The 144,179-nt window shown below is 37.7% G+C and overlaps 1 protein-coding gene across 1 annotated transcript; it reads left to right on the top strand.

The window, feature by feature from the left end:
- Positions 1-32,042: 32,042 nt before the first annotated feature.
- Positions 32,043-108,015, top strand: KHDRBS3 (KH RNA binding domain containing, signal transduction associated 3; the record flags this gene model as incomplete). Its single annotated transcript, XM_079533106.1, has 9 exons — positions 32,043-32,130; positions 54,886-55,004; positions 67,309-67,425; positions 69,562-69,708; positions 73,467-73,606; positions 81,788-81,980; positions 93,382-93,464; positions 104,928-104,986; positions 107,771-108,015. The coding sequence occupies 9 exons, from the start codon at positions 32,043-32,045 to the stop codon at positions 107,860-107,862; spliced, it is 1,038 nt and encodes a 345-aa protein (XP_079389232.1). The 3' UTR covers positions 107,863-108,015.
- Positions 108,016-144,179: the final 36,164 nt, after the last annotated feature.

Here is a 144,179-nt window from a genome sequence, read left to right as displayed (position 1 = left end):
GGGTGGAAAAAGTGTTGGCAAGTGAAACAGAAATGGAAGGAGTAAACTCAACATGGGGCTTGGGTCTGCTGATACATAACACTGAAACAGTTCACACAAATCAGGCTTGTCTTCTTGGTCCTGAATTCATGTTAGATTTGCCCTGATTAATCAGATCCTGCCTCCTGCTTACTACTTGGGTCATGATGGGGTAAAAAAGTAGGGTAGGTCCAAAATACCTTTGACAGATTAACCTGTACAACCAGCTCCAGCAAACAGCTCTCTGGAAAGTGCAGGCTATGCATATATTATGTGTTTATTTCAGTGCTATCTGATGGGACTACCAGCTTCTCCTATTCTGTGTATCATTTAGCATACTCCTCCAAGAAAGTAGACCAAGGTGGTTTGGGAACAGGATTCCCTTCCCTCTTGGTGGCTAGAGTGATTGTCAAGTAGATAATGATGGCTTCTTTGAAACTGTTGTGGCTGAAAAAGGCACTGGAACTAAGGTCTCACTTCATAGGTAAGAGCTTCTAACCACTTGTCTTGGAAGCTGAGGAGTGACTTGACTACTGCTCCATCTTCCTCTTTTAGAAGAGTAAATAATCATTACATGAACTCCTTGGAAGAACCACTGTAGGGTCTTATCCTAAAGCTAGGACTTAGACTCTTGCTTCTAAATAAGTAAGCCTAAAACAACTTTGTTGAGATTTCTTATCTCTGGAAAAGTGTCAGAGTGGAAAGACATGCGCATGCTTAACAAATTCAATTGGATATATAGAGATATCAACCTGAGCTCTGAAATGTTGGAGTTGATCTAATACCTCTCACTAATCAGAGTGGTGCCCTACTTACGGTTACATTATCTCATTACATTTTACATTCATCAGGTACCTTGCAACTAACAAGTCCTGGGGAAAACTTCATTTTTTCTACCTGGGGTAGTTTTCTTTTAGTATAAAAGAGAGAACAGAGAGAGAGAAGAAGGGACAAACACTGACTCGGTTTAGCCTTTTCCACGAAAACTCACCCTCAGGCTACACACTATTAAATTGCTTTCTCTGCCTAAATCTTCCTGTACACCAGACAGAAAGTCAAACCTCAGAGACCTGGATGTGGCCCTGAGTATCATGGGAACTCCACCCGTAGGTATAAATTCAACATTCCATAGGCTACTGTTCAAAAAATCTCAAGGCCCAGTAACTACAGGTCAAATCCCAGACAGTAGATCTGAGTTCTCTTGCACCTTTTTAATGACCCTTTGGGTGAGTTAAATTTTCTTTTTCTCCATTAACCAGAGACAGTCAGTAATACAAAGATAATTATATTTCTTGGCATGCTCAAAACAATTCAGGAATCCCTTCAGAAATGGGCATTTTGCTTGAGAAGTGAAAACTATTAGCATCATTGATTTTTTATTTTTATTTTTTAAGAGGCTCTTCTGTAAATCTGGAATAAACAAAACAGTGCCTGACCTCATGAAAACAGATATTATAATGCATAATTTAACATTTTAGAAATTCATATATTTATTTAACATTTTTAGTTTTGCTGTATGCAACAATATTAATCCAGGATTTTATTTGCTCTCTGTGACCAAGATTAAGCCAGATTGGAATTGCTTGGTTTTTATGCTTCAATATGAATGAAATGGTAATTGTTGTTTGCTCTCATTATGGTAATGCCTGTAGCAGAAGCCAGAAGAGGTGAGAATCTCTGCCCCCATGAGTAGAAAAACTGATAGGAAATGTTGGAGAGCTGAATGAGAAAAAAAATGGTAAATAAAAATGGAGGAGGGGATTCTCAAAACAGAGTACTGTTTCAGTATCAATCACCAGTATGCATTATTTAGAATTAATCAATAATGGCAATTACAACACCTCACTGACTTAACTATTACCAAATGGTGATATTACATAAATACTCATGCTATTGCAGTGGATTCTTCTTATTCACAGCAGTATTAATTTTCATAATGACATAATTGTCAAAATCCTTTTCATCCATATTAACATTTTGGTTTGAGTAGAAGGTGATCTGCTCCATCCATCTTAGCACAGTTGAGCTGCTGATGAATTACTTACCTCTCACAAAATATTCCTGCTGAAATTGACATCTTCTCTCCTCTAATCATAATCTACATTTCAGAATAGTGGGACAAGCCCTGGAATAGCACATAGTCCTATAATTTGTGTCCAGCTTTCCCAGTAATTCCAATAAACTCTTATGGAAGGAATTGATTAACCTTCACTAAATTCAAAGCTACAGGTAATCAACGAGATATTTGTCTATCAATAGTATTGAAGAAAAAATTCTGGAAATAATTATTTCTGGAAATAATTATTTAATTTATCTATCCAATAACCATAAACATATTAGTGTTTACTTTTATCATTTAAATTTAGGTGATCTAATTTCAGCCACTAATGGCACACAAGTAACACGAAGATCTGCAAAAAGGTAAATAAATCTAGACATTACGTGCATGTTGACATATACCTTTGTATTTCTGTGCTTAGAGATTGGTGATTTTGTAGAGGGCCCCATGCAATTCAAATATTCATCTTTAAGGGCTATACTATTTTGATGAACATTTTCCAGGCAGATATAGAGTTGTGTTGCTGTTTGAGCATGGGTAAGACAGGCTGCACAGATACTGTTCAGATGATCTCTATTTGCACAACATTCTGAAATTTCTCAAGCAGGCTAGACATCCATGCAGTGGAGGTTGTGAGCACATTGCAGTTGTACAGAACCATGCAAAATCTTCTGACTCGATTCAAATTAAACTTTCAGACAAAAAAAAAATGTGATGGAGAGGCAGCCATAAACCTCTTGGCTCTGCAAAGCTGAATTGTGAAGCAGATAAAAGTAAATTAAATGGCTTAAAATATTGTAAATGAAAAGTAATTCCTTTAAAAGTTGAGCATTGAAGAAATCTCAGCAGTGGGGTGACAATGACAATGTACTACTGTCAAAATCTCTGCAAGTTCACATCTCTTCATTTATCGTATTTTTGAAGGGTTTTGATCTTGAGAGATCTTCATCACTTATAAATGAACCAGTCATTAGCAGTCTTTCATGTATCTCTGGAGAGCTATCACAACTCTCACTAATCACTATATCTTAACAGATGAAGCAAGTCTGTTGTTCCAAAGGCATGTATTTTCAAGCCTCAATCTTTACCCGTTACCATGTCTTGTCTTTCAGAAGCAGAGGGTTCACAAAGGGCAGGTCCTGCTTGACCAACATGATCTCCTTCTATGATCTAGTGACCCATCTGGTGGACAAGGGAAAGGCTGTTGATGTGGTCTACCTAGACTTCAGCAAGGCCTTTGACGCTGTCTCTCACAGTATTCTCCTGCAGAAGCTGGCAGCCCATGGCTTGGACAGGTACACTCTTGGCTGGATAAGGAACTGGCTAGGGGGCCGGACCCAGAGAGTGGTGGTGAACGGAGCTAAATCCAGCTGGCGACCGGTCATGAGTGGTGTGCCCTAGGGGTCGGTGCTGGGGCCTGTCCTCTTCAATATCTTTATTGATGACCTGGATGAGGGCATCGAGTGCACCCTCAGAAAGTTTGGGGATGACACCAAGTTGGCTAGAAGTGTCCATCTGCCCGGTGGTAGCGAGGCCGTACAGAGGAATCTGTGCAGGCTGGATCGCTGGGCAGAAGACAATGGATGAGTTTCAACAAAGCCAAATGCCGGGTCCTGCACTTTGGCCACAACAACCCCAGGCAACGCTACAGGCTTGGGGCGGAGTGGCAGGAAGACTGTGTAGAAGAAATGGACCTGCAGGTATTGATCGATGCTTGGCTGAACATGAGCCAGCAGTGTGCCCAGGTGGCCAAGAGGGCCAACGGCATCCTGGCCTGCATTGGAAACAGTGCAGCTAGCAGGAACAGGGCAGCGATTGCCCCCCTGTACTCAGCTCGGTGAAGTGCCATCTCGAGTGCTGTGCCCAGTTTTGGGTCCCTCACTGCAAGGAAGACGTTGAGGCCCTGGAGCAGGTTCAAAGAAGGGCACAAAACTGGTGAGGGGCCTGGAGCACAGGCCTGATGAGGAGCAACAGAGGGAGCTGCGATTGTTCAGTCTGGAGAAGAGGAGGCTCAGGGCAGACCTTATTGCTCTCTGTAACTACCTGAAGGGAGGTTGTAGTGAACTGGGGGTCGGCCTCTTCTCTCATGTAACTGGTGATTGGACTGGAGGGAATGGCTTCAAACTGCACCAGGGGAGATTCAGGCTGGACATTAGGAAATACTGCTTCTCTGAAAGAGTGGTCAGGCACTGGGATGGGCTGCCATGGAAGGTGGTAGAGTCACTGACCCTGGAAGTGTTCAAGGAACATTTGGATGTTGTGCTGAGGGACATGGTTTAGTGAGAACGATTGATGATATTTGGATGGTTGGAATGGCTGATCTCATAGGTCTTTTCCAACCTTGCTGATTCCATGATGGATTCAAAGTAAAGCCTATATAAATATGGGTAAACCACAAATATTTTGATATATAAATATATATGATTTTTCAAGGAAATGATTACTGCCTCAAAATATTTCTTCTGAACTAATGTAACAGTTTTGTTTCAATATTTTATTGTATTTATTTATTTTTGTGATCTAATCTGCATCATTCAATGAATGCAATCATTTAGGTCAGGAAAAAATTGTAATTGGCCTTGCTTTTTTGCAAAAAAATCCATGAATAAAGTCTCACTTAATTTTCATCTTCCACTCTGTACTTTTACAGTTCTTTGTTTAAGCGTGTAAAAACACGAGGAGTCAAATAATTTTGCTTCTCTCATTCTTACTACAATCTTTTATTTTAGCTAAAAAAGGACACAGTAAGATGGACTTGTTTCCAATCTCCAATACAGAAGAGTAGCTGCTGTTTACAGAAAGGCATAAAAATCAGACTAAGGTTCTGATGGTATTTTCCCCTATCCCTACCAGCTCACAGCAAAAAAATCATAGGTTGCTTTGTACCGGTCTCTTAGCCCAATTTCTTCCCTTCCTTTTAAACTTGAAAAATTTTATGAAGCACTATAACTGCACAATCACCATCCTCTTTTATGGGCACAGACAACATTTCCCCCCAACCCTCCTCTTTTATTACATTTATGGTCTTTGCCTGCCAAGATACTTTTACAGCACTGGGAATGATTGCCTCACTCTTGATAAAGTCTGGAGTTTCCCTTGGCGCTCCATATAACTTGTCACAATATTCTTAACAACAGTTCTTCACATACTCCTGTGTGACCAGCACTTGCTACCAACTCACCTGATGTAGTTTCTGACACTGTTTAAAAAAAAAAAAAAAAAAAAAAAAAAAAGAAAAACATTTGCAGCATCTCCCACACGTTCCTGTACACCAACACTTCCCAACTTCTGCTCTTGGTTTCTTCATTTGTCTTAACTACTGGGCTTTTGCCTTTGGAGACAATGAAAATTTATTATTCCACATTGCACATCAACTACACAAACAATTTGATGTAACACATTCCCTTCATCACAGAACGTTTTTGTTGAGACTATTGTGTGTTTTCTGTTGAGAGTATCGTAAGTGATACATCCTCAGTGTGTTTTTGTTTTGCTTTCTTTTGTTTTCCATATAACTGGAAGCCAGAAACGTTTCTCTTACAGTACCTGGAGAAGAGCAGATTGTATTGTCACAAAAATCTCAGCTTGCCATTCAGCTCACCCTTGCTGCCTGATTCATCTGCATTTCCAGCTCATAGAATACTGCTTGTATACTTTCTGTACCAAAATATGAGACCTAAAGGGAATAAGAAAACCAAGCAGTAGCATATATTTGGTTCTTCTAGAGAGACCTAGAGGGAAAAGAGTTACTGAAGATACTGTTTGGGCCCTTGCTGAATCAAAATATTTTTCAGTTATAATTGAGACAGCTTAAAAATGCTGCACAGATCTCTTCAGGCCCTCTTCATGGAATAGTTATATTCCATTAAAGTGCTTTACTTGTACAGGTTAATCTTTCAGAATAAAAGTGGAAAATACAGCAACAAAATACGGTGATTTTTTCACTACTCAATAAACCTCTCTTAAACTTTTCAGCAAATAAATAATTCCCAAAGGCATTCCCTTCAGGGCTTCTGAAGACTCAGAAGGGCAAGGCAAGGAATTCAGAAATACAGCAGCCTGCTCCCACACACTCATAATATTTATTAAAAACAAACAAACAAACAAACAGAACAGCAGGTCAAAGGTTGTTCTGTTTATACTGCATAAAGCCCTACTGATTTACACAGGATTCAAGTTAAATCAGATATGAGCTCCATTTGATTGGGGGAATACACTGCTGTTAATTCCCATTGATTAAGATAAAGGTGAAAACAGCCTCCTAGCTGACATGAAGGAGAAAGAGAGTTGGCTTTTTTTTTTTTTTTTTTTTTTTTTTTAAAATGAGAATGGCAAAACAACTATCCAGGGAGGTTGTGGAGTCTCCTTCTCTGGAGATATACAAAACCTACCTGGATGCTTTTCTGTGCAATCTACTGTAGGGAAGCTGCTTTGCAGGTGAGTTGGACTTGATCTCCAGAGATCCCTTCCAACCCCTTCGATTCTGTGAAAACAGATGTAACGATCAAAATAAATACAAGGCATGAAAGAAAGAACAGAGTAAGCTGCAGTATCACACTTGTAATTTCTTATACATCCATCACTTTTTGTCCTACTTTTTTTCCCCCCCCCCTCAGTACAAGCTCTATGCATACAGCAACTGAACAGTATCTGATATATTTTGGATACTACAACAGTGTAACCATCAGTGATAAAAATACATTTTCATTGCAGTTGCACACATAGGACAGTATTTCAGCACCAAGCTTAGTATTGATTTTGTATTACAGGCTAAAGAAAGTACAAATGTATCCCGTAAAGGAAGCGGAGCCCCTGTAGTATCATTCTAGATTCCAGTTTCAGCGTGCTTATATATATATATATATATGCACTTATTCATGATGTTGGGTTAAGTTCTGTCTGCTGTTCTGTTTTGACTCCACTTCCTGGTCCAAAGTCCTGTAGTATTACAGTATTGCATATTTTGTCAGACTACTTTTCTTTCCCAAACCTTTGGTCTCCTTTTTGTCATGAGCCCTGTGTTTCCTCTCAAAAACTGTTCTCCAAAGAATTCACAAAATTCTTTGGAGTATGAAAAGAGCTAAATAAATCTTAACTGTTACTACTGGAAGAAAAAGCGAGTTGTAGAGAGCCAACTCCAGTATGTGGTTTGGTTTGTCTGTTTATTGATAAATCATAGAAACCCACAGTACTCATTTGCTTTATTGTATATAAAAGCAGTGTTGGATGACACCTTGTGTATCACCAGCTGCTTTCCTGCAATTTCTCAAAGGAAGTAACATGATGTATGGCATACCTGCCGTGAGAAAATCTGAAATCTCACAAATAGTAGAAAGCCTTCGAGTAAAGTTCTTCCACAGTCTTCTCTTGATATGCTCTGTATCCTTTACTCAGTTTTTAGCCAACGCCTTTAGTTTTACATGGCAAAGAATTACTCTTACATCACCACATCATTTTTTTTAAAGCATAAGAGAATTTGATAAGATGTATAGTCAATGAATATAAAGATGTTATAATTATGAAATAAACAAGAGAATTTGGCAGAGCAGATTACAATAACAAGAAGAGAAAAGCTTACCCATGTGCTGGGTTTGCTACAAAACTCCAGAGAAGAGACCTCCAGAAGAGATCCTTTCCTAGTGGTAGTCACCTCTTAAATGGGTCTAGGAGAGGTGCAGCCAGGCTCCACTCCTTCCAGCAGCACAGGTGAATTGCCTTCACCTGTGCTCCCATGGCTGACTCATTGCTCACCTGAGGTGATCAATCAGAGGTTCAGGCCATGATTCAGCAGTTCCCATACATAAGAATATATATATATATATTTAGATATTCTTTTTCCTTTTGTTTTATGCTTCTTTCTTTAATATTTTCATTCAGGTCTGCATAAAGGTTCAATTAGCCCACTGACTGCCTCATCACAAATTTAGTTCCTGCAAGAGTCCTAACAGGGACTAATCTTGTGTCCTTCACCTAGGTAAGTAAATTGTCAGGTGTTAGTGGAAATAATTACAAGAGCAAAGCTTTCTGCTTTCATCAGGGCTTCAAGACAGAGGCATGGTCAATATAGACTTCCAATACCATCTTGATTCCAGATGTTGATTAGAAAGTAGTGGCCTCTTTGAAGAATGAGAAAGGTCTTCATAAACATTCATCCCTGCAGTGGTCTGGAATTGGGTCATGGCTGATCTGCACACGGTTAAAATGAGTCAGAGCAAAATTAGGTGGTTCATCTAACAGATAATCTCAGCAGCAATTGAGCCACATTCTCCATAACTCACACAAATCTCAGCATTATATTCCACTTGATTCCCAACAAGCTCTGTATTCCTTTGATTTATACTCAATTCCTCCAGACCCGCAAAGCAGCCACTAATTGTACTTACGTACAGAGTGGAAGGGGACCTTAAGGGATAGGCTTTTAGTAATTCTGATGACACCTTTCTAGTTAGTGCAGTATAGCGGTATCCTATTTAAGATTGCTTTGTTCAATTATTTAAGAGCCATTATGGTAACTGGATATACTCTAACTGTAATTTATTAACTCATACATTTGAATTATCCAAGTCTCTATATTCACTTCACAGAATTACAGAGGAACTAGACTAAGGTAATGATATCAAAATGCTTTGGAATATTCACTCTGTTGAGAAATACAGAAGCTCTCTGTTGTGGCTGCTCCCACACAGCTGCTCCCTAACCTCACCAGTGGAATGGGAGAGAGAATAGGAAAGGTGAAATTGTGAGAACTCCTGAGTTGAGATATGGAAAGTTTAATAAGAAAAATATAAAAACAAGCAAACAAAGAAAAGAATAAAAACCCAAGAGATGCACAGTGCAGTCACTCATTGCCAGCTGACCAATGGCCAGACAGAGCCTGAGCACTGGCTGTCCCCCAGCAACTCCTCCAGTGTTTATTGTGACACTCTGTGGTATAGGACGTCCCTTTGGCCAGTCTGGGTCAGCTGTCCTGGTTCTGCCCCCTCTTTGCTCCTCGTGCATCCCCAGCCCCTCACTGGCAGAGCAGTGTGAGGAGCTGAAACACGCTCAACTCAGAGTGCATTACTCTACAATGACTGAAACATAAGGGTGTTATCAACATTATTCTCATCCTACATCCAAAACACAGAGCTTTACATGCAGCTAGGAAGAAAATCAATCATATCCCAGGACACTCTCTTACTATTCAGAGCAAAGGGCTTCATAGGTTTTTACAAACTGTGCAGTGAAACCATAATAATCATTTTGTATTTTGGCAGAAGCAGCTCTTGCTCACATAGACAAGAAACGATATTTTATTTACGAGGACTTCTCTGAAAGTAATGCGTCCTATTTTATTATGTAGGTCCACAACGTCAGAGGCAGATGTTGATATTATGGTAGCAGAAGTTGAACCTTCCCACCAATATTCCATTACATTTTGTTGCGATGGGGCAGATGGCAGCAGAGGGGCAGTCTGGCAAAATGTTTTTTGTCGTGGAAATGCATATGAAGCTAAAGGAAGTCACTGAATTCCTCCATGTGGAAAAAAAAATTGCACGCATTGAAATTCATTAGTGCTTGCTGAACATTTATGGAGACCAAATAATGAATGTGAGTACAGCAAGGTGGTGGGTGGTCTGTTTCAGTGGAAACAGCAGTGATATGAAAGACAAGTCACACTCCGGACAGCCATAAATAGCTAATGGTGGTGACTATCTTGAAAAAAAGCATTTTGTAGCTGAGAATTTGCTCTATCCCACAATGTTATTGTGCTCTTTGTTGCTGTTGTAGTTTCCATGGAAATAAATAGGAAGTATTACTTTTGGAGCAACCTACATATATGTACATACATGTAATTATTTACACCTATATCTGCATTCACGAGAATTTTTGTCAATATAATCCTGCCCCTTCCTTTTATTATTTTTATGTAAGAAATGATCCTGAGCCCATCTGTTCATCTCTCTTTCTCTGCTCCTCTGATAATGCTTCTCCACACCCCTATCCTCGTCTCTTTTCATTCCTTTGCTTACTTTCATAATTTGTACTTATTTATTCTCGGTTAGGCTGCCAAGTTAGATGGTTCCTTTCCATGGGACATCCTACACATTTCCCTGTATCCCTCTTCACTATCACCTTCTGCGTTCACTGCCTGGCTGCCTCCAGACCGCCCACATGACACTTTATTCTTCCCTTTTCTCCAGAAAACAACAGTTCTGGAAGCAGCAGCTTGAGAGTGGCTCTTCCTTGCTTTAACGTTCTTGCCAGTGGCAGTGAGATTCTCTGCTTGCCATTCAGGGGCTTTAACGTGTCTCAATGCTGCCATTTGCAAAAAGAATGGAGACACGCAGAGAAGCCGATGAAGAAAAAAAAAAATCTAGACTAAATCATAGGAGCAGCCAGCTCCCTGAAAGCCATAGCAAGCACTCACAGACCAGCTTGGCCTCATAAATTAATTTAGAACTGCTTAGGAGGGAAAACTTTTGGCACCTGAGATTCTTACCTACAGCAATCTCTTCAACAGAATATTGCTTTTGTTGCTGCATGTGTATTTGTTAACCCAAGATGCTTACAAGAATTCTGCTGTGCTCCAGACAATATGTCATAAACATCACAAACATGCAGAGCTATTACAGGTGCAGGCTTCTGGGCTGCAGCATTCCCCGCTGTTCAAATGTACTAGCACAGGACAGAAAACTGATAACAGCAATTCTATAAAGCTTTTGAGCCAGGAGGAGAAGCATCCAAAATACCTGCATCCAAATACTGCCCTGGAGGCTCAGATGTTCGAAAGGAAAAGGAAGAAAAAGTCATAATTTACCTGGACTCCTAATAGATAATATAATGAAATTTTAATATATATATATATATACATATATATTGTTCTAAACTAAAACTTGCTAAAAACTAAAAGCTGTTTAGCTTGAGAAAATCAGCAGCACATAGAGTGCTTTCCGAAACAAAAAGAACTGTGCAGTGACTGTGTAGAGCATTCTTAATACACCTAACCTGTCTGTGCTACCAATGTGCAGTGTCACAACTGTCCTTCAAGTACCTGCCTGTAACCAAAAAGCATTTGCCTTTTGCCTCCCTTTGCCTCCCTCAGAGCTAGGTTATCTGGAACATGGAAAAATTTAACCACTTATTAAACACTTATTGTCAGACAGTAAGTTCTTTTCTGTAGGGCACTAGTGAATTGAATGTGCAAGGGAGACAAAGTCTGTAATAAAAATAATAATAAAAAAAACCAACAGTTGCTGCATGGCAGGAATTGCTTCTGCTCTCCCAAGGAACTTGGAGAGCACAGAAACTGTAGGCAGCAAATTATGTTTTAGAAAATCACGCAATACAAAGTAAGGATGTAGAAAGACACTGCTGGACATGACCATTTGTAATTTCTTTGGTAAATGCTTTTTCAGTAATCACATGAAAACTTGGAACCAAATAGATTTGGTTGCCTGGCCCCTGGTGAACCTGTCTCTCCTTTTTTTGCAAAGTGGAGTTGGAAAATCTAACTGGCTGTCGGGGTTGAGAGCAGCACTGCCCAAACACTGCATGCAGCAAGCTCAGTATGAAGCGGTTGAGAAGCTGCCTTATAGCAGCACTTCTACACTTATTTACCTGACACAAATATCATTATCCAGCTACGTGAATTAAGCACTATGGGAAAGCTGTCCTTGGAGATTGCTCCAAAATGCAAAAAGTCATTCTCACATGGCAGTATCAGAACATGTTTATTGCACAGTACAGACACATCTGTATACCTGCAGCATCTCTGGGAGCTGAACAGCACAAGCAGATAGGGATGCCTGCATTTCTATACCACCAACCTCCTTCTTCCATTGAGACAACTGCTAATGCAAATTCACAGTGGATCACAACTATTTTCTGTCTTTAGTGCTGTGTCTAAATCCATATTTCCCACTTGAGACGTATCATGAGTCACCTATACAAAAGTTACTAGCACTTCTGTGCTCTTCAGATTCTGATACCCAACATGAGAAGCACTGACCAACCTGCAACACCTCCACTTTTCTCTGAAAATCTCTGTTGGTTTAAGGACACGAGGGGCCAGCAAAGGAGGCACAGCCACTGCCATCTCCATGTAGCATTGGCTCCCACATCTGTGGTTTACACACGCATTCTCAGCAATTCAGGGTTTAACTGCATGTAGCATGAGCAGAAGGTGTAGTGAAGAATGTATAGATGAATGGTAGCCTTGAGAGTCTAAGCTTTAGGTTTTCCTACTTAAAATCACAGCTAGAAAACAGTTGTCTAACATTAGTAGTTGTTTTCAAAAAAGTAGGCTGTAACTTTGATGGAGTCTTGGCATCCGGAGCAGATGATCTGATGTCACTGGATGAAATCCTGAGTGTGACCAAAAAATAAGTGAGAAAAAATACAAACCAAGCCAAACAGCCAAATAACAAACAAAAAAAATACAAACACAGAAAGCAATCCCTCAAAATTACATCCCCAAACTACAAGACTTCAACAAGAAAACTAAAGTATTGAAATAAACATTCATAATTAACTTCACAGCCATAATGTTGCATTTAGACAGTTACTGCAGTTTTATTTTTTATTTCATCTTCAAGAAAAAAGGAATTGTTTCACAGTCAGTAAAGCAGATATTTAATGAGGTTTTCTAATTTGTGTATAATTGAATAAAATACATGTAAAAGAGCACAAACATCTCAACTCATCCTATACTATCATTTGACTTAATACAGCATCACTCCATAAACAATGGCTTTAGCTTGGCCAAGGTGAAGTGCATGACCTGAAACATTAAAAGGAGGACATTGTAAATAGTTGCATATTCACTCATCTAAGCTTCTTTCCTCTTCCTTCGCACATTTTGGGTAAAGAGATACGGCTAGTAGAGACTTCTCTAGCCCTCACGGTAAAGAATTAAGTTTCTCATCCGTCTTGTCCATAAACAGAGCTACATGCCTTATCTAATATATATATTACATGCCACATAATGCATCTTAATGTGATCACATTTCAGATTTTCAGCTTCTTAACATATGAAGGATTAAAAAGAAGCCTACTATAAATGTGACTGTGGGAGCTGCTGGAGTGAGTGCCCAAACCTTTTGAGAAGCTGACCATTCTTCTCACTGATTTTCAGCTTCGGAAAGCCTTGTCACACCTCTGCAGCCTGAATCTTTGTGCAGATGGGTCAGGTGGACCTGGGTGCTCTTGGAAAGCTTCAGGCAACACAAAGAAATTAATGCATATAATTAGGTTAAAGCACACAAACTCGTTAAATCATGAAAAAAGCTTACATTGTGCAAAAACGACAAGAAGTTGCTAGCAGTAGATTGCTCACTATGCTGTAGAAGAAATTCCTCTGAACTTATATGTGACTTAAGGAGTATAGTGCTTTGTGCATCTCCCTAAAAACTCCTGCCAAGTCAGAATGAAAGGAAAACAAGGCGTTGGGGCTTTCAGTCTGAGTCACAATTGGCACAAACGTAGTAATCAATCAAACCAAAAAGAGCCAGAAAAAAACACCCTGCCAGCGCACAAATGGGTGTAGAAATGTATTATTATATATATTATTAAAAAAAAAAAACAAACACGTGTACTCACTTGTGTGCATTTAGCATCAAAATAGGAAAGAAATAAAACAATGTATTTCAGCCAAAACGCTGCTTTAAATGTACAGGCATGAAGAAAGAGTGACAGAGGAAGCCACCGGGAGGCAGCATTGTCACTTTGCAAACTCAGTGTCAAAGACTACTCCGTTCTGCTTCGACCCCAACACTGCAAAGCACTTCCAAGCAGGAGCACCAACGTGCAGAAAACACATTGCTGACAGATATTTAGATGCATTTGTACCTGCCTTGAACAGTACTGAAAATATTTGAGGTAGAATTGCAAATGTTACCCGAGACTAAAGCTTGTTTTCTTTTTTTAATACTATTTTTGTTCATCTGGTATAGCATCATCTGCCCCATGTCCTTATTGTGAACAGACAACATGTAAAAATAATGGGGGTTATAATGAACAAAATAAAGCATAATATACTTGGCAAAAAGCTTCTTCCTATCCAAGAATTTAAGGAATATCTATACTGTGAGCACTTCTCTTTCGCAAGCTGCTATGCCAGAGAAAAAAAAACTAAAGTGATGAGTTAATACGAGTCTTCTCTCAACTGTCAAAAACCCTTACATTTGTGTTTTATTAATTTTCCACTGTATCAACCTCTTTGATTATAACTTCACAAGAATAAACAAAACCGTGTGTGGCAGAGTTGAAAATCTGCAGAAGCCTGAAACATGCTGCTGTTGTATTGTCTCTTGTCAGTATAAAAGTTCTGAAAATTCAGCATTCTTCTTCCACTATGCCAAAGTAAAATCTTTATTATTTATTATTATTATTATTTCACGTAATGAATAACTCTTGGGCAAGTTGTGGAATACTGTAGGTCTTTTCATCCCTACATTCAGTGATTCTAAAGAAACTTCATGAAAAATGTGACCCTCACTTATGCGGGACCACAATCTGAGCAGGCATAATTTAATACTCTTGCCTTAAGCAATTATTGTTTCTTTATAAGCTGACATAAACTTGGGAAAATGTGATGCTACTTAGCATTTAGCTGTATTTTATAATAAAAATAACATGAAAACTGCTATTTTCAATTATATTTAATGATCTCTATTGATCCATGTGTGTGAGAGTTTAATCCCTGAAGCTGATCGCATGTGTAACATTTCCCTTTTCCTCTGTTTTCCACAATATTTCTTGAGCAGATGTTTGTTCTTTTCCACCTGACGGTAGATACATACACTTCTAATTACTGATAAATGTGCTATAATCTCCATTGGCTGCCCAGCAACAATTAACTCAGGAAGATTTGCTGACAGTGTTAAGTATAGTAACATCTATAGCATAAAGAACTGAAAGTGGACAATTTCAAGGCACATTATACACTAAATTATTTAGCTCACCACACAGAATAAATTGAGAGAAAAACATAATACAACATCTCAACTGAAATTTGTCTTCATATAGAGGTTTTAATGTGAAGGGGAGACTACTAGGTTAATCCATAGGAATGTCTGTGCCACGAGTATGTGCTCAGGCATACAGAAACATCTGGCTTTAATTCTGCTTCCACTCAAAGCCAGCTAATTGCAAATCAGCTCCAGGTCTGGTGTCTGGGCTCATGTGACAGTGCATTACCTGAGATGATGGATACGAGCAGTTACCTGAGCCAGTGACATTAAACGGTTCTGCTTTTATACGTGTCTTGCACTCTGCCATCCTCCAAAGTGAGCAGTATGTGACGGCACATCAGGGCAGTAGAGGACAGTTTGTTCTACGGGGTTTCTAGCTGAAACCTAATTCACTCTGTGCTCTGTTACAGCTTGTCTCAGGAAATTTTCTGTGCTTTGGATCCTCACCTGCAAAAGATTCTCTAATTATCAAAGAATTTAAAAGACAAATCATCTACTGACTGTCATGAGCTTTCTATTCTGTTGTAGTGAGGCTCAGCTCAAACAGATATCTCAAATATTATTTAATGTATTTGTTTTTCCTCACATTTTCTCTTAAACAAAGTGAATAATACAAATGGTCTGTTTGCATGCTGTGGAATTTCTGTTGTAATAACCAGGGCTCTGAGGACTACTCTACAAATGCTTTTCCTGTTGATTTTTTTTTTCCTTAAAAATTTATCTAAATCCCAACACTTTATCCCCTTTCAAAACAAACAAACAAACAAACAAACAAACAAAAACAACAACAAAAAAAACTGCACCCAAAAGCAAAACTGTAACATTATTATAATTATTATTAATTTGGAAATACTGAGATATTCGGTGTGTTGCTGTTTCTGCCTCTTCCCATCTATAGAGCAAATGGAATAAGAATGTTTCCTTTCCTGCAGGGTTGATTGTGAGATTTGCTGCTCTTAAGACACAGATCCACTATTTAACCACTTAAGTTACTTTTACAGCTAAATTCACAGTAGAATTTAGCAATAATCATGTGCAATTAAATGCTAAGTACTTAAAAAAAACAACTTGAGGATATTTGTTTGGTAACTCATTTCCCCACACAAATATGGCATTTTTTTTCCAAGCAGGTGCAATTTCCGTGTTTCCTCAACAGCCTAAAGCAGGATCCAGAAAACAGGCATTGCAATGCCTAACTCCCAAAACACCCAGTCTGGAAGGTGTCTGCAGCAGCTAGTGGGGACACATCCTCAATAAGACAAACACTGCCAAAGTGCACTTGTAGTTTCTTTCTATACAAACAAAACCAAAACAACACCCCTCCCCCCAAAAAAGAACAAAAACAAAAGAAACCCACACAGAAAAACCCAACTGAACAGAAAAACCCAACCACCTGTAGCAATATCTGTCATGATAATCACAGAATCACAGAATCACAAGGTTGGAAACGACCTGCAAGATCATCTAGTCCAACCACCCTCCCATTCTTATTAGTACCACAAGCTACTAAATCATCTCTCGTAGCTCCTCATCCAGGCGCCTCTTGAACACTGCCAGGGACGGCGACTCCACCACCTCCCTGGGCAGCCATGCCAGTGCCTGACCACCCTTTGAGAGAAAAAGTTTCTCCTAATATCCAACCTAAACCTCCTCTGGTATAACTTCTGGCCGTTTCCTCAGGTCTTACTTATAATAATGGCCCAGTAGCCACAATATTTACACAGGTACTACTAAGAACTACCTTGCATGCTTTGGGAAGATTTGCTCCTCTCAGAAAGCTACTCTAGCCAGTTAGAAACTTGCACTTCCACAGTTTCTCCTGATGCCTTCATGAATCTTTCATTTTCCGCACAGGAGAACACACTGAATATGCCTACAGGCTACTAACTTTTTTGTTCAACAGTCCATGCATCAAAAAAGAATGAAGAATCTTGAGGGAAAGGGGAGACTTCAGAACTCCACACTCTGAAGTCAGTGCACTAGGCACTACTGTAAAAGCATTTCTGATTAAGTGTTAAAATTAGGCAATTATTTTGAAAAAGGAGGACATTACAATACTTGTAGCACAACATTTTTTCCGTTCTTTCGGATTAGGCATCTTCCCTCAAGAGTAGGTTTTGGCTCTGGATTTTGAGGAGGTTGTATAATATCTCCTGGCAGTGGTATGTACATAAACAGGACATAAAAATTATATTTCTACTGGTAAATGCTGAAAGTGCTAGCAGTTTCCTATTGAATCTGAGTATCTTTGAATTGCATATCTGAGGGAACTAGCAGTCCTCACTGCATTGCATAGAAAGCACACCGAGAGGTTTGGCTTCCATTTTTGTGATCAGACACCTAAAAAATCACTGTTTCAAAAAATCACTGAAGTTCTTTACCCATCTGTCTTTAGTGGTGATGTGAGATAATTTCACTCTAAGTTGCTAGAATGGAAAGAGTCCTACTTCTACGAAAAACTGGTATAGGAAAAAGGCTAAGCAGTGAAGCAGTTCTCAGAAAATTTTTGATTATAGAAGCAGAATCATGGAAAAGTTAGAAGATGCAGAAGGCTCATTTTGTCTAAAATTTCCAAAGCTCTCTGTCTCCATTATAAACATGCTCATTAGAGGCCATCATAGCAGATCTGTGTGTATGTTTGAAGTTAAACACTTGCATAACCTTTGGCACAATGTGATCATAGCAATTAGCAGTTATATTGGTAGATATTTTCATCTCTTCTCATGCTAGCCTGTTCTGAATTCTTTAAAGAAGTTACCAAAGCATCATAACATCATTAAATATTGTCAGAATATGAAAAACTTGGTGAAGAATTTTAATTTCCCTACTAACCCCAGTGAAAGTACAGAGGAACAAGCATTTACATTCTTATTTAAACATGTCTTTTTAATAGTCACTAACCATACCGAGCAGACTCGGTTGGTGAAAACAAATCAGCAAATGACAGATTTCATTGGGGTTAACATCAAAGAAACAGAATGTTGTCATTGGACACATCTCAGCCATTTACAGAAAAGTAAACACAGTCTGAAGCCAATATAACTGTTTTCTTAAATAGGATGAAAAATCCCAGTCATTCTAACCATAATTATCTGTCAAAGAAGATAGTGTCTTTTCATTGGTTTTTCATGAGCTAGAAATAAATTTTCCAAGAATGGGAAGCATTCAATTCAAGCGCCTAAGCATGAACATCTGGTGTTACCTTAGACTCCTTGAGATAGGAGAATAGAGAGATTCATTTATACAGAGAGAGGCAATGACATAAGATCTATAGGTGATCCACATACATCTGCAACAGTAGCTGGAGGTCAAATCTGCTAAACTAGACATGTCAAGTTGCATTAGAGAAGCTTTTGGTACCAGCTTTCCACCCAAATGAATTCTGTGTCACCTTCATGCTGAAAAGGAGCATAATCCTCAGTGAGCTTTCTATGTCGTATCACTGGTGGCAGCATCACTGCCATGTTTGTAATGAAAATAAAGAAGTCAGAAACTATAGTTATGGTTGTCAGCGCTTCTAACTCACCCTCAGTTCTCTCTCCTTCCACTCTAAAATTCATGCTAAAATCTCATTGAGAGTTAATTGTTTTTCATATACAGAACAAGCTCTACACTTTTATTGCTTGGATTTCATGCAAGATTAAATTTAGAAGTAAGTATTTTGTTTTAAATATCTATTGGATGATTGAGATTGAAAACAAGAAACATTTGCTAAGAATTTCTGAAAAATATTATTCATTCTGGTAAACCTCCTTTAAAAGTGCAAGAGGTTGTGTACCGTAAACTGGATAATCTAATTTTCCAATAAATTCTGTGACTTTCAGATATGAGGGACTAAAAGTATTCTCAGGCAGTACAGCATCACCTGTCTGCAGGAACACAACAGCATCAGCGTTGTAGGAAACTGAATTCTAGGGTGTGTAAAACCATTGATTTTATCATACAGGAAGCGGATAGCTGTAAGCAAAAGCTATCACCTCTTTGTCTGAATATTGAAGAAGTGTCATAAAATTCAAGATTTCAGATTTTACCACAAAAAAAAATTCTTAACAGCTTACAGCAGATGATTTATTGCATGTTGCTCACATAGTCTTTTGTTAAACAAGTGAGATAAAACCAAGTGCCCTACATTACGCTCACAGAAAGAATCTTACTACTTTAAAGAAAACCATCACAACACTGAATCTAGAATCTCAGATAATCTGTACAAAACACAGCACAAATAAGTTTATAGACTCTTATTACCCTCTGACACTGTGTTACTTACTGCCAAGTTGTCTTTAACTGTAACACAGTTCAATCAAGCACTCCAGCTCTTCATCCCTGTTTAGCAGTGTGCTTAGAGGTTAATTGCCAAAATAATCACTTTCAGTAGAACTACATTTCCCAGCCTATTTTGCAAAGCAGTTTTTTCTAATAGCTCTCAAGACCCACATAAAAGGAAACCTCATTGATGAACCTCTGTTAGGAACTGGATTTTAAAAGCCAGACAAGTCAACCACTACAACAATTGGCACTACGGTTTTTCTCAATTTGGGGTATGCAGTTATTTTTTAATAAAAAGAAAAGAATAATTTTTTATGCAGATCTTATCTTGCCTCAACTTACTATACTGTAGCATCCATACACTGTTGCTTATTAAAACTAATTTATTTATAACAAAGTTTGGAGTAGTAACAAAATTTTTAAAGACTCTCAGCAATACAGTGATGTAGTACAGGCAAAACCTATGGCTATATTGAGAACTTCCATTTGGGGGCCTTAAGCAGTCTTAAAAACATCATAGTGTTTGTTAATGAGAGATAATTTGATCTTTTATATTATTAGTCCATGCTGTTTTCTATTTCTTTCACACTTAACAACATCAGAGCCCATCCCCTCTGGTTGGTGGTTTGCTTCTAAGACCCTGGACTGTCAGAAATGGACTCAGATTTCCAGAGCTTTTCCTTTCTCCATTTGGATAAAGAAACATTTTACAAATATCAGCAGTGGTACAAAAACTTATGAGTTTTCTGATTTTTAAGAGTTTGATGGTTTTTATAAAATCAGGCCAGAAATCACTCTAGTAAGGACTCCTGCTGTATCAGTATATCTGAACAAAAGTGAACTGTGTAAAATGATGTATGGATTTTCTTTGCTGTAACAAAAACAAGACAAGTAAAAATTGAGAGCTCAATGTAAGTAAGAAAGAGGTACCTGTGATAAAGATTATATGAACACTTCTTAGCTTGTAGTTATTTTTTTTCTTCCAGTGTCTTGTATGCTAACTTGATATTTTAAGCTGAGAGAGGGGAGATTTAGGTTGAATGTCAGGGGGAAATTCTTTATCAAGAGAGTGGTGAGGTGCTGGAACAGGCTGCCCAGAGAGGTTGTGGATGCCCCGTTCCTGGAGGTAGAATCATAGAATCATAGAATCATAGAATCACTAAGGTTGGAAAAGACCTAGAAGATCACCCAGTCCAACCATTCACCTATTCCCAATAGCTCCTACTAAACTATGTCCCTCAACGCAACATCCAGTCTTTCCTTGAACACCCCCAGGGTCGGTGATTCCACCACCTCCCTGGGCAGTCCATTCCAGTGCCTGACCACCCTTTCTGAAAAGTAATACTTCCTCATGTCCAGCCTGAATTTCCCCTGGCGTAGCTTGAAACCATTCCCCTTGGTCCTATCACTAATGACACGAGAGAAGAGGCCGACCCCCAGCTCACTACAACCTCCCTTCAGGAAGTTATAGAGAGCAATAAGGTCTCCCCTGAGCCTCCTCTTCTCCAGGCTGAACATTCCCAGCTCAAGGCTGGTGTTCAAGGGCAGGGTGTTCAAGGCCAGGCTGCATGGGGCCCTGGGCAGCCTGGTCTAGTACTAAATGGTGAGGTTGGTGGCCCTGCCTGTGGCAGGGGGGTTGGAGATTCACGATCCTTGAGGTCCCTTCCAACCCTGGCCATTCTGTGATTGTGATTCTGTGATATTACACATTCAGTGTAATTTTATGTCTCTGAAATGTAGATATGGGCTAGTCTTTCTTATTTAACAATGTTTTCAATAGTTGATTTTTATTTTTTTTTTTTCTACAGAGGGATGCAAATATTCATACTGTTAATCACAGGACAGTCACAATCAGGAAATGCTATAAGTCTAGATTGTGCAAACTGCTGGATGAGGATGAACCATCCTGTAAGTTCAGTGGTCAGGCTGCTTTTCCCATGAAGAAGAAAATAGCTTCTTGTTCCTAAAATTTCAAGTTCAGATTTTTTTTTTTTTTCCCATCTGACATCTAGTTTCCTTTACAATAGAAAAAAAAAAGGTAGACAAACTTTGACTTCATTTCTTTCACTGAACCAATATAGTTTGTCTTACCCCATCTGTAGCAATAATTGTCTTGACTCATTTTAAAATTGATTTTCTGAGTCCTTTTGTTTTGGAGCAGATTTAAGATTAAATATTGTCTCTGAACTTCACCCATCCCATATTCTGGTGCATAGCAATTTAACATGGCTGAAGCATTAAAATTTTAATTACAAAATTTTTTTTTTCAGAATTTATTCTTCAAAAGCCTATAACTTTTTTGTTAACCTTTCAAAAGTCTGGCCTTTACATTTAATGGGACATTGAAGACCATTAGTCTGCAGCTATTTTATTGCAGTAGGTTTTAAAGTTAAACTATTCTAAGAAATAGAGAAACACTTTTTCCTAGAAAGGGGTTAACTGGCAAACAGCACTGCAAATTTTTTTTTCACAGTTAGACTTGTTGAAGACTGAAACACATGGAAGTTGATATAATAAGGGGTAAAGATATGCTTTTATCTTGTACGTTTCATATAAGGAAGGGTAGTAGGTAGTTGGGTACAATCTTATGTTCTAAAAGCAAAACGTAATCTTTCACATTCCTTGGATTAGGTGAATATTAATGAACGTGTCAGGGTGCACAAGAACAACCTCTATACATAAAGCAAGTGTGACAAATGTTACATACATTGCTTCATAATTTTAGAGTAAGAGCTCAAGTCCTACAGTGAGCTCTGTCCTGGCTTGCTCTACTTCAAAGGAGATTGTAAGTTTAAGGAAAGGCCTGTACTTGGAATCTTGCATCTAATTTTTATCAAGGTATTGGGCTGATACTCGTGTCTCCTGGATTCTTTCCTTCACTGAACAGATGGATTTCATATCTGTTCCACCCTGTTTTTCTACCATTCTGCATCACACAACTCGCTGTTAGAATGCTGTCAAAAAGAAAATACATGTGGATTCTTTTTCTGCATGTGGAATACAACTGCATCTGCCAAGACATTCTTTTGTAAAGCTATAATTGACTACTGGCCCATCTTAAAGAAATTTGACTGCTCATATATTCCTCTGTATGAAAAAAAAACACCAACAAAACAGCAGGACATTAGCACTGCCGTAGCTAAATACGACGAATCTTGGAATGGAAGCATATGTTTCTTTCACACATTCCCACTTTTATGCTTTAATTTGTTCCAGCCTACCTGAAGTGTTTTTACTCAAATTAGATCTGTTCCTAGAATAAAATTTCAGCTGTTCTATTTATGTGCTATAAAAAATGAGATAGAAATTTATCTGGATATATTTAGATTGGATATTTTTAGGATTGTTTCTAATCTGCTGTGGAAATCTAATGCAATGTAGAGCTGAAGAAATCATTTTATTATCCTTATAGCTATAATATAGGACACTATAAAGTTTAAAAAAATTAGGAATATTAAAAGTCAAATCATCTTTGTCATTTAGAACACTGCATTACAGCTAAGAACATGGCATATTTGTGTAACTTATTCTGTTTATTGAAAAACAGACAGAAAATGAGGTAATTTTAACTGCATGTTATGTCATGTGAACAAAAGATCTGTGGCAAAACACCAGAAAAACATCACAGTAATAAATGAAAATATCAGTAGCCAAGAAACTTACAGCAAGGGACTAATTTGTTCTTTAGAATTGCTATGCTAATTTTTGTGACTTGCTGCAGCAGCAAAGTTGAGATTTAGGATAAATGCATCAATTACTAAATACTGATGCTATAAAGATATCCTTAGCTTCTCAAGGTAATTTAAAAGACCCATTTATACCCCATTTTTCACACACTGCACTTTTACTTGAACTGTTTAAGAGGAACTCTCCAAAAGTCAATAAAATTACGCAGTTTCATTAAGCAAACAGAGGTTATTTCCTTGGGAAGTATTATGTTCTAATTCTCTACCAATTAAAAAAAAAAACAATACCTAGAAACCTGTGACTAAAACCAAAATTCAGCATGAGCCCAGATATATGTAACTTTTAAAGAAATTTGTGCTTGGATAAATTTTAAGCCTTACTTAGCAATTTCTTTTTCTTTCTTTCTTTTTTTTTTTTTTTAAAAAAAAACCAAAGCTAAATTCATTGCTAAAATAATAAGACAAACTATTGATTTCTAGTAACTTGTTTTTCTTCTGACAAAAATATATTTCTCAATTTAAGTCACAGAATTTCATTAAGTCAGTATTCCAAATAATTAAGGAAAATGATTGGGTGAGTAAGATACGCTACACCTAATTAAAGCCTTCAAGCAGGGAAGCACAGGCATATTTTTTTCTTAATATTTCACTTTACACATTGAACTGCAATGAAATAGTAGGAGACAGTAAGATAACTATCAAGATAACACCTCATACTTGTAAAGCTAATATAATGGTCGCAACAACAGTCTGAACAGCTCCCTCTCCCTTTCATCCCATCTCCATGTAATGCTACCTAACTTTGTCACAATTCAGACTTTAAACAATGCATGATAAAAACACTGTTTTTCTCCAGCAGTGAGACAACTAATGGAAACATAAACTCTGATAAACAATTTATGTTGATTTTTCCTCCCAGATTAATTTACCTTAAGTATAGAAATATAATTCTATATATTTGATGTAATTATTACAAAATGTAACTCAAGATTTCTGTTCTAATGTACTACTATGCTGCAGAGCATTAAATGTCAGTACATGTCTGATACAAAAGAAAATCTACACGTGAAATCAGACTGTTACTGAAATGGAACTTTGCTAATCTATTTACTTTCTAAACTTTAGACTATAAAGCAAGAAATTATTATACAGAGATAACATTCAATTTGCTTAATTCAAAAACTTTGGGAAAAGAAGTACGGATACTTGTTATTTCAAAGTGTAAGACCAAAACACAATGAGCAGAAGATGCATTAGTCCAGAAATTAAGCTTGTCATGTATTAGATTTAAAAAGTGATTTTACCCTGAGAAAAAAAAATAATCACAAATACATTATTTGCATAACTCTGCCTTTCCACCTACACTGTTTCTGTCAATACACAATCATGCTCTGAAAGTAATGCCTCATATTTTATTACGTTGGTCCACGACATCAGAGGCAGATGTTGGTGGTATGGCAGCAGAGGTTGAACCTTCCCACCAGTATTCCATTACATTTTTTTGCTGTGTGACAGATGGCAGCAGAGGGGCAGACTGATAAAATGTCTTCTGTTATAAAAGTGCATATGAAACAAAGATGTGGAATTGAATTTCTCCTCGTGGAAAAAATGGCACACACTGACCCTCATCAACACCTGCTGAACATTAATGTAGACCAAAGAATAGATGCAAGGGCAGAGAGACAGTGGGTGGTACATTTCAGAAGTGGTGACAGTGACAGCTGGGCATCTGCACTGGCACAGGTGTTTACAAGCTTGGCATGCAGGCTGTTATTCATTGCTGGTGAAAACACACGGCTAATGGTGGCGATTATGTTGAAAAATAGCATTCTGTAGCTGAGAATTTGCTATATCAAATAGTGCTACTGTGTTCTTTGTATCTGTTGTCGTTTCCATGGAAATAAATAGGAGGTATTACTTTCAAGAGCAACCTACATAAACACTATCGATAGAAACTTAAAACTTTTTCAAAACAGCTTTTCTGTATATATTGATTGCCTATTCCATGATATTACAAAATGAGCCACTGAGATACTTACATCCATGTTTCCTGAAGGAGCTGGTATCAATAGTTCACTTGAAAATGTTGGGCCTTAGAAAACACAGCTACGTTGTCTTAAGAGAACAAAAGACTTGGAAGTCATGCTAGCCTGTTCAGCAATTGCTAGTAAATTGAGCAAATCTTTGACTACAAATGCTTTGATGGCTGTTTTCCTCCTTTTCCCCTCTGAATCACAAAAGATACCAGGAACATATGACTGTGAGAACATTTTCCACTGCTTCATACTTTCATTGTAGCACACATGCCTGACAGACTGAGAGGCCTTATAAAATCAATGTTTCACATACTGATTTGCCTCAATACTTTGAGCAGGAGCTAAAATATTGCTGTCTTTCACGGTGAGTTCATTTCCTTTCATCTTGTTGCCTGTACAGAGTCTAGAAAGAGCCATGTTTCCCATCCACAAACAGAAAATGAAGTGTTTAAAGTGTGTTGCATATAAATTTGATTTCTTTTTCAGTGACTCAACTGGGGCTCTCCTAACACTGCTACTTTTCTTCAAGATTTTACTTTAGATATGTTGACTTTCATTAGTGCATTTTGGTCTCACCATAACCTGCAAAGTCTTCACAAAGCATTCTCTGGTTCATTCTAGCATTAGCTGGTGCAACTGAGTACCTGAACAAAAAAAAAAAAAACCCAAACAAACAAACCTACAAAAAACAGTATTTGGTGCAAATTTGGATTTTTTTTCCAAAAGAAAAATGGACATTTTACTGTTGTCCATCCCCCCCTTTACAGAAGTTTGAGAATAGCTATTTATAAATCGTTCATGATTACTGTATCTAAGTTAACTCTGTTTAAAGGCAAATTCAATAAACTAATATCACCAAATGGTCTCTATTATATAACTTTAGATTTCCCTGACTCTCTGAGGAGTTGAAACTTGTGGAACATAATGAGGATGATAATTTAGACCAGCAGAAATGTAGAGTACTAAGAAGAGAAGAAAATAGTACTGGGATCGCAGTCAGGATGAATTCAAAGATGTTGCACAGATATTCTCCACCATATAAAGAAAAACATTTACTTTATTATTATTATTATTATTATTACTATTATTTTATTTTAACTGTAACAGATATGCGTACACCCAAAAAGAGAAATTAAACAAAATCGATTCTAATTCAAGAAAAATACTGAAAAATCCCTATGTTCTCATGCTGACTCTACAACAACAAAAAAAGACGTACAATGTAAAAAAGGCATATAATTCTCTGTTAAAATGTGTGTAATAGAATTACACACATTCTTAAAAAAGGATTCTATATTGCCTTTTTTCCAATCACCATGGACTTCATCTGACTGCCATGAGTTTTCAAGTATAATCAGGAATGGTTTGGTGACTACGCCAGACAATTGCCTCAGGACTCTGCAGTGCATCTCATCGGGACCCATAGGCTTATGGATGTTCAGGTTCCTCAGGCGGATGCAAACTTGATCTTTGCTTCACTCCCCCCGTTCCCAACTTCCACTCAAGGGCTTTCTACAGAGAAGTCGCTAGAGAAGACTGAAGCAAAAGAAGTTGTTTGACCATCAGTTCCTGGTTCAGCCAGGCCAGTCTCTTGCCTTCCTTTTGCTGACTTCCTGAGAATGGAGACCTCTTGCGTACTAAGGAAAGCTTCTTTAAAGATCTGTGAACCTAATGAAGTTCAACAAAGCCCAGTGCAAGGTGTTGCACTTGGGCTGGGGGTAATCCCAGGTGTTTATACAGAACTGTTGGCTGAACCCCTTGAGAGCAGCCCTGCAAAAAAAGGGGGTCCTGGTGGACGAGAAGCTGGACATGAGCCAGCAGTGTGCACTTGCACCCCAGAAGGCCAACTGTGTTCTGGGCTATATTAAAAAAGGGGTGGCCAGCAGGGAGAGGGAGGTGACTGTCCCCCTCTATTCTTGTGAGGCCCCATCTGGAGTACTGCAACCAGTCCTGGGGCACCCAGTAGAGGAAGGACGTGAAACTCTTGGAGCGGGTCCAGAGGAGGACACTAAGATGATCAGAGGACTGGAGCACCTCTCCTGTGAAGAAAGGTTGAGGGAACTGGGCTTGTTTAGCTTGGAGAAGTTTCTGGTGAGACCTCATTGTGGCCTTCCAATACTTGAAGGAAGCGTATAAACAGAAAGGGGAAGGACTGTTTATGAGGGTGGGTAGTGATAGGACAAGGGGGAACGGTCTTAAAATGAGATGGGAGGTTTAGGTTAGATATTAGGAGGAGGTTTTTTAACACAGAGGGTGGTGATGCACTGAAACAGGTTGCCCAAGGAGGTTGTGGATGCTCCATTCCTGGAGGAATTCAAGGAGTGGATGTGGCTCTAGGCAGCCTGGTCTGGTGGTTGGTGATTCTGCCTGTGGCAGGGAGTTTGAAACTAGATGACCGTTATGATCCTTTTCAACCTAGGTCATTCTATGATTTTATAATCCTATGATCTGCCAGCTCTGCTATGCTCCTTTGTTCTTGAGGATAGATTCCCGGCTTTGTTGACTAACTTCCTGAAGAGCTGTAAGTTGGCTTTCCTAAAAATTAAGCTTCCTGATTTTATTCTTTGCCTATTTGATATCCTTCAGGAGTGTGAAATCCATCATTTTACCACTCAACACAGTGATAAAATGCTCACTACAACACAGGCAGACTTCAATCCTGATGTCACCAATCAGCTCCCTCTCATTGGTGAGTAACAGGTCCAGCATTACATCCCCCCTGTGGGGCTGTTTATTACCTGGCTCAGGAAGTTATCCTCAGTACATTCCAGGAGCCTCCTGGATTGCCTACAGTTTGCTGTTCTATTTTTCTAACAGATGTCAGGGTAGGTAAAGTCTCTTGTCCCTGGACAAGAGCCTGTTATCACAATGTCTCCTGTAGCTGGAGGAAGAAGGCTTTATCAACTGGCTCCGCTAGATCAGGCAGCCTGTCGTAGACCCCACATGACTTTTCTTTTCACAGAATCATATAATAGTTTGGATTGGAAAGGACCTTTAAAGATCATCTGCCGGGAGCAGGGACATCTACTCCTTGTGGAACTCCATAAGGTTCCTGTCAGTCTGTTTCTGACATTTAATACCATAAAACAAGGTACAAAAGAAAAAAAGAAAATTTGTATGAATAAGTGCCCACACATGCTGCAGTAGCTGTCAACATGGTACCAAACAGCTTGTGCGATTGAAAATTTCTATTTCTAATGCAATGTTTTTTTTTCCTGCAAATCTTGTTTCTCTTAAAAGTAAATGTAATAAAGTGAATAACACACATAACAAATCTTTTAAAAGAAACAGCTCTAGCAGTAAGTTTCATTGGGGATGAAAGTAGTCTTCACTTTTAAATGTGGAACAAATGAGGTAAAAGAGAAACCTACAATTTTTTAGAAGAAAGATTCCAAGGCTTTTGAAAACATTTCACAGTATGAGTACAGCTTCCTGAAAGGAGGTTGTAGCAAGGTGGAGGTCGGTTTTTTTCTTACAGGTAACCAGCAACAGGACAAGAGGAAATGGCCTTAAGTTGCACCAGGGGAAATAGAGGTAGAATATTAGGAAAAAATTATTCCCAGAAAGAGTAGTGAGAGATTGGAATAGGCTGCCCAGGGAGATGGTGGAATCCCTGGAGGTTTTCAAGAAAAGGATAGACGTGGCACTGACAGACATGGGTTTGTAGGTGTGGCGGTGATGGGCTGATGGTTGGACTAAGTGATCTTAGCGGCCTTTTCCAACCCTAATAATTCTATGGTTCTGTGATTAATGGTATACTCTTGTCTGTTCCTTCATACTTTAGCCCAAGTGCAAGTAAAAGAAAAAAGAAAAGAAAAGAAATCAGCCATAGCAATACTAGGGAAAAAAAAAGTTTACTGATAATTTCAATATGCCTAATAGAAATTGACAACTGATACATTGGATTACTAAGGAAGCCAGCACCTACTTAACAACATGCTAATCAGAACGATGGTGAGTCATATCAAGGACATATTCACTAGATATTTGTGACAAACTATTCCTAAAATAAACCCTGCTTCTATAGGTCTTTAGCTACATGCATTTCAGCAAGCCGAAGGCTCAAATAATAATTTCTTAGCAGTCTTCTAAGGTTTGAGCTTTAAATCAGTAAATCAGACATAAGAGCTATATTAAAGTCATGTAAAATCTACAGCAGCAGATTGAATTAACGAAACAACATCAGCCATGAAATAAAAATGAATGGACAGCAATTTGGGCAGGATCATGAATATTTAGGTGTACTTAGAAACAAAGATGTAATCCTCAGAATACTGCTTGTTTTGCTGACCCAACAAATACAGAAAAAGGACTTGCAACAAGTTATACTGAAACTCTTAGGCACCAGAGGTAGGATGCAACACAGTTAGAGCCTTTTCACACACATCACAGTTCTTACCTGTCCTTTTGTGCATGTCAAAAAGTACAAGAAGTAAGGAAGTGAATTGCATCGCAGATAGCAAGGGTACTAAAATGCCCAAATGCTTCTACTACATGTGGATATTAATTCTGGCTTCTACCATTTTTGCATGCGAAGATAGACATACTGCCAAGTCAGATAACTGGTGCTTTAAGAAATGTTACTCTGATGCCTGTTCCTGACCAATATACACCTACTGAACTAACTTCCTGACACTACCATGTACATATATACACAGCAAAGTGAACAAGCATAAAAATGTCATTTATTTTACTGTTGGAGAGTAGTTGCAAAAACAGTTGAAGTGTTAATTTTGAAAATTCAGACTCATGTCTTAAGCAGATTTGTGCAACTGGAACTTGGTTGTAGCCAGATGATCTTCCAGGTCCCTTCCAACCCAAGCCATTCTATGATTCTCTGAAAAGTAAGGCTAACATTTACTGGGAAGTTCCTTAATCCAGTTGGTTTTCATGTCAGTAGCAGGAATCAAGGATTTGGTGCTTCCTGGTTTTGTTTTGTTTTGTTTTGTTTTGGACAGCAAGAGCTTTGCTGAGGAGGCTTTCCAGCTAACCTTATCCTAAACTGCCTTCTATAGCTTGCATTTCCCATCTTTTCTGTCATCTTCAATTTTTATTACATCCTAGTGAATTTCACTTGAGAAAACAACATACAATACTTCTTACGTGCAAGATTTGATTTTCAACAGTAGGATTAAATGTGGTAATTTTACACTTTGTACATTGCTATAGACCTGATGAAAAACAAGTCTACAGACATCCAGTAAGTCTTTTTGTATTTTAAGTCAGGGAGAATTGTTATACTTTGGGAAGAAATACTGTGGTTTTCTGAAACATCAAATGTTTATTTAATCAGTTACCAGGAGGAATATGACTTTTTCCAAGAAAAGCACATTCTGTTTTATGCCATTTCTATAATATATCTACTTTTCTTTCTGAGGTTCTGTTTGCTATAGAGGGCTGTAAATACGCTTTTAGTTTTACTAGCAGAGGTAGGGATTATTTTGCTCCAGGTCATTCAATAAAGATCACACTCCTACATACTGTCCTGTGTCACCTTCTGCCTGTTTCACAACAGATGGCTGCCTTTCAGGAGGTTTTTTTTTAATAGAAGATGTAGATGTAAGATTGAAATAAAACACTCATTGCAACCCAACTTTCTGCAGTTGGTTGCATGCTTGTTGTATGCTTGTATGTCTGTCAAGTTTGATGTCATGCAGGAGAATTTTCAAGAATATATTTCTGTAAATCTATTTCTGGTTCTTGTTACTGCTGGGTCAGATTTATTTTGGAAGGATCGGAAAGAGAATGTAAATCAAGCAGATGTTATACTGTAGCACAGCAAACATTGTTTTATGAGGTACTCCAGTACATAAAGTATAACAAGCAAGGTATTTTCTGTTTTAAGGGTGAAAGAGCACACGTAGCTCTCAGGAAGCAGCCTTAACCTCTGCTTCTAACTCAGAGTGATTTCTCTCACGTTTTTTCAGTGCTTTCTCTCTCCATCTTGCAGAATATGACTAAAGTGCACCGCAAATCTATTTTGCATGAAATACAAAAGCCAGCGTGAGACGATTGTCATCACAGAGACAAAACGCTTTCAGTGGTCTATTCACTGCAGCTAATCGGGTGAAACCGATTTCAAGATTCAGCATCGTGATTTTGCCTTCAGTGATTTGGTACTTTTATGCTATGTTACGGAGGATGCATGTCCTCGCTTCCCATGGGCTTTGTCACTGCATGAACCGAATGGCCACTATCTGGGGGGAGAAAAAAGTTAAAATCGTGGTTTTGGTTCTCATTTGAAAAGCAAAATTCTCGCTATTTTTTCGGAATGACCCCACCCCGCCCCGAGAGAAACCGCCTCCACAGCCCCCCTGGCGCGCTGAGGGAGAGAAAGGTAGAGGCGGGGCTTCGGAGTATCCACCAATCGCAATCTGTGGCCGCCCCCTGACTGACAAACCGATGTATCCAATGGGAGTCGTCATAGAAATAGGCGGGGCGACACGGAAGGGGGCTGGCGCAGCACCGCCCATAGGGAGGAGGCGGGGGCGGAGCATCACCTCGGGGAGTGGCTCTGCGCGTTCGGGGCGTGGCTTAGGGCGATGTGGGGGAGTGGCTTAGGGCGGTGTGGGGGCGTGGCCTGCCCGGGAGTATTTAAACCTGGAGCAGTGGGATTTGTCGCTCAGTCGGTGCGGCGTCGTGGAGGTCGTGCGTTTGTTGTTTGCGTTCGGTGTCTCTTTTTCTTTTTTAACACGCTTTTCTTCGGCGCGGGTGTGTACGCGGAAGGAGCGCGTCCCGGCTGGGCTCGGCGGCTCTCGGAGCCCGTTTTTATCTCTCTCCTCCGCCCCGTGCGTGTCCGCTGAGGGATTTCTTCGCGTCCCGCGCCCAGGGGGCCGTCCCCTTCCCTCTCGCTCTCGGCCGGGGGCTCGCGGCGCTTCCCTCTGGATGCGTCCCCGCAGCCCCAGGCGGGAGGCGGCCGGGGGGAAGCGCTGCCTCCGAGGATTTACCGCCGCCCGGCACCCAGCTCCGCACTTTCTCCTTCCCCGCGGGCGCTCCGTTGCCGCCCCGGAGCGCTACCACCGTTATGGACGAGAGATATCTGCCCGAGCTGATGGCGGAGAAGGACTCCCTGGACCCGTCCTTCACGCACACCCTGCGGCTGGTCAACCAAGGTGAGGGGTGCGGCGGCGGCCCTTTCCTTCCATCCTTCCGCGCTGCTGGAAGTTTCCGCGGAGACGCGGGGCGCGGAGGGGCGCGGAGGCCGCACGGCGTGGATTTGTTCTCTATCCTGTGGCTGTTGCTGAGGTGCTGCCCGGCTCCTGAGCCCCGTCCTGCTCGAAGGAGGCTGAGGGTGGTGTCCCCCAGCCCTGCTCTGGTTTGGGGTGGCTTAAGATAATCTTCCGTTGTTTAATTTATAGAGTACTTCAAGTTGAGTTGTTGTGTAGCTTGGTTGAAGTTTTGGGGCGGTTAAATCCTTAAGTGTTCCCTCTTTTACCCCGAGGTGTTCCGGTGTAATAGCTTGCTGGTTGTAGATGCGTGACTATTGGCCGGAGCCTGCATCTTTGTCTCGGATCTGGTGCCTCTTCAAACTCCAGTATTAGGGAGCAAACAACGCCTTTGGTTGCTTTTTCCCAAAACAGCGGGCATGCTCCTTTTCAAATATGCAGCTCCAGGCAGTCAGGATGATCCCTCTGCCTTTGACATGTCCGATCGTGCTGGCTCTTTGTTTCGATGGTGCTGAGTAGAAAAGCCATGTGACTTAGGCTGCGTGGCTTCGTGTGAATCACCTGCCTGTTACACATCTCCACATTTACAAGTCCCGCTCAGTAAATAAGCCCTCCGAGTATTTGGAATGGTGGGGTGAAGCAAGTTAGGAACCTGTCTTCCAGTGTAACTCAATAGCAGCTAAGTGTTTTTTGCTTCAGTTGAAGTGACTCCAAGCTGTACGGCATGCTACACGGATAGGGCTAAATCAGTGTGTCGTCTTCAGTGTATTGACTTGCTGCTTGATGTGTAATGGACTGCAAATGCCAATCTCTAAATTGGATGGAGACTTAACTACTGTCCAAAATGTTCTGGAGTTACTGTTAGTTTCAGCTGTGGAATGCGTGTACTGTGTGACTTGCAGCTGCCTGCCCTTGGGCTGTTGACATTCTGCTTATTTATTCCAATTTTGAATTTGTAGGAGCGCCACTGATAGTGAGAGAGAGCTCTTTGTTAACGCAACTCTCTATTTTCATGCTTTCTATTAAAGAAATGCTAAACGCTAAGCTCAGTGGCTCAGAACTTAAGGCTGCAAATTAGTGAAGTTACTTTAAATTAGTGTTGGCAGAACCTTTATACAAATCATACAATCAGATGCACGTTGTGGAAGTGTGTAAATTATTTCAAATACTATTTATGGAAATACATACAGTTCTCCAGTTATTACTGTAGAATCATCACTTTTGTAGACCAGTAGGTTTTGTAGTTCTCATTCAAATGGGCAGTTAAGAGGCAGAAACATCTACCTGCTTTCATTGTATAATACTTGGTACCTACTTGCATACTTGTAGCTCCAAAACCAAGTAATGTATTCCATAGGAAAAAAGTGATGGTTGTGGTTTGAACCTCTTTATTCTAGTCTCATTGGAATTTTTGCTTACACTGTAAGTCTTGCATTAAATCTGATTGAAGTGTTCACGTGTCAGGCAAAAAATGAAACAAGACAACTATCAACCAGTTAACTGTAGCTTAAAATATGTATTTCTGTAGCTGCTATCTAAAACCCTTTAAAACAGTTGTACAGTTGAGGACCCAGGTGAGGTGAGTTGGATGTCTAATAGAATTGAGAAACTCACTGTTTTGAGAAAAGACGTTTAACAAAACTTTATCAGTGGCTGGTTCACTTAATTCAGTTGATATTCACATTGAAGTAAATGCAATTATTAGTGGCGAAGTGTTATTTTTGCTTGTTTGTCATATGCCAGGTCCAGTGAGTTCTTTCTGTGATAGAACACTAAGGCAAATGAAGTGGCTTGTCTATTTTTTTTGAAGCTGAAGTTGCTTAGTTCCTCAGTTTAGAATGAAGCGTGTTTCAGAGTTTAGCTTAGCCGAGGTGTGTGAGAACATCTTTAAGTGCTTAAAATAACTAGCTTAATTACGTAATGGTGTTTTGATGTCTTAAGAGCATTACATTTAACATTTGCGTTTACTTTAACTGAAATACATAAACTTAGGATTGATGTGTAAGAATTCTATGGTAGAACTTGTGAATCTTCCTGAGATGTTGCTCCCTCATTTCAGTTGCTTCAGCACTGACAAAAGAGCAAAATAGCTGAAATAACTGCCCATGCTGAAACTCTGCTTCTAGGCTAGGGAAAAGTGGTCTGTGTATAGACTTCCAAAAATCATTTAATTACAGCTTTTGCACAGAAGTGAACACATTTGCATGTTACGCTTGTAATTACGAACTATAATTTGGATACATACAAATTACGTAATTGCAAATGATACAGAAAGAGCTTGACATGCTTTGTTTCAGAGGAGTCACTTGAAAAACAATGCAGAGATAACTAGGATGCTGCCAGAATACTTCGATAGGCAGTGTTGTTGGTCTCTCAGAATTAAGGTGTCTGTCTCCTCTTGCCCTAATAAAAATTTTCAGCATTTTGAAAGTATTCAACTTGGAGGTAGTATTTTTCATTTATCCTTCGTAATATATTGCAGTGCTGTTGCAATACTGATTTCTTTCATTGGCACTGAACACTGCTCAGGAATTTGGTGACTGTCTTTTTTGGGATGCAAAATCTATTAGTGATTTTTTTCTTATTGGTATCTTTAACTGCTGCTTAAATTTTAGTGTAGTAGGAATCTTTTCTATTTTTTCTGCTTTGAATAATATTTACTTGTATGTTTGAACAGTAAGTCTCTTTAAAAATGATTTTTGTTAACCTTTAAACACGCTGTATGTTGGAAGCAGGCATGTTGCTCATAATTGTGTCCATCCTAATAAGATTAATTTGTAGCTGATACCAGTCAATGGGAACTGGAATATTGCTTGGTTACTATCTTACAAGTAAGGACAAAAGGGAAGGATACAGTTCTGTGAAAGAGCAAAAATCTGGTACAGGTATTGTGTCTTTGTATTTTTCCAAGTTACTGTCAGCTGCTCTATTTTATATGCAAAAACTGGGAAATATGTTTTGAATGTAAAAGTGATACTTCTGAAGTGAAATCAGTTCTTTATCATTGTGTAGATCGCAGTGTTTTTGAAAGCTATTAACACTGCAAGTGTTTGTACATATTACAACCAACACTACACTGGAAAAAAATTCCCTAATGGTACTGTAAGAATGTAGAAGAGAAGAAAAGAGTTGCCTTATTTGTCATCCTATAGATCTGTGCTGATCTGGCAAGTATTCTGTGAATGTTGGGTAAGGGATCTGAGACTGCATGCTACCAGAAGCTCACTGAAAACATGTTGATACAGGGTGTGTTTTTTAATAAGATGACATTAAAACTGATGTTTGGTGCTTGTTTTATATAATGTTAAATATGTAGGTGGAGGGAAACAGTGATTAAAGTCAGGGCAGCTGTAATCCTTACATTAAGAGGTAATGAGTCCGTGTCTTATCTGAAATACAGCTTTTACTTCTACGTAGGCTGGTCTTAAGGAATTTTGCCTTAAGATCTTATTTTAGCTATATTGAGACTTAAGCTATTGCTTCAGTTGGCAAGACTACCTTTAAACTCCTGTCAAGAGTAAGATATACAGGAATAACAAGCCTTCTGATCAGTAGATGGCTGTGTGTGCTAGCTGGATGCTGGATCACTGTGCTGAGCCACGTGACTGTCTGTGATCAGCACAGGTTTGCTGACTTCTGTCCAAAGCTTCATGAGTTAGTGATCAAATTGCCATCTCTTCAAACTAGTGCTTTCCTAAAAGCCAAGGAGGATAGATGGTGTGAGAAGCGTACTGGCTTCCTGCATTGTAGAGAATATTAACCTGCCTTATGTTTGTAGCTATTCTGTGCCTGCGAAGTAAAAATTGTTAAAGCAGGAACTCAATTTATTACACTAACATAGATGTTAATGATTTTGAATAAATCTATTCAGGGATGTGGGTTTCTGGGTGCTTACTAAGGATTTCCTTTTTTTTTTTTTTTTTTTTTTTTTTACGAATAGATGTGTGAAGAATTAAAATTTTGTCATCAAGCACACTTTTTAGTGAACTGATGCACTAACTTTGTGATATAAATCATCTGTTTGCTGCTGAATCATCCTCCTGCTTTGAGGACAAACGTGGCATGGGGCAGACATGCATGGTAACTTCAGTTCCCAGTCCCTCAGTGGTGTGGCACATCCTCCATTTGTTTCTCATTGCAGCTTCTGCAAGCGAAGTAGTAATTCCCCTTTTCAGTATTCAGCTCTTGAAGGCTGGCAAAATGCTCTGTAGAGGCTATAGGCATTTTGTAAAGCAAATGAAAAAAAAAAACTGATTGGATTCTGTATGTTCTGAGTAATCCTGAGTATGAGTAAATTTTGTAGTGCACACTTCAGACTGAAAGATTTTTGAAGTTGTCATTCCTGGAGGTTAACTAGAAAGCAGAAACTGTTATTATCTTCTAAGAATCAAACTTCAAAACAATAATATGTGAAAGCTTACAAGGGTTAACTGGCAGGTGTAATGCAGGAAAAATTTCCTTCAGAAATATGGATGGGTATGGCTTGAAGGCAACCCCATAAAACCAAGCAAAGCTGGCTTAGGTTCTGGTTCTTTTAAGATAGCTTAAAAAGTAGTAAGAACTTGAAGAAGCCATCAGATTGTCTCTTGTTTCATCTGGTCTATACCTTCTCCACTCTATAACACTTCAGAAGCAGACATTTGTTGTGGTTGGCTCATTGCTTTTCCTGCAGTGAAACTGCCCTGGGAAAGTTGTAGCTTGTTAACAATTAGGTTTGAGTCTTAGTCTCCTAAAAGGCAGGGGAATTGATTTATCAGGTATTCCAGTCATGTTAACAGTGAAGCTGGGAAATGCAGCTAAAGATAAGCATACATACTTCACCCTGGGCTCATCTGCTATGAAGCGTGACTCTACCCTGCAGCTGCTCACCCATGATCACATTGAGACCAAAGCTGACTTCTAATTCACTTGCACACTTACTTTGGCAGTCAATGAGAGAGATCAAATTTAAAGGTTTCAAATTTAAGCTGACATGGTTTGTCACTTTCAATCCTTTTCGACACCATCCATGCAAATTAAAACTGTAACCTTCTGAGCACTTATTTACTGAAGAAATCAGAGGAGTCACAACACTGAATGGCTGCTCCTCTGGCCCGTAGCTTGCTCTACTCGCATGTACTTATAATCTATGTATGTGATATTTGTGGCTATCGAGTTCTCTCTGATTTCAAATTGAGGTATAATTAAGAAACAATGTGATCTCCTTCCTTCTTTGGGAGAGTGAGATATCAAAGTTCAGAGTTGAACAGTCTTTGTAAAGTGTGGTACTGTGTGTGACTTCTAATTAACACTAAGCAATTTCAGTAAAAAGCATGCTTAAATGGATTAGCTGGTAACTGATGTAACTAATAGCTTACAGTAAATGGGCTGACTGTTCTTAGCTGAGCTTAATATTTGTTATTAATAGTGATATGAAATTAAGGATAGATGCGTTAGCCAAATGGTGTACTTTGATAAAGTAGGCAACTGATCTGCTTGAGCAGGGCTGTATTTGCTTGATGGTGGGAAGGATTTGTGGAGGAATCTGGAATTTGTTGGATCACTGGACAGGGTTCAACTGTGTGATGTTCAATAAGGTTAGAGGTTGGGTTCTTCTCTCATGTCAGAGCCACCCCATGCAGTAATACAGGCTTGGGGAAGAGTGGCTGGAAGCTTGCCCAATAAAAAAAAAATCTAGAGGCATGAGCCAGTAGTGTGCCCAGGTGGTCAAGAAGGCAAAATGTGTCCTGGCCTCTATCAGAAATAGCATGGTCAGCACTAGGGAAGGGATTGTCTCATTGTATGTGGCACTAATAAGGAGAAACTTGAAATACTGTTTTCAGTTTTGAGCCCCTCACTCACAAAGAGAATGTGAACTTAATGAGTGTTTGCAGATAAGAGGAACAAAGCTGATGAAAGGGGCTGGAAAGCAAGATTTGAGGAGTGGCTGAGGGAAATAGGATTGTTTCCTCTGGAGGAGAAACCTCATCATTCTTTATAGCTTTAAATATATGAAGGGGAGCTACAGGAAAGGAGACGGACTCTCTAGTTTCAGTGTTAGAACAAGGGAAAACTGCATTAAACTTAAAGAAAGGAGATTTAGGTTGGACATAAAGGAAAGAGTCTTTACAGTGGTGGTCTACAGTGGTGGCTGATCTAGCTGTGGATGCCCCTGTTCATTGTAGGGGAGTTGGATTAGAGGACCTTTAAAGGTCCCTTCCAACTTTAAGGATTCTGATTCAGAGTATTCTGCAACTTGGGTGTTGAATAACAGTGATTGTAGTTCTGAGAATGACCTAGGTTAGATACTTTAGCTGAGCAGAAGTTACAAGTACATAATCATGTCTTTAAAATGAGGTCATACGAACTAGAATTTAATTGTCTTCTGACATGAATTCTAGGTACAAAATTGTCTTCATCTTCAAGAAGATCATGGAAAAATATTACAACCTTGGTAAAAGGTCTATAAGCTTCTTGTTAATCTGATATGTTTGTGAAAATAATCATTAACTTGTGGTTTGTGTGCATAGCTGCCTCCACAGAGGTAAAGCTGCAAAGAGGCCCTTCAGAGTTGTGAAACGTGAAGCAAAAAATAAAGTGAAAACTGAAGCACAATATTTTGATTGCCTAGATGTTAAACAAGATACTAAAATAAATGGTTCCTTAAAATCTTTGTCAAAATACTTGCATTTCTGGACATTCAATCTTGACTAGATTTTTTTAGTGTTAGTATTGGTAATTGTCAATATCAAGATGCACATGAAAGAACTAGAAATCATTTCAGTAAGCTTATTGCTCTTGCACTTAACAAATTTTCTTTTGTATTGGAAGTTCTGCTGTGCTGATCCTGGTATAGTGTAGTGATGGTGGAAACTAGAAATTCAAATCCTTTGAGGTTTTAGTAATTTTCTTCACTTTTGTCAATCCATTTTGGGTTGTACAATAGGAATAATCAGTAGGAGAAGATTCCTTTCCATGTACTAGACAGATCTAGAATGAAATCAGAATTGCTGTTGTTGCTCTGACACTGAACATTCAAGCTGCATTCATTGACTGCTTGGTGTAAATGCATTTGTAGTGAAGTGCTCCTGATCAGATGTGGTCCAGGAACAGTAACTGTATTCTTGAAAGCAAGTTCTTTTGAAAGCAGGTGCTTAATGCTTTCAGCTGTATTTTTCTCCTGTTTTGGGATAGTAGTAGTATTTTAAAAAAAGACAAAACAAAAAACAAACAAACGAAACAAACAAACAAAAAAAAAAAAAACAAAAACAGAAACCAAATGAATTTTTATTAATGGCTTTTTTATTACTTTCCTGCTAGAGTGACAGGAGGACTTGTCAGCCCTCTGCACTCTCAGGGCTTCTGACCTAAAGCTTCTGCAAGCACGTTTTGGTCTTTTCCCCTGATTTTGTCATTATAGATGAGACCAGTTTCTACACATAATGTAAGTCAAGCTTTCTTTACACCAGAAGTCTCTACTGGGATAGATACGTATGCACAGAAGTGGGGGGAAGTTTGACCCTTTTTGCTGAAGTGAACTGTCATGATCGTTTTGAAATCACTTCATATGAAACATAACAAAATTTATTATTATTGTCAACCCTGTCCATGTGATGGGGGGTTGGAACTAGATGATCTTTAAGGTCACTTCCAATCTCACTCTATTACAGTTTAAAAAGTTCAGAAAGCTAGAATAGTTTTTTGCTGTATTAATTGATAGTTTCATGCCCACTTCCAGCCTGCCTTGGCTTCAGGAGAAAATTATCAGAACTGAATTGTCTGTGTGTCTTACAAGGATTTCACAAACTTTCTGTGGGGGCTGGAGAGGTTTCACAAAGAAGTAGTTTATTATGAATCATTTGACTCAGTTCCTCTGTTTAGATCCTATTGTTGGAGAATCTAATTTGTTTCACTTTCAGTGGAGGATCTACAGCAGATAGACTGCAATTGCAGTGATACCTCTTGCTCTAGTCAGTATTTTTTTTTAGGGTTATCCTAATGACATCCTAGACAGAGATTAGAAGGTGAAATGTGGTTCTTAACACTTGGATTTAAAGTCTAAAGAGAATTACTGTGATCTGTCCACTTGTCCAACACAAAGTTCTTTTAAAGATTCTTTTTGCTTAGCGTACACTTATTACACTGTGGTTGGGGGAAAAAAAGGCTAAAGCTTCTATGAGCCTATTATATAAAAGTGTGCAAGAGTATTTATATCTTAAAACTTAATGTTTGTGTTTTTGAAATGTGTTTTTACTGCAGCCTGTCTGGAAGACTTCACAGAAACCTGTTTAGTCCATGTGAAGCATGTATCAGGAATTCCAGGAGTATGGCAAAATGCTTGAGGGAATGAATGTATGTCTGAAATTTCTTCCAGTCTTTTTTCTTTTGAATATGGGATTCTCAGGTAACTGAGATGTTAGTCTGACGTAAGGAAAGAAGTGTTCCCTGTAAGAATCTGCTGTAGGATAACTGAAAAGTATCTTAATAGTTTTGAAAATAGGTAACTTTTTTTGGTTGCTTTACCTCTATCAAGAAACAGTGTTGTTAGCAGTTGATCTCCAAGTATTAGAGCTGTCATGCAGTTGTTAATTTCAGTTTTTTTCCTGAATGTTTTGAGGTTCAGATGTGGTGCTTGGGGCCATGATTTAGCAGAGGGTTGTTAGAGTTACGGTAGTACAGTCAGGTTGTGGTTGGACTTGGTGATCTTTTCCAACCTGAGCTATTCTAGGATTTTCTGGTCTCTTGAAATGCAGCCTGTATCTTCAGCGTGACAGCTGTGCTGTGACTCGTACTGACAGTGTCAGCAGGGGGAGCCGGCATTTAGCCTAACGAGTGTCTGCTGCTGTGAGGGAACGTAACTGGGAAAGTGGTGTTGGTCCCATTGAAAGAATGCAGGGAAGTGAACCTGAGTGCTGTATGCCATCAGTGTTCATCTGTCACAGTGATTTTGTTGCTGAATATACTGTCTGCTCCTGGAAATGTGGGTCCCTCCTGAAGAAAGGCAGTGTACGGTTAACAGGCTTCAATAGTTAAATAATCATTTTGTTAAAATGACTCAATTTAAGTATGTAAGTGTGAAAACTTGTTGCTCAGGGTACAAAGGCTCTAACTGGCCTGCCTGCAGAAAGTGGTCCTTGCGTCTCACTGCTCCTCTGTCCCATACATTTTTTTTGTTGTTGTTTTTGTTGCTTTGTTGATCACTGTTTGATCACAAGCATAGGCTTACACACAGGCTGCTTGTTGTAGTTATAATAGAGGTACTTTACTTGGGACTTTCTAAATGCAATTAAGTTATGGATAGGAACTGAAATAGCTTTGACCTGTGCTGTTCTCTTGATGTATGTTTTAACTAGCAAGGCTCAGGCCAATTTGGTAAGTGTTAAATTGAGATTTAAGAGCAACACTTCACCAAACCTTTTAACTGTAAGCTCTTAGAATATCACATAATTATCACTGATTAAATGGAGAGTGCAGAGCAACTATCATTGTTATTTATAAATCATATGTTCACAGATGTGCTTGAAAATTTACGCATCTGAAATAACAGGCCTTGTTTGGAACACCAAGTAATAGTTCATAGTTCTGCATAAGGTTAATTAAAAATGCTGATGTGCATTTCATTATCGCGTAAGTGGCAAGTAGCTGGTTGAGATGAGTTACTTTCGTTATTACTGAAATAATGTCTGATAGAAATTGGTAAGATCTGCTCTCAACAAGTAAATCATAGTTTCTCTAAACTTCAGTGGATATGCTCAGCATTGTTGACAATTTATTTGCTGTACATAAGTAACTAGTAGGTCCTGAAGATGTTGTTTCCTTTTGCTTGTGTGCTCAAGGCAATGACCAGAACTTCCACTGGCTGTCTTGACTAGAAGGCTATTAATGATATCTAGATAGAGTGCAAACCTGTAGTTTACAGTGAGTAAATACTTTGGAAGCTTGTTCATTCTTCATAAATCCATGCAAATATTGCTAATCATGTGGCAGTAGCTTGTCAGCATTTTCATGAAGTGGTTTTGGCACATCATTTGGAAGTTTTTGGTGCTGTTACCAAAGCGGGTTTGAAATCTTTGAGCAATCATCTGATAAGAAGCTGTCAGAGAAACTGTGATCCTTCTCTGTTCAAGTTCAGCACCTTATAACTTGGCTATATGCACTTGTCGGTATTGGATGTCAGGCTGTGTTGTAATAAAACAAATGCTAGAGAGGGTTATTTTCCCTTCACTCCAATGATAACTAATTAGCTATTTGAACTGTATAAATTACAGTCAATCAGCTTTTGCTAATAACCTCTTTTCCCCTTTTTTACCTTAGAGCATTTCATCCTCAAGACAGCCATCCTGACATGGTAGAAACTTTTACATGCAACTAATTGAAATACTAACAGAATAGTGAATGCAATTTCAAGCTAGAACATGAAATGAAGAAATAAGAGCAGATGGCCCCTTCAGAAAAATAGATTAAAGAGAATAGATGCTTCTGGCCAGCTACATAGTTAATCCCTTGCTTCTTGTCAAGGGCTACTGCCAATAGAGTTATTATACCAGGGCTAAAATAGAAGCTATATGAAATTAATGGGGGAAAAAAAACCTAACTTTTTCTGTCTCTGCTCTTACTAAGAATTTAGTGTTCATATTTTTGAGTTATAGTAAATAGGAATAATAACCCGTTTAGAATTTCAGCTTCAGAAATGGATGCTATAATAAAAATAATTCTGGGAATGTACTTAGACTCTGGATATAGATATAAACAAAACATTTATTTTTCTCTGAAATGCTGACTGTTAAGTCTTTAAAGCCTCATGTCAGGGATCTGGTGGAAATGTTTGTGATTACTTCTGCTCATGGCTTGATGAGAATTTAGTCTTTCCTTGGTTAAGTGTTCTTTCTAGGTTTTTTTTTTTTTGTTAATGGGCAGTCAGATCTTATTCAGTTCATTTAAAAACCTTTATTTCCTAACTTTATATTAAGCAGCACATTCAAGCATTTAGCTATTTTTACCAGCTGTTCCTGCACTTGCTCTAAAATACTCAGTGAATTAAGGTAAGTGAGGTGTGAAACTTAGCATGATCGATACGTTAATGTGTGTATCTCAATACAAGATCCATGATTTACAAATGCATTTGTAGGACAAGTGCACATTATGATTGCTTTGATATTTTCTTTTCACATGCACCCTTAAACTCTTTTGTTTCCCTTCTTAGCAGTGAAACATAGCATACTGACTTTCTTCTCCAGCTAATGTTCATCCTCTGAGAGGCCAGACCCTCCATTTTCTGAATAGAAGCACTTGTTTTTTATAGCTTTTCTCTTCTCACATCTAGAAATAACTTTTGAAATAAGAGCATCAGTGTTTTCTGTTCTAATTCTGGAGAAATGTAAATGTAATTGAATCACCAAGTAATGATGTGTCAGGTTCTTGGTGTTTGTGCTTTTCATATTTTTCCTTGGCAGACAGAATTGATGGAGCAGAAGCTTGAATCGGTGGGCTTGTGTAGGCAGAGCAAGTGTCTGTGGTCAGTGGTAACTTTGGCATTTTCTGGCATTACTCACTTGATATCTTAAGCCAATATAACCATTTCAGCTTGGGTTTTATTTCACCTTGAATGTAGGTGTACTTGATACATGAATTATTCCACTAAATGTTAATGTGTTGCTTACCATAGAATCATAGAATGGCCTGGGTTGAAAAGAACCACAATGTAGTTGTGTTCTAGTTTCAATCTCCTGCTATGTGCAGGGTTGCCAACCACCAGACCAGGCTGCCCAGAGCCACATCCAGCCTGGCCTTGAATGCCTCCAGGGATGGGGCATCCACAGCCTCCTTGGGCAACCTGTTCCAGTGTGTCACCACCCTCTGAGTGGAAAAACTTCCTCCTAATATCAAACTTAAACCTCCGCTGTCTCAGTTTAAAACTGTTCCCCCTTGTTCTATCACTATACACCCATGTACACAGCTGTTCCTCCTCCTGTTTGTATGTTCCCTTTAGGTACTGGAAGGCCACTGATCTCCCCAGAGCCTTCTCTTCTCCAAGCTGAACAAGCCTTGTTCCCTCAACCTTTATTCACAGGAGAGGTGTGCCAGTCCTCTGATCATCTTAGTGGCCCTCCTCTGGATCCATTCCAGGAGCTCTGCGTCTTCATGTGAAAGTGTCCTGAAGTTGTCTGTAAAGTCAACCTTGCTGCCTTGTGTTTATCTACTACATTTAACTGTATAACAAACTACAATTCCCTCAGCAAATACATACATATATGCGTTTATGCTTTCATATGATAGCACAAGTTGTCCATGAGTAACTACTGGCAAAAGGAAAACCTCTGGAAGCCCTTCGAACTGTCTGGACAGCATAGTAAAAACAAAATGGGAGGTATTAAGTGATTTTTATGTTTAGAAGATTTGCATGATGTAAACAATCATCTCAGTCTAATTCCTTCCAAAAGCAGAGTGTGCGAACATTACAATTGGCAGTAGGTGTAAAGCTACTTCACATGTGGACTTCAAATGTAAATTCATATTTATTTTAATTCATAAAGGGATCAGACATACAAACTTAGGGCATTGTGTTTTGACATAATGAAGTTATTTTATATTAAGAGACCTTACAAAAAGCTTTTCCTACTCTGCCATTTCTTTGCAAAAACATGATCAGGTAACCCTTGGACAAGATTTTACTTGCCATCTTGGTGAGTCATCAAGGACCCATATTCTTTCTTCCTCATAATGTGTATTGCACTTCAATTGAATGAATTTTTTTTTTTTTTTTTTTTACTGACTCCTTTGACACCATTCACAAATAGGGAAACCCTAAAATAAACCTCATCTGAAAAAATGGATACAGTGTGCAGCTCCTAACATGCATAAATCACAAATCAAAATATTGGTAAGTTGAAATAGTTCTCATTTAGCCACAGAACACTTGTTTACTGAAGACTGAAGCAGACAGAAGGCACTATTAGAGGTTTCGCATTGTCAGCTTTTTAGGGCACTGGCAAAGACCTCTGAAGCCTTCTGACAGTTTTAAACAAACTACATTTAATACCTGGAAGATACCTGTACAGCCATTAGTCCAGCATTAGGCAAGATTTATGCAACAATGAACATGAAGTGTCATCTTCCCTTCTTTAAAAAACACTTTGAGAAATGCTAGAGCTTTGCCAGCAACCTCCATCTCAAATAACAGAAGGCTATGGTACAACCTCAAGCTGGTAATTCTTAACTCAGTGATATGTCAGATACCCTCCTGATAAATTCTAATTGCTAATGATGGGTTGTAGAAGTCAGTAGTTTAACATTTGTTAATACTTTGGATGGTGGAGCAAAGCAGAACTTCAGCAAGTTAGCAAAAAGAAATAATATGGTGACAATAAGAAACTGGGGAATGTGATTCAAGTACCAGAGCACTGATGCCATCAAGATGTACCCTTCCAGGCAGACAAGAACTTAATTAAATTCAAATGGAAATACAAGCCCCGTACTCATGGAAAAAGAACTCCATGCACTGTGACAAAATGGTAATCAATCATACAGGAAGTAGGTTTGCAGAACTACTGACATTAGAATGTATTGAATGAGCTGAATGTGTATTTGCAAAGTCTGTACCACGTTTAAGGTAGTGTTCTATACTGGGCTACTGATTACTGAAGTGACAGAGACCACATCAGTTCTGTTTGGTATTACACAATTAGTACATCAAAATTATCTGATACAGCTTCTTTTTCAGATATATTTAAAACCCAACTGGACTTCATGCTGAGAAACCTGCAGTAGTTGCGGATACTGTGGGAATCAAAAGGATTGGGCCAGGCTCTTTTCAGTGGTGTGCAGTGATAGAACAAGGGGTTCACAACACAGCCAGTTCCGTACAAACACAGGGAAGAACTTATTTACCCTGAGGGTTACAAAGCACTGGAACAAGCTACCCTGAGTTCATGGAGTCTCCTTCCCTGGAAGTTTGCAAGACCAGTCTGGATACCTACTGGAGAGACATTCTGCTGAGAACCTGCTTTGGCAGGGCAGTTGGACCAGACAATCCCTGGAGGTCCATTCTATCCCCTAAGATTAATTGGATGGTTACAATCCAATAGTTGTGAGCACTGTCCGAATGGAGATCAGCGAGAAGTGGCATTCTTGTGAGGTCTGTACTGGAAGTGGCATTCCTTAATGTATTTTTCAGAAGCTTAGCAGTGGGATTGAGTGCTCCCTCAGCAAGTTTGCCAGCAATACCAGTGTGGCATGGCTGATGAACTGGAGGGAAGAGATGCCACTGGAGGGAAGAGGGGCCTGGAAAGGCTTGAGAGTTGGGCTTGCAGAGAGACCTCATGAAGTTACAAATGATCTTTAGCATGATCCCCAGGGGTCAGTAGTGGAGGCCATCCTGTTTAATGTCTTTATTGACAATTTGGATGAGTGAATTGAGGGGCACCTTCAGTAAGTCTGCATATGACACCAAGCTGGGGAGAAAAGTGTTGATCTTCATGAGGGCAGATAGGCCCTACAAAGGGATGTGGACAAGCTGGAAAGATGGACTGAAGCCAACTGTATGAGCTTCAACAAAACCAAACAAGACCAGCATTTTGATTGTAACAAGATGTATAATGACAGACTTGGCGCAGAGTGGCTAAAAAGCCATGTGAACAAGAACTACTAGGGGTATTGGTTAAAGTTCAGCTGAACACAAGCTAGCAGAGTGCTCAGGTAGCCAAGGCACAGGGCACACAGGCTTGTATCAGAAACAGTGTAGCCAGGAGGAGCAAGAAGGTTATAGTTTCCCTGTATTCAGATCTGGTGAGAATACAACTCGATTGCTGGTCACAGCCAAAGGGTAACGATCAACGTTATTGTTAGTCTGTGTCTATATGGAGGCTGGTCAGAAGTGGTGTCTCCCAAGGGTTGGTGTTGGGACTGGTACTCTTCAGCATCGTTATCAGTGACAGACGATGGAATTGAGTGCACCCTCAGCAAGTTAGCAGATGACACCAAACTGAGCGGTCAATACATTGGAAGGAAAGGAAGCCATCCAGAAAGACTTGGACAGGCTGGAGAAGTGGGCACATGAAAACTTAATGAGGTTCAATAAGACCAAGTGCATGGTCTCAAACTGAGACAGAGGAGGTTTAGGTTAGATATTAACACCACCCTTTCACTCAGAGGGTGGTGACGTACTGGAACAGGATGCCCAAGGTGGTTATGGATGCCCCATCCCTGGAGGCTTCAAGGGAAGGCTGGATGTGGCTCTGGGAAGCCTGGTCTAGTGGCTGGCAATCCTGTCTGTGGCAGGGAGTTTGGAACTAGATGATCATTGTGGTTCTTTTCAACCCAGGCCATTCTATGATTAAGTGAATTTCTTCTCAGAAAGAGTGGGGAGTCATTGGAACAGGCTGCCTGAGGAGGTGGTAGAGTCACCATCCCTAAACGTGTTCAGGAGAAGGGTAGATGTTGTACTGAGTGATGTGGTCCAGAGCAGTCATAGGCATGGGTTAATGTTTGGACTAGACAATCTTAGAGGTCTTTTCCAACTGCAATGATTCTATGATGTTGTGAAGGACAGGATCACAAAGTACTTGAGCCATTAAGAAACTTCAGAAGTGTCCAATCCCTTTCCCAATGTTAGTTTGAATATTTAGGAAGCAATGTGAGGCATATTTGAAGGAGGGCGAGATGTGGAAATGAATTTTTTTTTTTTTTTTTTTTTTTTTTTGTGATGGGATAGTACATTTAACTTCTGTAGGGTATTAGGTATTGTTTATAGAATCATACAATTGCTCAGATTGGAAAAGACCTTAAAGATCATGTCCAACCATGACCTAACCATACTACCCTAACAACCTTCTGCTAAATCATATTCCTGAGCACCACATCCAAACAATTTCTAAACACATCCAGGGATGATGACTCAACCATTTCCCTGAGGAGCTTATTCCAGTGCTTAACAACCCTTTCTGTAAAGAAGCGTTTCCTGATATCAAACGTAAACCTCCCCTGGCACAACTTGGGGCTATTTGCCCTCATCCTGTCTCCAGTGAGAAGTGACCAACCCCATTGTCACTGTAAGCACCTTTCAGATATTGGAAGAGAACAGTAAGGTTTCCCCTCAGCCTACTTTTCCCCAGACAAAACAGCCCTAGTTCCTTCAGTCTCTCCTCACAGGCCACATTCTCCAAGACCTTCACAAGCCTTGTTGCCCTTCTCTGGACCTGCTCAGTGCTTCCATGTCCATTCTGTACTGAGGTGCCCAAAACTGAAAACATTACTCGAGGTGAGGCCTCACCAGTGCTGAGTACAGGGCAGGATGACTTCCCTAGTCCTGCTCACCACAGCATTCTTGATACAAGCCAGGATGCCATTGGCCTTTTTGCCCACCTGGGTACACTGTTACTCACATTCAGCTGGCTGTCCATCAGCACACCAAGGTCCCTTTCCATCAGGCAGCTTTCCAGCCGCTCTTCTCCAACCCTGTAGGGTTGCCTGAGGTTATTGTGACCAAAATGCAGGACCTGACACTTGGCCCTGTTGGAACTCATACAGTTAGCCACTGATCCAGTCTATCCAGGTTCCTCTGTAGTGCCTTTCTCTCTTCTGGCAGATGAACACTCCCTCCTAACTTGGTGTCATCTGTGAAATTACTGAGGGTGCACTCAATCCCCTCATCAAGATCATTAATAAAGATGTTAAATAGAAGCAGCTGCAGTACCCAGCCCTGGGGACACTGCTTGTGAAATGTATGAAGGCTGCTCTGAAAGTAATGCCTCCTGTTTTATCATGTTGGTCCACAACCTCAGAGACAAATGTTGATGGTATAACAGTAAAGATTGAACCTTCCCACCAATATTTGGTTACGTGTTGTTACTGTATGACAGATGGCAGCAGAGGGACAGTCTGACAAAATGCTGTCTAGCACAGAAATGCGTGTGAAGCAAAGTTGTGCCTTTGAATTCCTCCATGGGGAAAAAAAAATTGCACCCATTGCTATTCATTGATGCTTGCTAAACATTTATGGAGTCCAAGCAGTGGATGTTATCACAGTGAAAGGTGGACTGCTTGCGCAGATTTTCTTAGTGATGATTCTGCCATAGCAGCTGTGAAACAGTGAATCACTTCTACTGGTGCAGATTTTTGTGAGTGTGGTATGCAGGTGAAAATACTTAGCTAATGGTGGTGACTACATTTCAGCATTTCAGTGTAAAGTTTTGCAGCTGAGAATTGGCTGTTTAAATGGTGTTACAGTGCTCTTTGTTGTCATTTCCAAGGAATAGGAGGCATTACTTTCAAAGTGATCCACATAGGGTGTATATATCTACATATATTTGTTGCCTTTGGAATTTTTTATGAAATCATGGAACAAAGGAGATGATGTTTTTGTAGTTAGTGGATTCTTGAACTAGCTATGCATGAGCATTTTTCTCTGAAGAAAATTGTCAACATTAGGTGAATCGTTTGGGAATTCTTAGCACTTTTTTTTTTTTTTTTTATAGATAAGCTCCAAAGCTCTACTCACAATAAGACAAATAATTTTTAGTGAAGTGGTGTGTGAATCTGGGGCTGGAACCTGTTTATGTCTTATTTTCCTGAGCTGAGACTGAATGAACATCTGCTAATATCTTAGCTGCTACTTCTCCTGCAATAGTTTCAATGTTAGTAAGTCTGAATACGTTTTTGGTGTGAAGTAATAGGTGTTCATTAGCTTTAAATTGCTTAAATAAAAAGCCTACTCAAATTTGTCATATTGGTGACTGAAATGTATTTTCAGATTACTGCAGAAAGTAGTATTCAGGCTGGGTAAGAGAACTTAAAATGCTTGTGATCACAATTTATTATCAAGATTGGTTTAAGTCCTTCAACATGGATGTTATTAATTTGAGTATGTTGAATGCTGCAGACATCATTCTAGCATGAACCACTTATTTTATTGTACATTTAAATCAGATTCATTGTCAATTGCTTTTACAAAGGCAATGGCATATAAAAAAGACAGTTGTTCTGAATTCAACTATGGTAACAATGCGCATTTGTTAAAATAAATTCCAGTTTCTTATGTGTAGCTCATGATTGAAATATTTCATTTTATACCAATTACAAATTATGAACTACTGATGAAGCTAAATTTATGTGAAAAATCGCTTTTTTTCAAAGTACTAAAATGGTGACTAAAGAACATGGGTGGAATTTGTGAAATAATGAAGGTGGATGGTACAGTAGTAGAGCAGCTGCATTGAACATTTACAATTTTACAGTATTTTTCATTCAAGTCTTTTATAACCATTCAGAATGAATCTACATGTAATCGTAGCACAAATATTTGTCCATTATTTTCAAGTCTGTGAGGCTATTTTCATTTTCTTGATTACTCTAGTTCTCTAATTTTCCAGTATTTTCAGAATTGGTAAGCTTAAAATGTGAATCTCCTGAGATCCAAGTGTGATTTGTTACAGTGAAAATTTTCAAAAAAGAAACATAGTACGGAATGCAGGAGAACTTCACATATGGAATAAATGTAGTCCTTCAATCCCAAAGGCTGCTTCAGAAGTAGTTAATGATGCTCTGTGCTGGAAGAGTTGTAGAAAGTTTGAAACGGGGCAGATAATATTGTCCTCATTCTTTCTCCATTAAACTATTCTGAAATTCTGCTGCCACTGAGAATACTCTTTCTCCTTTGGAAGCTTGCTTTTCTGAAAACTAATATGTATTCTGTAATGTAGATCTGTATAAAAATGCAACCTACTGAGCCACAGTGTAGTACTATTGTTTTTACTGTTTTTTGTTTTTTTTTTTTTAATTTTATTTATTTTTTTCCCCAATAAGGTTTTTTTCCCCAAATTATTTTTTTTCCCAAAAAGATAGCTTAAGGAATGACTGTACTGTCAGGCCACATATCCATCTAGATCAGTATTTTATCTGGCCAGTAGCAGAGGTTGTTTTCTGTCTGTCCTTCTGTCTGTCCTTCTGTCTGTCCTTCTGTCTGTCCTTCTGTCTGTCCTTCTGTCTGTCCTTCTGTCTGTCCTTCTGTCTGTCCTTCTGTCTGTCCTTCTGTCTGTCCTTCTGTCTGTCTGTCTTTTTCTTTCACAAGATGATAGTGTCTGAATAATTGAGGTTGGAAGGGACCTTTGGGTCCATCTGGTCCAATCTCTGCTCAAGCAGAGACACTCAGAGCAGGTTACCAAGGACCACACCCCAGCAGTTTTTAGAGATTTCAGAGGAGACTTTGCAGCCCCTCTGGGCAATCTGTGCCAGTACTGCCATCCACACAGATCTGAAGATCAAGGGAAAGTTCTTGTGTTCCAATTGTGCTCATTGCCTTATGTCCTCATGCTAGACACTGCTGAGGAGTGCCTGGCTCCATCCTCTTTGTTGTTTTTGTTGTTTTAACACTGTATTAAGTATAAATGCAGTGCACACTTATTTTACTTTGAATTTGATATTTTGTCTTGCATTGATTTTTAAGTTGATTTACAAGAGACAAGAACGCACTATCACATCATTCTGCATTAAATGCAGGTACTTAGATTGGCTTAGCAGAGGGATCTGGAATACTAGCTTGTAGTTCTTTTATCGGAAGATTACTTCTACCATGAGATAAACAGGAAGCAGTCCTACTTTGTCATTATCTAATGTATCTAGCAGTGTTGTTTGGTGAATTAAGTGAGAAGTAATCATCGCTTAGATCTCTGCTATGATTAAATATAAAGAAAACAACAACAACAAAACATGCAGTTTTTTCTTCATCCAGCTAAATTCCTCTACTACTGTATTAGTCATATCCTTGATCTGAGAACATGGGATTTTAATATCTAGTATTAGGAAAAGCTTTAATCACATGTTTATTTACTATTTGTGATCTCAGAGATGTCATTACTTCATATAGCTAAGCAGCAGTGAATGTAATCTAAGGATTAAGAAAAAGTAAATCTTCCTGTCCATTTGACCTTGGAAATCTGATTGCATTTGCTATGTGATTGGGCATGATTTTTCCCTAATTATCTAGAGCTTCATGTATGTGGATGATAAATAACAAGTGACTTGTGCAAATCTGATTCGATGCTTAATTCTAATACTTAGTTTTATTTCATGTTCATCTTTGTTTTGAGTGTAATGAAATCAGAGGAAAAACAAATCTGTGATAAAAATTTTTTGCTCTTAGATAATTTTGTTGGTAGATCAGTGTAAACATTCAAGAAGTCTTAGGCTGTTTTTGGTTAATTTTTAAATAATATGAGTCAATTCTTGTTTTATAATGCTATGTCAGTGCACTTTATGGCTGCTCAGAAGAAAAAGAATTCAGTTGAATTTAAGTAAAATAGGGGAAAATGCAGTCCATTTTCCTAACTATTGTTTGTCAATCTCATGAGTTTCAGTAGCTTCTTCAATGAAATGGAAGTTTTTTAAGCCATGGGAATTAAAGTAAATATGGAAATGGCTGTTCTTAACATGGTCAGTAAAAGTACAAAGCTTATTAAAGGTGCAAAGGCAGCTCTTCAGTCAAATGAATGAATTTTTTTTTCAAAACTTACTGGCTGCTTCATATTGAGTAATTATCAGTGCGAGAAGATGACGCTGTTCCTATGACCTTTTGAATCTCACTGTCTTAAGTAGATCAAAATAATGAATAAATATTGCGTTGAGGTTGCCATCAAGAAGTTCTTCTAATACCAAACTCCAACGGTAACATGAGCTAAGATTTAGGAAATGCAAGTAACGTTGCACTGAGCTTCGAAGGAATTTATGCAGTTGGTCACCAGAGGAATGTTACTGAGACATTTTTAGGACCTGACTTGTACCACTTAAACTTTTGTAAGTCTGAGAGACCTTCCTGAAACATTCAGTTGTGTCACACTTATTAGCATTTTCCATGAATATCCTTTAACGAGGATTAATTTGCGAATTCACAGTTCTAATTTGGAATTTTTTAGATCTATAAATGCAGCTTCTATGAAAATTTTTCTGGGGGCAGGGTAGGATTGCACATGTACCATACTGTAATGTTGCGTTCTCAGCAGGAGAAAACAAATTTTTAGCTGTATCTACCCATTGATAAAAACACAATGAACATCTGAATTTGAATCTTAAAGGCACTTCTCTGTGAGCTTAAATTACTGTAGAAAGATAACTTGAATTTATCATTAATTACCGCTACTGAAAACGTCTGAAGATTCTGTATCTACCTAACTACTGGGAGTCTTATGTGCACTGATCTGTTTCAAAATGAAATTAATGCACTGTCTTGTAGTGTTTGGATCTTGAATGCAGTCCGATTATGTTATTCTGCTTTTCTAAACAACTTCTAGTCCTCCCATTAAACTTCAGTATGATTGTATTTGCTTCAGTCATAGGAATATAACTCTTTTTATTACGATTTTACTATGTGATAAATATTGGTATAAAATCTTGCTAAAGGTCTTCATCCTTCTGGTTGCATAGTTCTGAGTTTTGAGGATTCATACTTAGTGTATACAAACTGTAGTGCTAAAAATCAATGTCGTAGTTTGCTTTGCACTCTCAAAACATAAAACTTTGGATATCTGATCTTGTTATCTAAAAAAATGAGAGCCTTCTTGTTGTTATACGAGGAAGCAGAGGTGTTGGAAGAAGTTCATTTATATTTCAGAGTACTGCAGTAGTACTGCACTTCAGGTATGCACGGATTCAGAAATTCAGAATTCTTAACACATCATTCACCTGGCTTTCTGTGAGCTGGAACATCATGCTCTGCAAAATGTCAGCCTTGATTTCATCTGGGAGTGAATTTCAATTTAACTTTACATCTATCTTATTGCTCATAATTCTCCAGTCCATAAAGTGGCATCTGCAAAACCCATGTAAATTCCATTGTTGCTAAGATTCAGTGGTTGAAATATTTCTCTGTTGTCACCATTTTGCAGGGCAGTGCACTGAAATTCAGAGTTTTTCATTAGTGTGCTGCAGTATAAAGGGCACTGGAAGAAGGTTGCTTTACAGAATATTGATCCTCCCAAATGTTTACACTGTTAGAATTCGTATGATTAAATTTTCTAGGGTTTTGCCAAGTAGATTTGAAAGTACAGTTAGGGAGGCCTGTTCTTTCAGAAACATTCAGGGTAGATGAAGGAACTAGAGAACAAACTAAGGAGGAGCAGCTGTGAGGGAAATGGAGTTGTTCAGTCTGCAGAAGAGGAGGCCTGAGTTTCTTCTCATCTCATTACTTCTAAATCTCGTTCCTAATTGTCATCTTGGGTTGTGTCTAGAGATCTCAGATGAGTGTTATTCCAATGTGCTTTAATTGCAATTCTGAAAGTTTGAGAACTTGAATTCATACTTTTGCAGTAGACAACCACCATTACAACTGCATTCTTTATAGAGCTTTATATACAAATGTATATGTAATAACATATAATACTTAAACTATGTGATAAATTTTTGAAATAAAAAAGTGTCTAAGACAAAATAGTTTTTTCCTTGCTTGAGCCATGTGATACATAAGCGTATCCTAACTTTTAAGTAAAGAAATATATATTTAAAATACTTGCACTGATAATTTAAGATTATGATCTGAATGTAAGTATTAAAAATGCTGTAAATGAAAACATGGTTTACTCCATTTTTTTTACACAACGGGAATTATATATAATAGTGTCATGCTTTACAGTATTATTTCTGAAGTTATTATTTTTAATTTATATTGCCTTTGAAGATTCTTAGCTTTCAAATAGCAGTATTAAGCTAAGAAAATAACAAACATTTTTCTTTTAACAGAAATTGAAAAATACCAGAAAGGAGAAGGAAAGGAGGAAGAAAAATATATTGATGTGGTCATCAATAAAAATATGAAGTTGGGGCAAAAAGTTTTGATTCCAGTAAAGCAATTTCCTAAGGTAAGTGTAGTTTTCATACTATGTAACTAAATGCTCATAAAAAGATAGTAATGGTATATCTTAAGGAGATGACTTTTACATTTATGATAGTATTACCCATCTGTAGTAATGCTGTCCTCTAGTCTGTTGTATGGGAATTCTAAGGTAGAAATGTTTCTTGAAATAAATGCGCAGAAGAATGTTGCTCAGCACGCAAAAAACATGTTGAAAAAAATTATAAATCATATCATTTTCTATGATTCTATGATTCTATATCGTCAGAATAGTAGAATCTTTTTTGGATAGAAGAAATAATTACATTTAAATTAATGCTGATTTAGTGGTTACCAATCCTGTCCATACCAGGATGATTGGAACTAGATGATCTTTAGCTCCTTTCCAACCCAAGCCATTCTATCATATGATTCTGCCATTTCTTACTTCCTTGAGATAGCCTTCATTGGAAATTTCAAGGCTGCTTCTGTTTCTGCTTATATCTTCATTCCTTTTCTCCATTTTGCCTGGAAGACTTTCTAAATAGTTTTCTTTGGACTATCAGTGTTTTCTCTTAGACTATGCCAAGTAATTTGCACAAGTTTGAACTTTGAACAAACTTCAGTGAAATACTGTTTCAATGAATTTGTATGCTTGCATACCTTTTATGCTTGGGCACCTTTTTGGAATTCTGACATGGAATTCCATGTTTATCTAATGATCAGGAAGGACTATCCTATAAATACCACATTAGGAATTGCAAAAAAATGGAAGGTAACAAATAGGGGAAACTACACGGATGGTATTTCTAATCAAGATGTTTTTCTTTATTTAAATGGTGAGATGTGTAGGCAGTCAAGATTGAAAGGAGAGAAAGCATAGTGACAGGAAGTGGAGAAAAAGTGCCTTTTGAAAGATTCTCTTTCTTTAGTATAAAGATCCATAAAGATCTAAATACTGAAGTTCTTCTTTACAATAGCTATTGGGAAAGCCCATGCTGTCTTTTGAAATGACAGGGATGCTCTGCTGTATGCTGGTAGTAGTTGTGGCCCATGGACTTCTTTTTGACTGTCTGAGCTGGGAGTCAAGCCTTGTCCACGCTATGGAAAGGAGCCTGCATTTATATCCAAAAGATAGGGTTTTATAATCTTGTATGTTTAGAGGAGCAGGATCAAGGGACAGTAACAGCTGCTGTGCAGAACAAACTTCCCATGTGAGTTCATATGTCTCCACTTTTACTTTTTCTGTAGAATATTCTGGAGAATACTGGTAACTCCTCTCAAACAAATCTCTTCTACCAAAGGGAATAAAGCTATGAGTATTTTCTGGCTGAAGAGTGTTTTTGCTCCCTAATGGAAAGGAAGATGCTCAATATTTCTTTCAGAAAGTTCAGTTTGGTTAAATATAAGTGGATAATTGTGTAAAAGCTTGCTCGTTACAGATTAAATATTGTTGAAAGGAATTAAATCTCTCATTGTGTGGGAGTAGCCTGGGAGGTGGGCATGAATTCAGGTTTGTCGTAAGCACTCTTGGTCTTCTCTGAAAGAGACCCAAAATACAAGCAGTCACTGTAATTGTGTGCCACCATGTTTACTAGAATTGGGCTTGCTGCTTTATTTCAGAACTGTAATAAATTTAAATACTTTCGTACAAGGTAGCATAGTTTCAACATGACAAACTGAGAGCCTTATTCTGATGTACTGTAGTCTGCAGAGCTTAGAATGCCTTGAACATGAGGGGAGAAGGAGCAAACATTGCAACGCAGAAGGTCTAAGTACTAATTCTATTCCTGTTAGATATGTTCAGAGTAGGGTTGAATTAGTAATGCTTTATCAGGTCTGTCAGGGGAGATATGAAGGGATTCCAGACACTTTAACGAGCTGTTCTTTGAACACATTTATTATATATTCAGATGGTGCAGAATTTAAGCAGAAGACATAATGTGGTTCTTAAAAAGCCTGAAATGATGCTTTATGCCTCTAGGCCATGCTTTTCTGTGCTTGTATGTGGTTTGCCAGACCATTTTGCCTGCAAGAGGTGTTAGAGTTAATGCAAATATGTCATTTGAAGAGGGTGCCAAATTGATAGTACCTCACAAAAATGGTTGAAGGTTGATTCTGATTTTTGTGAGTAATTTTATCCTTTTTGCTGATCAGTATTAGTTACAAATGCTTCAGAAACATGGAATGTAAGGCAGATAAATATGGATGACAGCTGTGGAAAAAGCTCTTCTGTATGTAAATATTAAATCTAGAGCTGTTCTCATCACAATTTTTCTTCTCTCTCTCAGCCAACAGTCCATGCTAAAGCTGTCAGTTAGCATACAAATCCTGGACAAGGATGCTTCTAGTATTTCGGATGTAGTCTCTTTGTTAATTAAGTGAGAATCTAGTGTTTAGAGCTGACAAAGGCACTATGATAATTGATAAATCCATCAAGCATCAGGAGTACCAATTTGACTCTGACAAACTAAGGTATCCAAACAGTGACAAAAAAGAAGCTTATTTCTGAAATGGTGCAGCTTTTTCAACTTAAATGAGAACAGAAAAGTTGATTATTGGAGTTATTAAACCCTTAAGATGGTATAGTATCTAAAAATGTTACAAACTACAAATGATTTTACTAAAAATGAAAAACCATTCTGCTAATGTTTGCCAGTGACTCTCTGGTAAGTCGTGATGTCTCTTCTATTTAGATAAATAGATGGGATCAATGAAATACCAGTTAGTTTTTGAGATCTCTGCACCAAATCAGCCCACCCATGTGCTACTCACCATTCAGACACCTTACTAAAGCTGACACAGAGTTAACTTTAAGTATCTCATTGTGCTTTCCCTCTTTAAAACCTCTCCAACTCTGACTCCTTGAATAAATCATAATAGCCTCAACGTAGGTCAGACAGTTCTAGCTCTGATCTGATCAACGCATCATTGTAATGACTGCTCACATTACCTGTCCTGTCAGATGTATTCTTGCAGGATCGTGGCTGGGTCCTGTGCATACTCAGCCTCATTACCTCTGTCAAACCTTAAGGTGACAGGTTTAATGCAGAAGAAAGCTATTCAACTGAAGTTCAGAGCTGCTGATTATATCTCTGAAGGAAATCTGTTATATCTCAGGTTGAAAAGTAGTTTTCCTTTGTTTGGTTATTGTTGATCTCCCGAAAAAAAATCTCCTTGTTTTCTTGATCTTCTGCTTAGTAGTTCAACAGTTGAGTATTGATGTGGATGTGTTAAGTTTGCGTAACTGTAATCTCTCATATGAACGAGAGTTCACAGAATCACAGAATTGTAGGGGTTGGAAGGGACCTCTGGAGATCATTGAGTCCAACCTCTCCCTAAAGCAGATTCCCTACAGCAGGGTGCACAGGAAGGTGCTCAGATGGATCTTGAATATCTCTAGAGAAGAAGCCCAAGGAGCCCTCCCCCCTCCACTGAGCAGCCTGTTCCTAATTGTTTTTTTTTTCCTGTCTTCCATAATTGCCACTACTACAATAGCATTTAGTCTCACTCTAGAAATACCTGTACACTTGACAAAGAGAATGTTTCAGTTATTGCTAAATTATTTTCCTGTACGGAGGAAGATGCCTGTGATCAAGTAGACAATATATGGTAACAATGTCATATACTATTCATTTTACTCCTCTTCCTGCAGTTGAATTCAAGAAGAACTGAGGGGCAAAATTCATGTCATGTATGGTTTTACTGGGCCATTTTGGTGGTAGGTGCACAGTTGGACTAGATGATGTTGGTGGTCTTTTCCAGCCTTGATGACTCTGTAGTTCAATGACTTCTGTCTGAATCTTCACAGAAAGTGACAGAATAACCAGAACAGCCTGAATTTTGTCATTTCTATGAAATAATTTGTGATACTTGAAGGAATTACATTCCGGTTTCATCTCAAGGTTGGTTGTGCATTTGAATTATCTTTATTTGAGTTCCTTGGAAACACTTGTGCTGTTAAAAAATGCAGCGATTATATTTTAGTATGATGACAGCATTATTTGGTGAGACAGAACTGTGGGAACTCCACTGTAGGCTGCAGGTCCCAGCAAGTCTTTTCAAATTCTGATTGTACAGAGTCTTGTTGGGAGTAATTCAGGTTGGCCTAGCTTGATTGATTCCTCTGAAAGTTTTGTATTGCTGAAATGCAGGAATTACTGTAAAATATTCAGGTGACGCTTTCGTGTGTTCTCATAATGCTGTCTGCAGGCCTATTCTGAGACATACATGATGCACAAGGGTAAGTGGGAAACTTAGGATTTTATGTTGCCTCAGTGGAAAATTTTTTGAGGTAGGATTCCATCCCAGACTGTTACCTGTATTATGGAGTCCACATGAATGCTGGATGCCTAACTTGCTATTAGCTTAATGACGTTTTGCCAGTTAGGAATTGGAGTTTAGGGTGATTTAATATACTTTGCTATTTCATCAGCTGAATATCTTTATTGATTACAGGTCAAGCGTGAAAGTGTAACCCTATAACTTCTGCTGGATATCATGCTTGAAAAATGAATCTTTAAACTTGCACAGACATAGTGATTGCAATGAAGTGTGCTGGCAATGAAAGATCAGGATGTGGCAGTATGAGAGTGAAGGGGTTCTAAATCTTTCCTACTGCTTCTATGAAATGCCTGAACTTCTGAAAATTTTCATAGCTTACGTATGTACAGATGCGGCAGGAGGGTATTATCCTTCCCACCACATGCATCTGATAAATATGCATTGTGAAATAGTCTGTAATCTCAGACATCTGATTTTGTTCTGCCAGCTTAGTAAACTGAAGTGTTCAGACTTCAGAGAAATAGCTTTAATGGATGATAAATAGAATGATGATGATTTTTCGTGGAATCAATCAAAACTGCAGGAATAATCACTTCCACCTTTTGACAAGCTACCATTTTGAAAACTGCTTACAGAACTATATTTTAATACTGAGTAGATTTTGAAAGTTCATGAGAAATGATTTGCACTATTTCCCTGAAGTGGTACTCTATATTCTCAAAAGTTACTTTCTTGAAGTGTTTTAACTCAACATTTAAAATTAGAATACATATTTAAAACTGACTATCACGTATAAGGTATTTGAAGTATCTACATAGTTTTGGAGAGGTTCATATCTTACATAAGTTGCTCCAAAATTAATGCCTCCTATTTTTTTTTTTCCCCCTATGGAAACTACAACAGATACAAAGAGCACAATAAGACTATTTGATAGAGCAAATTCTCAGCTGCACCACTGGATGCGATCCACTGTTTCATCACTGTTGTGATGGAATCACTGCTAGGAAAACGTTGCTCATGCAGTCTATCTTTCATTGGCCTGGACAGATGGAAGTCAGATAACACCAAATCCAGACTATATGGTGGGCGTGGTAGGGCAGCCCAGCCAAGTCTGACAGTGTCTTCATGGTCTTCAACTGATATGGGGCCTGGCATTATTGTGTTGCAAGTGCAAAGTTGTTGTCTTTGTCCTTACTGGAAGTTGGAACCTTTGTCATGATGTGGTCAGAATTGATGGTTTGTCTGGGCTCCAGGAAATCCAGAAGGATCACAACTTTTTCTTTGATGGGGAATTCATGTGTCCACTTCATGGACTGTCATTTTGAGTCTGGCTCATAGTAGTGAAGTGACATCTCGTCACCGGTAGTGATGCAGTCACGAAACTGTCACTTTCAGCTTCTTAATGGTTCAGAAGATTGTGACATACTTAATGCGGTCTCCTTTCTTTTCCTGTGTGCACCCACTTGGTGCAAACTTCGATTTCCAGCATTGCCACCATTGTTTCCAATGTATTGATGCCGATACTCATATCCATACCCGGTTTCCTGGTTGTAATCTGCTGATTTGCACTTAAAGGGAGATGGTGTTCATTTCATGCTGTGTATGGCCATCCAATACATGGCTAATCTTTCACGTTGCTGTTATCACTGCTGAAATGCATGTACCAGCCACCACCTCACTGTGCCCAAATCCACTGTTAGGTCTCCATAAATGTTTGGCGAGTGTTGATGAGTGTCAATGGGTGCCATTTTTTTCACATGGAGGAATTCAGTTCTACACTTTCGCTTCCTGCTTGCTACTCACTTCTGTGTCAAGTGCCATTTAATCAGACTGTTCCTCTGCCATCTGTTGTACAGCAACCAAATGTAATATTATGTCACGGAATTGACTAGATCAATCTACGTCCGTGACAGAGGCAACAGGCCTCTGCCCTCCCCCCCCACCCCAGTCCCACAAAAATGGGAAGGAAGGAAGGGAGAAAAAGAGCAGCGGCAACAATCTATGGAGGAAAACTTATTTTACTACAATATTGGAATACAAGATAACACAATATATACAATTTAATTGAAATTGAGATTAATAAATCAGACAAGATGAGAGAGAAAGTTCCCGGGACCGATTCAAACCTGAAAAGCTTGGAACGGCTAGGAAAGCACCCTCCAGCACCCACTGCAAGGCAGCAAGAGAGCGCCCCCCCCCACCCGGAAGGGCCAGATCCCGTGACTGCTGTAATGTACAGGGATGGGTACCTGGGATTGGGGCATTAACACTTCAGTGCCCTGTACACTACATGATGTTTTGATGTGGAATACTGAAACCCCAAAACAAAAAAACCAGAACGATGACATATTAAAATATATCAACCTCTACTGTTATTTCACAAACCTCCACGTTTGAAATTCTGGTCTATTGTAAAGGAGTAGGAGGCATTACTTTCAGAGCAGCCCTTTTAATTATGTGACTATTTAGAATACACATTCTTACTAAAAAAAAAAAAAAGAAAAGAAAAAAAAGAACAAAACTCTCTCAGTAGGAATGAGAAATAGGAAGAATAAATGTATATAACCTGAAGTCATATGAAAGAATCACAGAATCACAGAATTGTAGGGGTTGGAAGGGACCTCCAGAGATCATCGAGTCCAACCCCCCTGCCAAAGCAGGTTCCCTACAGCAGGTCGCACAGGTAGGCATCCAGGCAGGTCTTGAACATCGCCAGAGAAGGAGACTCCACCACCTCCCTGGGCAGCCTGTTCCAGTGCTCCGTCACCTCACTGTAAAGAAGTTCTTGCGCACATTTGTGCGGAACTTCCTGTGCTGCAGTTTCCGGCCGTTTCCCCTTGTCCTGTCTCCATTCACCACTGAAAAGAGTCCGGCCTCGCCATTCTGCCCCCCACACCTTAGATATTTATAGACCTGGATCAGGTCCCCTCTCAGTCTTCTTTTCTCAAGGCTGAACAGACCCAGTTCACTCAGCCTTTCTTCATAGGAGAGATGCTCCAGGCCCCTCAAGCCTTAGATTTAGTACTAGAGAACTGTTGAATAACTTCAATCAACCAAGTTTCAAGTTGGATAGATGTTTAAAGATCTATTACTGCTCTGAGAGCTGTGTGGAGGAGAGAGCAGTTTGGTACAACATAAATGATGGAAGCACTTACCTTCCTATAGAAACCATATTCTCTTGGAATGAATAAGGAAAATCTTGAACTCTTCCTGATTTCAGGCCATTGGAAGGGAAGGTGCACTGAATCATAACTTAAATACTTCTTCTTCTAGTGAATCTATCACGTGTGAACCATTGCAGAAAACTAATATGCCAAGAAAACTTTCTACAGCTTTGGCACTGGATTGCCAGAGCTTTACAGCAAAGCATTTGGTCTGATATTTGTACTTTCACTAAGTATTTTAAGCTGGATGAACCAGTCTCAGCAGACTTGTCTTGATGGGGATAAACGAGGATTACTTTTTCTATTATATCCTACTTCCTGTAATATATACAATTAAACATGCTGCAGCATTGGCATTAATTCCTTTTTTCCTGAAATTCATAGAGAAGATTAAATGTTCACAAAGAAAGTACAGTACCTCATTTGTATTTGTAATTTTTGTAGAAGTTTGTGGTTTTTTTTTCTTTTTTTTTTTTTTTCTTCAACTGTTTTCAGGAAATAGCTTCAAGTATGGCCTTAATAAGGAAATACGTATCTAGGTAATTGTTAAAGACATTTTGATCTGAGGATTCTGGAGGGAGGAAGAGCTAAGCGATGATGTCCATAATCTCCAATGTACTTCATGTGCAAAAATACTTAAATACTTAAAATCACTTCAGAATATCTAGAAAGAATGCAATCTTTAAGCAAAACAAAACAAAACAAAAAAAAATACAACCAAAAACAAACAAAAAAAAACACACACCAAAAATCTTACTACTACTTATCAGTGTAAAATTATCTAACTATGTTAAAAAAACAAAACAATTTCCTGTATATATATATATATATATGTATATATATATATATATATATATATATAAGAGATTCTTTAGCAGCCTTGAAAGATAATCTGTGCAAGGGAAACTAATGCTTTCAGTATAGTTAACCTACATTTTTGTGCTGGTGGACATCATGGCCAATATGCAGAATCTCATACCTTAGGAATGAGTGGAGATTATGTTGAACTTAGTAGTACTGATGTGAGACTTAAGGGGTAACATTTATCCACTCACTACTGGAGTGTGTTTTTTGGCATCAACTTAGCAGTATCTAATGTCTTTTCCAATTTGGTCTACTCAAACTGTTACTCTCAGTCTTGATACTTTTTGCTAAAATGCCTCAACTTTTTTGTTATTATCTTGTTTCTTAAGGCTGTGTATCTGGCATAGTCTTCTGAATCTTTCTGACAGCAGTTAAGAGATGACTTCAGGTTTATTTACTGTAATCCATATTAAGATCCTAATTCTTACCTAAGATCCTGGAAGCTGTTTTAGTGTATAGATATCTCTTGTTTTAACATGGATTTATGCATACCACAGAATGACATTCATGGCTGACACTTGTTAGTAGTGGAAAGTAATGAGACTGTTTTAGCACAGTGTTAAGCTGAAACTAGCAAATTTGAGTACAGTTTTGACTAATAATGTGCAATTCAGTTATGATCATGCTATACTGAGAAGACAATGGAGAGAAGAATCTGACAGCTTGAATTTTGCAGAGATAACAAAGTGACTGGTTTGATCTTGCTTGTCTATACCTGCACAAATATCTTGTTTTTAATATTCATTTCATTGCCTAATGCAGTGAGTTTATAGACTTGAGTTCAGTACTAGATCAGAATTATTATTATTTATTTTTTTTTTGGTCTTGGTCAGAAGGACAAAAGAACTTCAGGAGTGTGTGGCATGGGAAGCAGCTGTGAACCTGTGTATGTGAGAAACTTCTGTAAGAGCTAGCTTGGATCTACCAGGCTTACTACCTTGTGTTCCACCAGCAACTGGGCTGGATTTGCTTTTTTTTTGTAATGAAAATATGTCTTACCATGTTGTGTTTTTTTACCTTAGGTTCAAGTCCCAGTTATTGATTACTGGGGATCATAATATACTCTGTAAACTGAAGGTGCTGGTGAAGGTGGTGGTGATCTCTTTGAGCATTTCAGTATCTCAGTGAGACATTTTATGCAAAGCTTTTTAACAGATACTTCCTATTTAATGTTCATCAGTTCAAGAAATCCAGTAAATGTTCAAAGTAACTCTTCTCTACTGAAAGATTTCATTTGATTTCAAATGGGCTTTATTTATGGAAAGTTAGTTATTTTCTTTCTGAAAATGACATCTGAAAGTAGAACTCGTATTGTTGGAAGCACACATTTGTATTTGTATGTTAGGATTTTTAGTCTTCAATGGTCAACTAGTTTGTTTCAATTAAATGTTCAGCACTATGCTCTGAATAGTTGAATACATAATTATCTGTCTAAATTATGATAATTTTTTAGTAAAATTCAATTTGAAAACATAGTAAAATAGATTAAAAGCTCTATATCAGAGCAGCTTATCTATATGCAGCTACTCAACATTCAGAAATATTTTTAGCATAGTCTACTGTAAATGGAAAATCTCTTTTAAAAATGTATGTAGTACTTGTTTTCCTAATTTACAAGGCTATTTTACTGAAAACATGAGTAACCTGAAATGCTTGAAAAGTTGATGTAGTATTCCATTACACGAAGGTTTCCATTTGGGGGGTTGGACTCGATGATCTCTGGAGGTCCCTTCCAACCCCTACAATTCTGTGATTCTGTGATTTACGTTTAACTATAAAGTCCCTGTTCATTAGTAGTGATTATTTATTTAAAAAAATGACAAGGCATTACTGACTTGGAAGTTCAATGTTTGGGTTCCCTTCCCTTCCCTTCCCTTCCCTTCCCTTCCCTTCCCTTCCCTTCCCTTCCCTTCCCTTCCCTTCCCTTCCCTTCCCTTCCCTTCCCTTCCCTTCCCTTCCCCTAGTTTGAGTGTTTTGATTGCAGTTACATGCTTGTAATCATAAAGTCAAAAGTCTGTATAGGAAGGGACTTCCAAGACATCTCTGGCCCAACCTCCTGATGACCTCATGAATGCTCTCAGCTTGACAGATTTCTATACTTTTGGGCAACCTGTTTCCAATCTGTTTTCCTTGACAGTATCTAAAGAAACTGTAAGGAATAAAATGAGGTACCACAGCAGTTAAAGGTGTCACCTTAGTATTTTTTGAGATTTGATCTCTTAGTCTCAGAAAAGGCTAGTTCATAAAAGGCCTTATTCAATAGCTTGTGTGGACCAGTCATCCATAGCCATTCATTCACTTGTATCCTGTTTCTAAGTCGGGAATTGAGCTTGCAAGTACTAAAGAGAGAAGAATTACGTTTTCATTTTTAATAGGCTTTTTTTATTGCTCGCATTTCTTTTTGTCTCAAATTGAAGTAGGTGAACTGGAACTGTAGACTTTCTTCATTGTAGGAGAACTAGAGCTGGACTACTTTTTCCATCAGCATTTCCATTGTAGCAACAATGGAGTTTGTAAGAACTGCTACTGCCCCACTGTCAACTGCTATTGGATTTGTCTAGAGAAACAGGGAGATCAAATGAGCCATCTAATTATGGAGGGCCCTAATGAGTCTTCCATTGTGGTTCTTTAATGATACAGTACTAAAGGAAGAGACAACTGGAAAACAGTTGCATAAATGAGTCCAGAAAAACAAGTAGTCTAAAGGTGTTTGTTTTATAGTGTCGCTGTATATTACTTATGCCTAAAGCTCTCTTACCGTAAGTGGGTCGCTTTAGATTGCAACTGTTTGTGAATATCGTGGTTTTATAAAGCTTTGCAGAGCATAGTAAATATACCTGAATAGTAATCTCCAAATTTGGGTATTATTTATAAGAGAATAAATTAGTGCTTGAAGTAAGTGCCGTTCCATACAAATTTCAAAATGTTTCTCATGTTTATTGGCACTTTTTAGTATGTGAAAAAAAATCAAAATAGTGACTGTTTACTTCAAATTAATCTTCTCTAACCATCCTTCAGATTTCATGTATCTTCCAAAGTGCATCACAGATGGACAAAAGCTACCTATTGAATTTACGTACCTTCTCTCTCTATGCATCTGGGAATAAATGTGTTGTGCAGATCTCTCGTGCCTCTTGGCTCCATTGAACCCAATTTTTTATCTTTAAATGGTAGCAGACAGATTCTTTTTTCTTATTTCTCTGCTCTGGGTGGGGTTTTGAATTTGTATTTTTGACTCATCTTCCCCTTGAATTACCTTCTGGGCTTAAGGAGCATCAGGTGTTCACAGTAGCCTGTTTTGATGTTTTGTGCAAAGGGAGATGTTTGGGTTTTCCCCAAGTAATATTGTTCCTTTATATTTGTGGTGCTCCATTACCTTCCCCTTAGTTAACTTAATAGTGTTTTGCCCTGGTTAGGAAGTGCAGCTGGTTTTGGTAAACTTCAACTGTCACTCAACCTCTATTATCACTGAAAATGCCTTAAAGAATGTTCATTTTGGTTTGAGACAGGAAATATAAGCATATAAATTCTGGATTTAATTCCTTGTTTGTTTCTGTGTTTTAGTGTAGGGTATATGAGTTGCTATATTACTTCATAAATCTTACAGGCAGCATAAGGCAATTCAGACTTTTTCATTTTCAAAACTTTTGTTGGGTGCTACTGCATCTGTGAGGGATTGCTGCCAGCTTTGTTTTTATGGTTATATACCTGATAACAACTGTTGAAAAACTGAATTGCCGTTTGAACACATCTGGCCTCAGCCTTGAATGTGTCATTTATCTGTGCTATTTGAAAGTTCTTTGAGTTCAGATACTTCTAGATTTCAGTTGGCATCTGGTAGTCCGTAACATGCTGTTAACTATCCTATACGTTTCTTCTTAATGACTGTCAGTTATGATTTAACACTTCTTGCTTTTCTTGCTTTTTGTTCTTGCTAGAACAAAAAATTCTTTCAGCAAATTTTGCTTTTTTCTGTGCTTAGAAATCCAATGGTCATAATGTCTTTTTGTTTTCTTACAGTTTAACTTTGTGGGAAAGCTTTTGGGTCCACGTGGCAATTCTTTAAAACGCTTGCAGGAAGAAACACTGACAAAAATGTCTATTTTGGGAAAAGGTTCAATGAGGGATAAGACGAAGGTAAGACTTGAATATTTCAGTAGAGAGTGCTTACGATACCTGAATTTCCTCCTAAATTTTTTGGAGAGGTCAACAAGTCCTGTGACAAAAAGTCAGGGAGCAAATAAAAACATAAAATATGCTTGTATTAACTAGATTTACATGGGGTCTGTTTTCTGTAAGGAGCCTGTTGTCGCAGTCCACATTGAGGCTACTACAGGTTGTATGTATAGTCCCCAAACTAGAGTTCCTGGGAAAGTAACTGTGGCATTAGCAGTAGCTCATTATAGATAGTCCTACTCTGCTTATAACCTATAGTGTTCACGTCACAGTGTTTCCACCTTAGAAGGACTTTTAGATGAATCAAACAAAGATATTTCATAGAAAAGAGCACTTAACATTTAATAACAAAGAACAGACAAAGAATAACAGGCAATTAAAGCAAATTAAGTACAAGTAGGAAAAAATAATCACAGCCCCGATTTAGGATGCTGTATACAACTTAAGTCAACATCTGATTGCAATTGTTTTAATGGAAGATATTTGGTTATGGTGACAGTATGCATTGCAAGAAGCCCTAGCAGACAGAAGAAATCTACAGCTTCACGTACGTGTGTGCAAATCAGCTTCATTCTTACTGTGGTGACATATCTGTGAGAATGGTGAGACACTGGAACGGGTTGCCCAGTGAGTTTGTGGATGCCCCCTCTCTGGAAGCACTCAAGACCAGGCTGGATGGGGCTTTGAGCAACCTGGCCTAGAGGGAGTTGTCCCTGCCTATAGCAGGGGGTTGGAACCAGATGATCTTAAGGGTCCCTTCCAACACAAACAATTCTATGATCATGTGATTCTATGATCCTACGATATGACTCAAGCTGTAAAAAACAAAGGCAGCGCAAATCAGTAACAAGACATCATCATCACCTGCCTAGTGAATTGCACTTTTTAACTGATACAAATTAAAATACTACTTTGCCTGTAGTATGTCATGATTTACTGGCCTCCTTTTCTGGCCAGTAATGTTTCTGGCCACTAATGTTATCTAAAATATGAAATCACTCCTTGCTGTTCCTTCTGTATGAAAAGGAATAGCAATCTACAGTGAAGTGGAGCTTAGAATGTAATTACTAATTAACAAGTTACTGGTCAGGCTGGCAAGTTCTGAGATGTGACTAATGCATGCATTTCTTAGAAAATCATGGAATCATAGAATTCTAATTGAAATTTCAATGTGATATTTAACAGAAAATCAAGTTACATCATTATGATATAATCCTTAAAATGTGGAGAGAAGCTTTGTTTGTTCCTGTAGATAAATAGACTACACATCTTTTTCTGTCTGACACTAATGCAGGTACTAAAACAAGCAATTTAATCATCGCTGCCTGAGCAGTGCTCAAAGCAGTAGTGATTTGGGTTGAAAGGGACCTTTAGAGATCTAGTTCCAGCCCTGCTGCCATGGACTGGAACACCTTGCACTAGACCAGATCGATCAGAGTTCATTTTCTTGTGCTTGGGACCCCAGAGCTGGATAGAATATTGCAGGTAGGGTCTCATGAGAACAGGAAAAAAAGGAGCAGAATCACTTCCCTCAACTAGTTGGCCACACTTCTCATTTATTCTTTGAGAACTCATTCATCACACCGTCTCAGTAAGAGCAAAAAATAAATGAGAAGTATTTGAGGAGTGCATTAGAACTAAGAGATGGAAATAATACTGGCAAAAATCCTGCCATTGTGGAATATCAGAATAAACCTACTTCTAAAGATGTTACTTTTGAGAAAAGAAGCTTTCCATTTTATCTTATTTATTTCTCTTTGTGTTTTCTATATAAAATTGGTGCACTTGGGGAAAACTGAAAGCTTTCTGCCTTGTAGTACTATTCCTGTATGTGAGAAGGAGCTGCTGAGTCCTATTTTGGGTTATTAGGCTTCTAGTGTTTGTAAGCAAATTGATAATATTCTGATATTTAGCAACAATATTGTTTGAAGTGTATTAGAAAAGTATAAAATTTTAAAAGGCTTTTTAGTTGTTGATATCTAAATGTGAACAGACAGTAAGCATAAATGCATCCAAAGCAATTCTAAAGCCTACATTAAAATGTTTAAAATGATAAAGTGAAAAAAAAAAAACAAACATCTTTGTCTGTTTTCTTAGGAGGAAGAATTAAGAAAAAGTGGAGAGGCAAAATACTTCCACCTAAATGATGACCTTCATGTTTTAATTGAAGTGTTTGCTCCACCAGCAGAAGCATATGCCAGAATGGGGCATGCATTAGAAGAAATCAAGAAGTTTCTCATCCCTGTTAGTATTTATTTCTATATTTCCTTCTTAGACCTTGATCAAAGTAATAAAATTGTGCAGAATAATCCATTAATAAGGTATTTTATCTTGATGTTTGTTAAAGTTATTATTTATCTTGATAGTCCCAGGAAAAATAGTTTTTAATGTATGAGGCAATTCTTTTGTTTAGAAAGTGCTACACAGAATTCAGAGAAATCAGAATTCAGAAAAAGTTTTATTGAATAAGCATGCTTTGGTTTGTATATTTCTTCAAGGTGTATTGTTTTCACTTTTGTTTTGTACGGTGCTGATAATGTTGCTAAATTTTGTTCTTGATTAGTATAAGGTCTTGGAAATGTGGGAGATTTAAGTAGAAAACTTTCCAAAGGTTCATATCTTGGAGTGACAGTAGTATGGGTATTTATGTATAGTTAGTATAATAGTGTAAGAACCAATTGAATGCCTGTTCTGTATGTCCACTACAGCCTGAGCGGAGCTGCAAGTTCTGCTCTTGGGTGAAGCAATTGGTGCTGATGACCTGAGAATGCTACCATATGTATTTTGGGGAATTAATTCACTTTGCATCTATCTAGATCCTTGAAGCTGGAATTCCATGAATGACTTGAGTTGACCGTGTGCTCCTAGGCTCTTCTGACTTGCACCTTTCTTAATGAAAAGTAGTTCACATGCTCCCGTACTACTCCGTGACACAAACCAACGCAAGTTTCATGTGAACATGAGGAAGCACTTCTGTGCTTTGAGAGTGGCAGAGCCACTCCTGGTACAGGTTGCCCAGAGGGGCTGCGGCGATTCCTTCTTGGAGATCTTCAAAAGCTGCTGTATGTGGGTCTGGGCGCCCTACTTTGGGTGTTCATGCTTTAGCAGGGATTGGGCAGACGGACCCAGAGGTCCATCTAATCTAAACTGTTCTGTGTTTACGATTTATGTTCTGTTTCTAAATAACCAAGCACCAGATCAAAAATCTAAGAGTTCCAAGTAGCTTTTTTGACATACATTTACCTCTTTTCATGTTCTTCTGTTCAGATAAACAAATGGCGAGGAAAGGGAAACCCAGCAGAGTATTTCCTCAGTAGGAATGCTGAGCCTTTTTAACATAGCAGGTTACTGTATTTACATGATTCAAATTTGTGTGAAGGCTTAAATGTCTTCTTAGTAAGATGTAAGGAGATTGTCTGCTTTAGGGGGCAAACAGCTGTTTCTAGGTGAAGATGCACATGATTTGATAAGAAAAGCCTTTTACGTTCACTGGAAGTCAGAGTGCATGTCTGATTCCTGTGCAGGAATTTTATTCCTTCATTGAGCTTAATTTACCTTATGTCATAATAAATATACTTAGCAAATTACAGTCCTTACTGCCATTAAACAATCAAAATTAGACTGATAATGAGCAATTCCATTTATTGGTTAGACATTTCTACTCATGTTTTGATCATTGCCTTGTTTGTACTGAGCAGAACTGCACGATCTCTTATGAAATGTGAGAGCATGTCTTAATTTCCCTTTGGCTTTTCAAATGTAATCTTATCACAGTTGTTCTAAAACGTGCAATCTCTTGTTTCCCAACTCCTTGCAGCAGTAACCCCATGAAGCAATAAGGACTGGCTTTGTCCCTTCTATAAGTAATAAATATTGGATTAACTGCTGCCAAATGCTATTTGATTTTATTTCTTGTAAGGTCTGCTGTGGCTTCTAGGCAAACTATCAGTTTTCTTCCAGAAAGAAGACCTGATTTCAACATATGGCCTCAGTTTTTGTTCTGAACAGTGCTAGCTAATTATGCATTGCAATATTAGATGCTGATCCTTTATGGAAGATCTATGGAAGTTTTTCAGTTTCCAGATCAGGTCTGACTATGCAATCACCAGTTGGTGCTAGCGTGTAAAATACAGAATATCCTTGCAGCCAAGTATGGTAAAATACTACTGGCTTACTTAACTCTTTTCAGATCCATAGCCAAGCACCTTTACATTGAAGTGAGCCTTCAGCACCTGCTGAAGGTGGTGGGGGTGGGTGGGTGTTTTTTTTTTTGCTGTGCTCGTCAAGTTGCTTTGACTCTTATCTGTCTTTTGGTGTATTCTCTTCCTTTCCTTTAAATTACTGAGTCGCTTTCTTCTTGTCAGACTTTATGGTCAGTAGCATTTTTGATGCTAGACTTAGGGTGTTGTACTTGATTTTAATCTACCCAGAATTCAGTCTGGATTTATGTTCAGTAGTTATCAGAGCAATGTTTTTTGCCTCTTCCTTGGGGCAATGTGATTTTATTGGATCTCAAGCTTTGTTTTACAGTGGAATCCATATTTCAAACGCTTAATATGTGCAGTTCTTGAAACTGTTCAGTTGATTCAGTCTTCCAGTTATTCCTCATCCTCTGCCAGCTGGTTTCTCATGCTATTTAGAGAACGATCTCAAACGGGCAGTTGTGATTTAAATTTCAGATCCTGTTGTAAAACAGTAGATAGACAAAATGTTTGTATAGTGCCACAGATTTCTCAATTTAGTAATTATCTTCATAAATGGTGTGTAAAGGAAAGCTTCCAAATTTTCTTTGTGAAAGCTTAAGGGAAGGAGAATGTTTCAAGGATAATTGAGAACTTTGTATTCACAGAAGTATTAATCTTCCTGTGCAGCATTGTTTTAGAAGGAGTTTTTCAAAGAAAGGCTGCCTTATGGTCTTTTGGTATCTGCATAGTACATGAATGTAACAAAAATCAGATTTCTGGTAAGAGATTAAGATCCTTTGATTTCATAACTGAATTGTAAAATCAGTAGTATTTGGATAAACCTTCCTTCTTTGAAATGGAAAGATTTGCAGAGGATGAGAATAATTTTTACTAGAAGCATCACTTCATTCTTCTTAAAGTACCTATAAATATTTTGATACTTAGTGTATATGTATAGATGCTGAATAAGATATTCTCTTGATTCACTTGGCCATTTTCATTCTTTGGCTCATCTTATGTGGAGGAAAATGACAGTAAAATATGTTCAGTTCTAAAGAGTTCATTATGCTATCTCTTAAATTCCTGTGATGTGCCAGTTTTGGAGTTTGTAACAAGGTACCTTGAAAAGACTCTTGTGGGTTTGAGAAATACTGTATTAATTCCATGTAAATGACTTCAGCTTTCTTTTCTGTAGACTTTGAGTGAAGATTTGTACTGAATAAGAAACAAATCGTTTGTCTTCAGTTTATTCATCCTTGCTTATTTTAGAAATGAAGGTTTTGGAGCTCTTTTTGAGAGAATGGTGAACGTTTGATTGAATTTCATTTTTTATTCTCTCCTTAAATCCTGATTTTAATAGCATAGGTGGCTAATCTATCCCTTCTTCATGGGGGGCTGTTCTGAACTGTGCATTTCTTCTGTACCACATTGCAACACTACGCAGTAGATGTTTCCTGCTTTTAATGAGCTATCCATCTTAAATAACTACAGGCCAGATCTCAGCTCAGAGTATAAGACCTTGATTTTTCTATTTTATTTTCACCTGTCATCTGCAGCATTTTAACATTCACATTTTAAGTGATAAACTTACCTGGAGGTAATATGCAGTAGGGAAGAAAAACATGACCTGAGCACAAATTGCAGTTAATGCATAGAATTCTTCTAGAAATATGCTTATAGCACACTTCTGTGTATTAAACTTTTCAGTGGGAAGTTCGTTTAAGAGGAAGTCCTTTCCAGATCTTTGTTTCACTGCTTGTAACTTGGTATGGTGGTTGAACAGTTTGCTTTCTCACCCTTTACCCTCCCTTGTTTCAGGACTACAACGATGAGATCAGACAGGCGCAGCTTCAAGAGTTAACATATTTGAATGGTGGTTCAGAGAATGCAGAGGTTCCAGTAGTTCGTGGAAAGCCATCTATTCGAGCAAGGGGAGTACCAGTTCCTGCTTTGACCAGGTAGGTGTCTCAGCTGCAATGGAATTTCATTTGAATGTGTGCATTTTAAGCGTATCCCTTCAAACATTTTAAAACCAAAACAATCTATTTAATGTACATTAGCCCTCAAAAATGAGAAGAAAGAAATAATTTCGATTCTTCAAAGATCATCTAAACAGTTTAGGCTGAATTAACTGAATTAACAGTGGTGCTGAAATTTATCCTATGAAAGCTGAATGATACACTTCAAGAAGCACTGTACATCATACAAGATGTTCGGTCTTCCTGTGGTTGTTCGCTTAACTGTTAACTTCCAGCTGCTCCTCAGGTGCATGCAGGGATGATGTCTTGGCCCTGTGGAGCTCACAGCTTTTTAAAAGGTGTTCTGCCTCGACTTACAGATTTCAGAGTGATTTTTCTAATCTGTGGAATATAGACATTCCTTTACTGTATCACAGTCAATTTTCAAGATCGTGATTAAGTAGTCCTACAGAAACGTTGTGGAGATAGAACTTGGATTTTGGCTTCTCTCATTGGAACATTTTACATAAACGTAACTTCTGCTTGATCCAAGAATAGGAAAGTTTACTGCTTTTTTGGGGGAGGAGATGTTTTGTTTTCACTCTGGAAGCACCCTGTCTTTGTTGAAGTTCTGGGAATGACAGCTCTAAGTCCTCTGAGTCCCAAAGTGTGAAAGCAAAACTAGATGAACTCCATAACAGTTTCTTTCACAGGAGATTGTGACTGCTGCAGCTGAGTGCAACTGTTTTTTGTGGTGATCTGCTGTCTTTATCATGCCACTATGGATCTTCGCTACAGCAGGCTTGAAACTTATATTGTAGCTTCTAAAATAGTTTTCAAATAGTGTTCTGAAGTGTTCTACTTTAGTTTGAGCATGTTAGAAGAAGTACTGAGAAATTATTGCACTTTTAAAAAAAAAAAAATAATAAAAATCTGTTTATAGTTCTGTGTGTCCTGACAACAATTGTTAACACAATATAGAATGGACCTTAATTTAGGGAATTTACAGTTGGGAGCATCATGTAAGAATATAACTGCCTTCTGTACAACAACACAAATTTGTTGCTTTATTCTTAGTCAAGTAGTGTTAAGTAGATATGTCTATTCTCCTTCTTTTTATTTTAATTCTTCTAAAAGTAGTGGTAATTATATCTTGAGGTTCCTGTCTTTGCCACTGTAATCAGCCATAAAAAAGTACTGCAAATTAGATCTTATTTGATTTTGATGATTTTTGTTTGCTGATTTACTTCAGTACCTTGTTTTCAGCTTTTCTACAGATCTGTATCAGAACTCTTTTACAGGTATTAAGGATTCAGTACGGACATTTATGGTTTTCTGCATGTTTCCTTATTGCAAATGTATCCTTAAGCTAGAGTTTCTGTGATACCGAATATGAGTAGTTTGTTCTGATCTTCCATCTTTCTTACTGAAGTTCCTCATAACTAATTTCCTCTGTGAAGTATCTAGTACATACATACATAATTATCTGAGAATTTCAGTATAATAGCAAGTTATCACTGCTTCCATCTTCAGTAAATTATTTATTCAAGTCTTCTTTTTTATGCAAGACATGCATACTGCTATCTAGCTCTCAGTTCTTTGCAATTCATTGAATTGGCATGCTCTTGAACTATCTTCAGGGTAAATGTAAATTTTGTTAGCATGTGACTTGTAGATGGCAGCTAAAAACTCTGTCTACTTCATTTTTCGTATGATCTAAACAAAACTGAAAGACTGTTGTGGGTTTTTTTGGTCCTTTTCTTTAAGACTTTCTTAAACTTTAGTTCTCCTTTTTCCCCTAGGAAATTGAAGCTTTGCTTTTGCGAAAAAGATTACTTGAATGAGACTTATTATATCTCAGTAGCAATGGTACTACAGATACTGAGTTCAAGATCTCAAACTCATTTGTAATGCTGCCATTCCTTTTAGTACAAGTTGACTTCAGTGAGTAATATTTTCATTTAAGTAAGACTTTGTTAAAGGCTTTTCCTTCCCACGTTGAGACAGCTTGAGTTACAAGTGTGTGTGAGACCTATAAGAGAGGCTGAAGCAAAGCTTTCAGAATAAGAAAATTTACTTGCATATCTTCAAAGTAGTAGGCAGCCTGAGAAAACTTCTAAAATTATGTCTGAAAAATCAGTTCTAACCTCTCTTAATAATCTGCAGAATATTTTTACATCGATCTTAATACTTACAGCATCCTAATGAGGATGTGATAACTGTGTTAAAGTTCCCAATTTATTAACTCTTTTTATAATACATAATTCATGAATAGTTTCACTTGAATACTAATTTTTGCCTTTTTACTCCTTATCAGACATCTTGAAACTGGAGATAACGTATCTTATCAGGTGCCTTCTTTTATGACAACTTGTTACATGTATGTTTAGCTCCATACAAAAATTTCTCTTTGTAGAAATTAATGTCTTGTCCTTTCATATAAAATTCTAGCTTGTGCACAGGTATTCCTGTATATGGTAAGTCATTTCTTAATTATTTTTATTTCACTGTTTCTGAATAGTTCCAGGTTTTCTTGCCTTGATTTTTTTTTTTTTTTTTGGTGACTACAGAACCTATACTGCTGCATGGGATTGTTGTGATCCAGGTCAGCACCTGACTCTTAGCTTTCTTGACTGTCTTGCAATTGGACTCAGCCCAACAACCTAATTTATCCAGATACCTCTGCAAAGCTTTTCTACCCTCAGCCATATTAATGGTGTAAAAATGAAAAGGCAGAGGAAGCCTTGCTTTCTGTGGGGAGAACTGGGTATTGAAGCTCAGTGATTTGGTGCTCACACTTAAAAATAATGTAATGGAACTCTTACTTTTCAGATGTCTACTGTAAAACCTAGACAAAATTTCCTTTTTGAGGAGCATTGACTATAGCTGCCTATGCTCAAATAAAGAAATACTTAAGCGCCTTCTTTCAAAATAATGCTACACTGATTGACTTAAATTTAAAATATTGCTGATGCATGGAATTCTGAATGTTAAAATTAAGAAATTCCAATCATTTAGTCTCCTAATAATAACATTTTAGGAGGCTGGTCCTAAATTTCACAAGCATTTTCATGTTGGATCCATTCTTGTATATACTTTCTACAGTTGTTCAGAGATACAGAAAAAGAGCTTCATAGCTCTAGCAGGTACTGATTTAATTTGTTTTTATTAAAAATACAAAAAGTTACAAACTGGAGCTGTGATTTTGTAATCAAAGTTAATAACTCATTGAGTGAAAGGAGAAGCTTGTAATAGCATCCAATATGTAATTAGGGGAAAAAATGTAGCAGGGCTACAGCAGGGCTGTTGCCAAGGGAAACTGGTAGGACGTGCTAGATAGAAGCTGACGGTAATAGACAAGGGCAATAACTACTTTTTGTAAATAAATCATAGAAATTATATCAGACTACTATAAAGTAGTAGTGATTATAAAAATTATTACCTTATTACTTGTGAAGACAGAAGAAAAGTGTTTAAATAGTTGTTTATTTAAGTTGTATGAGCTGATAAAATGCTACTTCATTGGCAGTCAAAAATTATACCTCTGAGTTACTTCTCCAAGTCTAATAATAGTATAACCTGGTTTTGAATAGTACGAGTGGGGTGATTTTCCTTGTGTCAAACTCTTGAGTCAAAAAGCAAAAGATAATAAATTACAAGATTCAGTGGTGTAGTTATTTTTATCTGAACACAGTGAGGTGCACTTTGAGATTTTCAGGTAGTAAAGTTATATAATTACCTTACAATCTGTACGAATAATGCTGTAGCACAGTGAAACATCTTTCTGAAAGGCTTGTTCTTTCATCCTTCAATGCATTCGTAATAACAGATTAAGAAAATTGCTTCATATAATTTGTTTTTTTACTTGTAATTTTTTTCTCATGCTAAATTGCAATTATAAATAATTTTTAGAAAGGTATCATGGGGTATTATTCAGATTCCAAGCAAATATTTTTCATGACATAGTAAAGGAATTATGTTACTATCACGCATTATTTGGAGTACAGATCAGTGTACCAAAAAAAATCATATGTTTATTGAAATGTGATACTTTGTTTAGTTTAGGCCCTGAGAATAGGACTGAAAGACTTTTTTCACTGTAAAATCTACAAGTTAATTTAACGAGTACTAGGAATAAAATGAGTTCTTACTTTAAACACCTAAATTTACATCCTCATTAAATACGCAGTTTTTTTCCTGGTGGTTTCACCACTGCCAGACTGATACAATCTAGAAAATACAAACCAAGCTGATAACAAAAGGGGAACATTAATGTGCTTGGCTGTAGTGATGTTTTAGGGCAGAGTATTTCTTTGATAACAGGACTCAGTGGTCTCAAGTGCATAGACTATCACTTTTTCTTCAGAATATGATTGGAGGTCATGTTCACAGCACCTGGCTACAAGCTAAGTTTTGGTGTGTGCTTAAATACTATTAACTGTTGCAGACAATCCAGTAGATAATACAGTTTATGTATGTGTATATAAATGTGCTTAAGGTGTAGAATTTTCTTCATCCAGAGAAATGCAGGGGATTCTGGTTAGCATACTAATATTCAGGAGTAGGTGGCAAAATAGGCAAACTTGTCTCTCGTGGTGCTTATGTACTGCGCGTTTGCAGTATCATAAATCTAAGTAATTACAGACAATTACAGCCTTCTTCAGAGTCTTTCCCTGAAAATCAGGGAAATTTTTTCACTGTGTGTGACTGAACACCAGTGCAGGTTGCCCAGAGGCTGTGGAGTTTCCTCCTCGGAGATCTTGGGAAGCTGCTTGGAGTTGATCCTGGGCACCGTGCTCTGTGTATCTGTGCTTGAGCAGGAAAAGAACCAGATGGACACAGAGGTGGCCAAACTCAGCCATTCTGTGATTCAGTGAACATACTTTATAGGAGCAGTCTGGTTTAACATGTAGTCCCTCTTAATTCCTGTCCTCTCGTTCTTACCTTGAGATTGATTGATAAATATTTCTTTACGTAACTTCTGTTCTGTTGGTTTCTACTGGATTCTGTCACACTATGTTGTCCTAAGTTGCCAATTATAGTCTCGAGTGCCTTAATCTACCTAATTTTTCCTATATTTAGGTTGTTCTGTACTGTCGTTTGCAAATGAGAAAACAGACGGGTAAATAAACATAGTACTGTTACAGTTCTATTTATTCACTTTTAATTTACACACGCTAGCAGCACCCTCTTAGTTTTCTGCTTTGAATTTTGGTTGCTATTTTTTCTTTCCTTGACATTCAGTTTAGCATTCAGCTCCAGAATAAGGAGCTAAGGATCTGAACTCATATTACGGTTTGTACAAAGATAGTACAATACTATACTTGCTTTATATGTTCTGTAACTTGTTTCTAAGACAGTTGGCTGCAGCATCCAATGCATTCCCAATAAGAGAAGTCTCTGGCTTTAGAACTTTGTCCATTCTTTCTTGATTGTGTTGCAAAAAACTTAATGGATGTTATAGATAAATATCTTTGCATTCTTTGCTGATGATTTCAGACTCTTGGCAGCTTCCCTGATTCCAGAGTGTTTGAATGACTTGTAGCGGTTTTAGGCTTTTCAAAAATGCCTTAACCTGACATGCTTTTGAACATTTTAGACTTATTTTAATGGTCTCTGTCCCTCAATTTCAAAGGTAGTTTCGGTTTTACATTTTTGTATTTTTACAATTGTACATTTTTACAATTGACACCTGTTTAAATACCGCTCTTTCGGCTCTGCTGGCCTTACTGAACTCCTTTTGCCTTCTCTAAATCTTTTTATTTATTTATTTTTTTTTAAATAACTGCTGTGTATTTGGTGTGACTTAACATGGGATGTACTGGAATTTCTTCCCATGCTGCGTGTACACATTTTGCTCTTATATATTTTTAATCTTTTCAAACATAATTTATATACTTCCCCTTTTTCAAATTAAGCAATAATAGAACTTGTGTTCTTTTCTGTAAAGACATGCAAAGATTGCTGTTGAAGAGTTTCCTCTGTGTTAGATATCAGTTTCTGTTATTGCTCCTGTCAGTCAAACTTCAGTTCCTGATATCTTCTCTAGTTTCCTAAAGTTAGCTTTTTATATCATGCCCTGATAGGCTCACTCTGCATGGATGTAATAGAACTCTTCAGTTATTGGGTTTCTCGTCTCTGCACCTTTTTATAGTCTTTCCCATGCTGGTGCAGTTAACATCCGAGTGGTGTAGCCCAGTACTGTACTTCACAGATTGTTCATAACTGTCTCAAGAACTCAGAAAACTTATGTATAAATGTTCTTCTAATATAAGTATGATTTCCCACCATCTCTACATCAATCCTATTAACTTTTTTGAAATGCAGAAGATATCTTTTAATTGTGTATCTGGTGTTATAATACCTCTCCAAGAATAAACTGATGAAGGCTCTAAAAATTAAACTCTTTTCTTCCTCCAAATGTTTTTCCATGTTTTTCAGCATATCCAATTTCTTCCTTCTTTCACTTACACCCAACATGAAGGATGCAGTGAAGAATATTGTCTTGCGATTCTCGAGTTTTTTGACTGGTTTTTTTTTTTAAACTTGGTATTGACTATTGTCTATGCCAGTAGAATCGTTTCCCTTTCTTTGGCTTCGCTTTGAAAGTGTCACATTTGCTATTTCTTTATATTACTTCAGCAGGCTGTGTCTGGGAACATCACTGCTCACCCCTGCCCCCACTTCAGTGAAGTCAAATAAGCAGCTGGTACCCTGTCCTGAGGAGGCATTCTACAGATTAGCCAAAAACAAGTAATAAGCACAGTTTTAAATCATTTACTCTCTGTTTTTTGATCAATAATTAGAAGCAATTAGATGCTGATTTTAGCAAGTGTTTACATTTCTGCATTCTTTTACTATTCATGTAGTTTTTAAAATAAGAATTAAATAAATTGCTAAAATAGTACTTTTTTGATAAGTTTCTTTAAAAAAAAAAAAAAGTTACAGTATGACTTGGGCTGGAAGGGACCTTAGCTAGAAATCATTGGAAGTAGAAGATCTTTATGTAATTTAATTGAAATCTCGAAACTAGATCTGGATCTTATTCTACAGTATTGGTGAAGCTGGAAATAACTACTGAAATCAGGACGGAATATTTTTATCCAATTACTGCTCTAGAAATTAGATAATGGTGTGTAGAGATGGTAGTGAAGAATTTTTGTTCATTTTCTTCTGTGTAATTGTTATATTAGACAGTAATGGTGTCTTAAGTCTAATATGCCTACAGAGCAGTCATTTAAACTCAATTATAGTAAATGGGGGGAAAATGGACTCCTTTAGAAAGGAGATGTCTATTAGCAATATTTTAGATATTCTATTGAAAAGAGGATAATTGATGCAAACTTGGCAAGTTGTGCTTCTAGGGATCTGCCTTTACTATAGGAAGGCAGGAGGGAACTCTACCTGTAAATGGGTCAAATACTTCTGCAAACTGTCCCTGTTTGTCTCTGATTTTTTACTTCAATATGGAAATGCAGAAGAAATTCAAATATAGAATTGTTGAAATTAATGGGCTGCAAGTTGACCTCTATTACTCCTTCAGAATTTAAAAAAAAAAAAATTATGTATATACCACTATTATTTGTTGTCCTTGAATACATGTATAGGTTATGTCCAGTTGAACACTTTACATGTTTATTACATGTCTGAAAGTTCTGTGCAACAGCTTTAAATCACTTCATAGAACCAGAAGAAAAATAATTTATTCTGACCCATTCAAGTTCTTGCATGCGCTGTGATCTTTGGATTGCATTTCGGAGCTTGCTCAGGATGAGAAGGGCAGTGGGACTGATTCCTCTGTGCAGGATCTGAGTATGAAATAGCTTGAAAGGTTCAAATTAACTTGATATTCTGTGTTTGTGATTTCACATGCTATAAACCAAATTTTAGTGAAGATGATTGATTCCAGCAAATTGAGTGTTTCTTTGTATGTGATCAGCAAAAAGAATGGCTCAAACTACTGAGAGGTTCATCACTGAATCATATGACTAGTTTTTAATCTTCCAGCGTTTACTGCGTAATGCATTTAATTGAATTAAAGCATACAGAAATATATCAAACTAAAATGGCTCTTTCATAATTTTTGTCTGTAGCAAAGCCTGGTTGTCACGCTGTTGTGGGAGGGAGCTACTGAGAGAGATACCAAGGGGATATTTATGTAAGTAATCCATGTATTCACAGGGGCCGTGGAGGAGTGCCTCCACCACCTGCAGGAGTACCGAGAGGGGCACCAGCGCCCAGAGGAGTGCCTCCCAGTAGAGGGCCAGTCAGTCGTAGCCGTGGACTTCTGGCACCCAGAGCGAGAGGAGTGCCTCCACCTGCAGGCTACCGGCCTCTTCCACCACCTCCGGCACAGGAGACATATGGTGAATATGTAAGTTGAGCTGTTCTCAGAGCTATTAACATGAGGTGTTTGCATTTTTGAAGGGGTGGGCCTGACTACTGCTTTAGAACCCAACAGAACTTCTTCAGTTAGTACCTAATGAAGTCTTACACCCAGAATCTGTGGAAAGTGTGATAATCTTATTACCCTCTTAGGCTTGAATTGTTTCATACTGCTCAGACTTCAGGTTTTATGTACCATCATAAAGACATTTACAGTGCTTTCAGCAAAATATTTATGTAGTTCTTAAATCTATTAGGTTTCTTCTTTAAAAAAATCTGAAAACCCACGTTGTTGGTAGATGTTTAAGTTGGCACTTCGAGTAATTTCTATTCTTGAGCCCAAAGCCGTGTTTATAGCCGTAGTACTTGCTCAGTGATTAGGTAATTAAAATGGCTTTATGAATGCTTCAGAATTGATCCAAAGAACTTTACCACAGTCATCCAATGCACAGTCATCTCAGTCAGCCTTTACATATTTGTCTTGATTTCACTGCAGTAAAAATTAAACATAGCACAATACTTTGTACATGATTGAAAATTACAGTTATGAATTGTAAGGATAAATTTAATTTGTACTGAACTTACAGAATAGTGGGATAAAGAAAAAAAGATTGTTAAATCACAACTGTAGTAATAAAAATGGGTTGTCTTAATAGAAAACATTTTCAAGGACAATACTTTTGATCTTATATATATCTTTAAACTTCATGCGCCCTTTTTACAGCATACTCTGTTATCCAGACTTTGTATCTCTTCATTCAAGCTTGCAAAAACAGAGCTTGGGAGTTCCAGAAAATATTTACTTCTATTCAGATGTCTTCTCCTATTTTATGAACACCTTTCTTCTACCTACCTTCTATCTTACCACAAAGGTTTCAAATCAAATCTCAACTGTTGTCCATCAGTCAGAAACGTAAGGTTCTATGTACCATTGCTTTGTGGAGGTACAAGTTTAATATTGCTAGTATGAACATTTTTTCACGTACCTGAACAATAAAGGATAAACTAGTGTAGTTTATTAATATTGTGAGACCTTGTTCTTAAGCAACTTATCCAAATGTCTCTTGGCTATACCTGACTTAACTGTTCAAGGTGGATGATGTAAGTAGGCGATTATTTCATAAGACTTGGAAATCAATTAGTCCTGATAGTCCTTTCATATCAATTGTGCCTATTTCTAGACCATATGTAGTAGATTAAATGTCCGTTTAGTAGAAAGTAAACCTGATTAATTTCTTACTTTTTAATATCTGTGTAGCAAGACATGGAAGTAACGGCCTTTTCAATTGCTATCCTGATGTATGTTTCTTTTGAGAGAATATTAGGAAATACATATAGAAACAGTGCTGTGTTATACAACTACTAAAAAAACAAAAAACAAAAACAAAAACAAACAAACAAAAAAAAAACAACACATTGTCTAAAACCAGATCACTTATCTTCCAAATATCTGAGCAAGGGTAAAAGCAGTGCAAGCAGATTCATTTTAAAATTATCAAATTTTGCACCTCCTTTGTTAAAATTGAGCTTTGCTAGAAAAGTCTGATGAAAACATGAACCATTGGAGTACTGCATGTTGTGTCAATGCATGATACTTCATCCACCTGTCCAATTTTAGCTTATAATCAAAGGGCCATAACTGTATATTTTAGTGAGTAAGGAGACATGATTAGAGTCCTATTTCAGTCTTTGCTTACTAATTGCTGGTAAGTATTAAGTGCTGTATTGCAATCCTGAATATCCAAGCTGGGTAAGGTGTCACAGCTTGCTGAGAGGACAACAGACAGTAGATGTGAGTATCGTTAGGAAGCTATTTAAGCAGCATCTATGGCATAGTTTCTGAACCCCAGAGAGATATCTCAACCCCAGAGATATCTGCAGAAGTTACAGAGCATTTCTGTTGTGGTCTGAAATGTCTACAAAGATCTGTGAAGGTTTTCAGTTCCAACAGATCTCTACTTTGTACTCTTTAAAACAGTGTGAAATTGTGCAAGTTTGGAAGGAAGCAAGCTGTATAATGGATGAAGCCTTCAAAACTTGATTCTGTAATTCTGTAATCTAAGATGATGCAGAGCTGTCAGTACATAAAATCTTTGCCCTTTTCTCTAACATACTATTATGTACACGGTGTGACAGAAAGTGGGGCCATCACTGAGTCACATGAACAGTTAGTTTCTTCTTTATCACTCCCTTTAATGACTTATTTCACAGTCCTTAACACATCAGACCAATAAATATATCATCTAACAGTAATTTACTCAGTTCTTCCTCCTGTCTATCCTAATTTCTCTCCTATCTTCTATTACTTAAACTATATGTAAAAATAAAATCAAAATAGAAAATACCTACAGTAGTCTGACAAATCTGAAGGGTTAATTTTGGAGGCAGTATTTCACACTGGAGAGATGATGCCAGGAGCAAAGACTCTTTGATTTTGACATAGATGGTAATTAACGCAGGCTCGAAGTCAACAGGAATAGATAATCTGTCCCACGTTTGGAAGTAGGAGCACAGGACTTAACTCTTACAGAAGGCTCTACATAGAGATAGACCGCCTTCATCGCTCAGTTAGCTTTCTGAGAGGCCTATAACACTCTTGGATGCTGGATGTGGCCTTCTCTGCTGAAGTCACATAAGTACTGGAATAGCAGCAATATCTCCACTTTTTTTTTCCGATTCAGTATAAGTTTTCCATTTTTTGCCAGTCTCACTACTGTGTCGCATTCAACCCCAAGACCCATTTCTCTTGGACTTCACCATATTGCTAGCACCATGATGGAGTTTTTGAAGCTACTAAACCACAGCTCCTTATCATCTTGTGTTAACATTGTCTTTTTAATAGCCGTAGCATCAGTTTGTGCGATAGGAAAAATTCAGGGCTCTGCAGCCAGCCAGCTTTATAATGGCTGTTCTAATCTCTCTGCTCTGGTGTGATAAACATTCTCGGAAGGCTAATACACCTCCCGTTTCTAAATCCTCATATGCTTGGGTCAGGAGAAAGCCTAGTATGAGGTAGAATGATGTCCAGGATTATTTTTATAATACTTGGATAAGAGAAAACATCCTAGATGGTTGCTGGCTTTACTTAAGCCAGATAGTCTCAGGGATGCTGTTCTCTTAATCAAGAGTTGCTACATTTACCAAACATGCAATAGGTAAATCAAAATATTTTTTATGTATTTTTAAGCTGCCAATTTATTCCATGAAGATAAGGAATAGAAATTTTTTACTACTTGGAGATTTTAGTCTTTTCCATAATTTTTAATAAGCAGGAAATAAATAATATTATTACTTTTTTTTTCTACTGTTGATTTCTTAATATTCAAACACAGGATAAGAATGTAACTGTTCAATCTCAACTACTGTCTAGTAACAACTTGTCTGTGTTTTTTGCTGTTGTTTTCCCACCAGCTTTAAAACTTTGAGGCTTTTTTCCGAATTAGTAACGCAGCAATGTAACTGAAGCTGTTCAAGATTAGATTTTTATTTGCTGCTATTCTCATTTCACAAAAATGTTTTGCAGATATTCTCTTTCAGTTCTCTACTGCTTGAATATATTTGTTGTCATGCCACATCAAGTTCTTTTTTAAAATGTGTTAAATGAAACTTGATATTTACCTAAACTGATAATCAGTTCTTAGGCATTAAATATTGAACTCTAAACACGGATTTAAAGCACATAGTTTGTTGAACCAAAAAAATAACTTGGTAATCTAGGAAGTCATGGACAAGACTTCTTTAAGCACTATTTTGGAAAACAGTTCTGACTGTCCCGCTTTGTATGTGGGAGTGATGGCAGAGCTTTAGTCCTGTTTCTGGTAGTTTACTGATGCTTCCTTATGTTCCAACAAGGGTTACCTTAATGGCACATTTTCCTAATGCTGCATGCACAATGTTTAGCAGTTAGAGTTTCAAGAATGCACTCTCATTGAAATATTCTGTAATAAAAAACTGAATTAAGATGAAACATCTAATAGTAAGAGACCTGGTGAGTCTTTCTAATGTTGAATAAATTGTAACTTGAATAAGAATGTTGTGAACAATTTACAGTGATTGTAAATTGATTTTTTTTTTAATTTGAAGACGCAGCCCACTTCAAAGAATTTACAGAACACTTCGATGTGTAATAGATGCTGATAACAAAATTTAAATTTTATGATCTGTGTTCAGCTATCATCTGATTCTGGAAGATCCTAAAGCTTAGAAATTGCTAAAGTTTACAGTTTCTGAAGCATACACTTATGGGTATTTCCAGAAATATATTGCTTTTACTGGTGCACAAAGAGATGCTTCAGATTGAATTCAGACTTGAGCTTTTAATTGTCACGCTAAGTCCATTCTGCAAGGCTATACTGATACTACAAGTTACATTCATGACAATAGTGTGAGGCCAAGCTCATACTGTTCCCTGCAAGAAATGGGGAAAACTCAATGGACATAATAACATTCTGGGTAACAAGATCTACACAAAAAAGATGAGATGTAATGCTATAAGTCTCACTTAATTGAAAGCTTGGTTCCACTGAAAGCAGTGGAAGGCCTTCAGTTGAGATTCCTGTTGCAGATATTCACATTTCCTCAGTTCTCTCTGGGGAGCATGTGCTCATCACCGTGCTGCTGGCTGTCCTGGCATTCTCAGTGTCATGAGCTGCAGTTTCCATCGTTTCCATTTTCGAAGGAACTCTAAGAATTCTGTGGGAAGATTAAGTGGAAGGAGGAGGTGGGGGTGGTTTGTTTACAAGTGATGTTTGGCTGGATGGCTAAGAACAAAAACTCCATTTCACAACCCAGTGAAGATTATAAAATATGTATGTATCCATTAGTGAAAGGAATGAATGCAAAGCCTTAATGTTTCCAGGTGAGGGCACATTCAGCTGATCAACCTATTTTTTTAGTGCATCTTCTTAGAAAGTTTATTCAAATTCTCTCAGGCTTAATCTCCAGCATTCAACTTCAATTCTGCAGATGCTGAGTATTGGCTGTAATATCAAGTCCTTTTTCCTCTGTGGAAAACGCCAGATGTAATGGTGATGAGTTTAGAGCAATGAGTATAGGAGTGTATGCATGAGTTCCTAAAGAATTGTTTATACTACACTCACAGAACCATAGAATATCCCAAGTTGGAAGCGTCCTATGAAGATCGTAAAGTCCAACTACTGGCTCCACATAGAGAGTGAGACACAGTGTGTCTGAGAGTTAAACCATGTATGTAAGATTGTTGTCTAAATGCTTATTAAATACAAACAAGGATTGAGGCTGCAAGAAATGTTTTTCATGCCTTCGTTTTTACCACTAATTTTGTGTTAGATGGCTTCAGTACCTACTGGGTGTCTTAATATCCACTCTGAAAGGTGTTCAGGGACAATATGGAGTCTAGCTGATAGGAACTTCTGAAGTTCAACCATTTAGCACAACATTCTCATTTGTAAATATCCTTTCTGCATCTCTTCACTGAGATCACACCAAATTTGGAAGATGTCAAAAAACTGAAAGTGAGGATCATACAGAGCATACTGTGGGAGCAATTTCTTGGAGCTGTGTTGATTTTGCAGGGCAGGCTGCTTTTAAACCCGACTTCCTTCTCATTAACATTAATTTGCTCACTTACTGTTGCCTGTAGAAAAGGAAAGATCTCTTGGAAGTGGCAGCAAAATGTTTGTATACCATATGAAAATTGTGAAGTCTTTATTTCCAAGTGAACGTTTCCCAGGATGCAAGGCAAGATATAAGGCTAAGAGCTAACTCAAAAGTCGTAAAGGATAAAAGTCCTAACTGAATTGAGTTGCAATATAATTTTTGTTTCGCTTTGCAGGAATTGCAATGCACCATGTTCTGATTTGCCAAGGCATTCAACCCTGCCTGCAGTGGGATTGAAACTAGATCTTTGAGGTCCCTTCCAATCCAGGCCATTCTGTGATTCTGAATTCTGATATTTTCCTTAGTACTTGTGATCATTTTAATCAAATTAAATTCGGATGTTCTTGTTTACTTAGTTTTTTTTTTCAGTGAAGCTTTCAGTTCCTGGAAAAGGATTTGTCATAACTTTATTCTCCAGGGATTACAGAAATACTCTCTGTCTTTTCTGTTTCTGTTCCCTTTTGTGGATAATGCTGTGGTTTACACGGAAATCTTACTTGATTTTAAAAGCAGTGTGTTTACTGGGTTGGGCTTTTCAAAAGTACTTAAAGTCAGGCTAAATTCTGGTTAGGCTTTTGGAAAGGAAGTTCAGAACACAAAAACATGGTTTCTTGTTTTTTTTTGTATGTTTCAAAGTTCTTTTACTTGCTAAGTAGGTCAAGCAAAAATGAATGTTAAAAAAAAAAAAAGGTTTAAAGATACTAAGTCCCACAAGTCGTTGCTTGTTTTCTTTCCTGTTATTTTTTATTTATTTATTGTTAATAAACTGTTGGGATTTTGAACATGGGCCAGAAAAACAGTGGAAAAGCTTTTTTTTTGTCAGGAACTCAGACGTGTTTTTTGATTGTGGAAACAGTCAAATGTTTTGGTGACAAAGCTGGAAAGTTTCTCTTGCCTGCCTATCTTGAAGTTGAAATACAGCCTGCATTGAGCATAAAATATTTTCCTCAATTATTTCAGAGTTCAAGCTGCTAATCATAATTTGAACCTCTGTGACTTGATGCAGTTCTGTAGGTGTGAGTCTTTGTGATTCTGACTCTGGCTCCTGCCATTGTATACAGGAGAACTGAAATAGTCTTGCCTTGATTTCAGTGCAGCTGCCATATTCTTTAGCAACTTCTCTAATTATTATTTTAAAGTGTATGAAACAACCTACCAGTGCACCTTTCTCATTTCATAAACACCTTGCTTGTTCTGGTTGAATGTGCAATTCTAAATGAAAACAAATGAAAATGTTCAAACTAAGAGCTTAGAGACTGTGCCTGTTTGCTGCAAATGTACTTAGTGTTATCACTCAGACTTCAGATGGTACTAGCTGCCCGTGCTTGTCCTGATAGCTCGCTATTCCCTGTTATTTAAGTGATGGGGTGATGTCATTTTTACACAGTAAAACAGCTGTTGCTTCCGTTTACCATTATAATTTGCCTAAAAATATCCTTCATTTCTTCATGCTGATATTACCTTATGTGCTTTCTCCGTCAAGTCCATTTCTGCACTCAGTACTTTTCTGAATGTAATAGTTCTTTTCTGAAAGGTAGGCACTCCATTGGCATTGGATGATAAAATACTGGTGTGAGTATTAATTTCTGAGAATGATGAGGAAAGGAAACAGAAACCCTTACGTTGTAGTGATAACAGCCTTAATTTTTTTTCCCCTGGGTGAATTTTCTTACTGAGAGAGAGCTGGGAATTTGACTTCTTAATGATTTAATTATTTTTTTAGCACTGCAAATGACTTTGCTAAAATGAAATTTTTACTGTTTTGTTTTTTTTTTTTTTTTTTTTTTTTTTTGCCTGCTTCTGCCAAGCTCTGTTTGAAACATTGTGAATTTCACCTAAAGATGTCCCAAGCACTTACTTGTTATTGTCATTGCTTACAGGTTATAATTCAAAGCCCCCATTTCCTATTCCCTATGAACAAGGTAATATTTAAAGTGCTTGGTTATTAGAAGGAAATGCAGATGTTCAAGACAGCACAATTCAAGATGTTTTTGGGGGTCGTGCAGAAGTTTAGACAGAGATCACTTTCATTAGCTTTGTTACCATTTGACCCATGACTGTGACTTACTGTTTAACATACTTGAATGATGAATGCTTACATGATGCCATTGGTTCTGTCTACGAAGAATTTCTGTGCTGTTCTCCACTCTGGATTTACATCAGTTGCAGGCACTGTCATTAAGACAACTGCAGGCATGAGTTCTCTTTAAGAGGAAATGTAATGTGATGCTAGCTTAATGGAGTAGTAATTAAGAAGGTTTGAGATTATACAGAACTGTTTCATATTGTTTCAGAGCATCTGCCATATAATTCTACCTAATCTCTTAATTTGAAAATAAGTTCCTAAAATCAGGATTTAAATCAGGACAGTTTCTCATGATACCATTCTTGTTTATGTTTCAGTTGTCCTGTGAAAAATATCTGCACTTTTAAGTCAGTTGTAGCATTTTCAGCTCAGTATTTTTTACATTTTTGTATTGTAAGCCTAAACTGTGCAGCACATTTGCTGCCTTTTCATCAGACTAAGTTTCAGAGTTGGTTTTCTGGCTGTACTGAGAAGCAGGATGGTGAATCATAGAAGCAGAATGCTTCCATTCATAGATAAAATGTTCTTGCTTGTGCTTTTGTTTTTGGGAGACAAATACTGGTATTTGCTGATATTTACTGATAATGAGGCTGTGAAGGGTCTGGAGCATAAGCCATGTGAGGAGCAGCTGAGGGAACTGGGATTGTTTCATCTGAGAAGAGGAGAAGGCTTGGGAGACCTTACTGCTCTCTACCACTGCCTGAAAAGTGGTTGTGGTGAGATGGGAGTCTGGAACTAGTGGCAGCACAAGAGGTGATGGCTTTAAGTTGCACCAAGGGAGGGTCAAGTTGAATATTAGGAAAAATTTCACAGAGAGTAGCAGTGCATTGGAACAGGCTCCCCAAGGAGGTGATGGAATCCCTGTCTCTGGAGGTGTTCAAAAAAAGTGGTGATGTGGCACCAAGGAACATGGTTTGGTGGGGACGAATCGATGGTTGGACTAAAGATCTTAGCAGCCTTTTCCAACCTCTATGATTCTGTAATTCTGTGGTTATTGGTTATCTTCAGCTAGAGGTATTTTTTTAGCCCTGTGTAATTGGAGTATAGGGGAAGTCCATTGTATTGCTTTTGATCGGTAGGTGTGCAAATGCTGTCTGCTACATGAAGTGGCTTTAAATAGAAAAATAGTATTTTAGAAATAACTGAAAGAAGCCCAAATAAGGCACATGTAATGGAAATATTTATATGAAGGTGTAATTTTTCTTCTACTCACTTGCAGCAGTGTTGGCCAGTGAATCTGATGTTCTTAAATATACACCTATATTCTATACTTTTTATTACATTTGAATATATAAAGTTAAATTTACATGTTTTATATTATTTATATAAATATAAATACAAATATTTGCATTCATGTTTACATGTTTTATGTTACCTGAAGCATGTCAGATGACTGAGAATCCTTCACATAGGTATTAACTAATGTTAAATGAGACATTTATTGAAGTCACAAGAGGTCTTTTTCAGAAATAAAAACAAAAATATTGTGTGGTTTTGATTGCATTAAAATACTCTACTTTGCCCAGCCTTGTTAATAACTTCCTGAAAGAGAAAGTTTTTAAATCCAGTATGATTGACAGAAAATACAACTTCAGACCTAGTTCATGGAATGTTCTGGTAGAGACTTCAGTTGCCCCTCAGCCCTTGATATTTCAAGTGCACTGTATAAAAACATTTTGAAATTTGAATCTTTTCTGTTCACGAGATGTCAGCAGCTTTATAAAAATATTCAATTTTTGCAGCATGTAGCACTGGATGTGTATTTTTTTTATGTAAATTTGTGATTTTTATAAGTATAAATACAGCACTAAAATCAGTCTATTTAAGCAGATTATGATAATAAGCAGCATCATGCTTAAGTGATAGGAGTCCTACATATAAAAAATAGAATCTAGCTATTTTTCAATCAAAACCTACAGCAAAATACTAATAATGAAAAAGATATTAAATTCACTACTGCAGAAATTAGCATGGCAAAAGTCAGCAGTAATGAATTCCAAGCAAACTTTCTGTGGAATGGAAAGGTAGCACCAGACCCTCAAGTATAATACAAAAAAAATGGGCTTTCTCAAAATTCTGCTTTCATTTTTTTGTATGCTTTGTTAACCTGAGAAGTCCATTCCTTTTTAGTTTGTTCTTATGTTCTTCTGTGAGAAGTCATAGACACACCATAGCTTTGGAGTAGTCTTGTTTTCCCCTTTTTTTCCAGCCTGTTTTTAATGAAAAAGTTTATATAAATGTGAAGAACAGGACCAATTCTCATTAAATGTTAAAAGGTTAATTTCAGTCTTCTGCTTTCATTTGTTGTCACCGTTATTTGCACATAGTTTGAAATCTGAGACTCCCTCTTAGGGTTGAAGCTTTCACAGTTGGTAGATTCTATGAGAGGAGCCCAAATGTCATGTAAATGCTCTGGAACAGAGCAAGTACATTGGCTCAGACAGCTTCTGCTGTTTATCAATGACTGTATTGTTAACAGATGTCTGTGCATTGCATCAATAAGTAATAAAGTACTTGTTCATAATTAAGTGCCAAGAGGCAATGGTTTTGTGGGCTTAGTGTGCGGTGCATCAAGGAAAATTGATATCCGTATCAGATGAGCAAAGAAAATGCTAAGATTCTATTTTAATATTTAGTTTCAGGGCAGTGAGATGATGAAAGAGAAAACAATGAATTTCCTTTTCATTTTAGGCATGCATTTCTTTTCACAATTGGAGGAATCTTTGTTTCCTCTTCCAGACATAGGAATCAGCTGTTATTCAACTCTACCTGCAAATATTGATAGACATCCTTCTACTGATCACTGTTGGGAAGCAGTAATTTTCAGTGGTCGGTGGTGAAGCAGTATTAATGGGCTGATTGCTTGGTTTTCCATATAAGCAATATCAAATGACAGGGGAAGTTCTAAAAAGCCTCATAGATAGCAATTTCACAGCTCTTATTTGGTTTGAGGATCTCATTGACTCTGCTATAGAAAACTTTCCTTCCAGCAGGCTGTCAGATTGAGATCACTGGAGGTGTTTTCTGCTGGCATTGGACAATCTTTATCTAATTGTCACAAGTAGTTGGTTTTATTATTTTCAGTTATTACTGAAAGATTCTTTATAAGGTTTCTTTCTCTATGAAAGAGATTCTTTTGTGATACTTTATTCTTACATTGCCAGGGTTGATAACCCACTTTCTTAGAAAGCATAATTTATATGACGTTACATGATCTTCATTTCTCTAACTCCCTTTGTTTTCAGGGGGCTTTCTTACTTGGTGAAACTGGACAAGATACTTCTAAATATTCATTGACGCCTTTGGGATATTTGGATAGGATTTCCTAATTCTCCTTATGAGGGTTCACTACCAAGGAAATGTCATTTTTACTGATCAGTAGCTGAGCTTAGTTCAGCTTATTGTGTTATCTAGTAGTAAATTTGTGGCAATTCTTTATTTTTCCACTTTTTATCCTTTAAGGAAAGCCCAGAATCGTTGTCAGCCGTTTTCATATTTAACTTCTGTATGGTGTGAACATCAAGAACATCGAGATTTTGCCATTTTAGGGTGTACATATGTCATGTCTGTTTTTTGAGAGTACAATCATATTTAGAACTGAGTTACTGTCTTGTTTGTGAAGTATTTTGAGGGGTTAATATTTTACGTTTCTTTTATATCCATTCAGGAATACGATGATGGCTATGGAACTGCTTATGACGAGCAAAGCTATGATTCGTATGACAACAGCTACAGTACTCAAGCACAAAGGTAAGTTTCAAGTTCTGTAGGTGAAATACTGTGCAGTTAGAAAGTTAATTTTACTTAGACTTTTTCAGGTTCATTTTAGACAACAAAAATATTATAAAAGGCTTATTGGAAATAACCTGCTGTGTTTTGTCTCTAGTACCACCAGTATGAAAATCAATTACTGAGCGGTTGAAAGGAAACAGAAGTGATATCTTAAAAATGATTTATTTTCTTTGATTTTTGCTTAAAGAAGTTACTTGAAAATTACATGACTTACATAGAAAAATAAGGTGTTCAGATTTCCAGTAGTGCGACAAAAAAAACAACTGTGAAGTACTAGCTACTTGTATTAGGTATCAGTTTGAATTAATAGCAAACAGCATGTCACACAAACTTTCACTGATGATCCCCAGTATGAGCTGTTTCTAGTGGATACATTTGAAAAAGCAGAGGGGATTCTTGTGCATGTTTTACTGAGTGTAATTTGGTTGCTTGGAATAATGAGAGCTTTAAGCCATGCCCACTGGAAGCGAGACGGAAGGGAAGGGAGATGCTGCTGGATGTGTGTTAATGAAAGAATCAGAGAAATAGCATTTAGCTTCAATAATGTTTACTCTACTTTTTTCAGTGTAGTCTGAAAGACTGCAAAACAATTTAAAGCAAAATTGAGATCAAAGCTGTTTATAACTGACATCTGCTTTACTTTAGTGTTGACACACCCAACTTAAATTTTGTTGTATTTATAAATTCTTCCCTGTGCCCATCAACTTCATGTGGAAAATCTTAGTGGAATGTTCCAATGTCATTATTGTTGAGAACTAACACAAGGGAAATATTACCTTTGTATATACGGTACTTGATTCCTATAGTGTTATAAGCTACTAAAAATGGATTTTTTTAAAAAAAGACAGCGTAGGACCTCCAAAATACAATTCTCTGTAGGCATTTAGAGACCAGCTGCTGGTAATAGATTTTTTTTTTTTTTCCCCAAAAAGAAAATTACCAGAATAGTCCTCAACTTTTATGTTGGTAATTCTGTACTATTTTACTGCTTCTAGTGTTGGGTAACAGGGTTTATTGCACATAGCAATCAGATTTCATTACCAAGTCATTTGACTGAGCCAAAACTGAAAACATTGCTATAATTTGCTTCTTTTTCATGCTAAGGATTTCACTAGGATTTCTTTTCCTTTGAACTAAAATTAGCAATTTTTTTCCTAAGAGATGAAATTGATGAATAAAGCCCTAACAATGATATGTGTATGTGTGGATATTATATATTCTTCTGATGTGCTTAAACTTGTTATGGAAGGAGATGCTTCACAAATTGATTGCTCTGTGATCTCCACTTAATTTCAAAATACTATTTTTCCCATAATTTTGTTAAGTATGCTAAAAGAAAACAAAAAATGGTTCATTTGTAATTTCTCTTGGGGTACGGATGCTCATTCTCTGCATGTTTTCTAGTTTGGCAGAAAAGAATGTTAGGTTTGTCTTGGCAGTCAAGAAATAGTAACTATCGGCAGCCATCTGAGCTACCTAGACTAATGGCATTTAATTTGAATATCAATAGTAGTCCATATTGCAAAATGTTTTTTAACCACAAAGAGATGTTTTATCATATTTAGTTACATTACAGTGTTCTTTCTGTGAAGGAAATTATGAAAAATAGAATTGTTGTCATTGCATAAACTTTTCTTTATATTTTACCTCACTTGTGATGCATGGATAGAAAAGATGTTTATGCATAGAGAGCGTTCACATGTTTAAAACACATTTAATAACAAACGTATTCTTATTTCCATTTGTATGTTCAAAGCAATGATCTTTTGAAAAAGTAGTAGTATTTTAGTGTATCTTCTGGTACTGATTTCTCAAGAACGATATTCTAAATTAGCAAGGAAATTTGGGAGATGACTAATAAACTGAAAATATGAGTTTTGTTTATTAAATCATTTGCAGTGGTTATTCAGTGCAGGAATTCTGTTCCTGCACCTCATTAGAACTGGTTAATGTTTACAGATGTATTTTCTTGTGTGATAAAGTTGAGATGGTTTGAATACTTACTTTGTTTTTAAAGATTTTCCTTATTTCAGTGATTCCTTTGTTAAAAATGGAAATTTGCACTGGGATTGAAATAGTTCCAAATTGTTCTTTGCATCTTTAAGATGTATGCATCAGGAGCATAAGTTCTTCAAATTCAGCCATTCAGTACAGGACAGCAGTACTCCCCAGTATTCTTTTTAATTTTGATTAATGTGTTTAGTGTAATTTCCAAAAACGGCCAAATTTGAGATGGACTAGGATGGTGTAGTATATGAAGAATAGCATATTGTGTATTTCTAAGTGCAGTGTAGCTCAGAATTTGTATTTGTTTACGCAGTTCATTCCTATTACTCATTTGAGGCTACCACGTCATGTTTGTTTAAATTTCAGTGGTGTTTTACTTAACATTGTCAAGTACAAGAAAGTATTTAAGTTGTACACAATGTGAAGCTTTAGTTAAAGCCTGTCACAGCATTAATAAGGAGAGAAACATCAGAGTTCTTTCTAAGTTCTGATCCATCTTAATGCCCTGTAATCCTGTAGAGGTTGCTTTCATTTAAAACATTTCCTTATCCACAGTTGTTTGTTCATGCGACAAAGCCCCAAATTGTAGTGCTCGGGGGTGTGTTTTTTTCTTATCAGAATTATTTGTTATGGTTAAAGAAACTTTAAAAAGATATCCCTTGGAGCTGTACTAAGCTTGACTGGTTATCTTAACTGATTTTCAGAAGAGATGTGACTAAATTACATCTAATTTTTTGCAGAGGATCCTTAGACAAAATTTATATTAGGGCAAACTAGTAAGGTGGTTAAACACTGTTCAGTGTTTTCATAAAAAGCTAAACAACCTAAAATGAATTTAACACAAATTTCTCAACTTCTAAAAATCAAACAATTGAAGCAGCCTTTTTACTTATAGAGCAATGAAAACTGGCCGGGAGCTCTGATCATTTAAGGGAAATGCTAAAGAAAGCAGCAAAAATAGAGCTGAAGATAGTTGGTCATGCAGCACAGATATCCTATTATGCAGTCAGTAATCCCTTCAGGAAATCTGTCATATAAAAACATATAGTAATTAAATATTGAAGAGCTACGTCAAAAACTTGAGGATCTTACAGTAGAGTGTGAGTTGTAAGTGCAGGATACTGCTGTGGCATCTCCTTGTGGGGCTCTTGGTTCAGATACTTGAGGGTATGTCCGATGCATGTAGATTTGGTAGCACCCCTTACTGTGTGTGTGCGTGCTCACACAACACAGACTTAGAATCACAGAATAACTCTGATTGGAAAAGACCTTAAAGATCAAATCCAACCACAACCTGACTGTACTACCCTAACTCGAACAACCCTCTGCTAAATCATGTCCCTGAGCACCATATCCAAATGGTTTTTAAACACATCCAGGGATGGTGACTCAACTGCCTCGCTGAAGAGCCTATTCCAGTGCTTAACAACCCTTTCTGTAAAAAAAATTATTCCTGATATCAAACCTAAACTTACCCTGGTGCAACTTGAGGCCATTTCCTCTCGTCCTGTCACCAGTGAGAAGTAACCAACTCTGAGAGACTTCCCAACTCCATCAAGAGCTCCTATCTTTAACTCAGATTTATTGCAGAAAGTGGGCATTTTTGTGGTCTGGTATTAGTGCTAGAACAATTTTAGTACAAAAATGTAGAGAAGAATGTTGTGGAAGAAACCAGAGAATTTAATGGGGTCTTACTTTTTAGCTGGTAGATCAATCTTGAGATTTTTTTATGTGAAGAAAAAAATCTGTTGATTTTAAATCTCTGAAATGTGTTGCAAATTGAGCAAATGTGCTTTTGTCCCTTAGTGGCTCCATACATGAGCTGCACAAGCGTTTGCGAAGACGATAATAGGGCAAAGAGAAACTGGTGCTAATAAATCAATTGGCATTGTCAGTTCACTGTTAAATGTTCTCTAGAATACATAAGATTTATCGCTGAGGAATTGTAGAATAATGGTAGTGTATGGAAACAAAGTCCACTAGGGAGATGTACTACATCATTCGGATTTAGCGTTGCCATCTGCTTAATAGCATTGAGATGACTACAGAGGTACTTATGATCAACCATTCATAGCAGTGACAGATGCTGCAGAGAGTTAACATGCCAGAGAATGAGGTTTGTTACTAAAATTCAGATTATGTGATAAGGTTGCTGAGAAAGGGGGTGGGTTTGTTACCTCTCCAGCAGCATTAAAGGTTTACTGTTTGCTTTTAAGTTTGCTATCAAGAGAATGGATAATGCTGCTACTGTAGCACAAAAAAATTTAGAGAACCCCATCTGTCTGCTTGTGCCACTCAGAAGTTTCTGGTAACTCTTCAGGCTTTTCTGCTAGCATTGAAAACTTTTCGTCAGGAAAAAAAAAATAATGATAATGACTATTTTCATTATTTTTAACTACAGTGGAGTTGAGCAGTCTACTATAAAAGAAATGGTTCATATAACTGTATACCTGTGCCTGTTCAAGGCCAAAAACAGTAAGTCATTCCTGTAGTTGTGTAGTCATTTGGTGTTTAATTTGCAGCTGTTATTATTTTAAAGTTGCTTTAGATCTTCAGTCTGAGTGATCTTGACTCCGTTGCAGAAGAATTTAATCTAAACGCTGATTAAAAACAGGGAAAGGTTAGCACTTAAAATAATTGCTGGCTTTCTCTGGTTTCCTATGCTGTTCTCTGCTTTCCGTGTTTCCTTCTTAATCCTCCAAATTTCTCTCAGCAACAACCATTGTGCTGTTGCCTCAAGCAGTGTTTCTCAGTCACTTTTCTTGCATATTGAACAATTACTTCCACTTTAAATTACGCCAAAATGCAGTGCATTCAAATAACAGCAATTTGTCTGCAAACTTCAGTGCCATCTTGTCAAGCTAATCTGAACTTTTTGAGTGGATTTACATGTTCTCTTCAGTCCACCTTTCAATGCATCTTCAATGCAGTTCAGTGTGCTTATTCCTTAATGTGTTGAAGGAACAGTGCATGATGCAACTTCAGATCATTTGTCTAAAAGCCTGAGAAAAGAAATGTACATGTGGCAATTGCTAAGAGTGTTAAAAAATCAGTGTTATAGATGCCATGCAGTGAAGCCTTATTCTTCACCATTAATCGAGTGACTGATTCAAGACAATTTTTTTTGCCAAAGCCCGTGCAAGGACTCTGGTTGGAAAGGTTTGAGGAAGTTTGTTGTTAGTAGCTTGAGGTAGTTAATGAAGAAAATATTACTGGATGTTACATCAAGATAAAGAAATAAAGGTATAAGATCAGATAGTGGTGTTGCTCAACTGATGCTGAATTAATATAGGTAAATTGATTGGCCGAAGTTCTCCAGATTTCTCACTCCCTCTTCTAGCGCCACTGAAGTGGCACCTTAGTTTCAGCAACCTGATTCTGAGGTTGTACTTCTAGCCCAGGCGCAGAAATGTGGTCCTGTGCATTTTCAGCGAAGAACTCAAATTTTCAGTTACATTCTTAAACTGTGCTTAGTAGTTATACAAAAGCAGGCAATGTTACTGTTTATGAATGGAGGGATTTTGCAAAGAGTTGAGTAGATGGATTTGAAGCTAGCTTATTTAGGTGTTGCTGTTGGCATTTCCATGTTAATTGCTATCATTTTGTTTGTGATGCTCAGTGTTTTAAATTTACATTAAGTTAGTTTGTCAGAATTCAAGCATTTCCAGGATCCATAAATATGCATTATATGCAAAACAGTGTCTGTTAGTGTAGCTTTTCAGGATGTGATTCTCTGGATTTTAATGCTAGTTGCAGTTAGTATTTCATGCTCTGGCTTATAAATCAAATCAATTCACAGCACTGTTGGGATAGTGAGAATGGCCACTACTTTGCAATTTGTTTATTGTTGCTTATGAGCACCTGCTACATAGAAGCTTGTTGTAGGCTATAGTTCTGCACAAATAAAGCTTCAAAAGCATTATCATACACAAGGTAATATATCTTTTAACTGAAAATCTCTGCCATGTGGTTTCCTGTTTAATTTTTAGGCTCAGTTTTTGGTAGAAATTTCTTTCTACACTTTGTCATATCTGGTTCCTCAGGTACTTCTTTAGATACATAATTTTCTGTCATCTGTGAAGGTGTGAGAAGATAAAATGTTAGTGTCTCAATGGCACAGTCACTTTTAACTGTGATTCTAGCACATGTGTTTCAATTAAAAAAAAAAGTTACAAAAATCACTGGTCTGAAGCCTCAGTACACAGGAATATAACTAAGCCAATTCAGTGTAATGATGGAAGAAAACTTCATACGGGAAAAAAAATCATAGCACAAGTATTTCACATTGTATGTTCCAAAAAACGGGGAAAATTTTTCAGAATCCTTATGTAGGCATTAGTGAATGTCACTAGTTCACTACTTAAGAAATATAATTAATTTGAAATTGTAATAACAATACTTAATAGAAAACATTTTTAGATACCTAATTTTAGTTTGTCCTGGTTTTTATGTTTAAGTTTACTGTGACTGTTTCTCAGTCTTTTGAAAACATACAAAGTGCACATAATAATAAATGATCCAGAGACCTTGGAAAAATCTTTGAATGGTGTTAAAGCTGTACAAAGAAGTAAAGTAACGTACAGCAAAGTAGTGTAAAATTGTGAGTAATTGAGAAATCTAAAAACAGAACTTGATGCCAGACAATTTTTTCATTTTATGTGACCGATTTAATTGAACTTAGGTGTCTGTACAGAATCTTAAAAACAGTATGGTTGAATTGGCACAGTATAATTAAAGAGGGTATTTGGTGGGACTTAGAAATCTTTCCTTGACTGATTATACAGGTGGAACGGTGTGAGAAAAGGGTAGGTAAAATTGGATCTGCGTAAGAAACACTTGATAAGGAGAAAAAATAATTAACAGTGAATATTTTTGAACATAAAGGCTATGAAGATGTTAATGGTTACTTCTGGAATTAGTCACAAATTAAAAATACATTAATTTTAGTGCTTAAATTTAATTAGAGTATGTTTCTAAAAAGAAGGTAGCTTAAGCTTCAGTAATGAAGACTATAAGACCTTATATTGAGTAGCGTAAAATGAATTTTGGAATACACAGTTGTGACTTAAGCTTTTACTTAAGAAGATGACTTAAGCTTCAATAATGAAGACTAAGTTTAGGGAGATTAAATGAATTTAGAAATACCTAGTTGCTAAGCCTCAGTATGCAGCAGCAGGGATCCCAGAGATATGATCTTTGGAGACAAAAGCTGGATGATTGGACTTGAAGGGTTTACAAATTATTCACTTGGAAATAACTTTAAAGTTGTCATATGTAGTAACCAGTTCCATTGAAAGACAGGGAAGGAACGAAGACTACATCGTTTACAGCAAGAAAATAGATGGCATCATAATTTCAGACTTGCAGAAGACTCAAAAATATACATAAATAAGATTGATTTCCCTGATGTTAGGTGGAGAAGGAACTTCACTGAAAGCTCACACTTTGTTGGAAGCCAGTGAATAGTAGGCATATGACAGAGACATGAGAAAGGTCTTTATCAGTTCAGGACACATTTTTATGTTACAGAACATAAGCATATGAGCATTAATTGAAAACTATAGCTTTATCTATTGGAGGTTACCCTGACGTATTTGCTTTTATTGGAAGGGAAGAAAAATTTTACTTGTTTCCATTGGTGGGAGAATATCTATTTAATTGGGCAAATCTTAGAAAAGGAAGACAGTTGCAGAAAAATGTTAAATTTGTACTTTTTTTCTCTTCCTTCTTGAGTTTTGCTTTAGAAAAAATAACTGGCAGATGGAAGTTGTACAATTATGGTGCGAGATGCCATGAAAAACGATCAGTTAGCACCCATCAGAATTTAAATTTTATTGTGATATAATCACATCAAATGAGAACAATGTGTAATGCAGTTGGAACACACAACACAGACCCACAGAAGGCCAACAAACAAACATTTGCTGTTAAGTGGATTCATCTTTTTAATGCAAGGTGAAGAGGACTGCCTTACTTAGCTCTACAAAGTCTGATGCCATTCAGATCTTCGTTATCCCCATTGTTCCCACTGTGCTGAGAGTTCTTGTCTGTTTGGAAATGTGGGGAAGAAAACACATTCTTCAGCGTTAATGTTCATGTTGGTTCAAATTTCTATCCTTGTTTAGCTGTTGAAACACATTGGTACACATCTGGATTGTTCAGGGCTTCCAGTTTTGTGTCCTTTGATAGCAGTCTTGTTCTCCCATCCTTAGACTGCTTTGCAAGCCAGAGAAATGTGATGTGGGGATTGGCTGGGATTTGGTTCTAATTCTCATGGTAAACCAAAATGCCAGTAGCTCTACTTGTTGGTTTCTCTGCTGGTGCTTTTTGGTTTGATGTTGACATTTTATTTTGTCTTTCCCATAGAATCCATGGAATGGATTGTTACTGTAGTCTGGTTTCACTGTAGCACTATAGGTTCCTACTACTGCCATTCCTGAGAAGTCATCTCACTTGCATTGTGCACTGTAGTCACTGCTGCTGCTTGTCCTTTGTGTTTTCCTTTTTGAGATAATATGATGAGAGTGGAGTCCAGGGGTAAACAACTTGAATGAGTTTATGGATACCAGTAACCATACATTCCATGTGGTAAAACTGTTTGCTTTAAGGAAAAACAGTTCTGCTAGAAATACATAGAGCCATTTTTGTGCCTGGTGGGTAGCTTCAAAATGCAGATGTTTATGAAGGCATTTCACTGTTCTTCAACACAAGAAAAAATATTACAATTCTTGCCGTAAAAAATAATTTCTAAACAGTGATAGCTAAGAGAATCCTTGAGAGGGCACTGTGGTCATCTTTTTGGATTATAGGAAATAGATTTGCTATTTGTATTATGAGATTAAAATGGGATGTAGTTTAAGAGTGATTGCATCATTTTCTTGTATTTTATAAAAATGCACGAATAGGTCTCAACTGCTTTCTGTATTAGATACAAGTTGAGATGCAGGCTGAGAACACGAGCCAAAGAAACATCCACCAAGAAATGTTATAACTGTGCAGTAAATAAAAAATATATCTATAAGATCTGAGAAAGGACTTCAATCTTCTCTTGATGTCCTGGTTTCATGCTACCCTTCTGTAAACTAGGTTACAGAATCTATTTTAATGATCCACAAAAGCATTAAGAACATATACTCAACTTAATGTTCAAGACAGTTGTGGAGATGAGAAGCTTCGCTAAGATGATCGTTGTCTTGGCAGTAATACTTAGGACATGCATATTCCTGTTTGCTGTTGACAGATGGATTTTGATATCAGTGGCAGCTGTGCATGAAGATCTGAGGGGGGGATAGAAAGAGGCTTGTCCTTATGGAAAAGTTCTGCTCAGATACGATTCTACCAGTCAGGGTTTGTCATGTAGGACCTCTAGCTAAAAAGATCCTTTCTTGTTCTTTTTACATTGTTGTTGTGTGTGATTCTGTAGGACAAAGGTGACATTTATGAAGCTACTCTTAAAACAAAACACCTTTTCTGCTTGGAAGTTTTCCTCAGTTGTTTTCTGAAAACGCTCTGCCTTCCATCAGTTCCAAAATTAATTTTGATATCCATGTGTAAAACAGAGATTTTTCTTTTTTTAAGGAAAAAAAAAAAAAAGCTGGTTTTCCTCACTAAGAGGGAAAAATTGAAGGAAGAAGTATTGCATTTCACTGGGCAATTTCTCCTTCCTATTATTATTTCTATTTTTATGTAGATTATTAATTTTGAAGGATCGGACTATTAATATGGATAAGTCATGATATCCTTTTAGTGCAAGCAGAAGATTTTCAGATGTTTGTTTGTTTTGCAGTTTACATAATATAAAATGAGTCACTTTTTGTTTAATAGATATTTAAGTCTATGAAATGAAACCCTGCAGAAGTCATTCTGACAGGATTGACAGATACGGGAATAGGGCTCAGCTGCTACAGGCCTCTAAGCTTGACAGTTTTAAAATAAATAATCACGTACTGTGTGGAGGGATAGTGCATGTCAATTTCAGGTTGGTTGTCAGAATAAAGACTGTTCTATCACTGGCTGCTGCAGGAAAAGATTATGTTATATGTTAGGCTTCAAACTTTGACCTTATTTCTGTGTTGTATATCACACGGGCTGACAAACACATACAATATTTCGGTTGGGTACAGATATATTGTGTGGGTTTTCATAGTGCACTGTTAACACCGTTAACGCTTTTGTTCAGGAAGTTTTACATTCACAATTTAAAAGCACTCAGCTACAGTTTTCAGATACGTATTTGCACACATCAGGGCTTTATTGTATTTGGTTTAGATTATTTTCTGGAATCCAGAACTTCCTAGTCAAAAACCAAAGTGATCTTGTTCAGCTTAGAAGTGATTGTGACTTAGGAATTATTTGTATTATAATGTTCTATCTGCAAGTTCATGATAGGGCTCTATAAATTGCCTTTTCATTCTGGTTTTTATTTTGTTAGCAATCCATCTAATTTTGGAAATGCTTTGTCAGTATTTGCAATTTCTTGTTAGTGATCATATTTCACAAGGATTTCTTTACCAAGCAGGTAAAGATCTGGTGACATCAGCTTGTGGAGTATATATTTTCCAATTATCATCTTTGTGCTCTGCCTGTGGTTAGAAAGAAAAGAAAAGAAAATGAGACATTTATTTTTAATGTCCTGTATATAACAACCTATACATAGCTACAATTATACAAAATATGAAAGGATGATGGAAATATCACTTTTAGTCGTGCTTGTTCTCTAGGTTCCATTCAGTGATCTTACTGTGAATAGAAAATGTCATCATGAAATGGAAGACTGTTTTAGTCCATCGTTATAGTATTCATACAAATTTTTGAATACTAATGACTGCAGAGTCCTTCTTTAAGCTTTGAAATTCTGATTATTATTTCTTTTCTATTTGTTCAAGTGATAGCCTTTGCATTTGTGCACATCTGTCTCGTTTTGAAGATGCTGAACTCTGCAAACATGTAGGAGATGTATAACCCTCACTTATCCTTTATTGGCCTTTGTTTTTCTTTCTTTGAATTCAAAGATTCAAACCACTAGGTAGTAGTAGACAATGATAGCAAAGGAATTAGTTCCAGAACATTACCTGATAATCTTTGGCACTGTTAAGTTTTTCAACTTTCCCATCTGTAGGTGTAATGATAAATGTAAAATTCTCATGTAACATTTTGCACTGTGGGCTAGGGTCTCAGTGATGGACAAAATCAACCTAAACAAATGTAAATGTGTTTTGGTTTTCCTTCTCATTAGTGAACAGTGAGAACCTTTTAGCTGCATTGTCACTTGAATACTTAGTTTCTTTAGCTTGGGACACATCTACATTCTAGATTCTCCTTTTTGAAGTCAGAAAGTGTAATGGTAAGCACTGTTTCTTAAAAAAATCTAACTGCTTTATTTCTTATTTTCCTTCCTGCTTCCCTGCTGTACAGTGGAGCTGATTACTATGACTACGGCCATGGGCTGAGTGATGAAACATATGAATCATATGGTGAGTAGCTTTGAGCTGAGTGACTACAGTAGTAAAGATGTCTGATGCAGAATTTCCGTAAGGCAGACTTCAGTTCTGCAGTGGCTAACAGCTGCTAGTAATTCCTGTACTGTCCACATGTGGACATGTGAACACTGCAGGAAGCTTCTGTGGTCTATTAGCTAGTGTACTCATGTGAATCTGAAATCAAAGAAACAAACTAAAAGAGAACAGTCTAAATTGTGCTGCAAATATATTTGCAAATGCAAATATATAATCATTTTCATGTCTCATTCAGTGAGATTTAAACTAAAAAAAAGGCCTTGTTTGTCCTTCGTTCAGCAGATGTTTGCTGCTGAAAGTAAATGTTTCTAGTACGGCATATCTGGTGGTGAACTCAGTACCAGCAAAGAATATGCTGAACTTCTCTGACACAGAGCGGAACCAAATGCATTTAAAACTTTTATGCTCTTTTTGCATTATTTCATTGTCGTGCATCAGTCCTGTGAAATCAAGCAGAGTCATTAGGTAAAGGTTGTGGAAGTACTTTAGGTGGCTAATAGACATGAGGGCAGGGAGTTACTCATCCAGAGACAAAACAATGTGTAATGAAGCAAAAACCATATGCCAGTAGTAAAGATCACATTTTTTGAGGTAGAAGTGTGGTAGTGACAGGTTTAATTAAAGGAATCTGTTATGGATTAGAGGCATAAAGCATGTTAAAAGGCACCTTTGCTTAAGGGATAAATATTAAATCTCTGGCTAGAGATCAGAGAAATTAAAATCTAGATCATTCAAATATCATACATTTGAGGATTGCTAGTGCACAGTATGAGAGTTGTGATTCTGAGTCTTGCATGTCACAGGATTTTAGAACTTAAAAGAATTTCGTGAGTATTTCTTTAATTATATTTTAAAACATTTCCTGTGGAAACAAAAATTACCTCAACCAAGATCCTTGTCTTGATAAAGCTGGTCTAAAGAGAGATGTCCCTGCCTATAGCAGGGGGGTTGGAACTAGCTAATCGTAAAGATCCCTTGCAATCCAAACCATTCTACGATTCTATAAATATACCTAATGATAGTTTCTACAATGTCACCTGATTAATCTAGTTCTTTTTGCTTAAGAGAAAAATCAGTTCATCAAAAGAGGTACCAATTTGAAATTTCTTTATCCCACATCACTTTCATTTGGTATTGATAGATAGATATATGTAAGTAAAATCTTTATTTTTTCATTAAAGTAAATTCTTTGCCAAAGTAAGTATGATATTTCTAAGAGTATTTCAAGAATGCAAAAATACAGTTAAGTCCTCTCAACCTGTGCTTACTACTAAATAACACTGCCTTTTACATGTAAACTGTTCTTTACAGCAGTGCTTAAAAGCTAGAATAGTTTTTAATTTCTTATACCTTTGGCAGCTGCCTTTGCTGTGTGGCCAGTGTTCTTTTGCTTAATACGATCCTTGTTTTCACTGTAATGAATAAGCCCCAGAGGTTGCTTTTCATGCATATTACTCTGTTACCAGATGGTAAAGTAAATTTTAATTCTTCTAGCCTTACAGTGAAATTTGAACTTGCATCTTTTACTTATTAGTCCAAATGTTCCCACCTCAGTGTGATATGTAGCCTAGGCACTGCAGGTAACCTCCCCTTTTTTTGTTTTTCAATAAAACAGCTGGAATTAGACTATTATGAAGAGATGATGAAATTGTACTCTTGAAATTATTGATTTCCTAATTGTGTCAGCTGAGGCAGATATCTGCCATCAGAGGAAGTTGTTTTATCATTCAAAGAAGTACAGTGGGTTCTTTGTTTGTTGACTGTAATATTTTTGTTCTATTGACTTGAACATTTCAGATTACTGTATCTAGCCATTTAGATTTCACATTTAGTTTCTGGATAGCACTGGATTCAAGTGTACACCTTTATGCTTAGTGCAGAGCAGTTCTCAGAATACAGGTCTAGAAGGTGTATGGTTGCTTTTGGGATTTCTTTTTTTCGGGGATTATGTGGTACTCTGACTTGTGCTTACATTTTAGAGCATACCTAAGTCATGTTTTGTTAAACTCTGCACTTGGTCCTGAATCTTCCTCTTGTTATGAATGCCTGACATTGCCTTCTGATTTTCATTTAATAAGATGTGTTGCTATTTTTTCTTAATATCTATGACCATGAAAATGGCATATGAAAATATGAAGCATTAACTATAGCACACATTTTTGACAAAGTTATTTTGCTGTCAGAATTCCAACATGTGATGTATCTTGCTCCTTAAATTTATAACCTACCATCATATTCCTTGCCAGTTAGAGGAAGTGAGTGTTCAATGAAGTCAGTTGTCTCAAGATTTTTAAAAGCCACAAGTGTTTGCAGTGAAGTTGTGGCTTTTCACTATTAGATTGCATATATGAATTAAGCCTAAATTCGTATTGATCAAAATAAATTTATTTCTGAGTTACTTACATATAACTCATATTCTTCAGTTATTTCATTCTAGTGTAATTATTAGTCTGTTAATGTACCTGGCATTTTTTACCTTTGCACTATGGAGGCTTAGCTGAATGCCAGAATCTTGGATCTTTTCACCTTAAGTTTTGTCACACTGTGTGCTGTTGTTGGCTGAAAGACTAAGCTAGCTCATTCAGATCTGTTCCATCCACTTTTTTTTTTGACCAGGTGTTAAACTTCCATTTGTATACCTTGGTTTCAGTAAATAGCATTTCCGTTGAATTCACAATTAAGAAAAAAGTACAGCATTGGAAAATACTGAAAGAGGTCTAACTGTGTTTTCTCCTCTTGTAGGACAAGAAGAATGGACCAACTCAAGACACAAGGCACCTTCGGCAAGGACGACAAAAGGAGTCTACAGAGACCAGCCATATGCCAGATACTGATTGTACTGTCTGATGTTGTGAAATATCCAATCTCCACCAGTCCTGTATACTGTTCAAAGTAATTTTTTCTATGAACAATCCCTTTTTATTAAATCAAAGCGCTTAAAAATCTGAATGGATGGACTGAGCTTAAAATATTTTGTTGAAAGAACAACCTGGACAGAAAGATATGTAAAACAAGGAACTTTGTTATTTCCAAACTGTATTTGAAAAATAGGTGATCAAAAAAATAACCTTTGATTAACTAGTGTTAAACTAGGTTTACTAAATATGTTAGTCTGTTCTTTTAACATAAGCGTAACCTTTTATTTTAAAGGTTTTCAACAACTTAGTTTTTAGTTTTTATTTTCGGCCATTTGCTAGTTTTTTTCTCTTTGCAAACATGCGTAAAAAGGGAAGCAAATTACAAATGCAAATAATGTGGTATTTTGTAACTCAAGTCTTGAAATGTTCTGTAGTGTTAAGCAAAGTTTTACCCTTGCTTGATACTAAATAAACTTTTGAAAGAAAATCAGTGTGTGTGAGATTAATTTTATGCTCTATCTTATAATAAAACTTCATAAATAGTAGTAAACAGGGAGAAATCCATTTAACAGCAATCAGCATAAAAGGCTTATATTAAACATGGCACAACTTTTTTTTTAAAACAAGGTATAAACCTAAATGTACCTTCATATACTCACAGTAGATATAAATGCTGTTTAAAGTATCCAAATGGTATGGATCTGCTTGAGTGCCACATTAGATCAAAATATTTTTGTAAAAAATGGGTTAAAATAGCTAATGAATTTTCTGAAAACGATGTGACTAGTTTTCACCTTGTTGAGCGTTTTTTCACTAGTGCAACTTTGGAATTTTTATGAGAATTTTGGTACGTTAATGACCACCTCGCTCCGTGCTGGAAGCAATAAACACAAAGCTTTTAAAGACTTTCTGACTTGACTAATTGAGGTCGCTTTCGTCAGAGGCAGAGGATGTGTAACCCTTAAAACGGTCTTCATTTGCAAAGGTAAATAAATCCAATAAGATTTTAATCTCACTAATTTATTTTAGTTTAACCAATAAAAACAGGGAGACTACAACTTAGAAAGTTTCATTTTAGAATGTAGGAAAGGTTTCAAGAACACCTAAATTCTCATTTTAAAACGTTTAATTTGTGTTAGTAATCTAAAATCCTTAGCTTAGATAGTTAAATGTGGACAAACTATTCCCTATTAAACAACTGTAAAACCTCATAACCAGTAGTTTGTAATATATTATTTTTCCATAAATTCTAGTAACTTAAACATTGCAAATGTTATCTGAAGCTTTGTTAATCATTAAGTTTCTATTATAGTTCAATTTATATTGTTTTCTTTATTTTTTACTTGAAATTATTTCAGATTTAGTAAAATGTTTTTTTTCTCTTGTCAGGAAACTCAGCTCCTTGGACAGCCAAGACAAAAACAAAAACCTTAATCTTCTGATGCTTTGGTAGGTACCTTCACTCATCTCTGAAGTTATTAGATAAATAATGGAGCTTCTGATCAGGTCCTTAATTTTTTATACATAATTAATTACATAATGGTTAAAGGTACTGAAATAGAATACAATCAAAATCACTGGCCATTTTCAATTCCTCTGGGAAAAGGCATGATTTTAAATTGTCATTAAACAGGATCTTAAACTGTACTGGTGTGCAGACAGACACTGTCCTCTGTCTGTTTGCTTATTGTGTAAATGTATCTGAGACTGGGAAATGAAAGGTATATTTACCTTTGATAGCATTTCAGCTAATTAAGAACTTCATCAAAGGAGAAAGTGAGTGAAAGTGAATGTAATTTTATGCTACTGACGTTCAAATGGGAACTTAAAATCCTGATCTGGTCAGCAGGCTTGTCTAAAGTGGTTTTATAAAGCTGAATAAAGCATTTTGTAAAAAGATTTAAAGGTGAGCATTTCTGCACAAGAAGCAAAGTGAATTTTGGCACAAATGGAGAGCAAGTCACTGAGAAACATTAGCTATAGAATAGCTAGCTGTGCTGTTTCTGATAAATCCAGGACATAAAGTAACAAATAATTGAACTATTCTGCACAGATACTCTCTTTGCTTCCTAGTTGGACCATTTATTCTTACTGCTAACCCCATGCACTCATTGCCTGTAGAGGACATGACTTAGAGCTCCATACTTAAAATATTTTATACATTGTATTGCATAGTATATTTAGGAGGCAACTGTCACAAGCTAAAGGATTTTTTCGTACATACAAATATGCTTTTAGAACAATTTTGAGATTACTGTGAAGATTTAAAGTAGAGGACCTTATAAAGGTTAGGAAAGCTTGGAGAAGATTTCTGCTGAATGGGTTCGAAGAGCAAAGATTCTATAACTGAGAGAAAAAGTAGCTGCTAGAAGCAGCAAAGCGGAGCATCTTTTTAAAAAACACACAGTAAAAATGTTTAAATCTCTATTGACACGTTTCAACATCATATAATCATGAAGTCGTTTGAGTTCGAAGGGACCCTTGAAGGTTATCTAGTCCAATTCCCCTGTAGTGAACAGGGATACCTACAGGTAGATAAGGTTGCTTGTAGCCCTGTCCAGCTTGACTTTGAGTTTCTCCATGGATGGAGCATCCACCACATTTCTGGGCAATCTGTTACAGTGCTTCACTACCCTTATTGTAAAAGACCTTCTTCCTTACATCCAATCTAAATCTCCCCTCTTTTAGTTTGAAACCATTTATCTTTATTGTATTACAGCAGATCCTGCTGAAGATCTGTCCCCTTCATTCTTAGCCCCTCTTTATCTGCTGAAAGATAATGATGTTTCATGTAAATCATTAAGTATTCATTTGCATATACAATGAAACTGTATGGCTTAAAGCTAAAATGGCTAGTGGTTGGGCTTGGTGAGTAAGTGAACCAGTGAATCAGAAGTGAATTCAACCTTCTGGAATGCTTATGCAAGTTGTATTTTTTGATGTTATCCTTTGTTAGTATGAAGGATGAACGTGTTCAGTTTCTCTGCTATACAGTCCTCAAGTTCTATAAACCTTAATTTTCTTCGTTCTGTTTGGAGGGAAAAATAATAATCAGGTGTCCCTGTGAAAACACTCAGAGGAGATTTGCAGCCACCATTGTGTAATGTGATGGCACATGATTGGATATTGCCGGTCGCATCTGTAAACTAATCTCATGAGGAAAGGCACACACTCATTCTGTAGTCAGAAATATCAGCCTTGGTCTTGTGCCATATCTGCATCTGACAGGAGATGTAATAATTCTCAGCCATGTGGTGCTCCCATTTGGTATACATGTCCCACCTTGACAGGAAAGCTGACCATTTCAGTCCTTTTTTATTTGCTCTACTAATGAGAAGAGAATTTCAAAAATTCTTTAAAGAAAAAAAGTATACATATGTAGGGCAGAATGGTAGTTAGAATGGTAAATACAGTAAGTCTTCCTTCTTTCATGCTTCACTTTGATATATTTTATTTCTCCTATGAAAATTTGTTTACATCACTTAAAACTAAAATTCTGCATATTTGTAAAAACTGCAAACTTGTGGTATGAAATTTTTCTTGACACTTTCTGAGATAACATGCACTAGTATTATATTGAGCTGTTGCATTTTTTTTTCTTTTTTTGGACTAATTTTGGACTAATCCATGAAATGAAATCTGTTAAGTTTTGAACAAAGAGAAATGTAATCTAAAAAGGGGCCTAAGTCAAAGTGAGGGGGAGAAAAGGCAGCCTTTCTTTTCTTAAGGCAAAACTAAATGAACGAATAAATGTTGCTTGATTCATTCTAGTAGGATTTTATGTTCTTGCACAGGTCAGTTGCTTTGTTATTGGTCAAATAATACGATTATAGTGACACAATTATTTGCCTTTATTGAACCTATTATCACACTTGCACTGAATTCAATGACAGCAGTCTTTGCAGTGGTTTCCCTAAGTCTGTGTGTATTTATTGTACACATTATTGCCTGATCCTTCTGCTTGTAATCTGACAGTCTTCAGAAAACTAGTAGTTACTACTCTCAGGCTGTGTACAAATAAATTCTGCTTTTCTCTTTTTCAGGAACTTCTGCCATGTTAACTACTGACTGCTTAGAACATTGTACTTGTCCATGTGCCTAGGCAACAATGAGACAGGCTTTGGAGTATGAAAACTGTTTCTGTATTTCTTGTATTAAAGCCTTAAAGTGTATAATGTTATATACTTTTTAAAATAATTGTATATATGAACCCTTATTTGTTTAGTGACTTAAAATGTTCTACTTGGAGCTCAATAAAGAATTTTCATTTAAGTTCCTGTTACAAAGCAATAATGCAACTTCACATTCCTTTAGTGACTCTTGGCCTTACGCAGCAACTTGAAGCGTGTGTGAATTCTCATGACTAGACTTTAAATATGCTTTTGGAAATAGATTGCCTGATATATGAACAACATGGATAAATTAAATGGAGGATCAGTGTTTCTTCTGGAACTTTATGTATTAGCTAAACACAAAACACCAAACAAAACTCATGAGTAGTAGTGATAATCCAGTTTCCTTCAGAAACTTGTATAACATGGTATTTTAATTCCTGTCAGTTGTATTATGCTGCTTATTCTCTTTCACTTGGTGTTTGCATAGAATTGTTTTCTCTGGTATGCAATCACTGGTTTTCTAGTAGTAGTCCTGAATGAGGCTTTTACACTTTGATTAATCTTGTATCTTACAGTTCTGTTTACTCAATGCTTTCTGCTCTATTTCAGTTGTGGTTGTGATAATTTGTAACAAATAAAATCCTGATAATTCAAGTCCTCGTGCTTTGCAAGTAATATTTAGAGGCAATAAAACATGAGTGTCCCATTCTTGTTATACGTCCATCAGATGTATTTTTCTTGCATTCACTGAGTCTCATTACACCAAAAACTACATCTTAGGCCTAATTTACTTTGAATAAGCAATGTTAGGTAAAATCTTTACACCAAGTGGCTCGTCTGCAGCATGTATTATTTTCTGATACTGACTATTGATGAATGCATTGGAAATTTGTTGGGGATCCAGGGAATATTAAGATTTCATGTTAACGTTTACACTGATGCAAATGTCTTGAGTAATAAATGGGGGGGGGGAGAGGGGAGGGAACACCTCTGATTACTCTGATTATAGTGAAAAAAAGTCTATTTCCAACATTTGAATATTTAAGTTGATTTTACCAGTTACTCTCAATGTTGGGAAAGAATTTCCCTGCCATCATCTCTCACTATATTACAACTGCATTTTTGCAGTGTTTTCCACAGCAAGCAATAAGTAAATGGTAAATAAATAACATACTTTAAAAGCAAACTCCAAAAACATTTGAGTAAGCTCCAGAGATGGATTGTAATGGCTTCTCTTCACACTGACAGACAGGAGCCTCCAGTGTGGAGCAGCACCTAACATTTTAAGTGCTGCCAAGGATAAAAATTATCTGTAGATCTTGGAGGAGGGTGGGGAGCTGGAGCTTTGATAAGCAGAATGTAATTTCACTTGCTACAGTTTGGACTGGACAGTAGGATTACAGGTACGATCTCATTTGAGGAATAATATGAACTATTTAATGAGTAAGGTATTCATTCCAGAGTGAGTTTCCTAACACTGATACTGAAATGTTTTGCCAGTATGACTTATTTTAAAATACGGCACTATCAAACCTATCTAGCATTGCCAGTAATTTTGATATGTATACAAAATGTACAAATGTACAATGCGTACAAATATGTGTAATTACTGAGTAACCTAACATGGAAACTGATAGGGTCAAATGAAAGTTGGCTGACTGCAGGCTATCCTGAATTAAAAGCAATTTGCTTGATTCCACTAAAAACTTGTGCTGTGAGTCTTGATCTTCATTACTGTTGGGTTTTATTCTTAGTAAGTGCAATCAGGAGGTTTTTGTGATCTCTTTTTAGTGAAATCTTGGACATGTTGCAAGAGAGGAGTGTTTTGTCATTCACCTCAAGACCCTATATGGGTGTTGGAAGGAAGGGTCTATCCTACCTATGCAGTCATTGATGAATCCCACCTTTACTGTGATACAGCAGCCCCTACGGTTCTTTTTTATGAGGTCATAACATTGCATTACCTAAAGGTTTGGAGCAAGGACAGCTTCAGTCTGCATCCTGGTCTTTCCAGTGGTGTATTTCAGTGTCTAATGATACTGGTCTTACCACATTTAGGTACATACATTTTGGAAACAACCTGTAACTGGATGAGTTGGATCAAACCTTGGTTACCCATCTTCCTAAAAAACATTGCTGAGTGTGCTTTTCAAGTTGGAACTCCTCATCCTTCTGAGTAAGAGAATGGAAACTTTACAGATGAAAATAAATAGTTATAAAAGTTAAAAGTGTATTTAATATACCGATAAATGGTACCTTGGGTGGTAAAATTGCCAAGTAACTGATGTCCAACAACCTTACTGCTGTCAGAGCTGAGCAAATGCACAATAAAAATAAAGAGCATCTTTGACTTCAGGTTTATGAAGAAGATTAATTGGTTGAAGGCACTGAGAATTACTTTTCACTAGCTCAGCAATTTTTTTTCCAAGACAGCTGTACTTTACTTAGTGGGGAAAAAAAGCCCCTATGGTAAAGGAAATTATTGAAGGTAGTTAGTGTTAAAGCTCGTATTGCTAAGATGATAAATGTTTGTGCAGCCTTGAATGAGTTTGCAGTGCATTGGTGCTTGTCTTCAGGCAGGCTGTCTCTACGACTGCAAGCTGAGAGTGCGTCTCTGTTGGCTTGCATCTTTAAAATGTTCAGAAACTTTAGCCAAGGGCAGAAATAAAGCTGCTTTGCTGTATAGTTCTTTTTTAGTCTCCTTATTGGAAAGTATTAAGAGAGTATGAAATGGTGACATTGCTAAGAATAGCAAATGAGGGAAGAGACTTTCTGGAAATTTCCAGCTTTCATCATACTTGTGATTTATGAAATAAAAATAATTCAGATTTAATTAGGGTATGGGATAAAATTTCTCAGAAATGTTTATATCCAGATATCAAAATAACTCATGCTATTTCAAGATAGAAAGCTACTGTGCTGTTCCTGACTAAAAGTGGTTCTGCTTCTACCGCCTTGAGAGAAATCCCATGTGAATCAGTCCATGGAGTCAGGTTCTGCTTTTTCAAAACTGAAGTTATCCACAGTTCATCATGCCTGGAAGAATTTGGTGTAACATAGCTTAAGTGACCTTATCTTTATATAACATAAAATCGAGAGAGAAGGATTTCATCTGAAGTGAAATGCTGTCCCCTCCCTTTGTGGAGTCAAAGAGAAGGTTGTTTTAACTGACCTTAGAGTGGTTTTCCCTTCCAACAGAAAACATTCTGAACTGCTCCAAATGTTGATTCAGGCAAACAAACTCAGTTGTTCATGGCTTCCTATGGCAAAGGATTAAAGTGGTAACTTGTGCTAATGCTGTTGATCTGCCTGTGAAAGATCTGACCCCTTTTCCTCCACCAAGCATCTTCATTTGATACTGTCTCGTTTCTGAGTAGTTTCCTTTTTACTTCTTCATAATTTGGAAGTGGCTATTTCCTGTGTACCTCTCAATGAGAAAAATGATGCAGACTCCATGTGCACAGAAGTCACTGCTGTCATTGAGGAAGTATCTGAAAGAAGCATGTGTTTTGAAATTAATTCTCCTGGTAATTCAGTTACCGGCTCATAAATCCATACATGCAGTCTTTCGCCTCCAGTGTCAAGAGACTGCTACAGAATTGCTCTGCTAAATGTATTTTTCATGGACTTTGGGCTTCTACTAGATGATTTTGCAATGTTTATATTGCAATACGAATATTTAGTGTTTAAAAAACTCATTAGACACTTCAGCATAGTTGATCATAGGCTTGAAAGCCGATGAGAGGACCAAGTATACGTTGACTATGGTGAATTCTATGTGTATTGTGGAGGTGGTCTGGATTTATTGACTGGCATTTTCCAAATGCAAAAATTAACCATGTTCAGTTTATAATTTCCTTCTTTACTGAACTTAAGCTTCTTAACTTATGATGGTTTGAACAGAAGCTTTCATTAGACATTTAAAATATACCAGGGCTGACACTCTCAGTTATGCAGCATATTAACAAGTATGTACTTGTATGGGAACTGCTGAGTCACGGCCTGAACCTCTGATTAATCACCTGAGGTGAGCCATGAGCCAGCCAGAGGAGCACAGGTGAAGGCAATTCCTTCCTTCCTGGACCTATTTAAGAGCTGGCTACCAGAGGGGAAGGATCTCTTCTGGAGATCCCCTCTCTTGGTGTCTTCTGGTGAGCTCAGCCGAAGGGTAAGCTCTTCCGCTTATTCTCTTTGTGATCATTGTCTGCCTTGCTTGATTCTCTTGATTATATCGTGATTACAACATCATGATATCTGTTGATTAAACAACTATATTGCGATTATCGCATCTTGATTATACAGTACTTCTTCATGATTCACTTATTCTATCATTGTTCTATCAGCAGTTAAGACCCCCTAAGATTGTTATACTTCAGTAGAAGCTGAGAAAGCAGAGAGAATCCTCTGGTAGTTCTTCCTCTTGAAAGAACTGTAATGTGTAAGGAATTGCAGAAGAGTTTCTTGATACATTTTGTGGTGGTGATCATCAATTGCATTTACTTTTTTATTATATTTGTTACAGACAGGAGAAAATGGAAGTTAGAATAAGCATATTAATTAATGGGAAACTCTGGATGTGGAAAAGCAGGTAGTGAAAAAAGCAATCTAAATACTAAATGCCATTTGTATTTCCAGCTCTGGAATGGAAGTAGAAAGCCTCTATGCTCCAGTGCACAGCTTTTCTGAGCCAGACTGGGAGGCCACATAATGGCTGCTAATCTTCAAAACAGCGTATTTTTTGCACACAGTATTCCCTACATGATTCCATGGGGCTTACTCTTGAATTAGATATATCTGATGTTAAGAAGTTGAAGTGATCTGTCCTAGATCAGAGGGGTCTCCTGTAAGAGGAAAACGTTGGTCCTATGCAGGATCTCTGATAACTGTGCTATCTGTACTAACTAGTCTGGCATTGGCATCCCTCATACAGCAGTAGTAACCTCATTAACATTTGGCGGTAGCCTTCAACGTTATAAGCAGATAATGTTTGTAATGCTACTATCGGTACCTCATTGAAAGGTCACCATGTACTCCTGAATAGTATTTACATGCATGTGTACATAATTTAAAGTACTTGGTAAATGCTCTTCAGAAAAATAATTCAAAGGACAAAAGAAATCTTACTGTGAGTAACTTGAAAAGCTTGATTGTGGCTTATAATTGCTTGCACAGGGATAGAATAAAAAGTACTAAATGACTCTAATCTAGTAGTGGAAAAAAACTAAGAACTAATGCTGCTGTAAAAGCTCTGTAATCTTAAATGAGAAGTTAGGCTCACAAGAGAGTGGTTAGCCATAGCAGCAAGCTACATAAAGGAGAACAAGCTTCTGAATGTTTTTCTACATAGGAGAATAGGTTAAACGATTTAATAACTGCATCTGAACTGAAGTTGTGGATCTGTGATGACTGTATAAAAATTCAAACCATCACAAGAAAGCTTTTCTTTTTCTGATTTGCAAGCTGAGGGTATAATCTGAAGTTTGAGATGGTAAAAATACATTTTATTAGCAAGAATTCTCTATTTTGGTATGTTAAGAAAACAGTAATTCTACATATCTCTTACTGTTTTTTCAAATAGCAAAAGCCACATTAAGCCAGTATTTACTGGTACTAATGCGTGAATACAGCTGCTGTTCCCCATACAAGAAACATTTAGAAATACTGTTAACTATGAATTATGCTTTTAATATTTTTTTTTTTAAAGCATCTAGTTATTTTAACAGAAGTCTCTGTATGTTTGGTCAAAGAAAAGAAATTTGGAGGGTTTTTCTGTGACAATTTATGCATCTCAAACTCAGACGGCAAACTCCAGACTGGTTGCCCATTTCCTGTCACAGGCAGCCAAGAGAAACTAGCTCAAATGATAACTCATCTTACCTGAGACTGAAGTACATTGGGATCAGGTGTCTCATCCTCTGAAAGCAACAGGCTCTTTCCCCATGATTTTGTGGGTGATTAGACTCATTTGGATGTTTAATCTTTAGATGTCTGAAGTGAGGCATGGTGATTTCCACTTATATTTCAGTTCCAAATCTAGGTTTGTTGATACACTGAAAATAATGGCAATTGATATGGTTTGGAAATAAATAGAAACCTGGAAAAATTTCACAGAAAGCAGCTATCATAGCAATTTGTGGAAGATATGGTATGCTACACAGTATAGAGGGGATTTTACAGAGTAGGAGTAGGTGAGAGAGATGTACATAACCATATTTATTGCCAACCTTCCTCTTCTCCTTCTATCCAAGGTTTAGCAGAAAAAGATTTCTCCTTTGATAACTGCCATTTCAAACGTTCTTTTGACGTGGCCTTCTTGGCTTGTGTGTTTCCATACCTAGTGTTCATTCCCAGAGCCTTCTGTTAAACAATGCTACATACTTTTCTTTGCTCATAAGCACTTTAAATCGAAGGATTAGCTTCAACATTGGCTGAACTGACTCGCACAAAAGGAAATTTGTGGTTATGTATAAATGTTAGCTGCTGCTTAAAGGAAACATTAAATGGGATTGGCTACAGCAAAGTCTGGAGACTAGGAAATGTAGTTGAATTTCTATGCATAAAAACTTGGCACGAAGAAAGTAAAATATTTCCCATTTCAACATAGTAGCTAAAATATTAGTATCGAGCCTCCAGTAATAACCATTAGATGCCTCATAGAAAGAAAATAAAAGCCTTCATTGTACTTTTCCAGTTATCCAGAGCTGTATAAATAAGATTAGTTCTCTTTTGGAATATGGATAGGAAATCTTTTAACTAAAAACAGAAAACATGCAGCACTTCCACTAATGGAAATCTAAGGCTGTATATTCCTATGGTTCTTAACATTTGAGGAATTTGCAGACTTTCAAATTCTATTGTGTTAAGGAAGGGGTAATGTACATAGATCATTATGCACTATACAGAAAAAGAGCCAAAAGAAGCTTAATTTTTCATCAGTGCAGTTTTTCAGTGGATAATCCTGTATGTGCCAGTAAGTCTTTTTATTTTTATTGAACTTTTTAATTTTGATGTTCTTTAGAAACTCAACTTTTCCCAGAAAAACTTGTTTCAGAGTTTGGAGCAGAGTTACTATTTCATTTCAAAATAAACTTATTCCAAAGTCTTTTTCCAAAGATACATATTTTGAAATAAAAAGTGGAAGGGATAGAGAAATGCATCTTCACTCAAATATTCCTCTGTTCTTCATTACCTAGTACACTGGGCTAATTGTCCAACTTTTCCCAAGCCAAGGTAGTTGAGAGCAATCTAAAACAAAAGAGGTCGTTACTTCTTTCCCTTTTATAAAGATACATAAGAAGAAGGTTAAAAACATACAGCATGTTTTCTTGTTGCTTTTTCTCATCAAGTCAGTAACAGTCACATCTTTTTTCTCCCTCAGCCAACGGGCATAAGACCATCAGAACAGTTTTGTTCATTGCACCTCTGATTGATTCTTGTAGGATGCTATCAGAATCTGTGAGGTTTTCAAAGGTATTTACAGTGTCAGGGGAAGTAAATTCCTCCACTTCATAAAAAGGCTTATGTGCTTCAGGTGGTTTTGGACCCACATGAAGTGCTCTTAAGTCTGGTTCTGCGGTTGCTATGGCTTCCTCTATGGACAGCTGTGAGAGAGAGCAGTGCATGAAAGGGAAAAACAGGCCAGCCAGATATGATCTGCCCAAAGGAATGTGGGAGCACTCCTCCTATGCTAGAGCCCTCCTTTGGTTGTCTGAGGTTAGCTGACACATCCTTATCAACCCATACATACTGCTGTTGAAATAATTGCAGTCGTTAATATAGTAGTTAATTTAATAATGAATAATCACTCTTAACATGAAGCCTGTGTTTCCTCTTCTGCCTTCTCGCTTGTACAAATGCAGACAGTAAGTGAGATGATTACAAATAAGTTCCTGATAATCAGAATATGCTCGCAGGGAAGAACTGACTTCCTTATGCTGCTCTGCTACCAGTCCCATTAGTGCCATTCACTGACAATCCTATTCTGCTAATTCAAGTGGAGTATTGTGTAAGTGCGAATGCTGTTAATCAGAGCTTGAGAAACAGAGCTACTTATTAATCATCCCTGCAGATCTTTTGTTCTGCTATGGATACATCTCAAGAGCAGGCAACATTCTCAGGAATTTGTTTTTCAAAGAGTTTCCTAGTATATATTAAAAACAAACAACAAAGAAAACCCTAGCCAACTTCAATTTATTATTTACTTTCTTTTGAGCAGCACTGCCTTATTTAATGTGTCCATGAATGTATTGTTCCTATTAGCTTATTGCTAAGTCCTCTAATATCCACCCAGAACTTGGCATTTATTATCTCAGTTCAGGTCCCTGTTGACTCAGTGGGTTATGCAGCTTTTGATACATATTTGGATTGTTGCCTTTCCTTTCCTTTCTTTTTTAATTTATTTTTTTTTTTAACCTTTTTGGAAACAGCCCAAGTTATTAGCACCAGCATTCTCAGTCTGTAACCAAATGTTGCTCCTCAGTGAAAATATATCAGCAGTTATGGCACTTGTACAGCGTAAGCAGGAGCAGAGCAGCAGTATCAAAGCAAAGCGCCCTATGAGGTGGTAGTTGCCAACCTTCAAATAAGATATCAAACTTCAAGCTTTGCCACACAGGAGTGTTTAAAGACCGCGTGGTATAGGAAACTTAATCCCCTTCTCTGTCCCAATAATCTGATAATCTGAATGGGTAATGACAGCACAATTTGTCTAGCAAACTTCCTGGTCCCACTGTACTTTCATGTGCAATTTTTCCACTCCTGTGTGCCATCACTATGTGTTGTTACACAGCTGCTTCTCTGTACCCCAGAGAGAGCTGCATTTCAGCAGAAGGCAAAGCCAACTGCTTTTCTTCAAGCATGTGAAATTCCCTGGGAAGAAAGAGCTCCTACTCTTCTGCCTTATTTCACTTCAAAATCTTTTTCCAGACACCAGCAAATTTAGGACTAACAATTCAGATATTGATAGAGATAGCGGTTCTTAAATTATTATAGCCCTGAGAAGAGGACTGGTTCTTTACACCTCCCCCAGTCCCCTGAAAAATTCACCAATCTCCTCTTGAAGAGGCAGGCTTTTAGGCTGACTAAATATTTGCCGTTAAATTTCAGTGTTCTGGAGATCATTTGTTTTTGATACTGATTTAAAAAAAAGAACTCTTCAGGTTTTGTCAGATGTGCCTCCTTGGCTTTTCTTGGAATTAGTTAAATTTGAGTTTGTGCTTATTCCTGCTGTATCTTTTAAGCTGACTCCCACTTTACACCAAAACAAAACTTAACCTAAATGTCTTGGTAAAAGTAGGCAATAAGTAAGCAATCTGCAATGCAAGTGAGATCTTATAAAAAAATAATCTTTTTCCTCAAGATGGCAGAAACACCATCTTAACAGTTTCCCATAGCATGGAATGAAGACAACAGAGAAGTTCTCTTGATGCAGATAGCCCATTGCAAATATTCTCTTTAATCCTGTTTTCTCCATGGGCCCTGTTATCTCACCAGCCTTACTTTTTTAGCATCTCCACAGTGTAGATCCTCTGAGTCAGAATGCAATAGGCCTGAGGATGTGATGGAAAGAGGCAAGACACCTGCTTTGGTTTTGCAGGTATCTAAAAGGTCTCTGCTGCTTTGGTTTTGCAGTGGTTGATTCCACATATATGAGCTTCATCCGTAAATTAGCTACTGAAACTCTACGGGATGACTTGTGTGTGGTTTGGACAGTCAGTTGGAATGGAAGTTGAGAGTATTTTAACTTAGGAATATTTTGGAGGATCATAGAACCATAAAATCGTTGGAAGAGTTGGAAGGGACCTTTGAAGGTCACTCAGGCCAAATCCCCTGCAATGAACAGGGACACCTATAGTTAGATCAGATTGCTCACAGATCCATCCAGCCTGACCTTGAGCATCTCCACGGATGAAGCATCCACCATCTCTCTGGGAAACCTGTTCCTCTGCTTCACCACTGTTACTGTAATTTTTTTTTTTTCCTTCTGTCCAATTTAAATCACTTCTGTTTTAGTTTGAAAGCATTTCCTCTTGTCCCTGCAAAAGAGTTTCTCATCTTCTTTCTGAACAGATCTTCCAGTGACAGCCAAAGCCAATTTCTCTTAACCCTCAGCTCACTTCTATGCTTTCTCTTTTCCACCTGTCATATTAAAGTCTGTGTCTGTGGGACTTGCTATTTAACATGTATGGTAGATCCCTTCTGACAAACCTAATTTCATTCTATGACAAGGTGACCTGCTTAGTGGATGAAGGTAAGGCTGTTGATGTCGTCTACCTGGACTTCAGTAAAGCCTCTGGCACTGTCCCCCACAGCATTCTCATGGAGAAGCTGGCTGCCCATGGTTTGGATGTGCATACAATCTGCAGGGTGAAACACTGGCTGGATGGCCAGACCCAAAGAGTTGTGGTCAATGGAGTGGCTGGTCACGAGCGGTGTCCCCAGTGCTTGGTACTGGGGCTGCTTCTATTTAACATCTTTATTAATGATCTTGATGAGGGGATTGACTGCACCCTCAGTAAGTTTGCAAACGACACCAAGTTGGGAGGGAGTGTTGATCTGCCAGAGGGGAGAAAGGCACTACAGAGGGACCTGGATAGACTGGATTGATGGTCCAAGGCTAGCTGTATGAGTTTCAACAGGCCAAGTGTCAGGTCCTGCATTTTGGTCACAACAAGCCCTGGCAGCGCTACAGGCTTGGGAAGGAGTGGCTGGAAAGCTGGCTGATAGAAAGGGACCTTGGTGTACTGATGGACAGCCAGCTGAATATGAGCCAGCAATGTGCCCAGGTGGGCAAGAAGGCCAATGGCATCCTGGCTTGTATCAAGAATGCTGTGGTGAGCAGGACTAGGGAAGTCATCCTGCCCTGTACTCGGTACTGGTAAGGCCTCACCTCGAGTACTGTGTTCAGTTTTGGGCACCTCAGTACAGAATGGACATGGAAGTGCTGAGCAGGTCCAGAGAAGGGCAACAAGGCTTGTGAAGGGTTTGGAGAATATGGCCTATGAGGAGAGACTGAAGGAACTGGGGCTGTTTAGGCTGGGGAAAAGGAGGCTGAAGGAAGACCTTATTGCTCTCTTCCAATATCTGAAAGGTGCTTACAGCAAGAGCGGGGCTGGTCTGTTCTCACTGGTAACAGGATGAGGGGAAATGGCCTCAAGTTGTGCCAGGGGAGGTTGAGGTTGAATATCAGATAAAGGGTTGTTAAGCATTGGAATAGGCTCTCCAGGGAGGTAGTTGAGTCACCACCTCTGGATGTGTTTAAAAACCATTTTGATGTGGTGGTCAGGGACATGATTTAGTGGAAGGTTGTTAGAGTTGGGGTATTCTGGTTAGGTTGCAGTTGGACTTGATGATCTTTAAGGTCTTTTCCAATCTGAGCAATTCTATGATTCCATGATTCTATGTTTTTCTGTACTGTATGTGTAGTGAGGCATGTGCTGAGTTTATTTTCTTTGTCCTGAAATTTTTAAGTAATCATTCTAACTCTCATTTGAACCAGCTCTAATTGCACTCTGCTTATTATTAGATATGAAAGCAAACATTGGAGGCAAGGGTCACACCAAGCAGACTGGTTCTGTGGACACAAACCAGTGAAGAACAGAACAAGATGTATTTCTGATGCTTTTTTCCTATTTTTTTGAAGTATGCAGTTGAAGGAGAAAAAAAGTTCTTCTGACCTATATAGGTGGTAATCTGACATGAAGTTCAACTGCAATAAATACATTAGCTAAAATATTGTTATAAATGCATTGAGGGCAGCATAAGAGATCCCATTCCCGCTAGTGCCCATGGCTACTCAGCAGAGGAGGCTCATCTGTCCTTTCTCTCAAAAAGTGCAAATCCAATGATTCTTTTAAAAGCCCTATAAAGGGATCTCAAACCTTTTTAAGAAGGCATCAGGAGACAGCACCTGCCCTTCCTTCCCTTGTGTAAGTGCTGTATCAGTTCTTAGTAATAAGACTTCCAGGAAATTACCACTGATTCTGAGGTTGGATTTTACCATCTCCAGCTTCCAGTTCCACTACACTCTTGTTAACACTGTCAAAACAATGTTAACGTGTTTTCATATGACCCTACAGGATGAATTAGCCCAGATCTGTTACCAAGTGTTATCATTTTGTACTGGAAAATTGTTGGTAAAGAGAATATGACATTCTTTCAGTAATAGATGCAAATCTAGAAGGCTATCATAGAATCATGTAATGGCTTGCATAGGAAAGGACCTCAAAGCTCATCTAATTCTAACCCCCCTGCTGTGGGCAGGATTGCCAACCTCTAAATCAGTCAGTGGATCAGGCTGTCCAGGGCTTCATCCAACCTGGCCTTGAACACCTCCAGGGATGGAGCATCCACAGCTTCTCTGGGCAACTTATGCCAGTACCTCATGGAGATACTTCCTAAAATTGTGAAGCATGCCTCTTCACAAGAGACAGAACTGACACAGCAGGAAAATGTTTCTTCAAATGGTGTAAGGCTAGCAGAATGTAGCTTTAACAGTACAAACGCTACATGGAGAATAGCTATTATGAGAATAAACTCTAGTGATAATAATATTAATATTTCAAGAGAGAGAAAAAAAAAATCAAAATACAAAGGATGATTCAGATAAAAAGGTTTCACAGTATTTGAAAGTCCCTACATTGTTCATTAACTTGCATGTTCATGGTGCTGTCTGTACAGAGGAATGTTTGTACCGTGCTCCATCACAGTGAACAGCAAGGGGGAAGAGGGAGCAGCTTCACTAGTCTAGTGGGACTGAGAGCTGTGCTCAGCAAAGCCAGCTCTTTTCGTCCTTTTAATAAAATGACAGTAATGTGACAGTAATAAACATTAGGCTGTCACTGTAGTGTAGCAGTTTGCAAATAATGTTGACATTATCTTATGCTTCTTGTCAGAATGTGGGTCCCCTTTATTGGCTGATTAATGGGGAAAACTGGATAAAATTCTTTAAATCTGACAAAAAGGAGCCTGGATTGCACTGGGAATAAGCTGTCTTTTTTTTTCTCCTCTCTTCCTTTCAAGCCCTGGTAGTGCTTTTTCATTTCTTTTTTTTTTTTTTTTTTTTCCCCTCATATTGAGCATTTGTGCAAAGCCGTGACAAGTTGAACATAAACGGTAATGTGGTAATGTTGTCTAAACTACAGGAAGTGTCATTTTAAGAAGTCCCATTTTGAAAGCTGAAACGCTCCTATTTTTTTTTTCCCTAGAAATATATACTTTTGAAACAGCAAAGGTTTTTTTTTTCTTGTCATTCTTTGTCAAAATGACTTCATCGTAACTTCTATCCTCCTCTCATAGACTGTGTCTATTTCTACGTGCTAATGATCTAACACAAATGATGATTAGACTTCCAGAGTTCATTTTAGGTCTGAATTTGCCAATGCTTTGCCAGAGGTTTCCTCTGTCATTGTCCATGAGCTATGTCCATGAGCCAGGAAGTCTGCCATACCAGAGCCCTGGAAAACACATCCTTTCAAATAATGTACTTTATCTTTCAGGTTTTCCTTGAAAGGGAGCTGACTCTAATTAAATTGCTTTGGGAAGATTCGGTCTTTGCATTCATTCAGCAACCATATATGCCCTGAAAGCATTTCATGCTATAGGTGACAGTCAGAAGCAGGCTATTGGATGTATGCAAACAATAAGTTTATCAACTGTCTTCTTTACAGAAGGGAAAGTATCACTGTTTAGACAAAGCTTCCTTTGACCTCAGGAGGTCTCTATTGCAAACTTCTTATCAAAATAGGGCCAGCAATGGGATCCAACAACATCCTTCAGGGCCTTATACATTCAGATCTTGAAAATCTCGGAAGATGGAGGTAGACAATGTCCTTCAACACTTTCCATGCTCCACTGGAGAAACAACAACATGCTTCTTATATCTGGTCCAAACCTACTGTTTTCTCTTACTACATATCACTGTGAAGACCCTTGCTCCATCTGCTTGACAGCCAAGCCCTGCTGTAAGGTTCCCCCAAAGAAACCTCTTGTCACACAGTCATAGAATTGTTACTGTTTGGAAAAGAACTCTAAGATCATCTGGTCGAATCATGCACCTACTGCCAACATTGCCCACTAAACCATGTTCCCTCAACCACTCCCCATAAAACCTGTGCTTCAGATCCTTCACAGCTTTGTTGCTCTTCTCTGGACATCGATGTCTTTCTTGCAGTGAGGTGCCCAAATCTGAACACAGTATTTGAGGTGCAGCCTCACCAGAGCTGAGTACAGAGGGGCGATCACCTCCCTGCTCCTACTGGCAATACTATTTCTGATACAAGCCAGGATGCCATTGGCCTTCTTGGATGCCTTGGCATACTGCTAGTTCATGTTCATCTGAACACCAACGAACACCTGCGGATCATTTTCCTCCTTTGTCCAAACTGAACAACTTCTATCTCTCAGCCAATCCCTCCTGAGTTAGTGTTATAGCCCTGACCATCTCAGCAGTCTCCACTGAACTTGTATTAGTTTGTTGACTTTTCTTTAATGAGACATTTCACTTATATTTAAGTGATTTGAAATGTAACATGTGTTAAAAACTGAAAACACTGTGGACTTGACACTAAATGCTCAGACCAGTTCTGTGATGGATAATAACTTGCCCTTTCCATCTCTGAGTGCATAGACAAGAGAAAGGAATTATCTTGCTTTCTAGATGAGATGCAATGGTATCTCTCAGCATGGACAGAGGTTGAATAGTTTGTCAGTGCCAGAGTCATGCTTATTACCTGGGTCCTTAATCCTTTTCCAGCTTTGCTGGACTAGTCCTCAAAAATCTATTTGATTTTACTGGTATGGAGTGGGAATTATGGCTGAATTGGGAATGAGTGTCAGTAAGTACTCCCAAGAGGCACTTGACACCCTCTACAGGAAAGTCAGCAGCCAATATTAAAAATCAATTAGCATTTCCACAGTACAACCTCTGCCTTACAATGTATAATGACCTTTGCAGGCCAGAGAAAAGCCCATTTAATTTACTATATAATACCAAATGGTAATGTCTTTCCTCATTTAGGTGGCCTGTGATTAAGCTCAATTTTCTCAGCCACAAATTGACCTTTATCCATCTCCCGCAATTTAGTGAATGGAAGTTGGTTAAAGCTAACAGGGTGCATAGATCACGTTCTGACAACTTCTCCTTATAACAATACACAAGTGGGCAGTGAGGCACATCAGAGATGCAGTCATTTTAAGCACATTTTGAGTTTTTCCTAGTAAAGGAAAACTTGTTGAGACACAATCAAGTTACTTTTATGTCCATCATGCCCTACATGTATGCATGGCGTCCAGTGAGTAAGTTATAAAACTAGTCTTCTCTTCACTGCTGAGCTGTATTGGAGGTAGTCAATAAACTTGGTTGCTCCATTTAATAGGTGAAGGATTATACGATTGTCATATCTTGGCTTGTGTCCCAGTAAACATGAAAAGATTTTACCCTCTGCCTCCACCTTTGTAGATCTGTCTATTTTCAAAAGATATTCAGTACTTCATAACTTAGAGAGGTATAGTGCAAGTTTTATAGTCTTTTCAAAAGTTGTTTAAATCCTTGCTGATGCAATATCTTCTCCTGATCCAGACAGTTGCTGGCCTTAGAGGCCTGGCAGATAAGGATGCAATAACAGTAGCAAAATGAAGTGTACCAGTACAGTTTCTTCCTTCTATGATCTAGTGCACAGGTTACTCTAAAACAACAGTAACAAGAAGACAGATTAAGTCAGCTCACTTACTACATTGGCAAATCCATGCTGAGGATAGGACTAGTTGGCGGTCTGTTATAAACCACGTATATTTAAGAGTGTATGTGTAAGGAAAGTCCCAATTTGAGGGACTTATCATTTACATTTTGCCTTTTTACTGGGAAATCTTGGCTTTTACAAGGCTTCAACATGTATGTGGCTCACTTGTCATACCTGGTAAGGCTCCGCCAAATAACATGTTCCTGTTTCTTTTTCTGTTCCTCACAACGACTGTGTCCTGAACAGAGTCTCAGGATACCATATCCAGTAGCCTGCTTTAACTGGGAGCTGATTTGAGCTCTTCCTATGGAATAGGATGTGGTTAACTCTATACTCCAGTAATGCCAACATGTCATTCAAATGGTTTAATTCATGGAAACAACTTATCTTTGTAAGAAATTATTATTTTTTTTAACATAAAAATTTTTTTAACACAATTGTCTCCTAATGAAATAGTAGGAAAGGAAGTAAGGGAAGCATAGTTTTATCATGACATATTCCTGTGGGCTCATCTTTCCCTCCTTTGCTCATGTTCATGCTGCTTGCTGTGTCATAAGTGATGCCTGAAATTGCTTCCCCACTGCAATTGTCTTTTAGAGCATTCCTTTAATGAAGCATACTTTAGGATGGTTTTATTTCCTTTCCAGACCCCAAAGGTGTCAGCATATGGCACTGAAACACCACCACTGAATTACTGTCTCTTTTCACAGTAATTAGTTTAGACTTTTGGACTACATTTATCCTAGCTAATTCAACAGTGCCAGAGAACATTCCCAGGGATGAGAACTCGATCGCCAGTTATGTTAAATGGCTCCTGTTATGGTTTTCACTGCAGCCAACTGGTGCTCTCCCAAACACATCCTGGACACATTTTGGGAATCAGCACAGACCAGTAACCATTCCCAGTTAGCAGTTTGGATGTGCTCACCCAGTTTGCAGGCTAGAAGAGTTGAATAGTACAAATACAGACCACTCTGAGCCCAAGAATGATCCTAGGCATACGTACACTTCTAGCATAACTGTCTGACCATATTGCAACCCAAAAGCAAAGTCTTTCACTAAAAACAATTCTGCTTGCTGTTACTTCTTAAAAACTTTAAATGTTTTTTTAAATATATGTAACACATAGCATAGGAAAAAGTTTCTGTGCTACCTGAATTGGTATTGTTCCTAAATATTATCTTCCATATGTTGGTTATGCAAATATATGCATGTATTAATTATATATAACATTAATGTGTTAATATGTTATGCACGATATGTTACATATTATACATTATATAGAATCAAAGGATCATTGAAGGTTGGAAAAGACCTTCAACATCATCTAGTCCAACTGTCTGCCTACCACTGATATTTCCCACTAAATGATGTCCCTCAGTACAACATCTAAGCATTTCTTGAACACCTCCAGGGATGGTGACTACCACCTCCCTGGGCAGCCTGTTTCAGCACCTGATCACTCTTTTTGATAAGAATTTTTTTCCTAATATCTGAAATAATCTGAACCTCCTTGGTGCAACTTCAGACCATTACTTCTCATCCTATTCTTGTTACCTGGGAGAAGAGGCCCTCCGCAACTTCCAGGGAGTTGTGGAGAGCAATAACATCACCCCTGAGCCTCCTCTTCTCCAGGCTAAACAAGCCCAGCTCCCTCAGCTGCTCCTCATGAGACTTGTTCTCCAGACCTCTCACCAGTTTCTCAGCCCTTCTCCAGACATGCTTCAGGACCTCAACGTCTTTTTTGTATTCAGAGGCCAAAAACTGTACACAGTACTTGAGGTGCAGTCTCACCAGAGCTGAGCACAGAGGGCCAATCACCTCCCTTTTCCTGCTGGCAACAGTATTTCTGATACAAGCCAGGATGTCATTATATATATTGGGCACATTTCACAGATGAATCAGGACTGTGTACTGAAAGTGCTTCACTGCCTAGAAAAATTGATCTTGAACCAATTATATACATTACAGCAAATGCAGAAGTTGGCTTAAAATAATCTTATTCTACTTGCACACTATCCTTGCTTTGCTTCACTGGCAGGAAATTTGCAGCAATACGTAGAATTTCAGTTCAAATTTGGGAAGATTCTGAAAATAATTCTGTTTTCATGGAATGCATAGATCTGGATAAACAAGTTCTACTACACTGCATGACCAAGTTTTATACCACTAAAAATGGAATAAAATTTTATTTTTCCATTTTAGCCAGCTAAATGTATTGACACATTCTATAAATACCCCTGTGCTCCAGGGATTTACAATTAAGTATCCTCAGAACGTAATATCAATGGCAGCAAGTAATATTGATTGATTTCACAATACAGGTTACAGTATTCAGTTTAGATAGTCACTCACTGCTAGTTACCAAAATACACGCAGAGGACAAATGAAGGTTATGGAATTGTCTGGTGGACAAAGTAAAATCTCAGCTATGCTATGTTCTGTGCATGTCACTACTTTTAATAATGTAAGGATTTGCATATTAGAGGCCCTATTGATCATTAGTAGCTACTCTTCAAGTCAGAATTAACAATGGTAGAAGGACAAACGCAGAAAATAATAGCCCATTAATCTAGATGAAGTTTGGCATTATATGAAAATCACTGGTAGAATAGTTTTATTCTATTCACATAACAGATACAGAAGGAAGAAGGAAATATAGTAGCTTTCCTACACATTTGAGGTTGGTACTACTACAAACCCACATTTTTTCTTGTCTAGAAGCATTTTTTTTCAGTCTCCATAATGTCTAGCACATACATATTTGTTTTCATTTATGTATTGTAACTTCTACTACAAGCAATCCACTAAATAGAAGGTAAATGGAGGGATTCACTAATACAGATAGGCTGTAAATCCAGAGGCAACTTGTTTGATATTTTTCTTCTTCTGTTGTTCCTTTTACCACTTTTCCTTTGCACTGCAAATAGTTTGCTGGAATAGCTACTTACCTTTTCTTATTCAGAACCACTGGTCTTCCCATTACGTCTGCAACCTCTAAAGCTCTGTTGTAATACAACTGAATAACACACCTACTAAGAAAATCAAGATTCCCTACTCTTTTGATAAAAAATCAACTTCCTCTCTCAACAACAAAGTAAAAACCCCCTCAAAATTACCTCAAAACTTAGCATAATTAATTAATTTTTAAAGTCTCATATTTATGACATTACATAGAAAAATAGTATGGAAACTAAAAAATGTACTTGATAACTTTAGTCTAAGCTATCTCAAATTCACTGAATTTCTATTGTTGTTTGCAGTTATTTGAGGTGACTGGAAAAGCAAGGGATGTGAACTGTGTCAGTCGGGTGATGAATGTGGTGGAGATCACTCAAGTCTCCTCCTACCAGCTGAAATGAGGATCTTCTCCTTTCCCCAGATGGATGTAGTCAGCCAACCACCTGCAACACTGAGCTGTTGCAACCCATACACACTGACCTGCAAAGTCCAGGAAGAGTTAGGATTCCTTTCTTTGTTGCTGAAAAGAAACTGTAAGGAGTCATGGCCCATAAAGTGGAAATTAGCACACTGAGCTCTGTCACTGTTGTGACCATCTGTCTCTGGCAAGCTTGCAGATTCGTTTAGCTGGTAGAGACACATGGTGCACTGAATTAACAGGAGTGGAAAAGACAGAAACTTCAACTCACCTGAGCTCTGTAAAATTACTTTTCTCCATGATGTGGCAGCTTTGTCATCTTTTACAGTGACTTACGAGTGATCACAAACACTCTACGCAGAGGCTAGTCTAACTCTCCTATTGATTTTTCCCAGTCCTCTGTGCTTGCTTAATAAGAAAAATGTTGCTTGAAACCGAGTCTGATAATCTTAAAGATGTTATTTACTTTTTGAAAGGTGAGGTGGATTATGATTAATACAGTGAATAGCTAAAAGCTAATAGAGTCAATGCTTCTTTATATCTCACAGTGGTCCTCACTCTGCGCAGTCCTTATGCGGGGAAGAAAGTAACAGCCAAGCCTGAACTAAACACTCTCAGTTTTCATGTTTGTGGAAAAGGTGTTTATATATTTATTTATTTACACCTGTGTGTAGGCCTCCTTTTAATCACAGGAGTGTTGCCATGCTGCTGCATACAGTGGGGTTGACCAACTCAGCTGTTTGATGGGTACAACTTACTTCTCCACCTCCTCTGCCTCTTTCTGGGGTAACTCTCTGCAGGTCCCCTTCCTGTTCATCATCTGAGTAACCAGCATGGCTTTACCAAGGGTAAGTCCTGTCTGACCAATCTAGTGGCCTTCTATGGTGGTATAACTGTGTCAGTGGACAAGGAAAGACCCAGTGATGTCATCTATGTAAATTTCAGCAAGGTGATACATACACACCCTGCTACCATATTCCTATCTGTCTTTTCTCTACACCCTTCTGAACTACCTTCTGAACTTCTCTACAACCCTTTCTGAACTTTTCCCCTTGTCACCCACAGTTGCATTCTTCTGGCGTATCCAGTCCCAGCGGTTCCTTTAGGAGTTGCCTTAGTTGGGACTGGCCAGCTGCCAAATATCTTGTGTCTCCCTCCACTGGAAATGGAGAAATGAAACTGCGGAATACACAGCATCTTCTTAGCAGGTGAGGAAAGATGGATTCACACATGTAAGTTCTGCTGTTCCTTGCTGGCTCCCAGAAGGGGCTCCAAGGCTCCATCAGCCACTAGCAAGTTGTACGAGATCTGTGTTGAGTCTTTCCAATAGAATTGATAAGAACAGGATTTTTTTTCGCTATTGATTATCAACAGCTCAGTATAAAAACATTGTAGGAAACAGAGATTTACTGGAACAGCAGTTGCTCCCAGTGCTGCTGACTCTCAAAGACAAGCACCATTCATTACACACTTCCTGAGCTCATCCTCCTTTCTCTTGAGATCACAGCATACATTTGTCATGTTGTGTGGGAGACTACAAACACCAGTTCTTGCTTTGATTTTTCTCTTGGCATCCCAGCTGGGCAGTGATATGTTGTCTTGTCATGCTGAACTACCACTTAGTTTTTATATTTTTTACACAATGGCATTGTATTTCCCAACATCTTACCTTGAAATTGGAGCTGGGCCAAAATGGATAGAAAACTAGTTGCTAAAACTTGTTAAAATGGAATAATAAATAAAAAGTTAAAATAACTTCATGTATTAGTACACTTAAGGGAATTTATCTGAAGCTTAGTTTGTGTCATTTTTTAATACAGAAGTTTAAGCTGTCAGTAGTTTTTACGCAGTCAAAACACACTTAACAAAATGACTTTAATAAAGCATTTACTCAGTATAAAAATCCTTTTTCCATACTCCAAATGAGATAAAAAAGAAATTCAGTCAACTTAAAAGATAATTCTGACTTATTTTTTTTTCTTCTTACTGATTGCTGGGAGGAAGTCATGAGGTGTTTTGTGAATTCTCATCAGAGATGTTTAGCTTTTCAGCCGGGACTCATTCTGCTGAGGAAGAAAGCACAATTAGGTTAGTAGCATAGCAGAGAAACTGACATGCAGCCATGAAGCATAAAAAAAGCCCACAACAACTCTCGATCACTAGTCATTGCTCACAGAGAATTGTAATTAAAAATATTGACTTCATGAGAGTTTTGTTTGTTTGCTTCTGTTATCTCTCTCATTTGCTTTAACAACAATACAAATACACATCAGAAAGATACTGATGGATATAATTCTATTATTTTATAAAAAAGATGTGAGCAGCAAAACAAGTTGCATAGTGGGATGTCTGCTGCTGTGGAATTTCATGTCAAGATAATTGATGTCCATTATTCATTATTTCTATGGGTGGAAAACTTGTAATATTCCCCTCACATGCAGAGACTTTCATCTTTAAATTTTAGCTAAGATCAGGGTTCACCTTTCCTTTCATTTAGGCCTGCCTTTACATATTTCCACAAATAATGAAAACATTTATTAGTTTAAATGTAGATATTCACTTCCAGTTACGCTAGATTTCTCATCATCATCACTGGACACAAACAGTCTCTTAAGCATCTCGAAAGCATAGGCCATTTATGATGTTCTAGGCTTATCTATGCCAGGTAGATTCTAGGCCATAGAGGCCAGGAAGGACAGCTTGTGAGGTCTCAGACCATAGTAGATGTTTCTCTATAGGCAACTAAATCCACACCAAAGCCATGACAGACAGACCTAGTGCATTATTGAACTGACCAAGCATCAGAGGATTTGTTCAGTTGATGTTCTAAAGATAGCTAATCCATGTTTTGATGCCCTATGGTATCTCACACATCCACATGATACAGAACTATAGAATGGCTTGGTTTGGAAGGGAACTCAAAGATCATTTATTTCCACCCCCCCCCCCCCCTGCTGCTGGTAGGGTTGCCAATAGTAAATTAGGCACTAGGTCAGGCTGCCCAGGATCCCATCCAACTTGGCCTTGAATATCTCCAGGGACAGGGCATCCACAACTTCTTTGGGCAGCTGTAGTTGTTCCAGCAACTCATTACTCTCTTAGTGAAAATTTCCCCTGACATCTAATCTAAATATCCATGAGACAGCATTGGCTAGAGCTCTACATCCATCTAGAGTAATAGCTGAAGGCTGCGTAGCTGTCAAGCATGGTTATCCAATTGGGCAACTAAGCTGAATCCCTGTTAAAGAGATTGTAAGTTCTCCCTAGGCTCCTCTGAATTTATTGACTGTTTCTTCATTCAGTTGCTTAAGCACAGGTGTCTAGTGTCAAGATATCTGAATGAGATTAGTAGATCTAGCACACAACTTACTCTGGGAGACCAATATAGTGTTCCTGAATCTAGGGGAAAAGTAAGATGATCTAGAGTCTCTTAAACAAAAGAGGATGCCTACTTTTAAGGCAACTGAATCAATTTCTAGATCTCTCTACGTTGTACTGATGACACTGGATCCTATTGCTAACATAGACACATAAGTTTGGTATACTAATCTGTAGCTGCATCCCTCTTACAGTATCACTGAGGGCACCATCCATCTATCAGGCTTATTTGATAGCACTATTTTAAGGTGTTTTGTTTAATTGTTTTAATATTAGAATGCTTAACTTAAAACTGGATGGACACATAAACCCACAGTCACCCAAATGTCTGTGCCAGACTAAGAACAGAAGACCCACATGCTTGCTTTTCGCTAGCTTCACTCTTTTTCAAGCTTACAAATGCTTTCCTTACCTTAACTCCCACGTGTAGGAAAGACCTCTATATTGGAATTCATAACCTTTGTTCTTTTTATTCTCAGATGTACTCAGCCTCTTTTCCTTTCCCTCCCTTCATCTGTCTGAATGACTTATCTATTGCAGCCCTTCTGGCATTTAACTTCTGAGTTGTCTGGGCAAGGACTGTACTGTGATTTCACTTTTTAGCATCTAATTCAAAGGGATTCTGATCCCCAGTGACAGTCTTTCAGCATTCTTGCTTTTCCAGTAATTCTGTCTCATGTAATAGGCAGCTCTGGAAGTAGCTGAAGATATATTAAGCATATAGCAGAATGAGAATTCCAAAAGAACCTGAGTTAAGGCTAGTTCTTTGCTTTTATTGCATACTTTCTTGTTGAACAGTTCAAATTGAGGACACGGTGTCAGCCTAAATTTACCATCTTTACTTACCTCATGGCACAATCTTCACATTATTTTTATGCAGTTTACTCAGACACACAACAAATAAAGGTCATTTCCTTCTACTTATAAGAAGTTTTATTTCTTTGCTTTAAGAGTGAGCTTACTGCTAGTGAAGAGCAGATCAAGAGTGTGGAAGAGTTTATCACCCGTGGTGCATATACCACTGATAGTACAGCAGGAAATGTAAAAGAAGGCAGCTACTCCAGCTAGCTTCTTCGAAGAGATACGCATGAGCTGAGGAATGAGAACTCAAGAGATAGATAGCGTGTGCTAATATGAGGGTGGAGAATATGGAGAGCTGTCTTTTCCACACATTTAAATAGTCCAGAACAGAGCTTGGAGTGGACCTCCAGCTATGGTGGGACCACAGCTATGTCTGAGAATTCCACGTTTTTGTGCAATTCTTCTGCCAGGCCACACCACAGGCTGACTGGAGAGATAAAGGTGGATCATCCCCCATGTTCCATGTCTTAGCTGAATGGTGGTCCTTGTCACTACCTTACACAAGAGATGATGCCCTGTGCCTTGAGACTTTCAAGGCAAGGATGGTTTAGGCCCTGGGCAACCTGACTTAGCTGTGGTGTCCTTGTTCATCGCAGGGGAGTTGGACTAGATGGCCTTCATAGGTCTCTTCCAACTCTAGGGATTCTATGATTCTGTAATTCTGTCACACAAAGATTTAGGAGTTTTCTGTTAATTCACTTGGATGTCAATGAAAATGGTATTATACTCATGTCAGAAAGATAAGCAGGGAGAGGGACAGCTCTCTCTGGGAAACTGTAGGGCAGTCTGGAATGAAAGCTGCACTTCAATCCTCTAGGGGATGGTTCTGCAGATGGGTGAGGAAACTTGAAATAAGACCATGTCAGAACATCTGAAATATTTAGAACTAGGCAACATTTAAAAGTAACATTTTAAAAAGTAAAACTGGAGAAAAGTTATACCAAAAGAAACAGAAGAAAAAAAATCTGCTATTTTTACATATCCTAAGGGGTAAGGGAAATACTGGGAACTTCACATAATGAGATTGTACATTGTCAAAACCATAAGGGACTGAAATAAATACGTAATGTCAGAATCATAAAAAAAGGAATGAAAGAATTAAGCTGTCCGGTAATGACCTCTTCTGTTTTTGACTCGCTTTTCCTCTGAATTCTTAAACACCAGTTCTGTAATCATATTCCTTCCTTCCTCTAAATCAGAATTAAATGTAAAATTTTTCATGTTTGTACTGTGATTGTTCATTTCAGCCTCAGCATTTTAAATGCGTGTCTTGCAATGACTGTGGCACTGTGTAATATTTGAAGAACACTGAAAGGAAAGTAACCTGTAAACCAAAGGATCAGTCAAAGAAAGATGTGCACCAAGATTTTCCCTGTCCCACAGATCACCATCTTTTTGCTTGGTTGCAATAAGCAATAACTGCACCACAAATATCATTTTCCATTTGGTGACTGCAATATCGACAGAAAAATTTCTTCTTTATCTTTACGAATTCTCTGGAATTTAATTTCTAGGAAAAGAAGAATCTTCACAAAATGAACTAAGTAGTTAAGTTTACCATGTTATTGCTTTTATTAGTAGAAAATAGAAGTAATAATACTATTTGCACAATAAGGCTGCTGAAGCATATAATGGAATATAAAATTCCTTTAAAAAAGGATTCTATAAATCCTTCAAGCAAACAAACAAAAAGGAGAAAACAATAACAAGAACATAATAGATTTCCTATTGAAGTAACAAAATGAATGAAAAAGTAATGAATGAAAAATAAATCTTTTCCAAATAATTACCGTGTATTTAAGTGACATAACCTGCTGAACAGAAGACTGAAAAAGCCAGCTTAGTATGAAAAGTGACACAATCCATGCAGAGGAGTGTCACAATGAACTTTCTCAACTCTGTATATTGGAACATTCACATTTGTTCGCTGGATCCAGTATGGAAGGTCCTCCAAAACAGAGCCTCTTTGCAATTTCCATGGCATTGAACCAAGCAGACTGATGATTTAAACAAGACATCTAGTCTTCCAAGTAGATATGCAATCAGAATGGAAATGCATTGGAAATTTTTTTATTTATGCTACACTGGATTTATCTTACCATAAAGACACTTGCAAAGTCCTGTCCTCAGGATCAGCACTGAAATGTCATTCTAGCTAACACTTTGCATTAAAAAGGGCATATTCTATGAAACGTGAAGCTGGCTCTCCTACTACTTAAAAGGATGACCCTGATAGAGTATAAAATGATAAAGAAAAGAAACTACATGTTTTTGCCTTGGAAAGGTCAGTATAGTGGCTTTTGTTTTGTGGATGTGAAGAAGAATGAGAAGAGCTATATTAAATTACCCAAGTGAAGAAAAGGAAAACAGGCATGCTGCTGTGAGACAAAGATGTTGTATATGGGCACTGCCTGCTATCCCAGCCCCTGCCCATAATGCATTTAGAGAAATGTTGCTATTGTTTAAGTGAATAAGTGATATTAATTAACAGAAGAAAAGCATTGCAAATTCCTACTTGGATGCTTCTAAATCAGTTTAAACCAGAATTATTTTCCATTGAGGCAGCTAGGAATAATCTTAAGTGAAATGCAATTAGTACTGTTTACAGTAAGGAAGTCGATGTAGATACAAGGGCCACTCTGGAAGTAATGCCTCCTATTTTATTGTCTTAGCCCACGACGTCATGGATGTTGGTGGTATGGTGCTATTAACATTTATCAATGATTACTGAAAATTTATGGACACCAGTGTATGTGAGAACAGTGAGGTGCTAGGTGATGTATTTCAGCTGTGGCAACAGCAATGCAAAAGACCAGTCACGTTCTGGATAGCTATGCAGATCTTTACAAGCAGGGCATGCAGGCTTTAATTCATCACTGGTGAAAATGCACAGCTAATGGTGGTGACTATGTTGAAAAGTAGTGTTTTGTTGGTAAGAATTTGCTCTATCAAATAGTGTTGTCGTGCTCTTTGTATCTAAGTTCCATGGGAGTAAATAGGAAGCATTATTTTCAGAGAGTATTATATCTTTGCCAAAATGAGAACATTTTTCTTGCTTTCATATAGATGAAAAACACAAAAAGGTTAATGAGCAGGAGGATGAAGCCTTCTTTGATATCAGAATTGACCAGTTCAGAAATAATTGTGCAATTTTGAGGAGTTGGTTTATTTAATGTTTCTCATGTGCTCCATAACACTTTGCCTATCTCAAACATTTCAGCCCAATCACTGGTCCACTACATTACCAAAGTTTTGAATTGTTCACTGTTTTTGACACCTTTCCTTCTGTGTGGGACAGTCTAAGGACAGGGAGCGGTCTTTCAGATCCTCAGGAGCCAAAACTCAATCTGCTAGCTAGCAGGATGCCACGTAGTCAGGGTCTCTGAAGTTTCCAGTCTTGTTCAACTCCTTCGAAGTCAGAAATCAATCCTCTTTCAAAGTAAATTTTGATTGGTACTTCTCCTCTGAAAAACAGGAAAAAAGTCTAAATGTCAGATCTTCTGTGAAGGTGTTCCCTGTTCATGTCCAGAGTCCAGGACTGGCTGAACCAGGTCTGGCAGATATGCTAAGTGGTATTATTTTCTTCAGCATGTAGCAACTAATGTCTCATTAGGTCCATTTCTATAAGAGAGACTGAATTGAACCTTGATTTGTATGTAGGTAGCTCCAAAAGTAATGTCTCCTATTTATTTTCATGGAAACTACAACACATACAAAGAGCACAATAACATCATTTGACAGAGAAATTTCTCAGCTACTGAGCACTATTTTTCAATATAGACACCACCATTAGCTATGCATTTTTACCAGCAATAAATAAGGGCCTGTATGCCATGCTTGTATACATCTGCATCAGTTCAGGTGCCCCACTGTCGCTGTTGCCACTGCTGAAATGCACCACCCACCACCTCATTATACTCACACCCACTGTTCGGTCTCCATAAAATTTCAGAAAGTGTTAATGAATATCAGTAGGTGCAATTTTTGCTGTATGGAAGAATTCAGTTAATTACACACCTTTGAATCGTATGCACTTCTACATCAGACACCATTTTGTCAGATTGCACCTCTGCTGTCATCTGTCACATGGCAATAAAATGCAATGGGATATTGATGGGAAGGTTCAACCTCTACTGCCATACCACCAATATCCACCTCTGTTGTGGGCCAACATAATAAAATAGGAGGCATTACTTCTGGAGCAGCCACCATGTTAAATACCATTTTTGCCCCAACTGGTGTCCTTTAAGTTAACAGAATAAAGAATCCATCAGCTTTGATGGAACTAAGTTCAGATTCATCTGTAATTCTCCAATTTCTATTCACCACTTGTTTCACCCACAGGAATTGCTAAAATGTTGCTAAGAGGTTAAATTAGCAGAAGTGAAAAAGAGACACAAGAGATGAAATCCCATATGGGTACGCTTGACTCACCAGAATGCATAATCATGTGTTGATCTGTTTTTCCTGGCTACAAAGCTATCTGTGAGTCTTTAAGGTGTTCACCTAGATTCTGATTAATCAAGGTCATCAGCTAAGACAACCAGACAGTCAGATTTTCATAAGTAGTGATATGGATAGAAAAGAGGTGTTGAGGACACAAGTCTGATTTACATAATCTCAATTTGGCCATAGACATATTTCAAACAAAATATTGGCCCTGTGGAGGTGCAAGAAAACCAACCACTTCTTATTACATACAAACTCTTACTGAGGGCTTTTCTCCTTTCCCCAAGAGACAGTTATGGTGCTTTATTAACCATGAAGTTTTATGGCCCTTCTGTTTTTTTTATTCCCCCTCACTTTTGCATGCAGATTACAACCAAGGCTCAAGGGCATGGTGCCAGATCAAACACAGGCAATATAATTTATTTTCCTTTAATAAGAATAAGACAGTGCTTACATAAACAGTAACATACTACAGGATATCAGAGCACTAGTTTCTGCATACCTGATTTTGTGGAAAAGGAATGACTGTATAACTTGCTGGTGTTTGTTGTAGTCTTACAGACGTTGTCTATAGGCAGCTCTATTGCCACTTCTAGCTACGTTCCACTTTCGTGATTCTTCATATGCCCTCTGTGCTAGATTAATTAGTTATTCTCTAGAAGGTACTAGTTTTCTTTAATTTGATAACACATCCATCTGTCAAGGTACGCTTTCTTTGAAATCCTCTGCATCTGAGAACTGTCCATTTTCAGGTAACACACTAAACTCAGGCACAGAAAATGAAAGATTGGATGGACGGATGTATGTTTAATACTCCTGTAATTATAATTAGTGTAGATGTAATTACAACACTGTTGTTGGTGTCTATCAAACTAATTTAATGAAAGTTTTTCAAATCTCTTTGGAATTCAACTAAGCATAAGCAGATGATGATCTCCTTATTCCTTTCATTTCACCAGGATTAAAGCTTTCTTGTAGACTTTGCTGTCCTTCCTTACCTCCCTCTGTGCAATGCAGGACATGAAGGGGACAGGGGCTGCTGCCAGCACCTGAGCGTGGTGGTACTCAGCTCCCATCTGCTCAAGGTTATGGCTAAGGAAGATCTATTGCAAAGAACAGCAGCACCTTCACCTTCCCACCTGCTCTGCACCAGCTCTAAGGGCTCTGCTGCCTCTCCTTGACTCCTCAGACAGAGAAGCACCAGCTGCTTCTGCTCCTGCTCTTGCAAGATTGCCTAGAAGTTTTGTTTTGTTTTGTTTTTAATTCTCTCTTTTCATTTCTTTCCCAATCAGTCCTTAAATTTAAGCATCAGCTGCCACTTCTAGAGGAAGTCTTTTAGCATGCTGCCTCCCGTTAAGAGATTTTTTCTCCTTTGGGCTCACTTCTTTGCTGACTTTCCTTGATCTGGTGTGGCACATCATGATTTGGGCCTTCAGCTCCAAATGGTTTGTGTATGGATTTGCAGCAACAGGGTGGGAATTCTGGTAACAAGTTCCTTTCACTATTCTCTTCTTACTTACATGAACGTGATCTGTGGTTTGGATTTCATTTGGATTCAACTGTATTCTTGTAGGGAAATAAAAAGCCACGTGCCAGGCGATCCTCTTATTTTAATGATTACTCCATTTGAATTAACTGTACTCCTTTCAGTATTTTTTGAAAGGTCTGTGGCTGATGGTGTGAGATGTGATTTTATAAGAACAGAAAAGCTGACCGCACATGTGATTATGGAATGATATACAGTTGAGTAAAAATTCTTTATCTCTACTGAGAGCTAAAAAAAGTTCATAGGAAGAGCACCCTACTATGAATAATCTTCTTATTTCTAATGCCACCCAGCCATGCAGACTTAAAGATAAGTACAGATGAACTAAGAGAGGCTGAACTTATTAAATGTAATGGAAATGGACTTTAAATTTGGTGAATCAAAATTTTGCATTAGCTTTTTTCTTTAATACACTCAAATTGCCACTGTAGCAGTTCCATTTTCCTCATCAAATTAGTTAAGTGGGAGATGAAGTGATGCAAGTTCTGATCTATCAAGGAATCGTAGCCTCTAAGCTGAAACAAGTGAAATATGGAAATGGCTGTTACAAAACCAGGCCTGATGCCAAGGGGAAATTGAAGCCTTTATTTTCTCCAAAAACTCTTCTGGAAGTTAGCTTGTTCCTCCAGTGAATGCAGTGGTGCCTACCATATTCTGCCATTTCTTCCTGTTTTGAATCTTCCAGCCTGTTTTACTCCTTACTTTTGGCAGCACAAAAAAAAGACTTATTTTGCCTACACTGACCACAGAGGGAGGAACAGCTAGGTCTCTGCATGTCCCTCAGCCAGAGCCAGGAGGTCTATAGCCCTCTCTTAGTGGTCTTTGTGGCCATGGTGTGTCCAAAGACTCAGTGCTTGAGCATGGATTAAGGCAAAGTATGGGTGATTGTGGATAGGAAGGGTAACTCTCCCTCTTGATCTCACATCTATTTGTGATTTACACACTTGCAAAAACCCTTTTTATTCCATGTATGAGTGAAACAGTATTTCAGCAGCAACAAAACAAAAGAACAATGTAATTCTCAGACAAGAGCTGAAAATACACTCAATGCAACACTACAGAATCTAACCATCATCTTCATAGGAGAAATTGCATTGAGAAATCAAAGGTTTTTCTTTTCTTTCATTCCCGTTTAATTTCCATTTCATTGTGAAAGCAAACATCAAAAAGCCCAAACATTTACTCATTTTTCTTAAATTAATTCCTCTGTTGTAAACCACCCCAATTAGCAAACCAGTACAAATTTAAAAGGTTGTTGAAATCAGCAAAAATATCCAAAAGTTTTGGTCTTCAATAAAAATGCTTGTCTGTTTAAAATCAATTTGGACACCGTTATGCTATCCAAAGTCATGATTCCATAACTAATAAAGCGTGTGAGTAGCTTGCCTCTGGTTACTCTCCTCACGAGTCAGATGTCCTTATGGATTTGTAGGCTGGGGGCTATGAACACTGTGATTCTTCTCTCAATGGAACCAATGGAAGCTCTGCCAGTTTCAGATGGAATGGGACTTTTTTAGTGAAATTTTTCATAAATCTAGGGGATCGCCAATTCTGTGGGATCACTTCACCATGGCAATAGGTTGAGCTCAGTTTTAGACTAACAGGTGAAGCAAGTACATCCCCCAAGAAAGCTGGTACTGTGTAAAGTATCTCTGTTTAACAGAACCAAACCAAATATCATAGAATCATAGAATGGCCTGGGTTGAAAAAGACCACAATGATCATTTAGTTTTAACTACTCTGCTATCTGTCACAGGGACATCCCAAGTTGCTCTGGAGGACTGAGATGTAGATCCCAGGCTCTGGAGCACACAGCAAAGAGAAATCTAGGCAGGTTTGTATGGGCAATTTGTGTACCCTGCGCAAGACGATAGATAACAGTTTTGGTAGTGAGCTGAAGCAATTCATTGCATCGCTCTCTGCTCTTTGCCTCAAGGGTGCACTGAGCAGTCAGTTACTATGGGAATCTCTGCACTTCACCTCTGATGCATTGGGAAGACATGCACTGCTTTATCGAACTGGGAAGATTATTTCTTTTCTTTCTTGTTTTGCTTACTGCAGCAGCTGTTATTTGATGTTATCAGAGATTGGGGAATGGGGTGTTAGAGTTATTTTTCATTCATTCTTCTTTAGGATATATCGATAATTTACAAGGCAAAATGAGTTATCTATTTAATCCATATGTTCTTTAATTAAACTTTCAGATACCCAGGGACATTGGTGTCTGAGCAAACAGGAAATCCAAAGCTTTTACACAAGGAAATGTGAAAATTACAGTTAAAAGATCAGTTCAGATGAACAGTGAGGATTATTTGACTGTTCCAGCTAATGCTCACAATAAACCAGGGCTGGGGCTGTTGCCTCTGGTTTCTCTGATCCCTTTTCCACTGTTGCAAAGGTACAAAACACAGTAATGGTATATAAGACTGCCAGATCCCTATTTCCCACCCCTAACCAAATCCCAAGTATTCATGTTAAGGAACTGATTATAGGGTGTGCTGTTAGTAGTTGTTTTTTTGTTTTGTTTTGTTTTGTTTTTTTCTTTTCTTTTCTTCCCCTTTTACCATCTGTCTGCTGTGAATACATCTGAAATCTGTGGCTTTACCAGCTGAAATGTACTCAGCTACTCGGTGTTTTTTCTTTCCTAATTATCATTTTAATTTGCTTCTGCTCAGCTCCCACACATCCTCCTCCTTAACAGATTGTTTATGTTTTTCCAAAGAGCTTCTGACAATTGCTTATCCTGCTCTTTGCACCCTTCCCTGCTCCTCATTCCAGAGATTGCTGTCTCTTGTCCCTTTCCTTGCTGTGAGTGTGCAGGAGTGAGC

Source organism: Tetrao urogallus (genome assembly GCF_951394365.1).
Source record: "Tetrao urogallus genome assembly, chromosome: 3".
NCBI lineage: Eukaryota > Metazoa > Chordata > Aves > Galliformes > Phasianidae > Tetrao > Tetrao urogallus.
The sequence above is the reverse complement of the archived record's forward strand: the minus strand, read 5'-3'. Positions and strand labels throughout refer to the sequence as shown.